Below are 144,179 nucleotides of genomic sequence, written 5' to 3' on the forward strand. Positions count from 1 at the left end.
GTGGGCGGTCCTTGGGCTTCCCACAGGGCAGGGAACCCTGATTGCTCTTGGAGCAGATGAGGGAGGGTGACTTGATTGGGGGAGGGGGAGGGAAATGGGAGGCGGTGGCGGGGAGGAGGCAGAAATCCTTAATAAATAAATAAATTAAAAAAAAAAAAGAACGAGCGGTGAGTGAGCCAGCCAGCATCCTTGCTGTGGTCTCTGCCTCAAGCCCCTGCCCTGACTTCCATCAGTGACGGCCTGTGACCTGGAAGTACAAGCTGAAGTGAAACCTTCTCTCCTCCATGCTGTTTGGTCAGAACAGTGGGAAGGAAAGCAGCCCCCTCCACCCCATAGCCCTGCTAACTGGAGCTCCCTTCACCCCACAGCCCTGCCCACTGGAGCTCCCTCCATCCCACAGCCCTGCCCACTGGAGCTCCCTCCACCCCATAGCCCTGCTAACTGGAGCTCCCTTCACCCCACAGCCCTGCCCACTGGAGCTCCCTCCATCCCACAGCCCTGCCCACTGGAGCTCCCTCACTTCTCAGCCCTGCTAACTGGAGCTCCCTTCACCCCACAGCCCTGCCCACTGGAGCTCCCTCCATCCCACAGCCCTGCTAACTGGAGCTCCCTTCACCCCACAGCCCTGCTAACTGGAGCTCCCTTCACCCCACAGCCCTGCTAACTGGAGCTCCCTCCATCCCACAGCCCTGCTAACTGGAGCTCCCTTCACCCCACAGCCCTGCTAACTGGAGCTCCCTTCACCCCACAGCCCTGCCCACTGAAGCTTCATCACTCCTCAGCCCTGCCCACTGGAGCTCCCTCCACCCCACAGCCCTGCCCACTGAAGCTCCCTCACTCCTCAGCCCTGCCCACTGGAGCTCCCTCCACCCCACAGCCCTGCCCACTGGAGCTCCCTCCACCCCACAGCCCTGCCCACTGGAGCTCCCTCACTCCTCAGCCCTGCTAACTGGAGCTCCTTCACTCCTCAGCCCTGCAAACGAGAGCTCCCTCCACCCCACAGCCCTATTAACTGGAGCTCCCTCCACCCCACAGCCCTGCCCACTGGAGCTCCCTCACTCCTCAGCCCTGCTAACTGGAGCTCCCTCCACCCCACAGCCCTGCTAACTGGAGCTCCCTCACTCCTCAGCCCTGCAAACAAGAGCTCCCTCCACCCCACAGCCCTGTTAACTGGAGCTCCCACATCAGACCATCCTGTCCCTGGTGCTTGTTCATCAGGTCTTGAATCTTCCAAAGATGGAAGATGTTTGTTTTCTCATTTTGACAGGGCCACTTTTTAATCGCAGAGTTTCGTATTTCCATCTAGGAAAGGAGCCATGGTGGTGTTGAAGCAAGACTGCCTGCCTGTAGCATCTCTCCTTCCACTTAGCAACTGCATGCCTCAGCTTCCCCAGATAACTTCAGCCCTCTTAGGTGACTTGATGGTGGAAAGTTTTCAGAACAGACCCAGACCACAATGGTGGGCATGGGGTTTGCCCTTGTTGCTGTCTTTGCCCTGGCTCTCTTGTGGTCAAGCTGTCCCCACTCTGAGTTACTCCATATTGTATAAGATGACAGTTTTTCAGGTGGCACCGTGCCCTGGGAGACTCCATTTGGAGGGAGGAGGAAGACCCCAGTCTCCGGGTGAGCCCAGAGACTGCACCATCTCTCCCTCTGCCCTTCTAGCACACACTGGTCAATGACTTGTTCCTGGAAATATCCTTGGATGTACATGGGTGCATTGAAGTCACATCCGGGACACCAGAACTTATCAGGCACACTGGACTTTGTGGGTGCCATTCATTTCAGAAGAACAGACAGAGATAGGAGAACTGGTTTCTATGGTGACCCTTGGAGGATGGAGAGGGTCTTCACAGGCATGAGGCAATGGTAAGGGGTTTGGGGTGGAGGAATATCTAACGGGCACAAGACCTTGCAGGTAAGAACAGCAAGGAATAGCAATCTGCAGATTCCAAACTACTCTTCTGCGGTGGGGGAAGGCCTGGGAGAGAGGGCGAGGTGGGAAGAACATGGAGAAGGAGCTTGGGAAATGGAAGATTGAAGAAAAGATGGGTTGAGGAGGAGATGCATACACATTTCAGAAAGAAGGGGTGACTGTGGGGGCCCCGAGGTTCCCCTCCTTCGCTGGGGTCAGAAGGAGAAACTGCTCCCCACAGTGACAGCACAAAAGTCCATGAATGGCTGTCCCACTGAGATGTGTTCCACACACCCGCTGGGTCACCCAAGGGTGGCAGAGTAGACTTGATGGATTTTCAGGGACTTGCCTCTGATTCAGGCTCCAGGCCTCCTCCTCAGGGATCTGACCTGGAGCCTCCCACCTCTCTCTGCAGGCGTCCCCTCAGCTCTGGGCTCACTGGGGACTGTTATCAACCTCCTGAGCATGTGGGCTGGTAATCATGACCCCATAGTACTCCTGTGGCCAGCTGTTTCCTGCCTCCCTCAGTGTCTGGGGGAGACTGGCCAGGGTCTGGGCAATGGAGCACAGCAGAGGATCCTGTGGGGCTAGGCATGGAAATGCAGCTCAGTGTGCCAGGCAAACCACGCCGATCACACTCATTCCCCCAAAGGCCGCATGCTTGAAGTTCCGTCCTGGATGGTGTTTTGTGTCTGTTGACTTCCAGTGTGTGAGTTCTGGGCCAGTAGAAGCCCAGCCTCAGTGTTCTGTGAACTCTCAGTGACTCCCTCCCTGATCATGTCCCTACTCCCCATTCCTTTCTCCTTCCTCTTTCTCCTTCTCACATCGTCAGCATGCTTGGGCTCGTGGAGGTTGGACCTGTTAATTTACAATTTCAAACCTCTTAGGTACCTGCAAGACATCAGTCCAAACCCTTGGTTCTCAGTCTCCAGAGACAAGAGAGAAGCTAGCCAGTGCTGCTCATCCCTCCATGCAGGGTGGTGGGGTCATGGTTCAGAGGTCATTGGCTGCCATGCATCTGGCGGTGCATGGGTGACGTGAACAGTTCTCCAGGTTCAGTCATGCTGAGAGGCTGAAAAGTCAGAGGGTCTTGCCTTGACCAAGAGCTTTCTGCCGTCATCCTGGAGGAAGCTATGCGCAGTGTCAGTGGGTCAGTTAGTACGAAAGTGGGGTGGTCGGTACGACAGTGAGTAGATCATCTTGGAGTGTGTTCATCAGTACAAGTGTGCTTGTTAGTGGGGAAGTGGGCTGGTAATTGTTGAGGTGGGTTAGTTATGGGGCTGTGTTAGGTAGTAAAGAAGCAGGTCAAGTACTGAGAATGGGCTAGTTAGTAGGAGAGTGAGCTGCTTGGAATGGGGTATGTGAGTTATCTGTGGAGTTGTCTTCAGAGCAGGCTGGTCATTGTGAAGGCTGGCTAGTTACCCCAGGAGTGAGTTAATTATCTTGGTAGCAGTCTGGTTATGCCATGAGTGGGTTAGTTATCTAGGTAGCGAGTCTAGTTACCTCAGGAGTGGCTTAGTTATCTTGGTTGAAGTCTAGTTACCTCAGGAGTGGGTTCATTATCTTGAGAATAGATTCCTGGTAGGAGTGCAGTATGCTTAGGTCTCCAGGCCAGGGGTAGAAGTCGTAACCAACACTTACTGTCCATGGGCTAGAATAGGGAGTGAAAATGGCCTGAGCAGAGGTGAACAGTAACTAGACAGCTTCACTGCAAGACACCTTCCCAGCCCAAGATCGAAGCTCCTTGTGTTCCACATCCCTCCATGGAGCTCTGGGGATTCCAGGGAACAGTGTTGCGAACTCCGAGTCTCTCTATTCTTAGGGGTTGCAATGATAGCTTTGTCAATTTGGCATTACCTAGAATTATCTGAGAAGAGAGACCGGGCATGCCTTGTGAGAGAATCCCACTGTCATAAGACCAAGCCTACCGTGGGTGGCACCATTCCCTAGGCAGGGGTGCCCAAACCAGGTAGGAGGATGAAATGGAAGGAGCACAAGCAAGCGAGTATGCATGCATCGGTGCTTCACTGTCTTGACTCAGGGTGGGATGTAACCAGCTGCCTAAGCTCTCACTGCCGTGACTTCCCCAGTGTGGTGGACTGCAATGTGGAATTGGCAGCTCAGATGAGCCCTTTCTCCACCGAGTTGGCTTTTGTCAGAAACAGAAATTAAATTAGAACAGTGGCCACACATCATTAGCATGTTAGGTTCTAAGATGTTCTTATCACCTATGCCCAGATAAGCCAAGAGCCATCATTGGGTACTGGGGTCCCTCCAGGTCAACTCATCATTCTAGTATGGGAAGCCCACCCTCCCTCTTATTCTTGCCTGACCTCTGCCTCTTTGCTGGTTGCCTGTGCTTCTGCTCTGAGGACCCTTGGTGGGGCTGGACCATCATTAGCTTCTCCTCAGTAGGTAGAAGAAGGCTAAAGGACAGGGAGGACAGAGAGAAGCATTTTGAGTATCTTATGCCTTGAAGCACAGACCTGCCTGGGGCCCAGCCATTAGAGGGGCTCATCCTCTTTTTTTTTTAAGTTTTTATAGTACAAACTCAGTTTACACAGAGCTTCTAAATGACTGTCCACAAGGCTGTCATTTGTCCGCTCACACTGCTGTAAAAGCCACTATTTCCCCGGAACAGTTCACATGAAGACATGCAATTACAACAATCTTTGAAATGACACACCGGGAGTGAACTTCATTAAAACCTTAACCTGCACTCAATTGTGACTCTGGTCTGGGTCTCTGGAAAGATGTTTCCCCGAGCTCTATTAGCCCTTCTCTCCTTACCCATCAGGCCTCAGTGCTCCACCAATTAAAATTCCTTTTTTTTACATACTGTTGCATATCTTTTATGCATTAAGAACATATTCTTAAGTGAATCATGGAAAGAATACTTTTAAAGTCTATCAACAATTAAAGAGGAGAGAATTGGAAATACCCCAGCCGCCTAGGAGAGAATGGTGCTGCAGTTTGTACCGCACTCCACTTTCCTTGCTCTGCTTTTTGGTAGATGAAAGACTCCCTCCTTTCCTCCCTAAAAAAATACATGAGAAAGAAAGGGTACATTCTCTCATGGTGGGGGAAGACAAGGCATCAGAACACGAGGCAGCTGTGCCCACTGCAGCCAGTGGCAGAGACAGGCTGGTATAAAACTTGCCTTCTCCTTTCTACTCAGTCCAGGACCCCAGGCTGTGGAGAGGAGTCTCCCACACCCATCTCAACCAAGTCATCTAGGAACTTTACAGACATGCCTGAGATTTGTCTTCTAGTTCATCCCAGGTCTAATCAAGTTGACAGTGAGATCGACCACTATGCTTTTTCCATAGCTAGGGTAAGAGAAGGAAAGGCCTTGATCCCAACAGGAAGAGATGAGGAGAGAGGACACAGGTGGTGGACAGGCTATGAGACACCCACCCACCCACCATCTCTGTAGTGGGTTGTTTCTTACTCTGGGTCTCTTTTCTTAGAGATAACTGTTATGGTTCATGGCGGGGAGTGGGGAGGATCACACCACCCCTGACCCCATATCACAAGCCCTCATCAGCTTCTCCTGCCAGAAGACCCTGGCTTCCCCGTGGACTCCTGCCTGTGGGTCACACATCCTGGGCCTCATTGGGAAGCACAGGATCTCTAGCTGTGTGACCTCACTGGATGCCGTTTAGACCAGGGCTGAGGACAGCATCCATTTACCGTAACCCAGCCGCCACTCTTGGCAAAGCCAAGTAATCCTGGGCTTTATATCCAGATGCCCACATCTCTGTGAAGCCATCAGTTCCATGATACACCTGTCCTTCCCTTATCGTAGACTAACACAAAAGAGCAGAGGGGGCAGTAAAAATTCCCGCCACAGGGGCATCGTGAATAGGGAGGCCTGCGCTATGATTGTTTGTTTTGTCTTCCTAAGTGACCTCCAACAGTGTGTTCAGAGATAGAACTGGGCTGGCTTGCACCTCCCAACACCCAAGCTGAACCAGGTGCAGCTGCACACACCTGCAATTTCAACGCTGGGGAAGTGGAGGCAAGAGGATTGTGGGAGCTTGCTGGTCAGACTCTTGTAGAATCAGAGGGTTCCGGCTTTAGAGAGAGACCTTGTCTCAGAGTATAAAGTGGAGAGACTGAGGCAGGCACTAGATGTGGCTTCTACATGCACACACACACACACACACACACACACACACACACAAACACACACTACTGTTTGTGTTCCCTGGTGAATTCTGATTACTACCAGGGGTGGGGCGACTGGCTTTCTCTAGAGGGTTGGGGCCCTGTGCCATGCCCTGCATGGCTGAGGCTCTTCCCTGTGCCCTGAATGGCCAGGGACTTTGTATCAAGACCATGGTCACACTTTCCCAGCCTCTTTTGAACATGCATAACAGAGTGTTACAGTTAGTCTGTCTAATGCCTTTAAAATGTGGCTTGCAGATGTCTCCTAGCACCTCATTAGCCAGAGCGTAGCACATGCCCAAGTCCCGGTCAGGGAGCCACGCCGCCCCTCCGGGAGGGCACTACCTCGTGGTTCAGTGGGTGCAGTTGTCCAAACACAACATCCCAAAGAGAACCCGCAAGTCCATTCTGGGGTCTGACTTGACTTCCCCTAGCTCTGTGTGTGGCCTGTGGCCGAGGGCAGACTTAGCTGAGGATGAACTGGAAGTTTGCAGACACATTGCTGGCCAGACAGACATGGCTTGGCATCTTCCACAGCCAAAGCAAGCGTGGGTCTTCTACTTTGGAATTGCTCCTCTCTTCCCAGGGGGCCGAGGAGGATGCAGCAGGGGGATGTGACATCACCAGGTATCTTATCTGAGTCCTGCGAGCGGATGGCTGGTGGGAGGGGACGCGCAGACATAAGCCTCTTAGATGCATTGTCAGAGCCACCATAATCTCTGGCGACATATTTACCCAGCTCACACTCCTCTCGGGGTCGCTCGGCACGCCACGCGTTATCAATACTCGCCAGCCATGGCTCTGGCCTGCTGAGGCACAGGTGACTTTGAAACAGAGAAAGCATCCTTTGTACCTGGGAGAATGGCAGGGTGCAGACCACTGAACTTTAGAAGAAAACAAACTGTCGCTTCAGACAGATCTGATCTTGGCTTCTTCTTCTTTTTTTTTCTTAAAGTGAGACAGCTAAGGATTATTGTAGCTCTGGTCTAGAAGGGCTCCTGGGCTCTTGTGCTATACCCATACCATCTGCCTTCCCAGGAGCCTACATGACAATGTCCTCCTGGCAGAGCAATGTCCCCCATCCCTCAGCTAGCCACAGAAGAGCCAATGCGTTCCTCCCCAGAGGCCCGTTAGTCACTTGCCTGCACCTCTGCCAGGCATCAGTATTGAACCAAGAGGTGGCCTTGGAAAGATCTGCCTTCCAGAGCCCGTGGAGAGAGAATGTGGTGTGATGGGGTCAGCTGACAGTCAGGAAGACTGAGCTCTCCCCGGCCAGAGCCTGCTGGCCGCCGGTAGTGCGTTCCTTGGTTTGGAAAGCACTAGCTCTCATGGGTGACTTGAAGCCACCCTAGCATTAACTCCAAGCCAAGGATGTCTGTTTCCCAGGTACTGGCTTTTCCTGTGATCACATTCCTGTTTCTGGCTGAGAAAAACACTTCAGAAAATGTGTGGGAAGAGGTGAGCAAAGAGAAGGAAGGGAACAAAAGGGGAAAAGGCAGATTCAAGGTTTCCCTAAACATCCAAGCCACCCCTAAGAGGCAGACACACCCAAAGAGCCCAAGGTCTTCTTTATGCAAAACTGGTTTTTGAATATTTATTTATTATCTATACAGTGTTCCACCTGCATGTATGTCTACAGGCCAGAAGATCCCATTACAGATGGTTGTGAGCTACCATGTGGTTGCTGGGACTTGAACTCAAGACCTCTGGCAGAACAGCCGGTGTTATGCTGAGTCATCGCCCCAGCTCCCACACAAAACTTCTCCAAAGAAGACATTTAAATGGTCGATAAGCACACAGAAGACAGTGTTGACACCCTGAGCCGATGCTGAAGGCGGATCAGAACACAAGCAGAGTCCACTCAGCCCAGGCACAAAGGACCATCTGAGAAAACACAGTAAAACAGTGGAGAGGATGATGGGAAAGGGGGCCCTTACACACAGCTGGTAGGAATGTAAACCAGTGTCCCTACACCAACCAACGGCAGATTCTTTAGAGAGCTGGGTTTCCACACGACCCAGCTACGCCAATGGTGGGAGAGGTAGGGCAGAAGAGAGATGTGGCAGAGATACCCTCTCGCCCTTCTCACCCCAGTGTTCTTCCTGACAACCAAGTCCTGAAACCAGCCTGGGTGTCCACTGGTGGGTGAAGGAATAGGTAAACTCTGGGGTATTCACCATAAAGCAAGATGAAATTCTGCCATAGAGCACGGTGTTTAAACCAGGCTTAGGAAGATGTGTAATTCAAGTTGGGGTGAACAGGGGGTGGGGTAAGAATGTAGCTGAGAGGCAACAGAAGAAAGAGAGGAGAGGCCAGTACAAGCACATGTGTTTATGTACATATGAAAATGGCATGATGAAGTCATTACTTGTGTGGGGGGGTACATGTGTGCAGGATTGTACATACGTATGGAAGCCAGGAGTTGACATTGCATGTCTTCCTGGATTTCCCTCTTCCTTTTGAAAGCATATAATTGTGTGTGGTGAGTATGTGTGAGAGAATGTGAGTGTGTGTGTGGATGTGAGCATGTATGTGTGCACTATGAGCCTGCATGTCTCTTGGGATACATGTGGAGGTCTGGGGACAACTTCTTGGAGCTGGTTCTCTTCTGCTTCTTTGTGGGTTCTGGGGATCCACCTAGGTGGTCAGGCTTGAGCAGCAACCCCATCACCTGCTGAGATGTCTAACCATCCCCCACCTTGGTTTTTGAGACAGGGCCTCTTGTTGAACCCAGAGCTCACCTAATTCAACTGTGCTGGCTGGACAGTGGAGCCCAGGGATCCTCTGTCTCTTCCTTCCCACTGCTGGGGCTACAAGAACACAGCACCATGCCTGGCTTTTCAATACAGATTCATGTACTTTTGCTTGCTTTTCAATACAGATTCATGTACTTTTGCTTCTGGTGCACAGAGACAACTGAGCTACTGTTGGCCCTGTCTGTGTTGTTTTTACTCTGTGGGTGTCTTACTGTGGGTGCCTGTGTGTGTCCACTTGCTCACGAATGCCCTTGAAGGCCCTTGAGTTGCAATAACAAGTGGACATAAAAGGCAATGATGCTTAGAAAGGACTGGAAGAGTTTGGAAGCCCGTAGAACCGTAGACGCCAGGAAGAATCACATGGGGCTTCAGTTCACCTTGGACTTTCATCGGGAGCCAGGCCAGCAGATCACAAAGATGATCTCCAGAGGGAACAATTCGAGGCGCTCTAGACGCTCACCCTCCCGGCTCACAACCTCTCTCAGACACTTGCAGGAACTGCCCCTTTATATCTCACTGCTCTGGTTAGTTTAATGTTGACTTGACACAGCTCGAGTTGTCTGGGCAGAGGGAACCTCAGCTGAGAAAATGCCCCCACTGGACTGACCTGTGAGCAAACCTGCGGTACGTTGTCTTGAATCATAATTTGTGTGGGAGGACCCAGGTCAACCTGGTGGTCTGGGGGTGGTCTAAGAAAGTAAGCCTAGGTGAGAAGCAAGTAAGATTCCTGTTTCAGTTCCTGCCTCCATGTTCCTGCCTGACTCCCCTGGATGATGGAGCACAAGCTGCAGACAAAGCAAACCACTTCCTCACCTAGCTGTTCAGTCAGAGGTTTCACACAGGGACAGAAATCCAACCTAAGACAACCACCTTCTGGCTTTTCTGCATCGCTAGGGACATTTGAAGGTCTCTGTACTTGTGGGCAGTCCACACTGGGAAGGGTGATGGTCATGGGATGTTACACAGCTGAGCTGGGAGCACAGGTGGGACAGTCCACATCACCAACCAGCCAGTGGTTGAGTGGCTGAGACAGCTGGATGCAGGCACCTGGGCCGTGGCTGTGGTTGAGTGCCTACATTGACATGAGGCCAAGACTCTTGTCTAGAACTATTGTCATTAATATTGGAGAAGGATCTGGTCGCGTGGCCAGTGGTCTTTCCCAGGAGTCTGGCCACACACCAGGAACTTTCCTACTAGACCTACTCAGTGGTTTTATCTTGCTCTATTATTTTATGTTATGTTCTCTTCTGTTCTATCCCATTCCGTTCCATTTTGTCCCGTTCTACCTGTGTGTGTACGTAGAGGCCAGGGGTCAAGACTGAATGCCTCCCCCTATCACTTCTCCACTTCATTTTCTGAGTCAGAATCTCTCACTGAACCCAAAGCTATCCCGTCTACCAGCCAGTCTCAGGCATCCACCTGCCTCTGTCCACATCCCCTCTGGTACTGAGGCTACAGGTTCCCGCTGCCTCCCAAGCTTTTATGTGGTTCTTGGCATGCAAACAGATCCCTGTGCTTGCTGAGCACACAATCCACTCGCTGACCTGTTTTCAAGCCCCAGGTCATAGATGAGGTCTGGATGAGGATGTGGGTATGTGTAAGCTGTCACACAGAGACCCAGCTTGTCCTCTTTAAAGTCAATTAGTCGAGGCATGGCCCGGATGGTATCCTTCTGCTGATCACCGTGACCCTGTCCTCACAGACGGGGATAGTTTACACAAGGCTACAATGAGGTGGCAGTAATGATGGTTGGCCAAAGCTATGCGGCAATTAAAAGGAGTCAATTATAGATTTCTTGAAATTCTAATTAGGAACCCTCAAATGGATGTCTTATTTTGATCATTCTGAGGGCACTGATACAAATGAAAAATGTTTTGTGAAAACTCAGCCATGCGTCAGCAATTATATTTAATTCTCAGTTGAGTGAATTTTAATCAGCAATGTTATTACAGGCACACATGGTGGAGATTGCCACCCTTGCTCTGAGAAACAGACCCTTTATTTATGGGGTGCTGGACCTCATTACCTCGAAGTTCAGATAGGCAAAGAAATACAGTAGAGTCATCCCTGGATCAGAAACCTGAGTTTTGGGACTACGGAGATGGCTCAGAGGATATGAGCGCTTGCTGCTCTTTCAGAGGACCCAAGTTCAGGTCCCAGCGTTCATGTTGGGCAAGTTACAATTGCTCGTAACTCTAGTCCTCTTCTGGTTTCGCCAGCCACCCGCATTCAAGTGCCCAGCCTCCTCCCAAACATATATAAATCATTACAAATAAGACAATTTTAAAAAATTAGGTAATTAGTTAATTTTAAAAAGAAGGCTGGGAGATGGTCCAGAGGTTAATAGCACTTGCTGCTCTTGCAGAGGGCTCAGGTTCAGATCCCAGTGCCAGCAAGGTGGCTCACCGTTCATTACTTTAGTTCCAAGGTATCTGATGGCTTTTTCTGACCTTCAAGGTCACTAAGCATGCCACTTGGTACACAGAGCTACATAAAACACCCATGCACATAAAATAAGACAATCTTTTTTTTTTTTAAAAGGCAAGCTGGATATGGTTGGGCACACCTTTAATCCCAGAATTTGAGAGGCAGAGGTGGGTGGATTCTGTGGATTCAAAACAAGCCTTGTTTACACAAGAGAGTTCCAGTTTAGTCAGAGTCTGTAGTGAGACCCTGAGCTAAAAAAAAAAAAAATCACTGTAGAAAACAGTCCTGGGACAAGAGATCTGATGAAAATAAAAGCTGAGGTTGTCACTGAAAGCCATTCTGAGGTGATGCGCCAGGCACCTGCTGGAGAATATACAGTTAGTGCATGTACTATCCATCTTGACGGGATTGTACCAACCACGCACACCTGCACAGCAGCACTTGGTCCAGGCTGCAGCCCCATGCCACAGCCTGCATGCTTCTGGGATCCCTTGCCACAAGCAGCACGTCAACTCCCCATCTTCCTCCACTTTCCCAAGGGATCACATTGCTCTGCTTGCTCTCGGTCATAAGCAGACCCCATGGGATCACAGGCCTCTTCCGTACTGAGTTGTAGATCAGATGCCCCGCTGCGAAGCCCCTGCCCTGTGCAGTCCTTGCCCTGCACAGTCCCTACCCTGAGCAGTGTGGAAAGAGGTTGCCATTTTCAACGTGGTGTGAGTGTTCCGCAGCGTCTCTGCTCACCCCACTGCAGCTGAACCACAGCCTCCTTCCACCTTGGGGTTGCTGGGAGCCACACAGCTGCCATGAACATTCTTGTCCTCCGGCCAGCACATCCTTGCACTAACACTGGATATTTACCCAGCGCTTGGGAAACTGGCAGTTTCTTAAGTGACCTCCTCCTTCCTGTGGCTCCGTGAACCAATGCTCTGATGATAGCCTGTGATATCATAAAACTACAAACCAAGGGGCTGAGGAGATGCTGCCACCGGTAAAGTGCTCGTCTTATAAGCATGAGGGCCTTGGTGTTGGAGCCCCAGCACACATATGTTAAAGGCTGGCCATGCCTCATATACCTGTAATCTCCAGTTCTGGAAAGGCAGAGACAGGAGGTTCCCTGGGGCTTGCTGGCTAGCCAGTCTAGCCAAATCAGTGAGCTCCAGGTTCACCCTGTCCCCCCAAACAAGAAAGGATTGATTCAAGGAGACACCAGATGACCCCCCCACACACACAACACACTAAATCTGAGCCACTCTGCCCTGTGCACAAACATGTCAGTGTGAAAAGAGGAGTCCATGGAGAAGGAAGATATTGTACTCTGTAGTATCTGGAAGCTCAGATGGGAATACTAAATCTGGGGTCACTCTGGACCATCCAGTTGCATTTTAACTCACATGGCTGGGGTCTCCCCAGGGTGATCCAAAGACCCAGACGAATGGTCAGAGCTTTCCCATGGCTTCATCAGGACCCTAGATGGCTTCATAGTAACCAGACTTCTTACATGACTGCCCGAGGATCCCTGGCCCAGGAGACGAGAAAAGGAAGACTCATATTCGGAACCCAGCAGAGGCAGTACCTTCTTTGCCATCAGCACTGTGTAAGAGAGTCCTGAGCTTGCCCAAGTTTGGGAGATGGGGATGAGAGGGCACGATTGCAAGAAGGGTGTTTCACAGAGTTCTGGGGCAGCTGGTATCTGTGACCCCGTCATAAAGCAGCCTGTAGCCTGCCTTCTTTGAAGCAGAGGCAGAGCCCTGCCACCCAGCCCTGTTTTCACCATCCCTATGTGTTATAACCCACCGGGATCATAAGCAATGCCTGCTGGGTCTCTTTGTGGCAGGACACTGGCCATGCTGATGTTGACTGTGTTCCCAGTACCAGCAGACACCTGGATAACTACACATCAAGCAAAGACAGCTGTCATCATGGACCCCCGTAGTCCTCACACAGGTCTGAAGTCACCCTTGCATGGTGAAATCATGACCCGGCTAAGCCTCCAAGGCCATGGATAGTCTTTTAAGATCCAGGCCATACCACCTACTTAATGCTGGCTTTTAACCGGAACATTTGAATGCAAGGTACAAGTGTCCATGTGACAGGGTACTAACTCAGATGACAATGGTATTTGCTGTCAATGCAGGGACTAACCTTTTCACATACATCTGAGACAGTCACGGTGCCCCAGCAGCTTCAGGCCAGCAGCTCTGCGCAGCCAAGGTCTGTGTTCATACAGGTTGTCTGCTATGCCTGGATGTTCATGAGATCCCCTTGGTCTCTGTCAAGAATGCAGTATGTGGGAGGCACGCAGTTTAGCAACAGAAAACAGACAGCTAGGAACTCTGCCTAGCTGTGTGATGTTCACTCACCAGATATCTGCCCCACCCAACTGCAAGTTGAGCATGCCTGACCAGGGCTCCCAGGGGGACAGAGGTGAGGGTACAGCCCAGAGTCAGAGTTGCTCCTAGCCCAGTATCTGTGGCCGTCTTTGTCTTCTCTCTTCTTTGTCCCCCATGTCTGTTGCCTCCCTACCTGTTCAGCCTTTGGTTTCTGCTTCATCATCGAATCCCTGTTTCTCCCCTAACCAGCCAGTCTGGATGTGTCTTAGTCCAGAATCTTGAAAGAAGATACCGCTTGGCTCCACTTACCTCCCCTCACCAGGCCATTGGCCACTCTGGCTCATGCTTCATGGCAGCTGGATAGTGAATGGCAGTTCTGTGGGTCTGCAGAGAGATGGAAAGGGACTTGGTCAGCCTCTGACAGATTAATGGAGTTCTCTGAAGCTCTCCTCAGGTAACAGAGATTCAGATCTCTATATATTCCTATTTCTCCCAACACCCAGCCAGCTTCCTCTGTGAGGTCAAACAACTCTCTGATCAGGGACTAGAGAAGGAAAACAGAAGTCTTTAGAATAAACGAGGGACCGTGTATGGTGGGATCAATTAGGAAGGGGCCTGGAGCCAGCTGGGAAGCTCGTGGTAGCTCCGTGTGTGCAGGGTCTGTAGGAGATGGTCATTACCTGTGCAGAATCTCGGGCTGGGATGTGGACATGGAAGGTTCCGGGAGCCAGGGCTGAAGTGTTTGTGTCTCCTGGACTGAGTATCTCATCTTGCTGGGCCCTGGCCACCAGAGCACAGTACTGTTTACAGCCCCACGCTCAATCAATCACTTATTCACACAGCTTGAAGATTATAGCTGCTCATTCGCCTCTTCCAGTCTGAGTTGTCATGGCGCGTCTCAGGGGAGGCATAGACACAGCTGTATTCAAGTCATCAGGCTTCTCTCACCATGGCAACGGATGGGGTGGATAGGAGCCCCACTGCCTCACTCCCATCAGCACCCACCCACCCACCCACAGGAGCAGCAGGCTCAGGGTGCATCACCAGCACCTTTGTGCCTACCAGCCAAGGCTCATGGTCATTGTTGATGGATGGCAAACCATCTGTCGTTGGGTAGGGCAGATGTGCCCAGCTGTCGCCCTCGACAAGACCCTCTCGCTCTTCCTGGATGATAAGATTCAATCTATTGTCTGTTTGTTGGGAGCCTGTTAGTGTTGAGCTTGGGTCTACTCTCAAGTTTTATTAATGAGACTGGTGCTTCCAGCCCACTCCAGCGGCGGGAGATGGGCAATATGGAGAGGCCAGCTGTCCAGCAGGGAGGAGGCATTGCTCCACCACGTCCTGGCAGTGCCGTGGGACTGCAGAGAAGTGGAAAGGGACTTGGTCAGCCTCTGACAGATTAATGGGGCTCTCTGAAGCCCTACAGATAAAACAGATGCCCACCCTGGCTGAGACACCCATACTTTGCCGCCTTCAGCTCCAGATAGTGTACTTTGGGTTAGGGGGGGGTCTCCAGGATATGTCTCCAAAAGCAGCATTTCGGACACACCAAAGAGAGCAAGACACACCCATGGGTGGCCCGGTGGCATCCCTCTCTATTTGAACACCCTCCTCATAGACCTCTCGTGGGATCACCTTGGGGTGAGGGCTCTGGAGGCCCCACAGTGCCTGGCCCTTATGGTCCTTGCGGAGGAGCTGGTGTTTAATCTAGACCATGCATCCTGAAGCTGTGTGCAGCAGCTCTGGGTATTCATCCCCTTTTATTTGGAGAACCTCATTCCTCCAGCTAAAGGTTGCAGGCGCCGCCGGAGCTGATGTTCTATTCCGACTCCAGCCGGCGCAGAGATTGCCCGGGAGGCTGACGGCTCCTCAACGTCCTCTAAGTCCGATCCATTATTAATCACTGTAAATCTGAAATAATCTCTACAAACATATTTTGTTCCCTACAAATATATTTGTGCCAACTTTCTCTAATAAATCTTGTGTCGGGCAGGCTATTGTCTCCCTTTGCACGGCATCTCCCGGCTGAAATATTTAAACAATATATGAGCAATAATAAAAATCGCCGGCTGTAGTCACTTTGACTTTAGGAAAACAGGCTCCGATAGGTAGCAGATTTATTACCTGCAGAGGGACCCACTGGAGGTTGGATGCTTTGTTCTCCTAGTGGATATGTTCCCCAGTCTTAAAAAAAATTCACAGAATAAAAAAAACACCCTCCTCTTTGTTCCTGACTTATGCAAAAAGGGCAAGACCTTATTCTTTCTAATGAGAAAGGTATAAATCCATCTCGGGAAGAAATAAGCTTTCCTAACTTGACCCATTGTTGTCCCTGGTCCTGTGCAGGATGGGAGGCATGCCTCCACCATCCCTGAGTCCTCCGTAGCATGGGATGTTTGTCCAAATGTCTCTGGATTTTCTGTGGGGTGGGAAACATTTCCCAATGTCCCTGGATTTTCTGTAGGATGAGAGGCATGCCTCCCTTTCTGTGTCCTTTGAAGGATAGGAGGCATCTCTCGTTATCCATGTGTCTTCTGCAGGATGGGAGGCATGTACCAATATCTCTGGATTTTCTGCAGGATGAGAAACATGTCCCAGTGTCTCTGGATATTCTGCAGAATGGGAAACATGTCCCTCTGTCTCTGAATCTTCTGCAGGATGAGAAACTTATCCCAATGTCCCTGGATTTTCTGCAGGATGGGAAACATATCCCGATGTCTGGATTTTTCTGAAGGATGGGAGGCATGTCCTACTGTCCTACAGGAGGTGGAGGCTGGAGGAAGGGCCATCATAATGGAAGGGGTAGAAGGCATGGAGCTTTGATGTCATGATCTCGGGAAGGAAAGAAGTGGTGAGAGGCTTTGCCCAGCTCTCTCCATTGGGTTTTAGCAGCTAAAAACCAAGTCTATTCTGTTTCTTTGTTTCCTAGGTTGTTTTCTCTGAGTCACCCAGAGAAACATTTATTGTCAAAGACTATGTCCCACTTATGTTAAACAGGGGGCTATAGAGATGTTGCAGACAATGGGTTGAGGGGCCACGGAAGCTCAATGAAAAGCTTGATGACGAGGAAATGCAGAGGAGATAGGAAAGAAGCAAGCCCTCACATCACATGTGGGATGGGAGGTGGGAGGTAGGCGTGGGAAAGGGAGGCTGAGGCCCACAGGGACGTCCACAGCATATGCTGCTGCTGTTCCTACCCATGGATACCGCTCAATAATGAGTATTAGCGCATTAATTGGCAAGAGGAGTCTCCGAGGGTGGGAGGAAGGTGTAGTTGTTGTGTTGTGTGGGGTGGGGGCCTAGCAGCTGGAGTACGCTGGGGGAAGTCCTGCTATTTTTTCCCCATATGCTCTCCTATAGGTGACAGTGTCTGAGCCACCCAAAGGCGCACTTAGGGAGAACCATGGAAATCCAGCCATTTGGATGGGTTTTAGAATCTGGGATGACCCTGTGCAGAAATTGGTAGCCATCAGTCCTGTGATTAACAATCACTCTTGATGGTGACACTTGAACCTCAGTAGTCAAGAACGATGGGGAATGGGTGTGTGGGGGCCCGTACTAGTAAAGTGTTTGCCATGAGTACAAGGACCTGAGCTTGGATCCCCTGCACCCATATAAAAGCCAAACACAGGTGCAAGCACTTATAATCCTCCAGGGCTGATGAAATGGAGACAGGAGGATCCCTAGGCAAAGGCTAACAGGATCGCTAAGCTCCAGGTTCAGTGGGAGACCCTGCCTCAAAACTAAAGTGGAGAAAGAACGAGGAAGATACCTGACTTCTGACCTTCACACACACACACACACACACACACACACACACACACACACACGAAGGGGGACAGAGTGGGAGAGGGAGGTGAATTTTCTGGGGAGACCCACTATCTCTCCTTGGTTTCTGTAGTTTCTGAAGCTCTCATGGTCAAGAGTAGAAGTCAGCAGGGAGGGGAGGGAAGAGCTAGGGCCTCCAGGGACCCTAGACTCTGGGAGAGCCATAGACAGGAAAATATGTGTTGGGGCCACTGATCATCTTCCGGAGGGTGACTCTGGGGGCGGTGAGCATGTTACCTGTAGGTAACTCAGAAACAGCACAAAGTCGGCTGAGTTCATCTGCTCCTGACTTGGTCACATGTGGAAGTCTAAGCAGTATCAGCGCTGAGATGTTCTGATACAGGTCCTATTGCTCTGTGACCCACCCTGGCCCAGGGATATCAAATTCAGGGCCACTGGATCTCTGCTTTCCCAACATCACCAACGGCAGAAGCTAACTTATCATGGACTTCAATATACCCTTCAACACAAAGCTTGGTGGCCACATTCAAGTCACCTTCAGACCTTCGGAAGAAATCCTAGAGTCTGTGCAGTCCATGGCTTCTGTCTGTCCTGCATTCTACAACCTGCTGTGGTACTGTCCAGCTCCATCCCTCAGCTCTGAGCACTTCACAGCTCTAGGCTCACAGAACATGCTGCCCAGCATGTCTCTGCAGCTCTCAGCCACCCATCAGCCTGTGCGCGTTGGGTTCCGACACAGATTAATGGGCCACAGTTGCCGGCATGATTACTTCTAATAGGCTGATGGAGAAGTAAGCTATTAATCGGCGTCACCTCCTGGGTTAACATCATCTCTTCAGCGGGAAGCGTGGCGTCGGCTGCTGCGTGCACTCTGTACATGCCCACTAAGAGGCTCCAAACTGGCAGCTTTGGGGCATGCCTCCATCAAAGGCATGTGTGTGCCCAGGCAGAAGACCTCAGGCTCATCTGCTTCCAGCGTTTCCTTCTCCTTCCTGGTGGTTTCTTTCCATATCTTCTGGACACACAGTTCAGGAGCTCTAAAGGCAGCAAGTCTGGACCCCAGGAGACTTAGATTCTAATTCTGGCATGACCTCTGTATGTATATTGACCTTTTTTTGCATGTCCGTATGTCCTGGGTGCCTCAGTTGCCACTCTGTGCTGTGGTTGAGGATGTGTGTCAGACACATGCTAGACATTTGACAACAGTGTTGGCATGGCTGTTCTCGCTGCTGCGATGTCAACCTCCAATGTGAGCAATTTAAGAAAGAAATGGTTCATTCTGATTCCCAGTTTGAGGGTACAGTCTATTAATCACGGTGTTAAAGCCACAGTGACAGGATCCTGAGGTGGCTGGTCATTGCTTCCAAGCTCAGGAAGCAGAGGGAGATGAAACTTGGTTCTCTGGTTCTTTTCTCTTTGTTTTCATCCCAGAATCCAAGCCCATGGGATGTTGCTGCTCACATTCAGGGTGGGTCTTCCACCCTCAGTTAAACTTCTATGAAAACATCCTCACAGATACACCAAAAGTTTATTCTAGGTAATTCTAAATTCATCAAGTTGAAAACTAAGGTGAACCGTCATCATTTTTTCCATCCATCCATCCATCCACCTACCCACCAATCCACCCACCCATCCATCCTCCTACCCACCCATCCATCATCCCTTCCGCCATTTGTCTACCCAATCTTTTGCCCATCTACCCACCATCCTTCCACGTAACCTTCCATCCATCCATTGATTCATCCACCCATTTATTTACCTACCTATCCATACTCAAACATTCTATCCTTCCATCCACCCATCCATCCTTTCATCTTTTCATCTCTCCCCACTAGATGTGTGATGGATGGAAGATACCACAGAATAGCTGTCATTTTAACTCACAGGTTAGAGCTAAGAACACGAGTCACAAAATGACTTTTCTGACGTTACACACCTGGCAAAGGCCACAACTGAAACCCAGAGGTCAGGTTCAGAATTCCATGATGTCTGCTACGTTGCTCCCAGCCTGTATGTCCCAATGCTGCAGCACGCGGGCCTCAACTCCAGCTGAAGTTTACAGGGAAGATAAGGCTGTGTTTGTCCTACACGATGGGGACCCTCCTTCCTTCCTATCTCCCCAATGCACGCTCCCTCTAAGTGGAAAACACGAGTTTGATGGATCTGATTTTGAGCAGCAGGCTTTGTGAGTGTCCGAGACACCGGCTGATACGAAGAGAAACCAAGCATGGAGCATGAAGCCGGCGGTAGCGTCCATCCTGGCCAAGAGTCAGTCAGCCCCAGGCTGGCGGGGACATGGACAGAGCAGCTGTTCTGCGGGAGCCAGGCCGCTGCCCAGGCTTCATGCAGCGTGCCGCACAGCGGCAGGGAGCTGTTATTGATTCTAACCAGCCATTTGTTATCAGAAAATGAAGGTGCTGGCATTTGGCAAGATGCACGCTGTGTGTTTATTCCATTCAGAACCGACACAAACACGTTCTTGGCTTGGGGAGGCTGCTCGGCTGGATTTCTCCTTGCTGTCCTCTCCTTGGTGACAAAGGTGTTATTGCTTGGGAAGCTTTCTGTCCCCAGATGCCCTGGGAAAACCGGGTTACATCATGCTGGAAGTGGCCTGGGAGGTGCTGAGAGCTGAAGAGAGGGGGGTAGCCTGACGGTGATCAACCAGAACGGTCCCCAGACACAGAAGACACTTTCTGGTTGAAAGAGAGGAAGAACATGGGTGGCTCTTGCCTGTGGTGTGCTGTCACCCTGCTGTGAGATTTGAAAGGAGCTATAGCTGTAGGAATCCATCTTAGCCCCTCCCCCACCTGTGGCTGCCTAGCTCTTCCTCTGATGTTCATCAGCCAGCCCCCTAAATTCTGTGCTAGGAGTCACATTCTGTTCAGTTGCTGTATACACAGCAGACCTAGGTGCCAGCCCCTGATAGAGGAAGGTCATTGGTTAATTAATAAAGAAACTGCTTGGCCTAATAGGTTAGAATATAGGTGGGTGGAGTAAACAGAACAGAATGCTGGGAGGAAAAGGAAGTGAGCTCAGACTCCATAGCTCTCCTCTCTGGGGCAGACGCGATGAAGCTCCAACGTAGGATGGACGTAGGCTAGAATCTTCCCAGTAAGCGCACCTTGGGGTGCTACACACATAAATAGAAATGGGAAATCAAGATGTGAGAATTAGCCAGTAAGAAGCTAGAACTAATGGGCCAGGCGGTGTTTAAAAAAATACAATTTGTGTGTTGTTATTTCGGGGCATAAGCTAGCCAGGCGGCCGGGAGCCAGGCTGTGGGAAGAGGCCCGCAACTCCCACTACAAGCCCCACCTTGGCCTCCCCTGTGAGTGCAGCTTTGCCTCTGATTGCAGGGGAACCAGGGAAGTATCTGCAGCTGCCCAGTCTCCCAGTACAAACTGTCCATCAGCAGGGCCAAGCAGGTGGGAAGATACCTAAGAAGGCCCCAGACTTCCTACTCGTGTATCCATGCCCCGCAGGTCCTCAGGGATGTGAATATGAGAGGCTGTGTTCTTGTGTTCCAGCCCCAGAACACCCGGGACCTTAAGGGAGAAATCATGGAGGAATACTGTCAGATGGTCCATGATCAGATTGTCTTGGCATGGGAAACTCAATGCATAAAGGACATGAGTCTATAACCTGGGGAGGCAACATGGAGGAAACATGTGGATCGGATACCTAGCACCTACATAAATGCTGGCTGAGCTTGGTGGCTGTCTACAGTTCCTGAAATCAGGAGACAGAGACAGGAGATCCCTGAGGCAAAATGACTAGGCAGACTAGCTGGCACTGGCAAGATCTGGGTTCATCAAAAGACCTTGCTTCAGAGGATAAAGAGGAGAATATTGAGAAAGACAGTTGATATCAACCTCTGGTCTCTAAACACGCACAACACAAACACATACACACACGGCAAAAAATAAAATAAATTAAAACAAAATAAAACAAATAAAAATCCCTGCAATGCCTGTGCTTCAGGGTCACCCTGCCACAGCTCAGTGTGTGGCAGTGTGGCCGTTCTGCCCACTTCCTCAGCTGCTGCAGCCCCTGGCTGAGCAGGGGTGTGCGCGTGGTGGTCCAGATGGGTGGCAGAGCTAGGATGTGATGGAACTGGGCTCTGAGGATAGCCCTGGCGTTCTCAGCAAACCACCTCCTGCCTGTGTGAGGGTCAGTGTTAACTGCCAGCCCGACAAAATCTAGAATCGCCCAGAAGCTGGGTCTCTGGCTCTGGGCGTGCCTTTCGGGAATTACAGGTTTTGCATGAGCTGAGTTGGGAAGAGCTGTCCCCTGTGGGTGACCCCACTCCCTGATTGGGATCCTGGACTGTGTAAGCAAAGGGGTGAGCGGAACAGTAGCGTACCTTCGTTGTTCTCTCTGTTTCCCGGGGCCTTGAGTTCCACCCTAAAATGGACTATACCCTTGAAGCGTGAGCAGCAAACAAACAAACAAAACCTTTCTCCTGTCCTAGTTCCCTTCCCAACCCGTGTGGGAAATGCCACAGCAAAGAACCTTCGGGAAGAACGGGCTTATTGACTTACAGCATAGAGGGCTTTGCAGAAGTCAAGGCAGGAATTCAGTCAACCAGTGACGTAACACCGACAGGTAGAGCAGAGAGAGAACAGATGTGTGCCTGCCTGTCTTCAGTCACTCTCTGCAAGACCCACGCCCTGGAAGGGCGTCGCCCACAGTGGGCAGGTCTTCCTTCCATAACTAACCACCAAGACAGTCCTCCACAGACACGCCCACAGGCCGGCCTGCTCTAGGTGGTCCCTCACTGGCTCCCTTCCGGTGATGATGACTGAGCAGAACACTACCTTGAGATGCTTTTGTCAGCATTTACCTCAGCAGCAGGAAGACTGCCTTTGAGATGGGAAACCAACAATCAAAGGAATTAATCATTAGTTTAATGATTTCTGTAGACCCCAGACTCCGAGAAACACTAATGAATAAAGCTGTTGCTGCCTTTGAATTCTATTAGAAAAGAAAATTACGTTTTGTCTGGTAACACATGCTTTGGGGAAAGGCAATGGGGCAGAAATAGGAAGAGATGCTTGGAGGGAGGGGAGACTTTAAGCAGCGTGTTCAAAGTAGCCATGTTGAGGAGGACCTGTGGGAGTGGAGGATGACCTGGGAGCACCAGGGGAAGAGGGAACAGCATGAGCAAAGGTCCTCTTGTCGGAACCTGGCAGCTCAGAGAAGCAGCAAAGAGGCGGCAGGGTGTGGAGAGAGATGTGACATGGAAGGAGGGGAAGGAGGACAGTCCAAGTCATTGGGACTTCAGCCTTTGCTGGATGAGTGAGCCGAGAAGCTTCTGGAAGGGTTTGGCAGCAAGGCAGCATGCTTGTCCTCACGTTTGCCCTCCTCTGACCGAGAGAGCACTCCACCTGGCTCTCTCTCCCGGCACTTAGCACTTACTCTTTGTCAACTATGTATGCATGTCTAGTGCTTCCCCTCAGAGCACACGGGATCCTGGAGAACAGATTTATGTCTAACCCACTTTGTGCTCCCAGCCACACCTCTGGTTCTACTGCGGCGTGACCACAGTTTGGCAGAGCCATGAGAAGCACAAAAACAGCCACACAGTGAAGGAGGCTGCTATCCTCTCTCTTCTGGCTTTGAGATACAGCCAAGGGGGCAGCTTGTCTTACTGATGAACACAGGTTAAAAGTTTAATATGGGGGATTTGCTAAAGTCCTTAAGGTGGTACTGGCTCTTTTCTCCAGAAGAGAAATTTTATCCCCTTACTCTACCTAAGACGACTCGGGGTAGTAGTGGCTTAGTAGCCTCTGGCAGAGGATGGAGGGCTTGCTGATCCTTCCAGCAGAACTTTCTTGGGGTTATCTTTGAAGCCTCTTGGATTCAAAGTAGCAGAAATGCTTGGAGATCCAGAGAGTGGAACATTACTGAGTGAGGGATCATCAAAACCACTGTGTTCCTTAGAAAAATCAGAGCCTGCTCAGAAGTGCATAAACACAGACCCCCTCCCCAAGATTGTATATTGCCCACTGAGAGAAGCCTGCAATCAGGCACCTTGGTCCCTGTATCAATGCCAGAGGACTCAGACTCATCACAGGTTGCAGTGTGTCTCGACACAGCAGAGAGAGGCATGAGGCTGCTGGTGGCATGATGTCGGGGCATTCGGCAGTGGACTTACTTTGCTTTACAAGTAGAAAGAGTTCCGAAGTGACGGCAGAAAAGACAGCACAGGAGACTCAGACGCACATCACACTGTGTTATCCAGTATGATATGCCGATCATGACTGTGTGGCTGTGCTTCTGCTCAACGTTCGGGGCAGCGCTGTGGGTCCGTTCACAGGGATGTCACTATGAACCTGAGATGCGCCCTGGGATGTTAGCGCAGCTGTGGTGTCCTCGGGGAATGTGATATGATTTGGTCTTCATTATAATGACATGGGGCCACTTTACGACTTCTGCTTAGTCATTGGCTGTGTCACCACGGTGGGGCACCTGACTGCATTTCCTGACCACAATTCCATGGGGAAATTGTGCAAACAAAAGGAGAAAGTGAGATGGGAGGAAGATGGACCTCTAGGAAAAGGGCTACTTAAGAATTTCCCAGGACACCAGGTAGAATATCAACAAAGGGGTTATAAACTCTGGGCCATATGGGTGCATCCCCGGTCTTTTCCCGTAAATCTGACCTCACTTTAAGTGTCCAAAAACACCTCTGTGGTTTTCTGAACCCTCGCCCAAAGGTTGAAGGAGGAACTTTATGTCTCCTGTCCCATCCGGGATGAGTTCTTGACTGTGTTCTTCCTGTGATCCTCTTTCCTATGAGACTCTAGGTTTTTATGCAAGCCCAGCGCATCTTTGTGGGGCAGGTGCTGGCCTAGGGGCCACAGAGGGACATGCATGGCTGCCATCTGAGGGGGGTGGAAGCTGGCAGGGAGGTGACCAGGCCAAGCAGAATTGTTGGATCTAAGAAAAAGCAGACACATCCTTGGAGCCATTTGCTTTCACAGGTAGGCTCTGTTGTTGGGGAAACTGGAGCATTCCGATGAGCTGCAAGGGAACCAGGAGACACTAGAGTTGGGTACTGTGGGACACAGCAGAAGGAGGAGGCAGTGTCTGAGTCCATGGCTTTTCCCTGCTGGCTTCCAGCTGATGGAGGGAAAGCAGAGAGATCAGAAGGTTCTTCCCATGATAGGTTCAGGAGAGCAGGGAAGGCCCCGGGGTGGGGCCTGGGCACGGGCACTCGGTGTCTCTGGGTCCTGCTGGTGTGAAGCAACATGCTTGCCTCTGATGGGCTTGGCTTTGCCCAGTGTGAACCTGGGAGCCAAAGGTGCAGGCCAAACCTTGTTCTCACTTGCTTCTCTTTTGATGACTGGAATCTACTGTAGACCAACAGTTAGTCATAAGTCTGAGGTCTGGGCTGATACCTTGAGCACTCTCAGCTCTATTCCCCTGACGGTGCCCCTGCACCCCAAGTTCAGATCCCTCACCATGCTGTCTGTTTGACCTGGCTGCCCTCTTCCCAGGCCACTGTTTGCATTCAGAGCCTGACATCTGCATTGTTGCTGTCAGAGACAGTCTCCTGATCAGCACTCATTCTTGACCCCAGTGGACCCTCAAGGCTGTCATTTACCTCAGCCATGGGGACAGATGTCCTTGTGATGTGACAGCTAGTATTTCCTTGGCCTGTGTGGGGCTTCTTGAGGCTCCTCAACCTTCCTCTCCCACAGGGGCAGCTCTCTAGGGCTAACACTGAGCCCTAGCTTAAGGCTGCTGCTTTGATGCTCTCAGAGCCTTCTGTCAGGCTAACAGCCATCTAAGGATGGCTACCAGCGGCCAGACCTGGAGCTTAACAATATCAGGGATTCAGAAATGCTCAGAACTGTTTGAATGAACGAAACATTAGCGCGTGGATTCTAAAGTCAAGCCTCCCTAGTTTTTATAGGGTGGCCCTATGAGATGCCGCTACGAGACGTGCCTGCAAAGCCTTCTTGACTACACCCCCCACTGCGACAGCAATGATGGCCTTGTAAAGGGCTTCACTTCCATGACAACCTGAAGAAGAACCAGCGAGCTGATGGTGTGGAACAGAGCACAAACATTTTGTCAGGAGGAGATTAAGGGAGGAACATTGTTTGGGGACGAAGGCGCTTGTTTGCATTGACTGTTTTACAAACAAGTTACCGAGTGACAAGACAGGGTCTCCCTCAGGAATCTGGCATTCAATTTCCTTCTCTTTGCTTGGCTCCTCTCAGCTCTGGGATGTCCCCTGCCGTGTTGGCACTGGGTTTTTGGTACCTTTCCTGATGCCCACTTGGTCGTTCCTTTATTAAATTACAAGTTCTCCGATGGCCCCCAATGCAATTATCTAGCACGTCATGGCTCCCTGGCCTTGGATCTGTTTGCACAGAACGATATCATCAAAGTTATGCTTTAATTAATTTCTCCTGGCTGGGCTTCCTCTCCCATTTCACCGTTGGAAGCACAAACTACTGGGCTCCCTGCCCTGGTCACCGGCCCCTCTCCCACATGGAGGCTTTGTTTCTGTCCTTCGGCCATCTTCTCGCCTCTGTCCTTGAGCAGTGGCTTTGCCTTGGTCTGGAGACTGAGGTCATTCTGAAGACGCTCGTCAGTCCCTCGCTGCTGTTCGGTCCCTGAGCCTCCAGGTCACCTGCTCCGCTGTCCAGCAGCCTCCAGCTCTTGCTCCTCAGCATGGGCTGCGGCTGCTCTTTTAACTCTCCATCTGCTCAGCTCTGCGAGAGCTGGCAGAAGGGACGGAATCAGCAGTACCTGTCGGACACACCACAACAGAGGGATACTCTGACTGGAGACGCCACTGCAGATGAATGGTCTAACCTGGTGTGCTTTAGTGGGGACCACAAGGCTGGCAATATGGTCTGAACTTGTAATCTCCAGGCTTTGGAAGCTGATCGACTCCGCAGCCTCTCAACAGATGGCAGCGTGGTGATGCTGGTTAGAAAAGTGAGGGCACCCCTCGCGGTGCTGGCTTGGGACCCCAGCTTTAAATACAGAGCCCCAGGTAGCACAATGCCCTACTGTGTGCCATGCAGGTCCTCTGTGGGGTTGCGTGCTTTGTGTCCCTCCTGCATAGGGTCCTTATGTGACCATGGCCTCCCAGCATCGATCAGGTAGAGGGGGGGGAACACACGAATTTAATTTGAGCCTTATCCGGAGCTGCATCTGGGACACTCAGGAAGCTGACAAGCAGTTTGGAGCTCACATCCTCAGTCTGAACATGCAGGCAGGAGGGGAACCCCAGACAGCTTTCCAGAGAGCATGGGAGCTCAGCTGGGGCTGCGAGACTGACTGTGCTTTCTTAGAAATGGCTTCGCTGTGAGTTGGGGTCCCACCTGCAGCTCTGGGGGAAGGTGGCACAGACCTGGTGAGACACTGAGGAAGATGACCTCTCGCCAGCTCCCAGGTCAGTGGACACACTTCCCTTCTGACCTTCTTGGAGCTGGGCCCTCTACCTGGAGCTTCAGAGCTGCTGGGGGTGCTCCCTCTCTCTCTTTCTTCCTCCCCTTCATCCTTTCGGGTCTCTGGAAGCCTTACCCAGGCTAGGCTTTTAGCAGGATGGAGTGAGGTCATCCAGAGGCCTATTGTGACTTACAGCACACCAAAAACTAGATCCTGACTCTGGAAAATATGATGTCTGGGGGAGGGTGGGGAGAGAATGGACAGCTAAGACTGTACAGGTGTGTGAGTCTTGGGTACACATCCACCCATAAACATGTAGATATACATGTGCATATGCATACACAGCACACACATATATACAATAAAAACATAAACATATATACTTTATGAAGCATCTATATTTATACATACAACTTATCTATATTCTTATACACACATATGCATACACACATGTCAAACATATATACATACCACCTATATACATGTACATGCATACAAACACATCACACATACACTGACCACACATATGCATACATGTACACACAGACATGCACAAACATATACACATACTACCCATATATCACATACACACAAACAGCCTACACATGTATACACACATACACACATATATACACATATATACATATGCGCTTTTGATTGGCAAGGGTTGGCTGCCCATGATGAGGGAGACCCCTCCCCTCGACTCTAAGCACTGTGAGGAGGGGGCCTCATGAATGTAAAGATGTGAATGGGCTCAGGGCTCTGACAACCCCAACAGCAGGCCAGAGCCACTGTCTTAGTTTTTCTAAAAGTGCTGGAGTGAGGGATAGAGGTGAGGATTGGGAGTGCAGGGGGGAGGTAGGAAGGCAGGAATCCTCTCACCTGCCCTGGCTCCCTCCAGCTTTGGCTCCACCCCAGTCAGGACATCCCCAGCCCTGGATCCACCCTGGTCAGGATCTCTCCCCTCAGCCTTGGCTCCACCCTGGTCAGGACCTTCAGCCCCCCTCACCTCTCCACCCTGCCAGACTTGGCTCCACCCCTGCCAGGACCACCCTCTGCAGCCTTGGCTCCACCCTGGCCAGGACCCCCAGCCCTGGCTTCACACTGTCAGGACCCCCAGCCCTGCTCCACCGCTGTCAGGACCCCCCCAACCCTGGCTCCACCCCTGTCAGGACCCCCCTAGCCCTGGCTTCACACTGTCAGGAACCCCCCCAGCCCTGGCTCCACCCCTGTCAGGACCCCCCAGCCCTGGCTTCACACTGTCAGGACCCCCCCCAGCCCTGGCTCCACCCCTGTCAGGACTCTCCCAGCCCTGGCTCCACCCCTGTCAGGACCCCCCCCCCCAGCCCTGGCTCCACCCCGGTCAGGACCTGTGAGCAGTCGACTGTGTAGCATTCTTCACCTGCATCAATAAACAATGATAAAAATTGGGAGAGAACCAAGATGGCTCCATCTATTTTCATTCTCTTGACACAGTCATGGGAGCAGCTAAGACGGAGTCGACCGACAGAGTGGCTTCCTCAGTGAGAAGTGGCATGATGCTAGATATAAATTATCCTCAAATGTCACATGGTAATGAGACTGCCTCCCTAGCCATTTATCTTCCCTTTTTTAGCCCTACCCCCAAACTCCCAGCTGACAATCAAGCAGGGCAGCCATCATGGTATAGCCTTTATGGCAGGGAATATGGCCCCCAAATCTGGGAGACCTCTGACACCTTCACGGGAACTCTGTGAATTCACAAATGTGGAGCTGGGAAGAGAGCACCGGGATCTGCTCAGAGTGAGTGTGCCAAGGACAGTGCTGAGCGTGCCAAGGACAGTGTAGGGCGCTTATACTTCTGTCATTGGATTGGCTCTCTGTTGCTGCTGAACAATTCCAAGATGGCTTTCCTGAAGGGATGTGGCGAGGCTGAGACCATGGACCCCAGCTGGAAAGCAGAGGAGACCGAACAGAGGAGCCACCACCACCACTAGCCTGGAAGTGCTCCTCTGTCTGCTGGCATCTGCCCTGTTATCCTTTGAAGTCTGGGTATCGGCTGCAAGGGTCCTGGGAAGGCAGTCAGCTAAGCAGCAACATAAGGGCATGTCAACCCAGGCTTCCCACAGGTGATTTTCCAGGCTATGTACTTGCCCCCTTCTGCAGTGACAAGGTGGGCCTAGCAGGTAGTCATAAAGCAGAGCTCTGACCTTGTTGGAACCCTCCCAGGCCTCTCTTGGGTTTCCTGTCTCCTGCCACTTGCCCTTCTCCGGGTTTGACTTCTGGGCAGGCACTGAAGACCTCATCTCTACCAGTGTTCCTTTCTGGTCCCTGTAGACTCCTGTTTCCCAGGAACAGAATTAGACTCCAGATTCTAATGGACTTGACTCTCCCAAAGAGCCCGTCCTGTGCCCCTAGAATGAGCGTGGACCCTGAGAGACTCTTTGCTCCTCTGGAGACAACGGAACTTTTACCCCGTTCTTGGTAGCCTGTCTACAGAGTCAGCCAAGGGACATTAGCTCTCCTGGATGGACTGCCTAGACTGGAAAGTCTCCTGAGCCTGACATTAATGCAAACACAAATTGAAATCACCGCTCAAGTCTCTTGGTGGGAATTCAACACGCAGAAGGCTGCCTGGAAGTGAATTAGCTGTCCACTGAGAAATCAAAAACCTTGGGCCTCACAAAGTGAGAGGAAACGCTTGACCTTTCGAGGATGATTTCCTCCTCTCTCCTCAAGAGCCTGTTCCCTCCCCAGTAGTGTGGGCTTCCCCAGCCGGCTCTCCCAGCGCTCCCTTTCCATCCTGAGTCTGAGATATCTTCATCTCTAGGAAGCCCCTTAGGTTCTCCTCTTGTTCCTGGCCTTCTGCCTTGTTAACCTCCTTCCAGGAGCTCCCAAGGGTCCAAGGCAGGGCTCCGTATACTCCTGGTCAGGCTTGGATCAGGGTGGCCACTGGAAAAGGTGACAGACTGGTCATTTACAGCTCCTGGTGGTTTGTGCCTGCTGCTCCAGGGAGAGCGAGAGGATGTGTCTCTGTGCTTCTGTCTTCTAAAGGGAAAAAATGCTGGTGAGAAACTCAGACAGTTTAAACAGAGTTTATCTAGCAAAGCAGCACCTCTAAGCCGAGTGAAGAAGTGGGGGCTAGCAGCCTGGGGGTGGTGGTGGCCGTGTGGACTTTTAAGGAGATTTTTGTAAATGTTTATCAGATGCGTGGATTCGTGAGGAAGGTGACTCATTTTCCAAACCATAGTGGATCAGATCTTCCTTTGATGGTTTATCTCCCTCCCCACGATCTTCTAGAAAAGCCCACAGGGGTGTCAAAACCATGGTGGAAGATGCTTTAATGAGACCGGGTCTTTGGAGGATGCAGATGTTTCATTAGCACAGGAGGAAGAGTGCCGCAGGACCTGCGTTTCTGATCTTGGGAACACTCTGACTGTGGCTTCAAGGTTGGTTCAGCACAGATGGGCATTCTGATCAATAGGGACACAACTACCAGGATGCCCCGCCGTGCCCTTGTCTCCCTCACATCTCACCCCTCACGCATCTGGTGTCAGTGGTACATCGACACTTTCAATGAAACCCATTCCCCTTCTCGGTGGGCCTGCGTCTAGGAAGAGTTCAGGCTAGCCCATGCTCTATCCCTCTGAGTCTGTACTCTCAAACATCTCCCAACTACTGAAACAAGCTGCCTCCATGCTGCATCCCTTCAAATGGAAGAGATGCATGGTTACCTTGCAGTTCTGGGCTCAGCAGTCTGAAATAGTCTTGCTGGGCATTGTCAAGAGTGGGAAGGGCTTCCATCCTTCCAGCGTCTCTGGGAAGATGTAATGGTCTGGATGCATCTTCCCAAAATTCATGTGCTGAGACCTACACCCAAGGTGGGGGTGTTGGGAAGTGAGGTCACAACTGTGGGGGTTTTTCTAATGGGATTTAAGCTCTTATCCAGGGGCGACCCTTCACTCATGTGTGAGGATGCAGCAAGAAGATGCTAGCTCCAGGGAAGAGGCTTCTTGCCAGATGGCAGATCCATGGATGCCTAGAGCAGGGGGCTTCTGAGTCCCCAGAACTGTCTGCAGTCTGCAGCTGTGGTACCCGTCTTAGCATCCATACTAAAGTGTGAAGGGTTTGCCATCTGTACCTCCCAGAAGCCACCTCATTTTGGCTCTCATGGTGGCATCTTTCCATCTCTCCAGGACTGGTCTCCATATGTCTTGGGGATTCAAGTATTGTATTGGGCTCACTTGGGGAAGTCAAGAGACTCTCCTGTGTGAAGGTCCGTAATGAGGTCTTCAGAGTCTCTTTTGCCATTTTACATGGTCTATTGACAGGAGTTAGAAGTGGGAATAAGGACATCTTTTAGGGAAAGTCTCATCTCCATTCAGCTACTTTCCCAGGACCCCCTTCTGTCCTGGGCCCTCTGGGATTCCCACCAGCTTCTCCACAGCCACTGGTGACCACATCCATAGGGTAGGGGCTGTGAAGGTAGGTGGAGGCTCACTCGGTAGCTATGGAACTTGAAGCCAATCATGAAACCTCTGTAAGTCTCAGTTTACCCGTCTGCTTACCCTGGGAGTGACAGCACCCTCTTCTTGCCAGGACTCTTACCACGAAGATGAATCTCACAGCCTGATCTGTGTGCAGAGCACAGGCTGGCACAACACAGATGCTAAGATACCCGCTTTTGTCGCCGAGCTGCTCTATTCTTGCTGGATGGCAGGCAGCAGAATGAGTGACCTTGCTGGAGCAGGTCTTCCAAAGCCAACCAGGAGCTGAGCCAGTCCCGAGGGCTGCACTCCTGTTCCAACATAAACACCGAGAAGTCCTCTGTGGATATATATTAATTTTTCTGTCCAAAAGTGCATTAGAGAATATGTTGAACTCAAAACCTCATTCTGCCCTCCCAGTGCCCCCATGGCTTCTTAGTTCTGAGTGTGTTCCGTGCTGTGGGACTTGCCATCTTCTCCTCCAGCTCTGGAAGGCAGGGAGTGGCCTCTGGGCTCCTGACCCTGTGCTGATGACAGTCAATCACTGTGTAAACAGTGATCACTTTGCTGGCCTGCGTCCTCTACTCACGCGGGGAAGAGGGTGAAGCCAAGCATTGGGGAGGCGCCATCCTGAGCCAGTGACCTTGTTTACCAGTGCAATGGCTTTCCAAGGTTACCTCCAAAGCCAAGTGCACCAGTCTGTTTTCTGATGACACCATGTCACACGAAGCAGATAACTTAGATTCTTTACAAAACACTGTGCTCAGTTCAGTTTGGGAGTCAGAATGTTTCGGAACCACAGTACCTTTGGCTCAGCCTCTGGCAAAGTTCCATCGACTGCACCACAATTGCTGGGGAACAGGGAAAGGGTGTCCTCATAGAAACGGGAGTGCGTGTTGAAACACCAAGCCAGGCATTGCAGAGGGACCAGCCGGTTGTTCTAATGGCAATTCTCTCTGGGAGGCGCCAACACGGCTCAGAAATGACATCAGTTCATTCCAAAGTCGACACCTGCATTAGCTACCACTTCCCACCACCTCTCAGATCTCCACCCTGTGACCACCATGTGATCTCACCACATGACCCTATGGGGACAGACTCAACCATGTACGCCATAGCATCAAGGAGTCTGTCCTTCTGCAGAAGGTTATCTCCCTGTAGGATGCCCTGCAGGACTGTCTGTGCTCAGTCTCCCGAGTCTGTGACTTCAGAAAATGTTCCCCTCTCTATGCTTCACCCAAGTGCTCCCATCCAGTGTCCCTGCTCAGTGCTTCACTGCCTGGGTCCTCTCCTCCGGCCTTCACACTTGGTTCTCATTCCTTGCTCACTTCTCCATCTCTCCTGCTGGCTGTGACCCAGAGAAGGAAAGATCTCTCTCATCTTTGCATCTGAGGAGCCAGCCTGGGGTGCTTTGGCACCGAGAGCACAGAGCTGCATGTGGTAGCAGGCACTCTTGTGTGCTGAGTCAGAGCCAGCCCATCTCCAGTGGCAGGAGAGGATCCCAGGGCTGCTTACCTATGCACGAGTCTGCTAGAACTTGAAGCCCTTTTGTGTCTGACGATGAGAGCAGTGAAGCTGGAGGTCTGGAGACCATTGAGAGTGGCAGAGGTGACCCTCCACACGTCCCTGTTCTAGCCCCCCACTGCTGTCATCCTTAAGGACTCAGGTCACGGTGAGGACCTGGCTGTCTATGTCCTGCCTGTCATTGGCACAAGGAGTTTGCTTCAGACTCCCTGGCTGCAGCATCTGCCCTGGAGTGAAGTGAGGTTGCGAGGGAGTTGGGCTAAATATGCAAATGAGGTTGTCAGGGAGCTGAGGCTGCCAGGGAGGTGACAGAGAGACAAGTGCTGATGGGACTTGTCATGCATGTCCCCTGTGGCACCCTCCCTGGAACTGCACGTGGCTCCGGCAAATAAATCTGTTGTCCCCCCACTCCCGGCTAAGCCATTCTGGGAGGAGCACCATTTTGCCTCGCGCCTGGAGTCTGACTCCCGGGATGGGTTTTGTGGGTGAACTAGTTGATAGGCAGCTGTCAGGAAGTCAATGCAGAGAGGTCTTGGCTCAGCACACGGAAGCAGATGATAGTGCTAGAAATTCGGCTATAGAACGACCTGCCTAGGCCCTACCACACCTGGAACGGTGGCCCTGAAGTGTATGTAGCTTAGTCTAAGCATACTCATCTTCATGAGCAAAACCAGCATGGTCACTTGGGCAGCTACTGTGCTGGGCCGGTGTAAGACCCAGGACACATCTGCCTTGACCAAGAAACCCACAGGCAGTTACCAAAGCCGGAGGGAAACCCAAGGCAGGTCCACTGCTGTATGTGCTATATGCCTGTCTTCCAATCTGGTGACCTTCTGAGCTCAGGCAACTAGCTGTACTCATGTTGCGAAGCCCAACTCGGTGCCGCCTTCTATTCAAGCGTTTTGTAGAACACTCGATGACCAAATGTCAGTGTGATGGCTCATTTTGACAGTCAACCTGATGAGATTTAGTGGCACCTAGGAGGTACACCTCTTGGTGTGTGTGCCAGGGTGTTTCTAGAGAAGTTTAGCTGAGGAGGAATTATCTGCCCCGAATGTGGTTGGCACAGTTTCACGGGCTGGGGTCCTGGGCTGAAAGAAAAGCGAGCTGAGCACCAGCATTAATCGCTGCTGGCTCTGGACAACAGATGCAGGGTAACCGGATGCCTCAGGATGCAGCCGTCACACCTTCCTAGCCATGGTGGACGGACTGCTGTGCCGTGGGCTTCCGTCGCAGACCCCTCCTTCCTTCCTTGCTTGAGCTGCTTTGGTCAGGCATTTGGCCAGAGCAATGGGAAAGAATCCAAGCACTGCAACTATGGGCTCCCTGGATGGGCTGTGGCCTGCTAGGTTCAGTAAAAGTGGAGCTGTACCCTGGGGGATTCTTACTTGAGCCAAAATCCATGCATGCTCCAAGTGCCGAGGCTCCCTGCTGGCCTGTGCCTTCCTGGCCACCGGCCTCTGCTTCCTCCTGCCAGGCCTCACTTCAGTCTGGATAGTGACATCTACCTGAGCTATGCATCAGTCTCCCAAGGAGACTGGGAATTTAAATCTATTCTAGTCAGCCCCTGCCTCTCACTGCTGGGCTGTCAGGCCCCATTCTCAGGGAGGCATCATAGAACAATTTCTTCCTAACAATCTTCTGTCCCTTGGGATGGTTCTCCAGACGAGACAATGCTAATGACCCTAATGACAGGAGTTATAATCATAACACAGGCATTTAGAGGGACGTTGAGAGGCATTGTCAGGGTGCTCAGACGCCGTAATCATTCGAGATCATCTCGACAGAGGCTCTCTTTCCCAAATAGCTCTCATCCGGGGCATCACTGCTGTTTAGAGACAGCTGTAAATTGTCGGATCATCAAAGGCATTTCATTTTGCCCCTCAACGTTGGTTTTATTGTCCATTTATTAAAAGAGCCAAAATCATTATCCAAATGGTGTGTGAGAAAGTCCAAATAGAATCCAAAGGTCAGCCTGCTCTTGAGAAATTGCGAGCGTTCCAGTCCTGGTTTAGTTGGGCAGCAGCTGGCCTCACTGGTGCAACTCTTACACACACACACACACACACACACACACACACACACACACACACACTTTCACATGCACATGTGCCTTGAGCAACTTCTGGCTTTACAGATACATGTCTACATGTGCTCATGCACACATGTACACACATGCTTCAATACTCACATGTGTTCACGCATATATGTTCATGTACATAAATACAGGCCCCACCCACAAATGCCCATGCACTCATACCTCCAACATACCAACTTGTGTGCATGCAAATGCATGTCTACATACACACAAACATGCCCCTGGTGTACACACACAAATGTTTACGTTTACACATGCTTCTGTCCTGACTAGTTTGATGACTAGTTTGACTAGTTTGGGAAGAGGGAACCTCAATTGAGAAATTGAATCCACAAGATTATGCTATGGGCAAGGCTGTGGTGGATTTGTTTTGATTGGTAATTGATGTGGAAGGGCCCAGCTCACTGTGGGTGGTACCACCTCTGCGCTAGTTGTCCTGGGTGCTATAGAAGGTGGACTGAGAAACCCATGTAAGCAGCTCTTCTCCATGGCCCCTTCTTCAGTTTCTGCTTCTATGTCCATGTCTTGAGTTCCTTCCCTGACTTCCCTGGATGATAGTCTTAGAAGCTGCAAGGTGAGGTAAACCCATTTCCTCCTCAAGTTGCTTTTGGTCATGGTGTTCTATCAAACTGATTGAAACCCTAACTAATACACCCCCATGCACACATATGCTCATGCACACACATGTTCTTGTATACCCCCACACACATATGTTCATGCACACAAATGTTTATGCACACACGTGTCCATAAGACACTCACACTTGTATACACGTGCATACACATGTGTCCCCCCAACATGTCCAAGTGTAATGTGATTTTTAATTGGTCTTAATAATAAAAACCCAGAGTCAGGTATTAGGGGGTGAAAGCTGAAAGATCAGAGAAGCAGAGCAGTCAGCCCCTAGTTCTTACCTCTACAAAATCCTCAGACCAAATGGGGTGTCCTGTTTCGACAGGTCCTCAGAATGAACCCTGAGCTCCTGTCTCCTGCTGCCTTATAATCTTCTCTACACCAGCCATAATCACTTCCCATCTCCACCTCCTTAGTGCCAGGCTTAAAGGAGTGAGCCACCACTGCTTGGTTCTGTTTATCTTTTAAACTGATTCAATCTCGTGTAGCCCAGGGTGGCCTTGAACTCACAGAGATCCATTTGCCTCTGTCTCGGTGTTGGACTTAAAGGTGTGTGCTACCACTGCCTGGCCTCTATGGCTAACTAGTGGCTCTCTCCACACTCTGATCCTCCGGCAAGCTTTATCTGTTACAGCCCAAACAAAATATCACCACATCCAAGCACATAATCATGCAGGCATTCACACACACACACACACACACACACACACACACATACACGCACGCACGCACGCACGCACACACACACTCACTCACTCACAAGGGAAAGGGTTTTTTTGGACTTATTCAGTGAGCAGGTGTTATGGTACACCTGAGAAATCCTACTGGTGGAATTGAAGCCACAAGTAAGAGCTCACCCTGGGTGAGTGGAGTCTCCTGACCTTTGGCCTCAGATCTGCATGGCTGAGCTTCTGATGATCCCAGAAGGAAAAGTGCACATGGAAATGGCGTGAGGCAGTCCCTTGAAGATAAGAGTTGAATTTTAATCCACATTCAGACAGGACACACTCAAAAGACAAATCTGAGAGCAAGAACACTCAGACAGCCCAGGCAGACACTAGCTGCCCCTGACAGGACAGCGGGACAGCCTCTTCTCCCCGGGCTCATCACAGCCATGTAAGCAGGACCATCACGCTCAGGTGAGAGGCGCCAGAACTAATGGCACACGATGACAATGTCAGCGAGAACCAGACTTCACCGGAGAGGATCTACTTAGTGGATATTTATGGAGGGCTATGCTTGAGAAGTCAATTAAACCCTTCCAGTGGTCGGCGGATAATGATTTAAAAGCCACGGGAGTCGCTGAAAACACAACTTTTAACAAGTCTAAACGGCTGGGAATTTTCTGACGGTGCAGTTGTCATTCTGAGAATATGAATGCACCCCAAACAGAGATCAATTGCAAAGCTGAAACAAAGCTCTTTGTGGGCGACAGGGAGGGGGTGAGGGGCTCCCGGAGCGGTTGCCCACAGGTAGATTGATGTCACTTTGGGGAAGCTGAGAGGGCTTATGCGGTCACAAGCAGAATGGCAACTCAGGGAAAACAGCCGAACAGGCCGTCCCAAGCTCATGGGAGCTCCTTCTCTCGCCTTGCAGACCCGAGTGCACAAGCGCCAAGCACTAAGCTGCAGACCGTGTGGTACTGGTCCCAAGTGCAAGGCCTGCGTTGAAGCCCTGTCCCTGAAGCTGCGTAGGAAGATGCTTAATGCTTTGATTGGATTGAGAACATCACAGGGAGATGCAAAAGCATATAGGATACTTCTGGGTGTGTCTATGGAGGTGTGCCCACAGATAGTTAGATCCAGGAGCCTCTGACTAATGAATGGGGATAATCCTTTGACTGATTCCCCATGAGACGTCTTTACTGGGAGGGGTGAACGGGGTGAGGTGAGGTGTGGCTTGAGAAGGCAGGCCCCTGGTGGTGTTTCCCCAAGGGTGTCTCTCTATCTGTGTTCACCTCTCTGCTTCCAAGTCACTGTGACGAAGGCTGTTCTGTCTGATGATGGCTGACATCACTGAAGCCATGAGCTAAAACATGGGTCATATCAGGTGTTTGGGTCACAAGAGGTCGACGTGATCCCAGTCTGGCTTAGTCTCTTCACCTGTGTGGCGGAGCTGGTGAGGGAACACAAAATGACATCTGAAGGAGTTGAAGCCTTGTCAGTCAAAGCAGGACCAACCACTGCATTGCTTATCTGAAGAGGAAGTCACTCGGGGAGAGGAAGCTGTAGACAGGCTGTTCTGTCTTTTCCAATCGGCAGGGAAAGCTGTGAGGACCCAGTGGGGGAGGGGACCCTCCTACTCCTGATCTGGAAGCAGCTTCATCACCAGAGACTGGTACCTGGGGCTGCAGCAGGCCTGGATGAACAAGCCTTATGTTGACCGCATCTCCACTAGCTTTTATACCCTCTCCCACATGCTCTTTCTTTGGTCAGCTCTTTGATGTCACTGTCCTGTGGAGGTTCCCATGTTTCTACCAACCTAATGAAGCACCTATACCTTCCTTTTGTTTGACTTGGGTTCTGGGCCCTAGCAAAGAGCCTCGTGAGCCCTGTGCAGAGGAGGAGGGACTCTCCTGCCCTCCCCACCATAAACCCAATGATTCTACTGATCTCTGCTTCTCAGAGGTAGGAAAGCTTGGCGTTCACACACTTGTCCTCGCCTCCTGATGTCTGTTTTCTGTGGCTGCCTTCTAACATACACAGGCTGGCAGCTGGTGCCCAGACCTGGGCTGCTGAAGGGTAGCAGAGGAACAGGCCAGAGTATGAGAGCTCTAAAGGAGGTGCTAGGGCATGCAGTTGGCTTTGCCTTGTTCATACACACACAGACACGGACACACAGTCAGACACACAAGACACACAGATACACACAGGCAGACACATACACAAACACAAGGCAGACACACAGATACACACAGGCAGACACATAGATACACAGGCAGACACATACACACACAAGGCAGACACACAGACATACAGATACACACAGGCAGACACATACACACACAAGGCAGACACACAGATACACACACAGGCAGAAACATAGACACATACAGACACACAGACAAACATACACAGACACACACAGAGACAGGCACACATAGGCAGACACACAGACATACACACAGAGACATACACAGACAGATACACACAAACACACAGAGACATACAGACACAGACACACACATAACACATACACAGACATATAGACACACACACACACATAGACACACACAGACTCAGAGACACACTAATATACACAGACACACACATAACACAGACACATAGACACACACACACATAGACACACAGACAGACACACACACAGAGACACACTAACATACACAGACACACGGGTGTGTTTAGCCCCCTCTAGGATCAGCGCCTGTGAGAATCAGAAAGACAGTGTCAAGGGTGTTCATGTGTCCTGGCTTGCTTTCTGCTGCTGTGATAAAATGCCCTTGCCTGAGCACACCTGGGTACGGACAGACTTAGTGGGCTTACACTTCCTGATCATGGTCTGTCGGTGGGGATCTCGGGGCAGGAACTCAATTTACTCAGGCAGTAACTGAAACAGAAACCATGGAGGAACACTGCTGACTCAGTGGGCCCAGGGCAACCCACACACACATCCCCAAAGGCCAGTAGGATCCAGGCAATCCCTCAGTTGAGACTTTACCCACCAGAGGACTCTAGATGGTGTCGAGTTGACAATCAAGGCTGACTAAGGTACCATGACAAGCTTACAGCTGGCGTTGTATTGAAGGGCGAAAGCTTACAGGCCACCATTTGCAGTAATGACAAGGCCAGGCTGCATGCCCTACCTGCCACCTGTCCTTTGCATGGTCTTGTCCTTGCAATAGAACAACAACAAAAAAAATGGCATAACAGAATTCAAGTTCCAAAAAGGTTAACATGAGCGTGTTCACAGGCAGGCTGCACAGAAATCCAGCAGAATCCACAAGAAACTATTAGATGAATAATAAGTGATTTCAGTAAAGTAAAAGAGGTAGATGGCTGTGCAAACCTTTCCATCCCCCTGCCTCCACTCCCTTTAAACCATTCCCCTAGTGTCCCCGGTTCCTTTCCCAGTGTGTGTTTCCTGACCACACTTGCAGCGGCCCTCCTCCACACATGCCTTACACTGCTCTTTTCTTCCTCTCTGAGCTCTGCTCACATTCATTCCGTCTTAAACACACCTGTCTAAAATTTTCAGTCTAGGACCCTCATATGAGAGAGAAAACATACAGTGTTTGTCTTTCTGAGCCTGGCTCACTTTACTCAATGTAATATAATATTACCCATTCTCCTGTGGGGCGAGGGAGAGGGCTGGTCGAAGCTGTAAAGAAGCCTCCTACTCCATCAGCCAGATAAAACATATGCTATTAATAAAAAGGAGATTAAACAGACATTCTCTTCATGGGTGGTTAACGTTGCTCCAAGAAGCCATCGATTTTCAAACCAAAATCCCAGAGCCAGGTGTGTAATACCTCCCAACAAGGAGCTCTCAAAATAATGCAGGCGTTGTCATCGCTTGCATGCTCGCTAAGCTGAAACGCCACACACAGTGAACGCAGGACACAGAGACGCTGCATTGGAACAGAGCACGAAGCACCCTCCTCATTGGCTTCTCCGTGGCACTGGAAGATGCTATGCAGGCTGTCTTGGGAGGGACATCCTCAGTGAGCATAACACTGTAGACTCTGGGTGCTACAGTGCCGGGCTTCCTGGCAGGAGAGCCCCACGGGTGTGATGGTGGCATCATGGGAAGGGAAACACGCATGACACTGTAGAATCCAACAAAAGTCTATGGCTAGGGAGGTCAGAGACCCTAAGGGGAAACTGCTGCTGATATTCCGCCAAATGAACAGACAGTTAAACTGCTTTTTAAATATTTATATTTATACCCATATATTAGTGTTGCTCTTAGCCTTGGTCAGAAAGTCTCTTTTTTTTCCCCCAGTGGACAACGGTCAAAGCAGGGACATATTACTTGTCAAGTCAGACGTTCAGGTCAGCTCCTCCAAGGCCCAGAGAGCATTACAGAAGAAGGGACATAAGGAAACTAGGAGCTAAGGGATGATGGGACATTGTCTTCAGATGTGGTGTGACGTTTACAATCAACAGCTGTGACCACCTGCATGGGTTCTGTGAGAGGGAGGAGAGAGGGAGGGGAGGGGTGGGGAAGAGATAAAGAGAGGGAAGGAAGGAAAGAAAAAAGGAATATGATGGTAGGGAGGTGACCAGTTGGGAAGAAGGTATGGTAGCTTGAATGTAATTGTGTAGTTGGCACCCATAAGCGCACAGAGCATGGCACTATTAGGAGGTGTGGCTTTTTAGATGGGCGTGGCCTGGTTGGAGGAAGCGTGTCACTATGGGGATGACTTTTGAAGTTTTTTTGTATGTGGAATACCACCCCCTCCAGTATCAGTGTGTCAGTTGACTTCCTGTTGCTTGCAGGATGTAGCGCTCTCAGCTCCAGCACACGTCTGCCTGCATGGCGCCACACTCCCCGTCATGATGACAGTGGACGGAACCTCTGAAACTCTAAGAGAGCCACCCCAGCTAAATGTTTCCTTTAGGAAAGTTGCCAAGGTCATGGTGTCTCCTCACAGCAATAGAAACCCTAACTAAAACAAAAGGAGTTAGTTGGTGGTAGTGGGAGGGGATGAGGGGGCAGTGTGGGAAGCTGAACTATATTCAAGTGTACTATTGTCAAAATGAAAAGTAATTGAAACTTTTGCTGTATTTCATTTTGTGATCAATAAACAATGGAAGCTGAACATAGATTAAACCGTCAGCCGTAAAGGCACAGAATGTATCTGTACTTCAGAGGAAAGTTGCCCAAGTTTTTAAAGGCATGTGGCTGAAAAGTACAGAAAGAGGCAGGCAGAAATTTGAGAAGACATAAATGAGTGGAAATTCATTGCTCGCCGTTGACAATAATTAATATTTTCAGACTTCTGTCTACTGTTTCCAATTCCAATGTGTTAGTTGTTTTATCAGTATAGTATAGTACAGTATAGTATTATCCCTTGGAAACTTGTTTGTGCTCTAATTAGAGATAGAAAGGGGGTGACCCCAGATGGGAGGGAAGGTGGGAAGGAACTGGGAGGAACAGAGGGATGGGAAATCATAACCAGGATATATTGTGTGAAGGCAAAATCCATTTTCTTCTTTCCTAAGACAATTTTTAAAGTGTATTCTTCTCTCACACAGTGCATCCAACTGCATATTCCCCTCCCTTCAGAGAGGAGTAGGTCCCCAGGGATAGCAACCAAGCTCAGCGTAGCAAGTGCACATAAGACTGGACACAAACCCTCACATCAAGGCTGCACAAGGCAACCCAGTAGGAAGGAAAAGGTCTCAAGCGGAGACAAAAGGGTGAGAGACACCCCTACTTCCACTGTTAGGAGCCTCACAAAACACGCAGCTGCACCACCATAGCATCTATACAGAAGGCCTAGAACAGGCCCATGCAGCCTCTGTGACTGTCACTGCAGGATGAAGAAGTATTTCAAGATGGGTTTTCTCAGAGTAGAGACGCCAGGCTAACCCCGGAGAGTCGTTTCTTCTTTTGGTAACTTGCCAGATTGGTTCTAAAATACACATGAAAGGTGCAGAGGACACAAAGCAGTCGAAACCACTTGGACTGAGAAGAAAGGAGTTGGAAGACATGTTTCCTGGTTTCAGGAGCTCAGAAAGCTTGTATGCGGAGCTGAACTCAGGTCGTCAGGGTGGGAAGCAAGCACCTTGGCCCACCAAGCTTTCTTGCTGCCCTGGAAGGCTAGCTCTTGATAAAGGTGCATTGGTAATTCATGCAAAATGGATTCATTTTCAAATGTGTGGCTAGAGCCAATAGGATATCCATGAGAAATAAAATCGATTTGGACTAATGCCTGGGACCAAACAGAAGAATTAACTAAAAATTGATCATGGACTTAAACCTAAAACCTCAGACTGTAAAACGTCTGCTGAGAACACAGAGGAGTTTGGATTAGACAAAGACTTCTTAGATACGACACTCCTAGCACTTCAGTAATGGAGTGAGTTGATAAGTTGGCCTCCATTAAAATTAAAAATTTCTTCCCTTTGCAAGCTATTGCTGAGAGAATTAAAGATAAGTCACAGGCTGGAAGAAAACATTTGAAAATTATATATTTGATAAAGGGCTTCTTTCTAGAATTTATGATGAGCTTCCAAAGACCAATACAAGAATGACCCAGTGGAAAGAAAAAGGCGAAGGCTTGTGTGGGTACCAGGGAGGAGTACATCTATGGTCCCTGTGTGGGAGCTTTGTTCAGGACCACGTGATGGATGGGTGCGGGAACCTTTGCAAATGAGCTGTTACAGTCAGGGAGAGAAGTTCGTGGGCCGGAGGGAATTTAGAGCTAAAGAGAAGGGAGCTGGGCAGGGGGGTGTGGGAATCTGTGAATACAACAGCTAAGAAGCACCAAGGATGAAGTGGGGTAAGGAAACCTAACAGGACTGTTCCTTAGGGTAGGGCAGGTTAGCTACACTGTTGTCTAGTGACCTGCACAGGTGACAACAGATAGCTACACTGTTGTCTATAGACCAGCACAGGTGACGGCAGATAGCTACACTGTTGTCTAGTGACCTGCACAGGTGACAACAGATAGCTACACTGTTGTCTATAGACCTGCACAGGTGACGGCAGATAGCTACACTGTTGTCTAGTGACCTGCACAGGTGACGGCAGATAGCTACACTGTTGTCTGGTGACCTGCACGGGTGACAACAGATAGCTACACTGTTGTCTGGTGACCTGCACGGGTGACAACAGATAGCTACACTGTTGTCTAGTGACCTGCACAGGTGACAGCAGATAGCTACACTGTTGTCTGGTGACCTGCACAGGTGACATCAGATAGCTACACTGTTGTCTAGTGACCTGCACAGGTGACGGCAGATAGCTACACTGTTGTCTAGTGACCTGCACAGGTGACGGCAGATAGCTACACTGTTGTCTATAGACCTGCACAGGTGACAGCAGATAGCTACACTGTTGTCTGGTGACCTGCACAGGTGACGGCAGATAGCTACACTGTTGTCTGGTGACCTGCACAGGTGACATCAGATAGCTACACTGTTGTCTATAGACCTGCACAGGTGACAGCAGATAGCTACACTGTTGTCTGGTGACCTGCACAGGTGACAGCAGATAGCTACACTGTTGTCTGGTGACCTGCACAGGTGACGGCAGATAGCCACACTGTTGTCTGGTGACCTGCACAGGTGACAACAGATAGCTACACTGTTGTCTGGTGACCTGCACGGGTGACAACAGATAGCTACACTGTTGTCTAGTGACCTGCACAGGTGACAGCAGATAGCCACACTGTTGTCTGGTGACCTGCACAGGTGACAACAGATAGCTACACTGTTGTCTATAGACCTGCACAGGTGACATCAGATAGCTACACTGTTGTCTGGTGACCTGCACAGGTGACATCAGATAGCTACACTGTTGTCTGGTGACCTGCACAGGTGACAAGAGATAGCTACACTGTTGTCTAGTGACCTGCACAGGTGACAGCAGATAGCCACACTGTTGTCTGGTGACCTGCACAGGTGACAACAGATAGCTACACTGTTGTCTGGTGACCTGCACAGGTGACGGCAGATAGCTACACTGTTGTCTGGTGACCTGCACAGGTGACATCAGATAGCTACACTGTTGTCTAGTGACCTGCACAGGTGACAGCAGATAGCCACACTGTTGTCTGGTGACCTGCACAGGTGACAACAGATAGCTACACTGTTGTCTGGTGACCTGCACAGGTGACATCAGATAGCTACACTGTTGTCTGGTGACCTGCACAGGTGACAACAGATAGCTACACTGTTGTCTATAGACCTGCACAGGTGACAGCAGATAGCTACACTGTTGTCTATAGACCTGCACAGGTGACAGCAGATAGCTACACTGTTGTCTATAGACCTGCACAGGTGACAGCAGATAGCTACACTGTTGTCTGGTGACCTGCACAGGTGACAGCAGATAGCTACACTGTTGTCTGGTGACCTGCACAGGTGACAGCAGATAGCTACACTGTTGTCTGGTGACCTGCACAGGTGACAGCAGATAGCTACACTGTTGTCTATAGACCTGCACAGGTGACAGCAGATAGCTACACTGTTGTCTAGTGACCTGCACAGGTGACATCAGATAGCTACACTGTTGTCTATAGACCTGCACAGGTGACAGCAGATAGCTACACTGTTGTCTGGTGACCTGCACAGGTGACAGCAGATAGCTACACTGTTGTCTGGTGACCTGCACAGGTGACAGCAGATAGCTACACTGTTGTCTGGTGACCTGCACAGGTGACAGCAGATAGCCACACTGTTGTCTGGTGACCTGCACAGGTGACAGCAGATAGCTACACTGTTGTCTGGTGACCTGCACAGGTGACATCAGATAGCTACACTGTTGTCTGGTGACCTGCACAGGTGACAGCAGATAGCTACACTGTTGTCTATAGACCTGCACAGGTGACAGCAGATAGCTACACTGTTGTCTGGTGACCTGCACAGGTGACATCAGATAGCTACACTGTTGTCTGGTGACCTGCACGGGTGACATCAGATAGCTACACTGTTGTCTGGTGACCTGCACAGGTGACATCAGATAGCTACACTGTTGTCTGGTGACCTGCACGGGTGACATCAGATAGCTACACTGTTGTCTGGTGACCTGCACAGGTGACAACAGATAGCTACACTGTTGTCTAGTGACCTGCACAGGTGACATCAGATAGCTACACTGTTGTCTGGTGACCTGCACAGGTGACAGCAGATAGCTACACTGTTGTCTGGTGACCTGCACAGGTGACAGCAGATAGCTACACTGTTGTCTGGTGACCTGCACAGGTGACAGCAGATAGCTACACTGTTGTCTAGAGACCTGCACAGGTGACAGCAGATAGCTACACTGTTGTCTAGTGACCTGCACAGGTGACAACAGATAGCTACACTGTTGTCTAGAGACCTGCACGGGTGACAGCAGATAGCTACACTGTTGTCTATAGACCTGCACAGGTGACATCAGATAGCTACACTGTTGTCTGGTGACCTGCACAGGTGACATCAGATAGCTACACTGTTGTCTAGTGACCTGCACAGGTGACATCAGATAGCTACACTGTTGTCTGGTGACCTGCACAGGTGACAGCAGATAGCTACACTGTTGTCTAGTGACCTGCACAGGTGACATCAGATAGCTACACTGTTGTCTGGTGACCTGCACAGGTGACAGCAGATAGCTACACTGTTGTCTAGTGACCTGCACAGGTGACATCAGATAGCTACACTGTTGTCTGGTGACCTGCACAGGTGACAGCAGATAGCTACACTGTTGTCTGGTGACCTGCACAGGTGACGGCAGATAGCTACACTGTTGTCTAGTGACCTGCACAGGTGACATCAGATAGCTACACTGTTGTCTGGTGACCTGCACAGGTGACAGCAGATAGCTACACTGTTGTCTAGTGACCTGCACAGGTGACATCAGATAGCTACACTGTTGTCTATAGACCTGCACAGGTGACAGCAGATAGCTACACTGTTGTCTAGTGACCTGCACAGGTGACAGCAGATAGCTACACTGTTGTCTGGTGACCTGCACAGGTGACAGCAGATAGCTACACTGTTGTCTGGTGACCTGCACAGGTGACAGCAGATAGCTACACTGTTGTCTATAGACCTGCACAGGTGACATCAGATAGCTACACTGTTGTCTGGTGACATGCACGGGTGACAGCAGATAGCTACACTGTTGTCTGGTGACCTGCACAGGTGACAGCAGATAGCTACACTGTTGTCTGGTGACCTGCACGGGTGACAGCAGATAGCTACACTGTTGTCTAGTGACCTGCACAGGTGACATCAGATAGCTACACTGTTGTCTGGTGACCTGCACAGGTGACAGCAGATAGCTACACTGTTGTCTAGTGACCTGCACAGGTGACATCAGATAGCTACACTGTTTTCTGGTGACCTGCACAGGTGACATCAGATAGCTACACTGTTTTCTGGTGACCTGCACAGGTGACAGCAGATAGCTACACTGTTTTCTGGTGACCTGCACAGGTGACATCAGATAGCTACACTGTTTTCTGGTGACCTGCACAGGTGACAACAGTAGCACACAATGAGATGTTTATTGCTGTCTCTCATGGGAATTAGAGAAGATGGCAGGTCCCCTGTTGGACTCCAAATGTGTAAGGCCCATGGTACAGGGCTGGCTGTACCATGGTGGAATGGATGTGAGAACTGGAACCCTTACAGTGATGTAGGGTGTGAAATGTTGAGCTCACTTTGTGAGCCATTTTGGCAGTTCCCTAGACTCCCATAAGGCCGTGTCCCGGGATCCAGCTGTTGTACTCCTAGTCATGAGAACAAGAAACATCTGGCTGCTCAAAGACACAGCTTTCTCTGTAAGAGCTTGACTCTAGGAATGCCCCAGATACCCATCCATAAATGAATGGATAAGCAGACTCCAATGCCCATAAGGAGGAATGGGAAGTGGGATAGGGAGGTCAGAGTGGAGACCTGTTGCCATGGCAACAGCACGGGGGGTGGGCATGGATAGAGAGCTGTGAACTCTGAGGACTGGAGGGCTGGATCTTGCTCATGACCTAGCAAATACTCCTGCCTTTCATGGGCTCAATGACAGAAAGACTGCTCCTACTCTGTGAGGACCCAGCATGGCCACTCTACTTGTGTTGACTTGTAACCCAGCCCAACCACTCTGTCCCATGCCAGGTAGAGCATAGGAAGAAGGGTGTGCAGAGAGAGGTAGAACTAGGTGGACGTCAGGCAAGACTCCAAGGGAGAGCAGGGAAGGGGAGTCTAGAAAACATATTTAAGCTCCACATGGCAATTGTTGGTTGTTGGGTAAGGCAGTGTGTGGAGGTCTGAGGGTCCAAGGCTGTGCTAGCCAGAGAGTGGAGCTTTGGGAAGACAGGCCTACCTGGTAAATAAGCATAGCACAGACAGACCAATGGAGAGGATCAGGAGCCAAGCCCAGAGCTCACCAACAATCCAAAGCCAGGGGATGGGGACGATCAGGAATACCAGCAAGGATTACCTAATGGGGTTGACTGGAGTTCAGTCACCAAGATGGATCAGCCTCCAGGAAGAGACCACCAACCAGCCCTCCAGAAGGATAGCCTTGCCATTGATCCAATGATGGTAGACAGTCTGGAGAGGAGAAGCTATTCCCAGCATATTCCTTATACACCAGCTGCCATGCCTTTTCTATGTAGTACTGCATCCTCAAACCATGAACCAGGATAAAGCTCTCTTTCTGAAAGTTCTTTGTCACAGCAATGGGACAAATACCTGATGGAGCATCCATCCCTGCCTTGCTAGGCCCTTCTTCTCGCTCCGATGTTCTGCTGCCTCACAGGCCTAAAGGCAACAGAGCCAGCAGGCCATGGACCAAAACCACTGAGACTGTGACCCAAAATGAACCCTCCCTTCTCTGCTGTCCCCACCCCTGGGAATTTTGTCACAACAAGGAAAAACTAGCACAGAGAAGATCAAGTTAGGACCACATTCACAAGACCTGAAACAGGGTTTCTCTTCATTTTTCCACTTCAGGACACTTTTTACCTAAGAAATTTTTACATAAGCCTGTGTATAAATAAATTAGATGTATAAATAAAACATTTATGGATAATATATCATAAGGATATTTATTTTAAAAACAATTTTTGTTGTACACATAATTTCTGTCTTATTAAAGGAGGAAAGTGAATTTGCATGTGGAGACAAATGTGTTTGTTTATTTTTAGATAAAGAACTAAACCTTGGCTGAATATTTGAGGCTGCAGGATGCAGCAACTGTGACATTTTTCAGAGTCGATATTTTGATTTCAAAACCCCAAATGCCGCTTTAAATACATAGCAAAAAGTGCAAAAGTTTAGCTAGTGTCAATTTGGAAATTGTTGGAAATTCTATCATAATTACAGACCAAAATTCACTGAATGTCTGTTTAAAAATTAACTCAAGTCATGGGGCTGAACGGAATGGCTCAGCAGTTAAAAGCCAGCAGCGTTCCTCTTGCAGAGGACCCACGGTGGGTTCCCAGGATCCAAGCTGCGTTCCCAGCACTCAGGGTGGGTTCCCAGGACCCATGGTGGGTTCCCAGCACCCGCATCAGACCACTCTCAACCAGCTGTAACTCCAACTCCAGGGATTTGATGCCATCAAAGGGTACTGCATCCGTGTGTGCGTGCGTGCGTGTGTGTATGTGTACACGCACGTGCATGATATTTGTCTCTGTGTATACATGTGTATGTATGTATATGTATATCACTAAAATGAAAACACATATCACTAAAAAAATAAAATATTGCCAAAGTTTTTGAGTCTCACACAACATCCCCATTTTGGGTCACAACCCACAGTTTAAGAAGCTTCTTCAAGGCTATCCATAGAATGAAAGTGAGGGGTCTGGAGCCAGGGCGTTGACTACTGACCATGGGGTGCAGGGGCCAAACTGCTGGGCCTAGATGTAGACTTGCTTTCTGGAATACGGAAAACAAACCCATGATGCTCGCAGACCACCATCCTGGTGTTTCGGTGAGATAGGGTGTTGGGGAGTGAGGTTAGAGCATCTTCCTCTCACCGTCCTCCGGACTCTGCAGGGGAAGGAGTTCATGAAGGCAGAGGGCATCCGAGCACTGAGTCCATGCTGGCTGTTCTGTTCTTTCTACCCCTTGGTACAATGCTGAATTTATCTCTGGCCCTGTGTGGGCAATTGCCACCTGCAAGCCTGGCTGTGAAGTAAGAAAGGGTGTGGAGGAGGGAGGCCAAGGAAACGGACTGTACAGCTTGGCAGTGAAGAACGCTGGTTGTTCTTCCAGAGGACTGTAGTTCTGTTCCCAGCGCCCACATGGCAGCTCACAACTGACTGCAGTTCCTGTCTGAAGGGGTCCGACACTCTTCAGGACTCTGTAGGCATTAAACACACATGTACTGCATAGACATACAAGCAAGCAAAACAATCATGTCCATAAAATTAAATAAATAAAAAGAAAGGACGTGGGGGGTTGTCCGAGGAGCGGCCTTTGGCAGGCTCACGCGGTCCCGCAGTAAATGATATGGGAGCATTAAGACAGCTCTCCCAGCAAGTCAAGGTGGTTACAGAGCAGGAGGGAGGCACAAACATGGTATCACACTTCTGGAGACAAGTCATCATGCTTTTAAATGTTTGCACAAGCTGTTGTGGGTGGGATCACACCCTTCTCCTTGGAGCTCTGTGGAAAGCTGCCTCCTGCTTCTGATGGAGAAGTAGCAGGAGCCAGCCGATAGCTGCCATCCTGGGGTGTGTAACCTGATGCCTTGACTGGGGTTTCCCCAGACACTGAGTCAGCCCATTTCCTGAACATGCATGCCTTGTGCACCTGAAAGAGAAGGCCTCCTAGAGGCGCCAACTTCTCACACCTCACAGCAAAGCCACAAGCCATGGGATGCTCCCTCACTGGATAGCCACAGATGTGACCAGCACATCCAGCTCCTGTGGGTCTCACTGACACATTGACTTCCCTTCTTCAGGACCCTCCTGTGAGGATTATCTGCCTCAGGCCTGTTTATAGCCAAGCTCTCCCCTCCTGTCTAGTATGCCTTGCTGAGAACTTCTGCTTGCTTTTGCACTTGGGGTCCCTGAGTGTGTTCAGCATCTGGGCCCAACCATGGCCTATCTGGTGGCAGCCACCATATGAGGCCTCAGGAGATCTTGGCCAGAAGCACACATCTGGATTCTCAGTGTCTAGGAGACAGCAAGCTAATGGTGGCATTCATACGGCATCAGCAAGCAGAGGACCTGGCGGGAGAAGCATGGAGGATAAGTCAGAGTTCTCTAGAGGAACAGAACTTGTAGAAGGAATCTCTGTATACAGAGAACTTATTAGGGTGGCTTACAGGCGGTGGTCCCCCTAATCCAACAATGGCTGTCTTCTAACAGAAGGTCCAAGAATCCAGTAGTTGTTCAATCTGTGTGGCTGGATTTCTCAGCCTGTCTTCAGATCCCAAAGAAGTAGGCTCTAATGTCAGTAAAGGAATGGACTTGCTAGCAAGAGCAAGCAGCAAAGAGAGTGCTGGCCTCCTTCTTCCAAGACTGCCAGCACAGCAGAGGTGTGGCCCAGATGAAAAGTAGATCTTCCTACCCTAGAATCTGGATTAAAGATGTGTCTTTCCACCTCAAAGATCCAGATTAGAAGTGGGTCTTCCCACTTCAAATGATCTAATTAAGGAAAAAGGAATCCCTCGCAGGTGTTCCCAGCATTCGGGTTTTAATTAATTACCAATATAGTTGTGGTGACAACCTAGAATAGCCATCATACATGGTAAGTTCAGAAATGACCAGGGAAACCACGAGCTTCGTTACCCTCCTCCGCTCAGAGCCTGTGATAACCCTGGGTGCTGCCTTCCTTAGAAATCCAACAGACTGAGGAGGGTGGAGCCCTGGGATTCGGTACTGTGGGAGGGAGCCACATGGCCAGCTCCGGTGTGTCCTGCTCAGCCCTAATGTGCTCTGTGCAGGGGGCCCGGAAGGGGTAGTCCTGTTTAGAACTGTCCCATGTTCAAAATTTTTGAGAAGAGGTCGGGACATCATTGGTTTGATGATTCATGAGCCCTGGGATGGGACACTGCTTAACTAGGCAATGGTCTGAGTTTGGTTTCCAATACAAGGAAAAGCCAGGTGAGGCAGCACACATTTGTAATTGCAGCATTGGGGAGGCAGAGACCAGCAGGTCTCCTGGGCTCACTGGTTGACTGGCATGGATTCGTAGACAAATTTCAGGCCAGTGAGAGACCCTGTTCTGGACAGAAGTAGACAGCTTAAAGCATGACACCTGATGTTGTCCTCTGCCCTCCACACATACACATGAATTTGGGATCACCTGCCCCTATGCATGCTTTTGCCTGTGCATGTGAGGGGGTGCATGCATGCATGCACACACACAGAGACACAAATGCATGCACACCACATGCATGCACACACACGTGTGCGCGCACACAGACACACATGCATGCACACACACATGCACGCATGCACACACACACACACACACGTGCGCACACACACACGCATGCACACCAAACATCTACACACTTGAGTCTTTTCCTTTATTTTTTCCCTTGTGTTCATAAGTGATATTAAGAAATCACATTGACTGGCTCCACAGAACATAGCAGGTCATCTGTGAGAGCGAGGGTGGCTTTGTCAGAAGTGGAAGACTGTCTCTCTGATCTGTTTTTCTGTAACATTGACCCCGGGCAGAGCTTTTATATTAAATTAAATTACCCCTGAAGTGAAGTTTTTATCCAACACTCAGCTTTTGTGGTAAAATTACAATTATTATACAGACCCAGAAATGAGAGCCCCGGGTACACCATGTAATCTGGAAGAATTCTGCAGTAAGAGCAGCCTGCTCCCTCCCCACCACGTGCGACTCCACCAGGCAACTCTCCCTCCACTCTCTGAGTTTGTGTATAGCACCCAGAATGCAATACAATAAAACCCCTGATCTGCGATATTAAATAGGTCATAAAAGTGTCAGCTGAAATAACTTATTTCTTCAACTGTCATTAAAAATGATATATAATTAAGACACACCATAAAAGATGATTAAAATAGCCATCTCTATAAATTCCAGAGGGATCGTGTTTTTGCTATTGTGTGCAAAATGTTAATGGCTGGTGGTACATGCGGAGGAAGGGGAATGACAAGCCAGGAGTACTCTACAGGGCTTGCCATAGACTTGTTTGTCATTTAAAGCGTGACAGAGAGCAGAGAGACTCGCTGGGTGCCTGTGTATCTCAAAATGGGGTAAAATTGATAGACCAGGATTCATACACGATAGGGTCAGACACATTCCCCCGCTTGGAAGATGTTTTAAATATTAGAAGTGGCGGAGTGTCCTAGCCCATCATGTCTGATTGTTATAAAATACCTAACATTAGGTCTCTCCTCCTTTTCCTCCGCCTCCACCTCACCTTCCTTCCCTCCTCACCTCGTCCTCTTCCTCTGCCTCACCTTCCTCCTCCTCAGCTTCCCTTCCCTTCCCTTTTCCCGCTTCCTGGTTTTCTGCTGTAGTTCTGGGGATGCACCCAGGAGGCTCATCAAATGTCCTTCTGCACCCCAGAGGGTCCAGTGTGCTGGAACCCCCTTCCTGGGCCTCTATGTCCTTGGAAGGGTGGCCATAGCTTTGGAGTAGTGGCACTGTGCCCACCCAGCTCCCCCAGCTGGCCCTCCTGTGACCCCACTTCCCATCCGCACCATCTTATATGATCAGGCCCAGGGAGATGGCTCAGTGGGTTAAAGTGCTCAAAGTACAAGCCAGGAACGTATACAAACTGGGTAGGGTGGACGCAGCGGGAAAACCAGGTACACCGTGATGTGGGAGGCAGAGACAGAGAATAGCCTAGAAGCTTGTACAGTAGCCACCCTGAAGCATGTAGTCCAGCAGACACTCAGCTGTCATGTGACCGCCACACACATGCTGGAGCAAGCACAGGCTATCACACCATACATACATGTGCGTAAGCCATTTTATGAAAAAAACATGGCTACTCATGGTCTATCTGTGCATCTCTCCAGTGGCCATTCTTTCTTGCTCTTGGGGGATTCCCCTAGCTTCCCAGATACTTTTGATTAGTTGCTTTATGCTTCTGCAGGGGAATGAACTTCTGTTGAGAAATTCAGAGCCTCCAAAGGAAAATGCTGACTTTGATAAGAACCCTTTCTTCGCCTGGCACCTTCCCCAGCCAGGGAGGTCACACCAAGCAGCATCCTCCCTGACAACACTGGGCAGAGGAAGGCAGTGCAGGGCACTTCCTGGGAGTGACTGGATGCTGGCAAGTTTTGAATCCCTCATTGGCCCATCCCATGTCCCCCTTCCCTCTCGTGAGTAGGATAGAAAAGAAGACAGGAATTGGGGTATCCCTGGGGTTAGGGAGTTCTCCAGAACTGCCTGTGAGTTTCAACTCCTCACCCTCCTCCTGCTCACTCACAGAGGGTAAGGCTGGAAGATCTCATGCTCACCCTCCTGCCAGCATTGAGTCATCTGCTGGGCCGTGATGATCTGCAGAAGCAGCTGTGTCCTATAGGCAACCAAGTAGCTGTGGGTACAGAGAAGAGCTCAGGTCCCACCCTACCCACCCCCTGACGTTCCCTTAACAACTGTCAGGCGAGGTCTATGAACTCCTCACTCCAGTTGCAAAGGCTCATGGGAACCTCCAATCTCTCACCTGGACCACTGCCACTAAGTCTACGTGCCGTTAGACCATTATCTAATTCTGATAATCTTGCACAGCTTCTGGACTCCTCGGCCAATGAAGTTAGAGTCTGGCTCCTGCCTCTGCAAAGATCATGTTCTCAAATCGACTGAAAGCCAAACCATTGCTCCCAGTGGAAGAGATATTCCCTGCCAAGTCCTGCATTCCAATCCCACCCGGGCACCTCCTCCAAAGACATGGTTGGTAGAAGGCTGGAGGCCCCAAGGGGAAGGAGCTTGGGTGCAAGAGAAACAAAAACAGATGTGCAAAGGTCACAGGTGGGGACCTCAGGTGGACCACGTGGGTGTGTGCTGGAGGCACAAGTGTCCTTAAGGCCCTGGGAAGGAGGAGGGTGGAGTTTCCAAGGAACTACAGGCTTCTGGCTGCCTCAAGGCTCCTGTCCCCATTTATCAGGTGGTGGGGGAAGAGCAGCCAGGACCCCTTGTCTTCTGACCTCCATGCCTTTTTCTGAGGGTAAGAAGAGGCAGAGACTGAACATATGTTGCCGCGCCAGCGCGGGCTGGAACCAAGAGTCTCGGCGGAGGGTGTCCAGGTTGAATGAATACACAGAGCACGAGCTTGAGGTGGAACAGCTTCTTTCTTTATTGTCTGCTGGGCTGGTTTTATACCATGGCACCAAGTGAGGAGGGGGCTGCGAAGGGACTGTAACCTGACCCTAGCAGGGATCAAAGACTGGTCATCATGCACTTAAAATTCCTTCCTTCCCTGCTCCAGAAGCAGAGGGATTTATTATGTTTTCCTTGCAGATAAGCACCTCAAATGGGGGCAGGGATATCAACTCGGGGCTGCAGTTCCCACAATTCCCCCTATTTTATTTTATAATGAGGGGTCCTGTCTTAGGTCCTGCGAGAGAAGTACCTTCCCTTACCCGTCATAGGGCTCCCAATGCCCTGTCTTAGGTGGGGGGTCTCCCCACAATATGTATCAATCTTTGAGGACTTTTTGGAGGTGAAGACCTTTGTGGCACCTCTGGAGGGCCTCCAGGACTGGCAGGTAAAAGGGAAGTTTCCGGAATTCAGGACCAGGTATCTAGAATGTCTTGTTCCAGTTGGAGGTGGAGGCTGTGATGTAGCTCACGGCAATTGTATTGGCTGCTTCTCTCACTTCTCTCACTGACAAAATGCCTAGCAGAAGTGGCAGGAGCTAGTCTGTGGAGGAAGAATCTACTTTGGCTCACAGCTATGTCATACAGGATGTCATGGTGGGAGGCGAGGTGTCCATAGAAGCACGAGGCAGCTGGTCACAGTGCATCTGCTCTCAGGAAGTGGAGACAGATGAGCGCTGGAGCTCAGCTCATTTTCTCCAATTTATCTGGGACCCCAGCCCTTGGAATGGTGCCACCTACAATTTCACTGTTTCTTTGTACCCCGTTTAATGTGACAGAGAAACTCACCACATACATGTTCAGAAGTGTGTCTCCTAGGTGGTTCTGGATGCATCAAGTTGACAAGCCGACAGTAGTGGAGGCAGCTTTGACTGGGTTTGGATGGGAGAGCCCAGGAAGGGATGGCAGAAGCAGGGGGATGGTCTTACAGCCTCGGGTCTCAGATGGTCCTGATGAAGCAGGACCACCATCTATCCGAAGAGCTCCTTGAAGGCAAGGTCTCAGCTCCTAAGTCCTGCCAGGGAAGCCAGTATCTCAGCAACACAGCACCTTAAGGAGCCAGTTTAGGAGCTCAAGAATTCTCTGGAGTCAGGGAAGTGATCCACAGGCAGGTGTCTTGGGGTTCCATGCTGAGCTTCTGGAGTCATGGAAGCGATCCAGGTCTCAGAGGCTCACAACTGTACATTGTGGCTGCGGTGAACACACTGGTACATACAAGAGTTCCCTTGAGTGGAAGACTTTGTGAACTGGGCTCGTGGCAGTGCTGTTATTAGATGCCCACCAATGTCAGGGGTTGGGCTAACCGATGGTGGCATTCTGAAGCTGGACTTCACATTGAGTGACGTGGAAGGATGAGGAGACGTTTAAGGATGAAAGAGAAAGAGGAGGAAGAGGTGGTCTGAATGGGTGTGAATGCCGTCATTCTTCCACACCATCACTCAGAAGTGTCCAGGACTCAAGCTAGCTCTTATTCTACTGTGCCCCGACATTGGCCTCCTTCCTGGAGTTCAGGGCAGTACCCCATGGGAAGGGCTGCATACGTGTGTGTGTGTGTGTGTGTGTGTGTGTGTGTGTGTGTGTGTGTGTGTGTGTGTGTGAAGGAAAGAGCTCACAGGAGCAGAGCCTCCTTGAGGAAGTCTTCCCTCTAAGGGCCGAGGAAGCAGCCCTGGCCCCAGCCACTCATCCTGGCAGCAATTCCAATGTCAAAAGCCGTCCTTTGCTGCATCTCCATACTTTGGCCTCCATAGAAAGAGGGGCTCTTGGGTTTTGCCTATGTCTGGATGAGAGTCAGCCTGGGACTCTCCTCCACCCAGGCACTTCTCAGACTGGGCAAACCTAATGAAGACTGACAGCCCAGGCCTGGGAGGCCCTGAAGGAGGCAAGGCTGAGGCCGTCTCTGGAACCTGGCTGATAACTTCAGGCCGAAAGGCAAATAATGCAGGGAGAATGACACGGGCAATCCGCAAGCAAAAAGTTCTTAAATCCAGAGTGATGAATTGTCATCGGAAGGCAGGAGCCTGAGAAGGAGATCCAGGAGGGGGAAGAAACGAAGTCACTGTAGTCAGGGAGTGCCAGAGAAAGAAGGCTGAACCACAGCACGGCTGCCAAAAGCAATGCAGAGAGGGAGGGCCGTGGTCCAGGGCTGCTGGACCGGGCCTGGAATCCATGGCGGCTGGTGAGGACCTGGTGGTGAATCACGTCATACATGGAGAGGGTTGGAGAGGAAAAGCAGACTACAGAAGGGAGGGGTTGCCCTTACTCTTAAGAACCGTTCTCTTTTGAGGGCCCACAGATGCTCATCTAAATGATTCCCGTGAACTAATACCTTGACCCCACCTCTGTCACCTTTTCATTCTGCTTCCTGGGTGCTCAAACTTCTAGGACGTGAACGTTTGGGGACGTCTCCCACACAAGCCATAGCAGGCACCTTTAGGTACTTTCAGGGTTCAGCAACCAAGTTTTCAGCTCAGAGAAGGGACTGGGGGCTGACTGTCACAGTGGTGATTCAGGATTCTTAATGTGTTCTGGGGTAAGAACACTGTTGTCTTAAGTAATTTAGTTTTCTCCAGAACCCTGCTAGGGAGCTGCTTTTTCTAGACCCACTGAGCAGGACACCCACAGCCTTAGGGAGTCAGAGCCACTGCCCCTCTCTGTGGAGCGTCACCCAGAGATGGGGTCCACACTATGTCCCAGCACCTCCTGGGTTCTCTCGTAGAGTTACTGGTCCTGGGTCCCCAGGTCCCATGTGTCCTGTGGTTCATATAGACTTGTTAACTGAGTTTTGTGTTCCGCTGGTTATGGGCCATTTCTAAAGCATTGTCACTTCCGGGAGTCAGTCCCTGTCACCCGAGAAGCCCTGGGTGTCTGAGACCCATACAAAGCACTCTGAGGATGAGGGTGAACTTTGTTGAGGTACCAGTTGGACTTGCTCCTGGCTCCTTCGGTCGGGGTTGCCGTGGGCTCATGAATGAAGCCGGGAAGTTCAAGAGCTACTAGGGTTCATACTGCATGGCAGGTGAGTAGGGAGCCTGAGAACCAATGGCCTCTTCAGGTCTGAGAGAAGCAGCGGTGTGGTCTCCACTCCTTGGAGAGAGCTGAGGCAGGTGGGAGGGTGAAGAAAGAGGTCAGCTGACGGCCGTGAAAATGGTGACTTTCAGGGATGAGCAGGACTCACAGCCCCAACGTCAGCCCTCTTGGAAGCCGGGAGCATGCCACGAAGTCACTTGCACCAACCAAGACAAGGAGATGGCTGTGCCCTGGCTGTCAGTCAGCACCATCTGCTGGATGTGCAGAAATCAGTGCAGGCACAGTCCTGCCAAAGATGGCTGGCACCAGACACATAGTGAGTCTCCCTCTCCGATACCGTGGAGGACAGAGGCTCCAACTGGACCATGGGAGGTGACAGGAAGTGGCTGTTTTATGCCTGAGTGTTCCGTGCTGGCTTGTTCCTCTCAGCAGTAGCTGGTGGAGTCCCTGCGGAGGAAGGGGTGTGACGAGGAGTTCGGGTTCCTCTGAGCTGTGTCCGGAGCTCAGAGCTGACTCCACACAGGGAGTCCACCCAGAGAGGAGAGCGTGAAGCTTCCTCCCCGCTGCTCTGCATGGGAGTTACATAAGCCCTTTTGTATGGGATAGAAATAACCTTCCTGTGAAGTGGCCAATTGAGTTATTTATGGCATTTTAACTGCTAGTTTGCATAGATAGCTCTGCAGTTGATCCAGCTGATGGAGACGTAATCAGAGCTTACCCAGGCACAGGAAGGAATCTAACACCAGGACTGTGCGCCAGGACAGTATCACAGGTGGACCCCGTCAAGGTGGGCCTGGAGTGGAGCCCAGGGAGGCTGACAGCACCTGTGGACCTCCGTGGGGGCGCAAAGGCTGTTCTCTCCACATTCCTATGCACAGAAACACAGGGGAATACAGTGTCCCCGCTCAGATCCTTCCCATGCTATTCAGAAGACAAAGAAGTGGCTGTGCTATTGATTCCCTTTCTGCTGGTTTGGACCTCAGGTGCACACAGCAGGCATGCATATGCTGCAGCTCACTGGCATTGTGGTGTGCTGGGAGGGACCACTCTCTTTTCTTCTTGCTTATTTAGCTGGGGGAAGGGTGTAACATGATACAGTTGGCCGATGTGGCAGTCAGAAGGACAACCTGTAGGGGCTGCTTCTCTCCTTTCATTTTGTGGTACGTGGGGATTGAACTCAGGTCATCAGGCTTGGCAGCAAGCAGTGGTACCCTCTGAGTCATCTTGACAACGCTACTGCTCTTGTTTTAATGGGATCTGCTTTAGACTTTGATCATGTCAGTCACCACTAGCATCCCTGCCCTCCAAAAGCTCAGTGGAGGGCAATGCAAGACCTATGCTGGCCTTAACTGCCTACAGAGGGGTGGATGAGGAATGTCTCCCACAGGCTCAACTGTTTGAACACTTGGTCCCCAGTTGGTGGCGCTGTTCATCAAGGTTGTGGAATGCTCTTAAGAGGTAGAGTCTTGCTGGAGGAAGAATGTCACTGGGGGCAGGCTTTGAGTTTTATAGCGTTACTCTACTTCCCTTCTTTGTCTCTCTGCTTCTTGTGTGTAGAGGAAAATGTGATCCGCCATCTTCCTGCTCCTGCCACGATGCCTCTGCAGTGTTATGGACTCTCCCTCAGGAACCAGAAGCCTAATAAACCTGCTCCTCCCCAAGCTGCTTTGGTCAAGGTTTTCATTACCATAATAACCTTAACCAAGACAGGGTACAAGGGAGTGAGTTTCCTTGGCCTTGCCTGACAATCTGCAGGTTATTGTTGGAATCGATACATGTCACACAGGCCACTTGTATCATGGCAGAGCAAGTAGCCCTGTGGACAATGGTGCAGAGGCTGCAGGGTCCGAGTTCCAACCCTGCCACTGATAGTAAGGTGTAGAGCCTTTCATGGGTTAGATTCACAGTGTCCCTAAACTCATGTCTTGGATGGGGAAGGCTGGAGAGTTGGCTCTGGTGAAACATACATACTGCTTTTGCAAAAGACCTGAATTTGGTTTTCAGTATCCATGATGGAAGTTCACAACACTCATAGCTTCATCTTCAAGGGATCTGCTGCCCCCTTCTGGCCTCAGAGGGCATCTGCACTCACATGCACATGTACACTCACATATAGACAGATATTCATTAGTAAAAATAAAATAAACCTTTTTTAAAAAATAAAAGACTCACTTGTAAAGGCCTTTCTAAATAGTCAATAGAGGAAACCGCTAATTGTTCCCACTATCATGGAAGTTTCTGGTGGGGAGGGCGGGGAACCACTGTTGGGGCCTGTCTTCAAGGGAATAGAAACACCTGGAGCTGAGGGTCCGTGGAAATGGATCCTAACAGCAAGGATGGTAGACTCTCTGGCAAGCCTTGGTTCCAGTGCTCTGCCCACCCCCCAGGAGGTAGAGGGTCATTATCAGGCAGGAAGTGTGTGTGAGGAGACTCTTGTTAATGTAAGTGCTCAAGAATAGCCTGTGCAAGGCTTTGGGGAACGGGAGAGTTGTGGGCTGGAGTCGACTGTATGCTCCTCCAGCCTTTCTGAAGACCCTGAAGGGTACCACTGTCTACGGGATGTAGTAGTTACTCCTGGGGTTTGATAAAACACTGGAGAAAGTCAGGACAGAGACTCAAACAGGGCAGGAAGCTGGAGGCAGGAGCTGATACAGAGGCCGTGGAGGGATGCTGCATGTTTGCTCAGTCTGCTTTCTAATAGAACTCAGAACTGGCAGCCTAGGGATGGCACCACCCACAGTGGACTGCCCCCCCCCCATCAATCCCCACAGGCTTGCCTGCTGCCTGACCTGACGGAGGTGTGTTCTCAGTTGAGGTCTCCTCCATGTGGATGACTTTAGGTTGTGTCAGGTTGACATAAAACTGCCAGCACGGCCTCCTCGCCGGGAGGTAGATTTTTTCACCACCCTCTTCTCTGAGGTTGCAGTCCCGGTGTGTCAGACGCATCCAGGAGGGATTGAGGGATCCAGGTCTCGCCTTTGCCTAGAGTGCATGCCCTGTGTTGACGCTCACCCGAGGTCACCCTCACCCTCCAAGTTACCTTTGTTTTCTTTGTGAATTGTGCTTCCCTTCAGCATGTTTGCTGTAATGGTCCCAGCAGTCCCCGGTGTCCTGAGAGCCTGTTAGACCCTGATAAACAAGAATTTTCTTCTGCCATTTTATTTTTTAATGTGGGTTTTTATACACGGCAACCTGTATCGTTGGCATGACCCAGTGAGTGTGTTCTGGTGTCTGAGTGTGCCTGGGTGTTCTCTTACACTGTCTGCATCCTTGTGGGTGTACCCCATTCTGGGAGTGAGACCCCTTCCCTCTCAACTCATGTCTTAGCAGATGGGTCGAGGCCCTTGGGTCATTCTCTTTCCTACTTATGCTGAATTTTTCTTTGTATGTCAACTGCCCTCACTCCAATAGTTTATAATTTGAATAAAGCTTTTATTTATTGTGCACATTTTTATATGTGTATGGGTGCACACAAAACATGTGTGCCAAGGCAAACATGTGGAGGTATGAAAACTCACTGGAGTGGATCTCTCCTTCCACCATGTGTGACTCTGGATCAAACTCTGGTCAACAGACTTGTAAATGGGTACCTGTACCCACTGAGACATCCTGCTGGCTCCATTTCCCCCGCTTTTTTTGGTTATTGTTCAAACAAGATCTCATGCAGCCCAAGCTAGACTTGATGTAGCTGAACTTAGCCTTGCACTTCTGACTCTCCTGCCTCCATCTCCTGAGTGCTGGGATGACAGCTGCCCATAACCACGCCTGGTCCATGCATTGCTGCGACTGAGCCCAAGGCCTTCTGCAAGTCAGGCCAGCCCTACACCAACCGAGCTTCACTCCCAACCCCTGCTTTTCTTCCGAACATTTTTAAGCTGTTCTCATTCCTTTGATCAACTTAAATTGCCCTCTGATGTGTCTAAGTTGGATATGCGTTTTAATTTATATTTTTAACTTATTCTGCAAGTCCCCCATGAGCTTTTCCAGCAGAGAATGTCTTTTATTCTCAGACTGTGACATTCTGGGGTTTTTCTTGCTTCTCAAACACCCACCTTTCCCTTTCTGGGTGGGTATCCTCTGGCGTGTGTGTCCGTTCTACCACATGGCTGCTGACATGTTCCTCAGCCTCCACGGATCTCACGGGGGTCAGTTTCTGCCTCTCTCTGTGCCTGTGCCCGTCCTTCTGTGTTCAGTCTCTCTCTCGCCCTTTGGGTGAGCTTCCCATGTGGCCTGCCAGCTTCTCCGTGTCTCCATTTCCCGGGATCACCGCTTTTGATCCACCTCCCTGAATCCTTTCCTTACTTGCTTGAGCCTGCTGTGTGGCTTTAATATCTACAGTTATCAACCTGAAGATATATTTTTCTTTTAATAATTTTCACTTGAAATTCTTGCTGTCTGATCCGTGAATTTCGTTTTGTCTGGCACAGGCTGGCTGTTATGAAATAGCATGTGTGCATCTCAGACGCCCCGCCCCCCACCATCGGGAGTCTGCTGTGTGGGCTGATAAGCACATCTGCCAGATGGGGCGAAAGCTCCAGCCCCACCTAACCCAGTCTCCATCTGAGGTTCTCCTGGGGAACCGAGGGTTCTTTCTTCAGCAGGGGCTTCTAGGGTGGGAGTTCTTTTTTGTTTTTAAATGTAATTATTTTTATGTGCATTGGTATTTTGCCTGTGTTTATGTCTGTGTGAGAATACCAGATCTCCTGGAACTGGAGTCACAGGCAGCTCTGAACTGCCATGTGGGTGTTGAGAGCCAAACCCAAGTCTTCTGAAAGAGCAGCCCAATGCTCTCAACAACTGAGCCGTCTTTCCAGCCCGAGGGATGTGAGTTCTAAGTGGAGATTCCCTGGGGCTGTGATCCGGCCTCACCACTGTCTTCTCCCAGAAGCTTACCAGCAAATGTCCTGGTGTAGGGCTACCGCAGAAGTGGCTCTGGATTAGCGAGAGGTCAGCTAAAAGGGTGGTAAGAGGTGGGGACAGAAAAGGGAACTCTGAGAAGACCAGGGGTGGCGGCTGGCATTGCTCGGGTAACACCTGTCTGTGTTGGGTAGACTGGGGTGAAGGAAGTCCTGCTGCCTCTCCAAGGTGTATTACAGTGGGGACTGAGGGCCAGGGCCTCCCCAAGAGGGTGCTGAAGCTGTGAGTGGCTAGGACCGCCAAAGGTGACCTGACAGTAGTGTTTGACCCTATCGTAGTGGTAGCCTCTTCTCTGACTCTGTGGGTCAGCACCGGATCAGATCGGCGTTGCAAGAACAGGGTGGGTGGCACCGAAGTTGAGAGAGAAGCTGCCACGTTTGTACCGGAGGGTGTCAGGCAGATCTCAGCTTGTGAGCTGGGAGGAACTGAAGCCACGGTCTGGAACCTTGCTCCAACCTACCACACTTCCCCTGTAGTCCATTTCCCAGCAGGCCTTGGTGGGGTCCCACCCTGATTGCCGTGGGTGAGCAGGGATTCTATAATCTGTGTGTAGGTGGATGAGAGGCAGGAAGGGTGCCGTGTAGGCGCACCAGGTACACGCGGACTGCAGGGTGGGGAGCAGTAGTGGCTGGTGTTGTTCAGCCCTGGCTCGCTCAGTGGACACTTCTCCACACTCTAGCCTGGAAATCGGTTTTTGAACCTGTAACTGTTCTCTCTGATGCCAGACTTTCTCCCACATCACGACGCAATCAATCTTTATTCATTTATTGATAACACATTCATTAATAAGTAATGCATTCATTAATAACTTAGTAACATCCTCCATCTTCATTCATTCGGTCTGAGGCACATTTATGAAGTGCCTGCTCCCTGGTTGCAGTTCATGCAGAGGAACAAAAGGTATCCTTGCTCTGACAACACAGGGATCCTGATGTCATGCACGGATGCATGCGCATTGATGGCATGTCTGTACAAAAACACACGGGGAGCAAGTGGGTTAAAAGCAAGCGCTGTGTTAGGAGGCTCTGAGAGTGACTAGGGAAGACTTCTCAGTGAAGCGCTTATTGAAGCAGAGGCTCCGACATGGGTGGGAGAGCAGGGAGCACCCGGCCAGAGCGCTGAATGTGCTCTGGGCACTGCAGACACACATGTGCTTGGAGCCAAGTGACAGACAGGCGGTGGAGCATCAGTGGAGGTGTGGAGGGGTGGGGGGTGGAGAGTCAGTCTGTGTTCTCTTGATACAACTAAAGACCCCAGGTAATTCTCTTGAAAGAACATTTCTTCCTCCATCTTCCAGAGTGTCCCTCCTCCATCCTCCTGAGTGTCCCTCCTCCATCCTCCTGAATGTCCCTCTTCCATCCTCCTGAATGTCCCTCCTCCATCCTCCTGGATGTCCCTCCTTCATCCTCCTGAGTGTCCCTCCTCCATCCTCTCAAGTTTCCCTCCTCCATCCTCCTGGATGTCCCTCCTTCATCCTCCTGAGTGTCCCTCCTCCATCCTCTCAAGTTTCCCTCCTCCATCCTCCTGAGTGTCCCTTCTCCATCCTCCTGAATGTCCCTCCTCCATCCTCCTGGATGTCCCTCCTCCATCCTCCTGAGTGTTCCTCCTCCATCCTCCTGAATGTCCCTCTTCCATCCTCCTGAATGTCCCTCCTCCATCCTCCTGGATGTCCCTCCTTCATCCTCCTGAGTGTCCCTCCTCCATTCTCAAGTTTCCCTCCTCCATCCTCCTGAGTGTCCCTTCTCCATCCTCCTGAGTGTCCCTCCTCCATCCTCCTGGATGTCCCTCCTTCATCCTCCTGAGTGTCCCTCCTCCATTCTCAAGTTTCCCTCCTCCATCCTCCTGAGTGTCCCTCCTCCATCCTCCTGAGTGTTCCTCCTCCATCCTTCCGAGTGTTCCTCCTCCATCCTTCTGAGTGTTCCTCCTCCATCCTCCTGAGTGTCCCTCCTCCATCCTCCTGAGTGTTCCTCCTCCATCCTCCTGAGTGTCCCTCCTCCATCCTCCTGAGTGTCCCTCCTCCATCCTCCTGAGTGTTCCTCCTCCATCCTCCTGAGTGTCCCTCCTCCATCCTCCTGAGTGTCCCCCCCTCCTTCATTCTCCTGAGTGTCTCTCCCTCCTCCTGAGTGTCCCTCCTCCCTGCTTTAGCATTCTGGCATCTAGGACTCACTTTGGGGGAGAAAGGTGGAGAGGAGATGAGACTACGGGAGAGGTCAGAAACACTTGGTTTTGAAGGCCCTCTGATTTTCAATTTAAAGGACTCCGTGCATCAAGGTTTCCTTTTGGAGAAGACTTTGTATTCTGAACTCCAGCAGGGTTTTAAAAAGAGGCCGGAGCACTGTGATGTCCAAGGACTATCCAAACAGGGTAGAGGAGAAGGGACAGTCATAGAGAGACATCTCTGGGTAGCTTGACATTCCTTCTGTGAGCCCCGTGGCTTAGGGTGTATGTTGATCATGTCACCTTGTGCTGGGTGCTGACAGCCCCTGGCTCTGCCCACAGGTGGAGTTCATTAACCACCTGTCCATCAATGTAACAAAATGTCTAAGATTGTCCCTTTATTGTGAGAAATGTTGGGCTTTGGCTCACTAGAGGTGAGCCATTTGGAGGTGCCATTCCCCGATGGTTTACTGTTGCCTCTGGTGAGAAAGTGTGTCACGAAAATAGCATGAAGCAGAGGAAAACTGCCTTCCTTACCACCAGGAAGTAAAGAGAGAGAATAAGACCCTGAAGGGTACCACTACCCCCTCATCAGCACCACCCTGGAAGGCCAGTGTTAATGTGGTACCATTACCCCAATCAGCACCACGCTGGAGGGCCAATTTTAACGTGGTACCATTACCCCCCATCAGTACCACGCTGGAAGGCCAATCTTAATGTGGTACCATTACCCCCCATCAGTACCACACTGGAAGGCCAATCTTAACGTGGTACCATTACCCCCCATCAGCACCACGCTGGAAGGCCAATCTTAATGTGGTACCATTACCCCCCATCAGCACCCCACTGGAGGGCCAATATTAATGTGGTGTCCTATTTAGCTTTAACTGTCAGCTTGGCACAGCCTAGCATCACCTGAGAGAAAAGCCTAGAGCAGACTGGGTCATGGGCATGCCTGTGGGGGGACTATCTTGATTGTTAATTCAGGAAGGCCCAGACCACTGGGGGTGGCACCATCCCTAGGCAGGTGGTCCTGGGAAAAGCAGGCTAAGCAAGAGACATCAAGCAGAGTTCCCCCAGGGTCTCCGCTTCAGGTTCCTGCCCTGACTTCCCTTACTGATGGACTGTGACCTAGAAGTGCAGGCCAAGAGCTCTTTCCTTCCCCAGTTTGTTCTTTGGTTTTTATCAGGGAAGCAGAATGAAACTAGAACACATGAGGACCTTTGGGAACATTCACTACCCAGACTAACACGATACAATCTAACCAGTTGGAGCTACTTAATAACCATGTATTATAACAGCCTCCCACTCAACCAACTGAGCCAGCTGGGAACCCAGGCACAGCTGAGCCCAATGCCTTGAAGGACTGTAAGGATGGCTCAGCAGGAAAGAAAGCTCGTGCTCCTTCGGAGGAATTGAGTTCAGTTCCCAGGACCCACTGTAGGCAGCTCCCAACTACTCATAACTAAAACTACGTGTAACTCTAGCTACAGAAGATATGGTGCCTCCTTCTGGCCTCTGTTGGCACTGCACACACACACATCATACACAACACATACACACATATATGCACACACACAGCTTTAAATGCAAAACTTTGCGATCCTAGATTGTACATGAATATTCAGCTCTTGTCATTCTGTAGATTTCGGATTCTGCGTACAAAGATTCTCAAATGATTCCCGAATCATTTACAAGGGATTCAAGGCATTCTAAACTTCTTGGTTACACACACATGGATATGCACAGATCTGGAATTGTTGGCCGTATCTCACAACAAAGACTTCGGATCTGAACCTGAACTTCAGGCTGTCCAGGGTTTGGGGAGAGAATCTGAGATGCTGCCTGTTCTTTGTTCCCAGTTGGTTCTTGGCCATCTCTCTGTAATTGGCATCTGAGACTCTTTTTTCCAAGTTACAAATCTGCGAAAGCCCCCGAGTCCTCCACTCCTCAAGGCCAAACTTTGGCATGATGATTTGTAAGTGACTTGGCAGGGCAGGCTGGAGTGGCTGAAGCCCGAACGCTGGCATTCTGCTCATTAATACGTTGTTAAATAATTAATAGGTTTGTGTTTAATTGCTTCTGTGTATATAATCTTGCTTTTTTTCCCCCTGAAAACCATCATTAATTTTCAGTTAGTTCCACTTGAAGTAACAAGGCCTAATGCTTCCAGTTGGAAAAAATGAATATTTATGAATACTTGTGCTGTCTGAAGCTGGAAGAAAAATAAGATTATTCAATTCCTTAATGTTTAAACAGGAGGAGGGGGGTTGTCCATTTTAGACTGTGACAATATGTTTATTTGGTAAGATTTGCTATCTGACCCCAGATGATTTCTCTAGAGAGCTTGTTAAATTTATTTCATGTGGAAATCTGTCCTCCAGAATTTCAGGGTTCTAGAGATCACACTCCGGACAGTGGTAGTTTGATACAAGTGGAATCTGAGCAGGTCCCATTCTGCAGGACACCAACCGGATGATATCTGTCACCTGGGCACAAGAGGGTGTCCTGAGGCCAGCTGAGCAGGCATGGGGCCAGACACAGAGCCCTGTCTCTACAAGGCCAGGGGCTCCAAAGCTCGGCCACAGTGTTCTCTACTTTTGTGTGGCTGTAGGAAAAGCTGGAGAGGGGAAGCGAGGGCCGTCAAGATAGGAAACGGTCCCCACAAGTGAATTCTGTGCAGAGTCAGGGGCAGCGTGTGGAATCTGAGAGGGCTGGCTATGTGGAAGTTAAGCATGGAGAGACGAGGAAAGGGATTCAGAGAGTGAAGGAGTCACCACACACACATAAGGACTGAACTTGGATCCTGAGCAGTCATGCAGAATGTCGCAAGTGGTGATATATGCTTGACATCCCAGCGTTGTGGAGGTGGAGACAGGAAGAATCCCTGAGGCTCTCCAACTAGCCAGGCTAGCTGCATGTTCAGAGAAAGGCCCTGTCTCAAAAACAATGTAGAAGGGCTGGAGAGATGACTCGGGGGCTGTTTGGCAATGGCACCTGGTTCACAGACTGTTTCATGCCTATCAGGAAAGTGAGCTCATTCCACACATGGTGAAACCAGGGAAGATCTCAACTTCATCCCAGCTTCCTGCACATGCCGCTGGGACTTGCCTCCTAAGATTCTCGTGTTGTGAGTACACGCAACTCCTTCATCTTTCTGACAAATCTCGAGGCATCTCAGATTGGTGTATGTTGCTGCGTGGCTGTAGTTCATTTGTGTTTAAGGGTATGTGATATTCTATTGTGTGACTATATTACACAGTTTTCGTCCACTAGCTTTGAGGACACTTCAAAACAAAACAAAGCAAAACAAAACATAACCTGAGCTCCACTCACTCCTGGTGAGCCTGGGATGAGCGTCTAGGTATTGACATGTGTGTACTTTGAAAAATTCCTGCTGTGACCGTATTCTGCTTTGAAGGACAATGGCTTTTGAAATGGCTCGGCATGGAGCTGGAGAGATGGTTCAGGGGCTAAGAACACTTGTTGCCATTTCAAAGCATGCAAATTCAGTTCCCAGCTTCCACAAGGTGATTCCCAGCTATCTATAGCTTCAGCTGCATGTAATCGGACGCTTTCTTTTGACTTCTGTGGGTATCTGTGCTCGTACGCATACACACAGTCATCTACGCCAAAATATATCCTAAAAAGATTAAAATATGCACCCTAGCTGTGCAGATTTCCAGGCCCGCGGTCTCATTAGCTCATTGAGCAGCCAGTGCTGATGCCGTGGGATGAGATGGACCGCCCTCTGTCCTGATTGGCATTTCTCTGGATTCTGAAATGGCCGATTAGCATCCTTATTTATTGCACAGATGTCTCTGTCCACTTTGGGGAGAGGATGGTCCATGTCCACTCCCCTTTTGTGACGCATTCAGTTCTGATTTTATCTATTGCATAGATGTAAAGGACTTCGCAGATTCTAAGCATGCAAACCTCACGGTTTCACCTACTTAAGCCGAAAATAATTCTTTTCCATTTTTAGCTTCCTTTATTCAGCTTCCTTTATCATGTATTTTCAAAAGCAGAAGTTTTGATTGCAAAGCCACTAAAATGATCAATTTTTTAAAAAAATATTGAATGGAAGAAATCTATTTTAGGATCTCCTCCCTTATCTCTGAATATATATATATATATATATATATATATATATATATATATATATATATATATCTTCAGTGTTTAGTTTTAAGTAATTTTAAGATTTGCTTTTTTTCATATTTGCAACGCATTTGGAATCAGTCTGAGTTTTGACGGGCGGGTAGGCAACTCATTTTACCTTTTCAAATGTGGGTAACTGGGTTACCCAGAAGTCACGCTGACCAAAATAACCAAGGAAACAACTTAAAGGCAGAAGGATTTCTTTTGCCCGTGGTCTGAGGATGCAGTCCGTGTTGGTTGGCTCCAGGAGCTTGGGCAGAACACCATGGTAATGATGTCTGGAGAAGAGGCTCATGGCTTCATGGTGAACAGGGAGCAAAGTCTGGGCGGAGGAGAGACTGAGAGAGACAAGCTGCAAAGGCATACGTGACCTCAGCGACCTACATACTCCATCCGGGTCCCATCTCTCAGACTTTCTGGTACCTCTCATCAGAGCTCTGCCAGCTAGGGTCCAGGGGTCTATGTTTTATATTATACAAACCAACCACTTGTGTGAGTCCCATCACTGAGAGTCCCTCCTTGCTGTTCTTGCTCTGTTTCTGCTGTTGTGATAAAACAAACAAAAACCGAAACTAAACAAACAAAACCTGCCCCAAACCAACTTGGTGAAGAAAGGGTTATTTTGGCTGAGAGGTACATGGGGGAACCCAAGGTGAGAAATCAAGGCAGGAACCTGGATGCAGGAGCGGAAGCAGAAACCATGAAGGAACACTGTTGGCTGGCTTGCTCCCAGGCTTATGGTCAACTACCTTTCTTATAAGACCCTAACCCACCCACATCAATTAGCATTCATTCAATCAATCAATCATCAACCAAACAACAAAAACCCACTCCCCTGGTGAGCCCAAAGGCTAATCTGATGGAGGCAGTCCTTCAGATGAGGTACCTTCTTCCCAAGTAAGTCAAGTTGACAACCAAGACAAGCTGTCACATGACCCATCCTTTGGCCTGTCCCCTTTCTCCTCGGGAGTGGTTGTCATGGGGATGTCTGCACATCTTCACATCTGGCAAATCCATCCCAGTGTGTGGCAAGGCTGGGCTGCCTTCCTCACAGCTCTCTCATGGACAACTCGGGAGCGTGTATCTTTCTTTCCGCCCTTCATATTCTCTGTTATTCTTGTTCTTTCACACTTCCACAGAAATTTTAGAACCAATTTGTCAGGATCCACAGAATTCTTATTAGAATTTGGATTAGAAGTCGTTGCATCTGTAGACCAGTTTTGAGAAGACTGACAGCTTTTAGAAGCTGGGTTTTCCTGCTATGAGCATGGACATGTGGCATCCAAAAATAAGAATCTATTACAAAATAAGAGTTAAAAAAATAACAGCGCTTCTGAGGAGGACTTTTAATAGGGCTGTTCTGCAGACAGGCAGGGTAGCAAAACGGAAGTGACTTAGCTGGAGCTCCTGATCTGGCAGGGAAATGAGGAAATCTCCTTGAATTAGATACTTGTCTCACTGTGTGTCAAATATCTGACGAGAAGGTATCAGGGATGGAAGGGTTTGTTTAGGTTCTTGGCTTGAGAGGACAGTCCGCCAAGCCGAGGAAAGCAGGGCAGAGTGACGTAGATGGCCCCGCCTTCCACAGTCAGGAAGCCAGAAATTGGTGAATTCTGGTCGCTGGCCCCGCCTTCTGCCATCAGAAGCCAGAGATTGGTGAGTGTGGGGCCTCAACTGACTTTCTTTAGTTTTTATTTTAATGCAGCCAGGGACTCGAGCCTGTGGGCTGGTGCCTCCCACACTGATGGTGATCACTTCTCCTCAGTTAAACCTCTCTAGAAAGGCCTTCATGGGAATGCTCAGAGACGAGTTTCTTAGTTGGTTTGAATTTGGCCAACTTGACTCTGAACATGGTTTCAGTTTGAATTCTGTAGCTGTGATAGACACCACAACAAATTTAGCGAGGAAAGGGGTTATTTTGTCTGCTATTTTCGAGTTATAGTTGAACGCTGAGCAGCGTTGGGGCAGGAACTCGAGGAACAAGCAATAGAGGAATATTCTTGCTAGCTTGCTCACTCATCCACACACCTGCGCTTAGCTATCTTCCTTATGTAGATCAGGATCACCTGCCTAGGGAATGGCGGGTGCTACCCACAGTGGGCTCGATCTTCCTAGGCAATTAACGGTGAAGGCAATCTCCCACAGGCTTGCCCACAGCCCAGTCTAGGCAATTCTTAATTGCCATTTCTCCCAGGGTACTCATGCCCAAGTCAAGTTGGCAGCTAAAGTTAAGCAAGGAGAATACAAACCCTCACACTCCTCTCACACATGACAGCTGACAAGAAAAAAGCTAGAGATGGACGGCTGGCTCCGCAGTAAGACAGCTCCCTCGGGAAGAGTCACCCGGGGGAGGGGACACTGACTGGAACAGGATGGGAGGAAGCAGCCAACCGTGGGAAAGACCAGGCTCTAGGAGACCATCGAGTGCTAAAGAAGGCCACTTCCTACACATGGTGACTTTCAACATGTATCTTCGACTTACTTTGTAGTTTTGAAAGATTTTATTTTACTATTTAGTGTGTGTGTGTGTGGTATGTGTATGTGGTGTGTGTGCATGTGTGTGGTATGTGTGTGTGTGGTGTGTATGGTGTGTGGTATGTAGTGGTGCGTGTGGTGTGTGTGTGCATGTGTGTGGTATGTGTGTGGTGTGTGTATGTGGTTTGTGTGCGTGTGTATGTATGGTGTGTGTGTGTGGTATGTGTGTGTGTGTATGTGTGTGTTCGCATGCACCAAACACATGCAAATGTTAGAAGGCATCAGATCCCCTAGAACTGGGGTTACAGTTGTGAGCTGCCATATGGGTTCTGGGAATCGAATCCGGGTCCTCTGGAAGGGCAGCCAGCATTCTTAACAGCTGAGCCTTCTCTTTAGCTCCCCACTACATTTTAACACAAGCTTTAAACACACAGCGCCCATACCCATGAATTTCACATCCTTGGATGCAAATGTCCTTAGGAAAATATTTGAAATACTGTCTGTGCCAAGCACAAACATTCTTTTTTAAAATAGCCATTTATTCCTTACCAGGTGTGCCCAATCTGCAGCCCACAGTCACGTGAGGCCATGAACAGCTATGAGCACAGTTTGAGGGTTACAAGCAGGTAACACAGTCCAAATCATTAACTTACATTTTATTTTTGGCCTACTCGGTAGCAGTGTCCCCAAATGAGCTCTGTAGACAGCAGCAGCGAGTTGCCGTGTGTGAAGTCTGGACACTCCCGAAGCAGGGCAGCATGATGCAGATACATTCTGCACTACGGCATTCTGCATGGTGCCTTGCAGGAAATCCAGCGATGGAGGGGGGAGCATGGGGAACTGGGTAGGTCACATGCAGATGTCATGATGTCTGATGACAAATGCTGCTGCGTCTGTGGGCTGTCTGCAGGGGCCCTAGAGACCTGTGGCTGTCTATGCATTTTAAACTTCGGCCCCAAATAGAGCCCAGATACAGAAGTTCAAATTTGAAAATAAAAGTCAACCCCGAAACTATATTGAGGCAAACCGGCAGATACTAAAAGTAGCAAAAATTAAACCAAAGCAAATTTGTAATTTTTAACATAAAGTCTTAATTTGATACCAAAGGATCAGACCTGGGAACATGTGCATGTAACACTAATACAAACTGAGCAGGTTATGTTTGAGAATATATGTGTGTATACATAAACATATGTGTGTAATAACAATTAGTAAAAAAGAGACTGTGAATTTGAAAGACAGTAATGAGGGGTTTATAGAAGGGTTTGGAGGGAGGAAAAGGAAGGGGGAAATGTACCAATTATAATCTCAAAAAGAGGAGGGAAAAAGGTCACAGGAAAGACATCTTCAAAGTAGTAGAGGGTGAGGGTTTGAAATTAAGATATTATATTTAAAAAATGTATAGACCTGAAAATATTCCTGAAAGATACCCCCTATTCTGTAGCACGTGTACCCCAAGACTGAGATCTCAGTGATGCTGAAGCATGAAGTGAAGTCATGGGACTTTTAGTGAAAACTCGCCCACCATTGTGGATGTTACTGTCTTTCACGTGAATGATATCACATGATTATGAAGAGCTGCAGCGTGGAAACAATCTAGGGAGTACAAAGGAGATAAAATTCAAAAATCCTCCAGCCTGGTCCCCAGGGTTGGAAAGAGAGATGGGGTGTTGCTGAGGTCATGCTTGGAGTCAGGTGGCCGAAGAAGCTGGCTGGTGGTTGGAAGTTAGGACACCACCACCTGTTTGCCCCCAATTCAAAGCCAGTTACTAGTTTATTACAATTAGGATATGAATATGCCAACTTCTGGAAGAATAAATTAGGAAGTAATGGTGTCCACAGAACTTCTATGATGGAGGAGGGTCATCTTTCTATCTGTTGTTTCATTGGTTAAGTAATAAAGAAACTGCTTGGCCTCTGATAGGACAAAAAATTAGGTAGGCGGAGTAGACAGAACAGAATGCTGGGAGAAAGAAGCTGAGTCAGTGAGTCACCATGATTCTCCCACTCCAGACAGACTGTGCCCATGTTCCCAAATATTGCTTATAAATGTTCTTTTACATTTAAAGGGGGATATAATATAGATATGAATAATTTGCATTGGTATGGATTTTAAGGTCAGTTTTGTTATATGTATATGAATATTTCTAATCTTGATTAAGGTATTGTGATTGTATAGTTCATTTAAAAATGTAATGTATAATTAGGAAATATAGGTTGCTAATGGATAATCATCAATAATAGTCAAGTTTGTAGTCATGTTAGTTAGATTTTCTAGATATATAGAGATATATTTCAGTTGGATAGGCATTCTTCATATCTTTCAAAGACTACAGAATATGGTATTTAATGTTTTAATAACTTAGGGTTTTTCATGACAATGAGACATGTCTGCTCCTGGCAGCACTAATCTACTTCAAGAGGAAGATGGGCATCGAAGAGGCTCCTTATGGAGTTTGATAGCCATTTGGGCAAGAAACTGCTCTTGCCTGGACTGATGCATAAACTGGACACAAAGAACCCGCAGAGAGAGGACTGCTGAACTTGCCTAAAGGTGAGATGGTCTTTCAGGCTTCCTGATTCATAAAAGAGTCTACAAGACATTCTGCAGGACACAGCAGAAAGTGACTGAACTGTCTTTGAAATTTTCCTGCTTCATGGAAATGTCTGCTGGAAACTATGGGCCTGTAGGCCAAAGATGGATGCCCCAACGGTACAGAGAAACTTTGGTTGACTGTCCAGGCAGTGAGATGTCTCTGTCATTTCTAGAGTTTTGGATTTCTTGTTTGCTTAGGTAATATTATATCCTTCTGGAGTCTTTGATGGAGTTAAAGAATGGATACATAGTTGTAGTTTTTCTTAGTTATGATAAAAGATAAAATAGATATAAATATTGTAACTGTAATTCTTGCTTGATAACTGTTTTTTTATATGTAATCTTACTATGTTAAAGTTAAAGCCTTCCTCTTTTTGTTTAAACAGAAAAAGGGGAAATGATGGAGGAGGGTCATCTTTCTATCTGTTGTTTCATTGGTTAAGTAATAAAGAAACTGCTTGGCCTCTGATAGGACAAAAAATTAGGTAGGTGGAGTAGACAGAACAGAATGCTGAGAAAAAGAAGCTGAGTCAGGTGGTCGCCATGATTCTCCCACCAGACACAGACGCAGGTTAAGATCTTCCCTGGTAAGCCACCTCGTGGGCTACACAGATTATTAGAAATGGGTTAGATCAATATGTAAGAGCTAGCGAACAAGAGGCTGAAACTAATGGGCCAAGCAGTGTTTAAAAAGAATACAGTTTTTGTGTAATTATTTTGGATAAAGCGAGCAGTGCGGGCGGCTGGGTGCCAGGAACATAGCCCTGCCACTTTTAACACAACACTTCTAAGGATAGGAAAGGGGAGCCAGGAGCAGTCTAGGAATGAGAGAAACTGCACCCATAGGTCAGGGCTTTTTACAACTGTGGTCAGAGGAGAAAGGTCCATAGCGCTGGAGTCTTTGTCTGCCATGGCACCGGGACTCCCTACGCAGGGGCGTCCAAAGACTGTCCAGAATCTCTCCAATGAGGCGGCAGTGGTGATGTTTTTACAGACCGAATATGGGAAATACTGTATTAATTACTCTAAAATAAATAAATAAATAAATAATAAATGGCCAATTTCATCTTAAGCGTATTTTACAACCTTTTCCCTCATCGTTTGTTCATTCCTTGAGGATTTTGCCCATGTTGGTCGCAGTCTCCACCCCCCCCAACTCCTCCTAGATCCGCCATCTTTCCTACCCACCCCCAACTTTGTGTTGTCTGGGTTTTTATAGACCCCTAAACATCACAGGCTGCTGCTAATGCTCTTGGCTTCTCTCGGGAACCTGACAGTAAGGTCCTATCGCTGAAAGTATATGGACTTGAGTCACAGAACATGGAAAAATCAGGCTTGTACTAATCTGGAACCTTCATCCCTACCAGCTAAGTGTATACACACACATACATGCGTGTGCACACGCGCCTTAAGAGTCCTATCGCTTGATGACGTGGCTGTCTTGACAATGTCACAGGCAGTCCATTCCTTCCCTGCTTGTGGTGATATTCCTGGGAACCTACTGCCCTGCCCCACATCAACACAGGTCCACATGTGTAGTAATTTGAGTGGCAGGGCTGCATCCCCAGCACCACGGCCGCCTGCTAGCTTATGCCCAAAATAACAACACACAAACTGTATTCATTTAAACACTGCTTGGCCCATTTCTATCTAGCCTCTTCTAGGCTAATTCTCACATATTAATTTAGCCCATTTCTAATCATCTGTGTTGCACCCCAAGGTGCGCTTACCGGGAAGATTCTAGCCTACGTCCATCCTGGGTCGGAGCTGAATCGCGTCTGCCCGGGAGAGCGGAGCATGGCGTCTCTGTCTGAGGCATCTTACCTCACTTCCTCTTCCTCCCAGCATTCTGTTCTGTTTACTCCACCCACCTATGTTCTAAGCTATGAGTTTATTACTTAACCAATGAAATCAACAGATTGATATATGACACTCCCACATCACACACGCCCGCCGTGAGACCCACTGGACAAGGAGGAAGGCCAGCTCTGCTGCTGTTGCGTGTCTTTGCTGCACCGCACATCTGAGCTCAGTAGTATTTATCAAAACGTCCACCATGAAGCAGACCGCCTCCTGCTAAACTGATGGGGCCCTCACTCTGCCCTCCCTCGGCGTGTTTCGTTCACACCTTTTCCTCCTTCACTTGGCTTTCTCTCATATGGCGTTGTGTGGGTCACAGCCCGGCAGCCCCAGGCTAGACCACAAGCTCGTTTGTTGGCTCTACACCCAGGCGTGTGTGAGAGCCCTCTGTGGTGTTTGTGCGGTGGTGAACCCTGCTGGCGCACTTCTACACTCAGGCGTGTGTGAGAGCCCTCTGTGGTGTTTGTGCGGTGGTGAACCCGGCTGGCGCACTTCTCAGAGCCACCCATCTTTAGCCACCATGACTAGAGAAGCCCGTATTTGGTGCCTGCCCCTTCTGCGTGTTCATCACTAGTGGGATGTAGAGAGCGGCATGGGGCTGAGACAGAGCCGGGCTCCAGCCTCAGCAGATGACACAGGTGTGCGCCAGCCTGTCGCTACCATCGATCCACTCCTACAATCCCCCTTGAGCTGTCCGTCTATCTAATCTCCACTGCCTTTGTATAGAGGGGCCAGTTGTGGACAGGCGATCCCCCATTCATAGCCCTCCTTTGTCACCTGTCAAGGCTGTGCTCTGGCTCCTGTCCCACTTCCTTCGCAGCTAGGGACATCCTCTGCTCTGTCCCTCCCCTCCCCCTGCCCCCCCTGCTGCCTGTTGATCCTCCAGCCACCACAGCGGGAGCCCTGCCCGCCCTCCTTGCCTCTCCTTGCTTCTGCCCTTCAGTCCCTAATCTCATCTCTTTTGTTTATTCTGCTTCTGAGATTGTGTTTTCCTAACAAGTCCCACAGGAAGTGGGAAGAGACCCCAAGAAAGCTCAGCTCCCAGTCTTTTTACTGGTTTTCCTTTGCCCCAGACTGATGGAGGCTTGCCAGTACAGAGGCTTCCAGGACGGTAATGGATGACCTCGGTGGCAATGGCCATGACTGTGTTAGTGTCTGGAGAGCAAGGGAAGGGGCTATAGTGTGAATTGCCTGAAAAGCAGCCCAGGGAAGACTCAGGAGGCTCAGCAACTTACTTTTCACCCAGTAGCTAGAGGGAGCACACAGTGGGGGGCCACTTTTGTGGTAGAGGGGGTGCCATCAATATAGGAAGGGTTTCTGGAGATATCTGGAGAAATTTGTCAATTCAGGAAGAGCAGAAGGCAGTAAGAGTCACTAGGGGTCCAGGGATGTGAAGACACAAATAGAATGACCACAGACGCCACAGAGGTTGGGTCTAAGAACACTCTAGAAAGGAAGGCAGATCAACTTTCAAAGATAAAGGGGGACCTGCTGGGGAAACTTGATGAGCCTATGGCATCCCACACCCGTGAGAACTTTCTCTCCTTCCTGTCACCCAAGAAATCAAAATAAACAAGCCGTGTGCAGGAGCCTGGGCCTCAAGGAAACTGTGAAGTTTGTGGACACGCTGTGGGTCCCAGTGGCAATTACAGCTCCATGCTGAGCTGAGTTTCCACTCTCTAGGTGTGATCTGGGTGTTGAAGTGACAGACATTCATCAGAAGGAAACTGATTTGTCAAAACAGGATATTGAAAGAGTTTCTTGCATGCTGAGGATAAGAGGCCATTTGGGGGGTGCCTCTGCAAAGAGCATTCTTAGTACCCATCTGAGGGTCAGAGAGTTCTCTTGGTGCTCATTGGGGTTCCCATGGTGCTGTGTCAGGGCTTTGGGCTGAGAGGCAAGAACGAGATGGATGATAACCTTAGGGTCTGGACAGTCAGATGTTTGGGGCTCTGTGCAAATTCTCTTGGAAGATTGAAATAGGAAAGGAAGGGAGGAAGAAAGGAAGGGAGGAAGAAAGGAAGGAAGGAAGGAAGGAAGGAAGGAAGGAAGGAAGGAAGGAGGGAGGAAGGAGGAGACAATGGAGCCTGAGACCCTGAAGGACACGTTCCAGGTGTACAGCTGTGTTTATGAACTGTCTCCTCATTCATGGCTCCTCTACATACGTCAGCGAGAGCTTTAGTGTTCCAACCAAGATGCATCCAGTGTTTTGTTTAATCTCCTATTGTGCCCTACTAAAGATGTGTGTGCGCACACACATGTGTGTCAATGTGTTTGTGTATGTGTGAGTATACACACATGTGAGTGTGTGTTTGTGTGTGCGTGCACATGTGTGAGTGTGTATTTGTGTATTGTGAATGTGTGTAGATGTGTATGAGTGTATGTGTGTGTATTGTGTGTGCCTTGTGTGTGCACATATGTGTGTGTTTGTGTATATGTGAGTGTATACACATGTGTGAGTGTGTGCATATATGTGAGTGTGTTTGTGTGTGCACACATAGATTAATGTGTGCTTGTATATTGTGAGTGCGTGTGCTTGTGTATGTGTGTGTGCACTTGTGTGTGCATGCACATGTATGAGGGTGAAGGACCAAGGTCAAACTCAAGTGTGTTCCTCAGTGCCATCCTTTTTTTTTCTCTACATGGGTTCTCCCATTGTTGGTGCTTGCTGGTTCAGCTGGTTGGTGAACCCAGGGATTTGCCTATTTCTGTCTCCACAAATGGGGATTACAAGCACTCGCTACCATGCCCAGAACTTTCATGTAGTGGCTGGGTATCAAACTCAGCTCTTCATATGTTACCCAAGAACCCTTTCTACCCTAGAGCTTAGATGTCAGTCATCCAGCCTCTGTAGGCAGATTGCCTACAGCATGCCTTCCAAGTTCAGCAGCCCTAACCTGGGCAAGGCTGCCGATAAAGAACTTGAGACCCAGAGAAGGTCCGCCATTGTCTACAGCTCCACAGTTGGGTGGTGCCCACCAAGCTGCGCTATAGGCCATCATCTCAGCTACAGGCGGGATCAGATCTCCGAGTCAGGCCTCGGGATGAACCCCAGAGCCAGACATACTGCATGTACGAGGTGCGATCCCCTCTCACTCCCCGCTCCCGCCCTGGAGTGTTTAACTCGCTCCAAGAAAAAGGCTGCAAAGAGCTCAGAGCAATTTGTTTCTCACAGTGACTTTACCCCGGCACCCAGGGGTCCAGAAATAACATGACATGATTCCAACCGGATCACAGCTTTGCAGGACTAGCTCTACACTCAACGATGCCTTTGGAGTCTGCAATATTTCCCACTGTCGGAGCTGAAAGAGCAATAAATAATAAGGCTCTCACATTTGCATAGCAATTGAACACCGCACGGCAGAATGACTGTGTGTCTCTCCTTCCCAGGATGCGGCGACGCTGGCTGAATCTTTGGGACGTTTGCTTACCATCCCCAGGATGCTATAGAAAGCAAATATTTAGACGACACGAACATTATTCAGTTTTAGAACATTTTTCCCCCAGAAAAAATAAATGTTATGTAAAGCAGATGGTGCTCCGGCCTCTGCTCGGCTTGTGAGCCTCCGTAATTTATTTTTACACTCTTTGTGTGAGGCTGTCTTTACAGAAACCCCTTATGGCAAGCACAGATGTGTAAGGCTCTGGCCATCTTTTCTTCCCAGCCCCACCCCCGCCAATGAAAGACTGTACAGAAGAAAGCTAATTCCAAACAAATCCCACTATGGGTTAGCTTTCACTTCAAACAAACAAACAAACAAACAAACAAACAAACAGGAACAACCCTAAAGCCATCACAACAAAACTCAAAGGGCCGCTTCTGTGCTGGGTCACCCCAGGTTCCATGAGCTGCTGCGTGCTGGTGAGAAAGCCCGTGTTTGTTCCGGTCTGGCAGAAACTCCGCGCTGTTTGGAAATTTTTGATATGACTTGGGCTGTGATTTATGAGGCCTCTGCCATTTCGTACTTTGTCAGCATTAAGTTAAAGTAAGGATTCCGTTGAGACGCACAGGATTTGTGGCACGAACTGTAAATTTCAGAACCTACGAGCTTTATCCAATTTGGTCCAGATTTGTGTACTGGGAGGAGGAACGCGGGGGTGGAGACGACAGAAGCTGAAGCCTGGGCGCCGAAGGCTGCTGAGAACGCGCTTGTCTGAGCCCGGGTGCTTCCAAGAGAGCAGGGCAGCAGGGCGCGGCGCTTGGTTGTGGGGAGGTGCATTTAATTTAATTTCACCTCCATGATTATTGAAAAATGGTTTCAGGAAGATTAAGCTGTAAAGGTAATGGTGTTCACGAATGGCAAAGGGACGTAGCGATCCATCAATCGTGCCAATGGCTGGGCACCTCGACTCTACTTCTTTCTACTTCATTATTAATAAGAGTGACTAATAACAGCCAGGCTTCCCACGCAGCCCTGAGTTCCACATCTCAAGGTCCTGTCACAATATTAACCTCTTCGCGAGTGAACCTTGGTAATTCCCAAGTTCAAGTTAAGTGAGTCATGAGCCCGCCAGGTACCAGAATGCACTAGGGTGGATTCTGTAGCTCTCCAGCTTGCTGCCCTAACCAATGCTGGGTGCCGGTCTGAGGGGGACTCTGTACAGGTTGCCCACGGTGGGGACAGAGCCAGAGGCTCCACAGTTGAGTGGGGGTGAGGGATGGTGGGAGATTAAGACCCCTGGGAGTCACTTAAGATAAGGGGCATAAGTGACAGTTTGTAGAAGGCCTGCTGGAAACTATGGGCCTGTGGGCCGAAGATGGATGCCCCAACGGTACAGAGGAACTTTGGGTGACTGTCCAGGCAGCGAGATGTCTCTGTGATTTCTAGGGTTTTGTAAGTTGCTTACTTCTCATTTACTTAGGTCTTTGATGGAGTTAAAAAATAGATAGTTATAGTTTTCCTTAGTTTTGATAAAGATAAAATAGATATAAATATTGTAATTCTTACTTGATAACTGTTTTGTTATATGTAATTTTGCTATGTTAAAGTTAAAGCCTTCCAGCCGGGCGGTGGTGGCACACGCCTTTAATCCCAGCACTCGGGAGGCAGAGGAAGGCAGATCTCTGTGAGTTTGAGACCAGCCTGGTCTACAAGAGCTAGTTCCAGGACAGGCTCCAAAACCACAGAGAAACCCTGTCTCAAAAAACCAAAAAAAAAAAAAAAGTTAAAGCCTTCCTTTTTTTGTTTAAACAGAAAAAGGGGAAATGATGGAGGAAGGTCATTGGCTAATAAAGAAACTGCCTTGGCCCATTTTATTGGTTAGAACATAGGTGGGTGGAGTAAACAGAACAGAATGCTGGGAGGAAGAGAAAGTGAGCTCAGACTGGATAGCTCTCCTCTCTGGGGCAGACGCCTCAGACAGAGGTCATGCTCCCCTCTCCTGGGCAGACGCACACGATGAAGCAAGCCGCTAGGTCAGACATGCTGAATCTTTCCCGGTAAGACCGATGCTACACAGTTTATTAGAGATGGGTTGATCTGGATATCAGAATTAGCCAGTAAGGGCTAGAGCTAATGGGCCAAGCAGTGTTTAAAAGAATACAGTTTGTGTGTTGTTATTTCGGGTAAAGCTAGCCGGTGGCGGGAGCTGGGTGGCGGAATGCAGCCCCGCAGCTCCTACTACAAAGGCCACACCATATATCCTCACTTCCCACTTGCAGGAGGAGCAGCAACCTCATCTGCCTGGCTTTCACAGGTATGTCAAAGATCAGATAGGGACCCACAGAGATTTATACTGCGTGGGCCGGCTGGTTGAGAGGCGTTTGATTTCATGCTGAAGGCAAACAGCAGGGGCTAGGACTCTACATTCCCTTATCTAAACTGATTGTAGGCCAAAAAAAGAAAGAAAGAAAGAAAGAAAGAAAGAAAGAAAGAAAGAAAGAAAGAAAAAGTTATGGTAAGAATCCATACTGGGCCGTAGTGAATATAAAAAGAATCTGTGGACCCAAAGACGGTGAGAAGGGAAGCCTTGCTGGGTTTATTCATCTGTCTTTCTATCCACCCATTGGTCCATCTGTAAATCTACCCACCCATGTCATGCACAAAATTGAGCTGAACATGGGGTGGGGGTGCCCAGCCATATTCTGGGATCAGCAGGAACAAAATTGTTACCTGTGCTGCTCAATTCTTGGCTGGGAGGTAGTAACAGAAGCAGAGAAATGGAGTGGACAGAGGACTCCCTGGTCTTGTGGCCCCTGAGAACCTTCCTCCTGCCCCAGGGAGCGTGGAGGAGCAGGATCTGTTGAGGGACTGCGATCTTCACCCACATCTGCTTCTAGGCAGTGTTGGAGCTCCATAGGAGGCCCTGGGCCTGCTTCCTGAGGGGAGAACGGAAGGATCTAGGCTCAGGGGCGCCTCAAGAACTGTGCTGACGTAAGCCAAGGCTTCCAAGCAGCCTTGACCATCATGTAGGACCTCCCTGCTCCCCTTCACTGGGCTGGACTTGCCTCAAGTCTGACCCTCGCCTGACTTGTGGTTCCCTCCCAGTTTCTCTTACTGGCATTCCCTTCCTAAAACGCTCTGCTTAATCCTGCCGCGAGTCTACTTGTTGAACCCAGATAAATGAAGATGGAAAAATAAAACAGGGGAAAGAAAGAGGGGTCATGACTCATTGTTCCCAGTAGCTGACCATGGAGTCTCTGATGCCAGAAGGCTCTTAGCATGTGTGGGGACTTGGCAGAGGGAAGAGCCCAGTGTCATTGGAGCAGAGCCTGTGAGGGGAAGGCCAGTGACCAGGAACAAAAGGCAGCGGGGGCCAGCTCTGTAAAGGCTTTTAGTCAATGGCAAGGAGCCCAGAACTGTCCAAATGTGGCGGGAGCCATTGAGAGGCCGGGGGCAAGAGGGCACCTGTCACTCATCCTCACTGCCACCTGATATAAGCGTGCAAGGGGACAGGGACACAAGCAGCAACATGGGGTCTCTCACCTGAGAGTTATAAGGGAGATGGGGCATCTTGGGGCAAGTTGGTAATCCCAGACGTGGGGAGTGGAGGGCGTGGAGCCCTGAAAGATGTCTGACGCGCGTGGAGTTAGCCACATCCCCTGCTGATAGCTTGTAGAGCATTCAAGCATGTCAGCCGTCTGCAGAGCCCTGCTCACCATTCCGGGGACACTTAGAGAACTGAGGGCCTTGGAGGCCACTACGACTCTTCAGAAACTCTTTCCCAGGGTCCCCTCACACATCGTGTTTGTTGCTTTTTCCGTGGTGGCAAAAGACCCGACCAGAGCAACTTACCGAGGAAGGGCTTGTTTGGGGTAGCAGTTTGAGGGCACAGTCCGTCCTGGCAGCAGGAGCTTGAGATGCCTGGTCACATTGCATCCGCAGTCGGGAAGCAAATGGAGAGGGATGCTGGTGCTCAGCTGCTTTCTCTTTTTTTATTCTGTCCAGGTCTTCTGCCTACGGAAGGGGTGAGTCTTCCTGATTGCCTTAACTCAATCTAGATAATCCCTCACAGACATGCCCAGAGCTTTGTCACTTCTGTGAGTCTAGATCCTTTTGTGTTGACAATCAAGACGAACCATGCCGTTGGAAATGAGACCATACAAGACTAGATTCTATCTGTAAAACCACTTTGAGTCCCACCCCTTCCTCCTCTTCCCACGACAGGCCCTGAAGTCAGTGTGGGAAATCCTGCCGAACAACTCTGTCGATCGAGGGAAGCATACTACCACGCACTTTCCGGGTGCCACCTTCCTCCCCAGCTGGGCTTCAGTGTCCACCTCGTAGGAAGAGCACATCAACTCTTCCAGTCTCTGTCCTTGCCTTGTCCGCTCCATTCTGATCGTGTGGTGATGCCGTCTTCCTTGATGACCTTGGACGGAAGCCATCATTCTCCACTCTGACCTTCTGTCATTACTGTCCGACTAATTCAGTCAGCAATTAATCATGTCTGGCCTTAGGTTATCTCTTTCTTCACTGCCTACCAATGGTGTCTGAATCACTTAGTATATAGTGCTTCATGGCCTTGTCCTGCTGCCCCCCCTCCCCGGGCACGCTCAGCTTCCTCTTGGCAGGGCTGTTTCCCACCCAGTACAGTGTGGTGCAGGACAGGGAACAGTTGTGCTGTGGTATTCCTCATGGCCAGTTGTTTGCTGCGAGACTGCCAGCTCAGTCTGGAACCATCAGCACCTACGGATGAATCAAATCAAACACAAATGTACTGGCTTTTGATTGTCTCGTGTATTTCAATACACACATGTACACTGTGTGTTTGTGCATACGTGTGTGAGTGTGTTTTGGGTGATATTCCTTAGATACCTTCCAGTTTTGGTTCAAGACTGAGTTTTTACTGACCCCAAACCTCTCCGTGTAGGTTACGCCAGCAGGCCAGGCATCTCTCTAGATCCAGGTGCACACCTTTTTACGAAACCTAGACCGTGTTTTGTCCCAGATGACCTGCTCCTCTGCACCAATGCACAGGCTTTCCCCTGCCCTGCTCCCGAGGCTTGCATGCAGGAGCTAAGGAACTATTTTAATCTCGAGGCATTGAAGAACACTGCGGCTGTCTGAACGACTACTGGTCCCTTCTTGCCCTCTCTCCTTTGAATTATTGAGCTGGGAGCTCAAGTAGATCATCAACTTCCTCCTTCCAGAGGCTGCATTAGAGATGCCTGGTTTAAGGGAGAAGACATTGAGAGATGAAGAGAGGAGACAAGTGGAGTTCATCTCCTCAAAGCTCTGGGCTGAGGTGAGGCATCTCGGGGGAGCCGCAGTGTCAGCAGCTGATGGGAAAGTCTGGCTCGATCGCTTATCTTTATTTTAAGTTGATCTTCCTCCAGAGCTGGCCCAAGACCACTAGTGGTAACTGGAAGTTAATCCCTCAGCTTCCCCAAACTCCTAAAAGCTTTGTTTGACTACCTAAGAAACAGTTCTTTAAAATATACACATGATATACACTCAGAGCAATGGTTACAAAAGATAAGAACTGCCCCCAGCTAGCCTTGTGCGGCTCCTCCAGCTCCAAACCCCACACTGTGAGTGGAGATGCATGGGCCCTTCTGGTTGCAAGGAAGGGCGTTATCTCATTGTTTTCCTGCAGGACCTGGATTTCAGTCCAACTGAGAGAGAACGAGGGGGACAAGGTCCGGAAAGTCAAGGGAGAGATGAGTGAGGGGACAGAGAGAGATGGGAGGCTGGAGTATTTTTTGCTGCAACTTCATTGGTACCCGACAATGGTACAGAAGTCATAGCTGGTGTTAAGGGTAGGTGGCCCCTACACACTTCAGGATGTGATTGCAAACCAACACTTTCTGTGGGCTCTGGTTCTGACCACCTGTCCCTGATGGGTCTTTATTTTCTCACCCTGTTTGCGTTCCACATTCAGTCAATTGGAGCCCAGCTAGCGCCCTATAAACCTGTGTTTAAGAGCACTAATCTTGCATGTTTATGGCAGGAGCCAGGGGAGGAAGAAGACTTCTGGGCCCTGCCCCAGATTCTCCTCATCTCTTCAGGCCTAAGACTCCAGGGTCTGACTCCCAGCTGGCCCAGTCTCCAGAGAACACTGCCCTCAGGACTCACTGGAGACTGCCTGTGTTTGAGGCATCTGCATCAGATCAAGGACCTCACTGAGCCCACTCTGTAGTTCACCCAAAGCTTTAGGCCCTGGCAGGGATCCTGCTCAAGCCAGTCCCCAGGACTCACCGAAGACAGCAATCTGTGTACTGAGGGGATTCACTCCTACCTCAGCCTTCAAGAGTTCACACTTCCGGTGCAGATGGGAGTCAATGCTGCAGCTTCTTGAGACCTCCAAGCCTCCTGGGAGTGACCTGCAGACTTGCTCAGCAGGGGTCACTCTTGGCTGATATTCTCTGAGAATTTACAAGCTCAACCTCTTTCCTGAATGTCAACGCAGTCTGCTAGCTCCTGCTACTACCAAGAGTTTAAGTTCTTTTCATTTGAATCTTAGGAGGTAAGGTTTTTATTTATTTATTTATTTTTTAGTTCTGTGTAAGGTTGTTAGTCCCACAGTGATAATAAAGTCCTGCCTATCTAGAGTCTCCATTGCCTGCTCTGTCCATTGTTCTTAGAGGAGGTGGGACAAGAACCTCCCTGGAGACAAGAGACAGTTCCCACTAATTGCCTCAGCAGGGTCAGTGCTGGGCCAGCCCTTAGCAGGGTCAGAGATCGGGACCAACATTTTATAGAAACGTCTGGCTTTTCCTATGGTTTCAAGATTTCATTCTGTTTTCTGCCTCAACAACCACGCATACTCACAGACAAATCATGAACAGGGAGACAGGGACAAGAGAGAGGGACAAAGACCTCCCGTGACTTCCTTGGACACAGATGACAGAGAGGAACTGCGATCCCCTGACAGGGTTGGAGTGAGCATACGGCAGCCCTGGGTCTGCAGAGAGGATCTCCTAGCTTTTCACAAAGCTACAGCTGCCTGCTGTGAAGAGACACCCAGAGACACCATGACTACGGCAACTCTTATAAAGGGAAACATTTCATTGTGGTGGCTTACAGTTCCGAGGTTCAGTCCACTGTCATCATGGCAGGAAGAGTTACAGCGCCCAGGCGGACACAGTGCTGGAGAAGGAGCTGAGGGTTCTTACATCTTGACCTGTAGGCAACAGGAAGTGATCCATCTCACTGGGTATGACTTGAGCATATCTGAGCTCTCAAAGCCCACCTCCACAGTGACACACTTCCTCCAACAAAGTGACACCTCCTAACGGTGCCTCTCCCTAGGAGTTCATGAGGCCAATTACATTCAAACCACCACATTCCACTCTCTGCCCCATAAACTTGTAACGATATCATAATGCAAAATGCATTTAGTCCAACTTCAAAAGTCCTCACAGTCCATCACAATCTCAACAATGTTTAAAAGTCCTAAAAAGTCTCTTTTGAGATTCATGTAGTCTCTTAGCTGCAGTCCTCTGTAAAATCAAAATCATAAAGCGGATCACATACTTCTAACATATAATGGCATAGGATATACATACATTACCATTCCAAAACATAGATTAGGGAGCATAGTGAGGAAATACTAGACCAAAGCAAGACAGAAAACCAGCTGGACAAACTCCAAATTCTGCATCTCCATGTCTGTTGTCACTGTGCTCTTCAGATCTCCAACCCCTCTCAGCTTTGTTGTCTGCAATACACTTCTCTCTCTTGGGCTGATTCTACTCCCCAGCTTGCCCCAGCAGGTATCCTGTGATTCTGGCATCTCCAGCATCCTGGGGTCTCCAAGGTAATCCAGGCTTAACCTTCACAGCTTCGCACAATGGCCTCTCTTGGTTTTCATCTTGGTTAGTTAGTTGTAAGATTTATTTTACAAAGCAGTTTCCATATGTAGTCCAGGTTAGACTTGTATTCAATATCCTTCTGTGATGTGAGACTCCCCCTCTGTATGCTAATAAAGAACTGCTTTGAGCCTATAGCAGAGCAGGGAAGAACAGAGCTAGGCAGGGAGCACTAAACTGAATGCTGGGAGAAAGGAGGCAGAGTAAGAGAGAAGCCATGTAGCCCTGCCAGAGACCGACACCAGAACTTTACCTGTTAAGCCACTGCCATGTAGCAATACACAAATTAATGGAGCTGGGTTAAATTAATATGTAAGAGCTAGCCAATAAGAAGCCAGGGCCAAGCAGTACTTTAAATAATATGGTTTCTGTGTGATTACTTCAGAGCTGAGCAGCTGGGAACCAACAGTCAGCCTTTCTCCACTTCTGCCTCATTCTCTTGAGTTCTAGGACTGTAGGCATGAACTACCATGCCTAGTCAGTTTATACGTGTGTGTGTGTGTGTGTGTATGTGTGTGTGTGTGTGTGTGTGTGTGCGCGCGCGCGCGCAGGTGCATGCTGAGGGTTGGGGACAACCTTGGCTGTCTTTCATCAGGTGACGTGCTTTTTGTTGAGCCAGGGTCTCTCTTTGGTATGGAACTCACCAAGAGGGATGTCCAGTGAGCCTCAGCTATCTGCCTGTCATTGCTTTCCTGGCAATGGGATTACAGGCACACACTACTGTTGAGCTTTTTTGAAAAGGTGCGTTCTGAGGAAGTGAAAACAAACACTTCAACTGAACTAACGCTCCATCTCATAGTTGAAAGGTCTTGCGCACATTCCTTAAGCTCTCTTGCCCCAGTTTTGGGGCCTTCTGTGGAGACAGTGACCTTCTGCGGGGTGCCCTGAGGAACCGCAGGCATACTGTAGAAAGCACAGTCCTCAGATACCCTCCGTCCTAGCCTCTGCTCTCTCCACCCTGTTTACCTCCTCCCGAGAGTGTGGGTTGGCATGCTGGATCTTAAATCCAAGGGATGCCATATGATGAGGGTGAACAGATTCAATTAAAGTCCCTAGGCAGTTGGCATTTTGGCTAAAAAGGTTTAATGAAGGTCTTGGCTTTCTGGAATCCAGAGGCTCTAAGCAGGAGACAACTGTGCCTTTATATTGTGAGCTTTGGTAAATAAGGTGTCCATGGGTTCAAGGAAATTGATCCTGCGGCCTAACTGAGGGGACTTGAACGTAGACCGTGTTTGCCACCTTTGTGCAACACCAACAGAAACAGCTTAGTGGAGGAAAGGCTTAGATTTCTTTGGCATCAGTGTGTCACAGTGGGGAAGTGTGGAGGAGATGGAGGGGGCTGTTGGGCAAGGACTGCTCCAATCACAGCAGATCCAGAAGCAGAAACGATAGGCAGTGGCTGGGACTACTATATCCCCGACGTCTCACCCCTGGCGGCTTCCTCCAGGGAGGCCAAACTGCTTTAAATTTTGACTACTTCTCAAAGTAATGCCATTGTCTGGGGACCATCATTCAAATCATGAGCCTAGGGGGAGATTGCATACCCAAACCACAGCAAGGATCCTTCTCCAGCTGAGCTTCGGGTAAGAATGAACATGGCAGCCAGCTGGCTCAGTCATCTTGGCCTTGCATACTGAGAAGAGGGCCAAGCACTCTGAAACTGTTGACCCACAGGAACCAGGAGGTAGCATGCAGGCCTGGTCTCTAAAAATTTAGAGAGGGATAGTTAGCCAGACAACAGAAAACTCGCTTAGGTGGGGTGGGCACTGAACACTGCATGGCCTGTACCCATTTGAAGCTCAATGTATCCTTATGCGCTTGAGGTCCTGCCTATCAGGACCCATGTGGGACAGACTCAAGTCATGTGATGTCACTCATATAAAGTACAGATTGACCTGTGCCCTTGTGTCAGGATCCCAATCCCTAGAACTGTACGTTAATGGTGTTTGCAGATGGGGATCTCCGGGGTCACTGGGTTGGAAAGACTCACCTGTCTGTTGTGTGGTGATTTCCTCCAAGAATTCTTAAGACTCAAGAAGTAAAAAAACCCAAAAGGCTCAGGAAGTCCCTGAAACTGACAAGCTACTCAAGGCTCCCCTCTTCTCAAGTTTATATAAACTGTAAGAGAACACGAGGAGATTAGACCAGCCATGTTGCAAGGAAGAAATTCTCCAATCTGTTGAGCTGCCCACAAAATGCGTGGTGAGCTTCAGTGGGGCTTCAGCTTTTGTAAGCTGTCACCCACCCTGGGCTGGACTTTCAGGGATGTAGCCATGTTTGAGTTATCCACACTTCTGCAAATAACAATCTCTCGGCCACATGCCTGTAGTTAACTCCAGCAAAGCCATTGGTTCAGCCACATGCCTGTAATTAGCTCCAGCAAAGACATTGGTTCAGCCACATGACTGTAGTTAACTCCAGCAAAGCCATTGGTTCAGCCACATGCCTGTAATTAACTCCAGCAAATTCATTGGTTCAGCCACATGCCTGTAGTTAACTCCAGCAAAGCCATTGGTTCAGCCACATGCCTGTAGTTAACTCCAGCAAAGCCATTGGTTCAGCCACATGCCTGTAGTTAACTCCAGCAAAGACATTGGTTCAGCCACATGCCTGTAGTTAACTCCAGCAAAGCCATTGGTTCAGCCACATGCCTGTAATTAGCTCCAGCAAAGACATTGGTTCAGCCACATGCCTGTAGTTAACTCCAGCAAAGCCATTGGTTCAGCCACATGCCTGTAATTAACTCCAGCAAAGACATTGGTTCAGCTACATGCCTGTAATTAGCTCCAGCAAATTCATTGGCTCACCAAGTTGAACTATGGTAAGTATCCTTATTTGCGTCTGTTGTCAGTTCTCTGTCTAGTGCGAATAAATATTGCGTCATGTCTCTCCAGGAATAGTATCCCACAATGCCCTCACAGATGGGTCTTATAAACAGGCTAGTCTTGTAGCAATATTTTGTTCGTGACCTAACAAATAAAATTTGCCAGAAGATCAGAGTGCGAGCTAAGCCACGAGTTAGTCACAGAGGCCAGGCAGTGGTGGCACGCACCTCTAATCCCAGCGCTAGGGAGGTGGAGACAGGAGGGATATGGCTGGGCTGAGAGAGGAATATAAGGTGGAAGGAGACAGGAGCTCAGATTCTGTCCGAGGTTTTGTAGAGACAGCATTCAGTCTGAGGATTCATAGAGACAGGATTGCTCCTTTGGTCTGAGGATTCAGCAGAGGTCAAAGGTCTCTCTAGTGGCTGCTGCTCTGCTGCTCTGCTGCTCTGCTGCTCTGCTGGCTCAGCTTTCAGCCCCTAACATCCTACTCCAGCTCTTTATTATTAAGACCAATTAGAACTGCACTGTGTTTCCTCTTTCTCATCACGTGACACCCTCACCTTGTTAGTGAAGCAGACCGGAGGCCCTCAAGGAAGATGACAGGATTCTACAGCCACGTGCCTATAAGCCCAGGCCTCCAGCCTGCAAGCCCACAAACCTCTGCTCTTGCTCTCCATAATGCCCAGGCTCGGGCATTTTGTCATAGCATTAGGAAGCAGACCACATAGATCTCTGCATGAACTTTCCTCTCTTCCCCTCCGGCCACCTGCAGGCGGTCCACTCCCTCCAAGGCAAGCTGGAGAAAGCAGAACACAGACTTACCTTTCTCTTTCCTGCCTTGCCCAGCAGTGTGGCTGCTTGGGGCTGACTTCCTCCTTCCTTCTGTCTGCTCCATGAGGACTAAGTGCCTCCTAGAGCCACGCACAGAGTTCTTCAGTCATCCTGAGCTGAATTGCAGAGGGCTGACGAGCTGGAAACCCTGGTGGAAACAGAAGTTGCCTCGTGCTGGGTTTTCCACCAGCTCATGTTCTGCTGAGCTCCAGTTGCGGCGTGTAATTGGGGTTAGATGGGGTCCCGCGCAGCACGGGCGCTTGCCTTCTCAGCTCCCCATCTGGGAGAGAGGGGGCAGTTCTCATGTCTGGTGATCTTATGGGCTCAAGCTGGCTGGTAGAATCTTCTAATGGGCTCTCATCTCACCCCACACCTCACTGCCACAGCTGGGAGCCTCTGGGACTAGACTGCACTAGACTGGGGGGCATTGGGGATCTGCAGGCCTGGAGCGCTGGGTGGTAGTTTTGTTGTTGGTGTTTGCCTGCTTTTTCCATGCTCACAGTCGGGCAGATATGGATTGGCCTCAGGGCACATGTGCTGACTTGATTCTGTCTTGAAACAAAGGGGCACTCCTACAGGCCACCCATGAGCGAGGCCAGTCAGTACCTGGTTTGGAGGTAGATACGGAGGAAGTGCTCTTTGGAGAGAAAGGCAAAATGAAATCAAACCAGGGAAGCAGGCAGCAGATGGGGTGGGCCCATGGAGAGCAGGAAATAAGCCTGGCGCAGAAGCGCCGTTTTCCCAGCACCGTGTGCACACAGTAGACCTCAGAGCCACATGGCCCACAGGTCCCCTGCCTGGTGCCGACTGGGAAAATGGCTCATCCCTTTCTCAGAGTTTCAACTTGGCCCTGTGTCCTGATGTTTCCTTATTGCCAGTTCGATAAAGCCTGGAGTCATCTGGGTAGAGAAAGCCTCAGCTGAAGAATCTCTTATTGGACAGGCCAGTGGGTGTGCCCGTTATGATAGCTAATTGGTGTAGGAGGACCCTGCTCACCCAGGGAGGCACCAACCCTAGGCAGAGGGGCGTGGCTATATGAGAAAGCTAGCTGCACATGAGCCAGTGGGAGCCAGCAAGCCGCTTTCTCCTCCCCAGTTTCTGATTCAAGTTCCTGCTTGAGTCCCTGTCCTGACTCCCTCAGCGATGAAGTGTGGCCTGGATGTGTAAGCCAGATAAACACTTCCCTCCCGAAGTTGCTTTTATCTCAGCAACAGAAAGTAAGAGATCTGGAAACCAGCAACGCTTCCTCTCTGGGTCCAGACAGGCAGACACAAAGGGCAGTCATCAGAGGCTCACTCGGCGTGGGAGGCGTGGGAGCTCAGGGTGTGTGACTCCCTGGATTGCATCGCACAGCATGGACTCTGGGGATGTCTAGGGAGACCTCCCCTCTGCAAGCACGCTGAAGTTAGTCTGTGAGATAGCAACTTCATCATCAAAATCTGTCTAAGATGACCCACCTTGGGGCCCCCTGGTCAAGAAGGGGCAGTTTTTATTAGGAGATGTTCTTGTTCTAAGTTTCCTCAAGATTACCCATCTCCCAGAGATACTATTTTGAATTCAGATTCATTTTTTCTTAACATTTTTCTAATTCTGTCAATTGTTCATTTTAAAAGTTAAAAAAAAATGAGTCTTCTTGCTTGTTTACACCGTGGAAACAAGAGGTACCCGTGGCACTGGTCTCGCCATGGCTTATGGAAGTAGGTGGCATCTGAAGATAATGTGTTAGACTTAGAGACACAGCAGCCAGCCCGCATCCTGGTGGGTCTAGTCTGAGGCAACCTTATCACACAACTTTTATTTAACCGCTCAGTTAACAGATCAGTGGCTCCAGGGAGCAGGGTTTGCAATCCTCGAGAAAGCAACTTTGCACTCAATGTATAGAGACCAGAGTTCATGGAGAATTTAACCCAGTCCCCAGCCCCATGTGGGCTCCTGTGGGGACCAGAGTTTCTCTGGGAGGAACTTCAGGCCATCACAGAATTCTGGAGACACAAATCCCATCCGCACCTATGGCGAGGTGGGGATCAAGAGAGACACCAATAGCCAAGTCTCACAGAATGACAGGATGTTTCCTGGGTTTAGTAGCAAACCTGATAGAATTCCCATCGCCTATGCTGCAAGATTGATTAACCCATTAACAGCAACAGGGCAGAGGCACAGGTCTGAAGGAGTTGTAGAATAAAATGCTCTACAGCTGAGCTTCCCTGCAGTTCCGAGGTTTCTTGCTGACCTCCACTCTACTCCCCTGCCCCACTCTGCCTCTGAATAGGATCTGATTTGCTTTGACTGACAAGGCCTGAGTCAGAGGTCTGCCTACTTCTGGTTTCGGGGGAGAGGTTTTCCATAAAAACGGACTTGGAAAGTACACAGCCTCTTTCCCACCGCCAGGAAACAGAAGAATGCACTTCTCCATGGACAATTAAGAGGAAGAGAACGCTGGGCAAGCAAAAATAAAAGATATCTGTTGTGACCCTGAACCTGGTTTATGGAGCTGTCTCAAGTCCTGGGAATATTTCCTCACCATCTCTTTCATTAACTGTGCTATTAACCCTCCTTTCCTGTTACTTAACGATGTCCCAGCAGCCTTAATTGCTTTCTGGTCACTGCCGGTTATTAAAATTCTTCCAATTTTGTTTAAGACTTTTCTAATTATGCAAATCTTTTGAAACTCTAGACTACGTGTGGGCCAGACCCTCACTGGAGGAACTTGGAGGTGCAAGTGTGTGTCTGTGAGTTGGGGGTACATGGGGGCACCTCTGTCCTTCCACTCCTTTCCGGGTGGAGTAAAACACCACTGGCTAAAACATCCTTAGTTTATGGGCCCAAGAGAAAGGAGACAGGAATGGTGTCATGATGTGGGGGATGGCTGTCCCCAGGTAGCACAGTTGTGCAGCCCGGTGGTGAGCTTTCTGTGGCGGTGGAATGGTTGTATCTACCATTGATGGCCTCTGTTGGCAGGTCGTCCCTGGACGGTCTAAGTGTCTAAGAAAACAGTGGTTTTCTTGGGGTGTGGCTTCCACATGTGTTTTTCAGCCTCATTTCTGAGCATGGATTGGAGGGAAAGATGGATCTCCATGTCTCTCTAGACAATTCGATTCTTTGCATGAATCCCAGGGTGCTTTGGGGTCTCCCAAGCACCATCCGGGCTGTCAGGGCTGGGGCAAACTGGAGACTGCTCAAACTCCTCCCCAGACTTGGTGCACACTGTTCCTGCCTTGCCCTGTGTCTTAGCGTCATCTCTGTTCTGTTGTAAAAACATCCTGACCAAAAACAACTTAGGGGAGAGAAAGGTGAACTGGGCTTCTGGGTCACAGTCTGTCACTGAGAAGAAGGCAAGGCAGGAGCTCAAGCAGGTAGTCAGTCACTACATCCACAGCCTAAAGCTAGGAGAACATGCACGACCTTGTTAGATAGCTAATTTGCTTGCATTTAGCTTTCTACATTTTTGTATAGTTCAAGACCCTTTGCCTAGGGATTGGGAACTCTCACAGTGGGCTTGAATGATGTCACTCAGTGTTGTCTGGAACTGACAGCTATGGGTCCTGAGAGAAGCAAAAGGACTTCGGCACTTTAGGTTGAGAAAGGGGCGGTAATCACAGGTGACCTGGTAGTCCCGTGTGTTCACTGGGCCCTCGTGGGAGGAAGTGGAGGGAGATGTGGCTGCAGAATGTATCCAGAAGTGCTAGGGTAGAAGACAGCAGAGGAGCCGAGAGGAGGAGGAGCCCCAGAGCCAAGGAATGCTCCTGGCTCCTAGCAGCTGGAAAAGGTACAAAAGCGGAGCCGCTGGAAGGGACCTTAAGTTGTCAAGCTGTCGCTGTGAACGTCTTACCTGGGGCCTCTGTCTTCCAAGAGCTCGGGGATGGAGTCTTCTGCAGTTACAAGTCACAGAGTCTGCTGTAGTTTGTTCCAGAAGTCTCAGAATTGAGCCCCTCCCCCTTGTGTCTGTGTGGCGTAGGCACCAGTTCATGTGTGTGCATATGTGTGCAGGCCACAGGTTGACCTTGAGGGTCGTTCTTGGTTGCTCTCCACCGTTGTTTTGAGACAGGGTCTCCAACTGACGATTGGCTAGACTGGCTGGTCAGAGAACCCTAGGTATCCTCTTGTCTTCTCCTGCCAAATCTGGGGTGACAGGCGTATGTCATGATGCATTTTTTTCTGTGCATTCTGGGGTCTGCAACTTATCTCTTCATGCTTGTACAGTAAGCAGGGTATGTGGAGAAAGACGTGAGTATATGTGTGTGTGTATGTAGGCATCTTATAACAGGCATGCAGAGGTCACGGGACAACTTTCTGTGTAAGAAATGTATGAGAAAGGTCTATTGTTTCCCTGCTGTGTAAGCCAGACTGGCTGGTCTGCAAGCGTTGGGCATTCTTGTCTACACCTCCCATCTCCCTGAGCAGCTCTGGGGCTACAGATGTGAGCTGCCATGTCTGATTTTATATGATTACTAGAGATTTGAACTCAGGTCCTCACACTTGCTCAGCAAGTTCTTTACTCATTGAGCCATCTTCTCGGCCCACGAAACACCCTCTTTTGTTGTAACTGGAGATTTCTCACGTAGTATCCTATAAGAAGCTTATTGAAGGTGTTGCCTTTTTTCAGGACTGAGGACCCAGCTCTGATTGTTACCCACAAAATGGAAACGAGACGAACAGCCCTCATCTGTTTTCAATTATCTTTTATGTCTTGAGAATTTATACTTGCATATAATTCATTTCGATCAAGCCCATTCCCCTCCAGTTCCTTCCTTATCTCTCTTATTACTTTCTTCCCTCAACCTCACATGTCCCCCTTCTCACTGAGTCCACCTTGTGCTGCAGGGTGTAGGAGCATTCACTGGAGCAAGGGCAGTCCCATGGGGGCTGCATCCTCTGAGAAAACCGACACCCCTGACCGCAGCAGCCGTCGGTTGGAAATAACAGTGCCTCCGCGAGACGTCGGACTCCATGAGCCCTCCCAGCTCCACATTAGCATTTAAGGCAGAGTCTTGCTATGTAGCCCAGGGTAGCCCAGTACCTGTGGTCATCCTTGTGTCTTTACTTCCTAGTGTTCCTACAGGCATCAAAAAGCCAGGATGTTGTTTGTTTTGGAGTATACCTACATGCCAAGGATGGGTGTCACCGGAAGGCACCCAGCCCCTGATATTTTGAGGGGATGCTAACCCCAAAACTTGGCCTTTATTAAAGCAGTAAATAAATGGCACCTAGAAAACCGTTTGCCTTGACTGGGCCAGAAGCGGAAGGTACATTGGCCTTCGTTGGCCCAGACTCGCTGTCCAGAGCGGAGACTTAGACTGTCCCTGCTGATCTGCTTTCCTCAGCCATTCAATAGCTGTCAGCTGTATTCTGCGCTAGGCTCTGCTGAGAGACGCCGGAGACCGGAAGGTAGGGAGCCGGTGATATGCAGCGAGTGGCTTGTGGGCTGCTGAGAAAGGATTCCTGGAAATCCCCTCATGGAAGCCTTAGAAACCTAATTGATTTAATTACAGGATGGAAGAAAGGGAATTACCACACGCATGCCGATGGGGCACCCGATGTCACTTTGAATCATTGTGCCTCCCGGTAAACTGTTTTTGAGCTGAAACCAAAGCAACTCAGCTGGAAGCAGATGTGTCTCTGACACTATGGCAACGCTGGCTCACAGTTGCTCCCGTCCCCGAAGAGACCGTGTTCAAGGTCAAGCTAACAACGTGCAGTACACCGTGCATTGCACAGATTGACAACGGATGACAGGGAGCTGAGGACCAACAGGACACAGTCCCAGAAGCAGCTCTTCATGAACAGTCGAGGACATTACAGCTTTACACACTTTTGGATTCCATTGTTCCAGGAAATAGTGCTTGCAAGGGCTGGGGCTAGATGCTGGAGCAGACTGCGTGGGTTTAGATTCCTGCACATGTATGGCACATACATGTGTCCCCAGGCTTTGCAGAAATGACATTGAGAATGAAGAATTAGAAAACACATTATTTTAACAAATGCAAGCGGAGGCTATTACTCATTATCAGGTATGAAGTCTCCATCCTTCTCGCCTTGACCTGTCCCCAGACATCATTTCCCCATTTCCTTCTGTGTGTGCCCTTCAGAACCGGGCTGTGGCAGCATGTGCTGTCCCATAAGGCTGACATGGGGTGATGAGACCCATGCCACAGATATGGGGGGATCTGGTCTTCCACTCAGCTCCACGCATCATTACCCACGGGACAAACTTGCTCAGCCAATGTAAGCATGTGCATTCTAGCATCGAATGTGCTGCATCCTCTAGAAGACAGGAGCAGCACAGGAGGTGTGGTGCTTACAGGCACCATGTAAGCATGAAGGTTTGAATTGGATCCACAGCGCCTACGCAATGAGCCTGGTAGTGTGTGTCTGTAATCTCAGTGATGGGAGGAAAAGGGAGGCAGACCCTGGGACCCGTGGACCAGGCACTCTAGCCGAATTAATGAACTTCAGGCTCAGCGAGAGACCCTGTCTCAGAGGGTGATGGGGGGGGAGAAAAAGAGGGGAAGAGAGAGAGAGAGAAAGAGAGAGAGAGAGAGAGAGAGAGAGAGAGAGAGAGAGAGAGCATAGCCTGTGGATGCAGGTGTGTCTCTTGTCTTTGGGGAATCACTAGCTTGCACACTTTGGCCTCTTTGGTGTTTTCTGTCCTTCAGGGATATGGCCCATATTCTGCTCATTTTTCATTTCCAGCATCCAGCTCAGGGTTGGGCTTCTGCCGAAGGAATATTCTAGTCTGGTATTCAGTAATGAACTCCTGGGCCGAAGCTCATTCTGTACCCACTCAGTGCACTCTGAGGACCTCTGTAGATGTGGGACAGTGGAAAAGATGCAAGATAATCCCCGGACCTGCCAAAGCCTGATATTAATTTAAGTTGAGGGAGATAAGACAGGGCCTGCATCTGAGAGACCACAGAGGTTATCTTGTTCAAAGTATTCTGTTCTGTTGTGTTCTACTAGGAGAGAAGGAGATAGAGAATAATCTCTCTCCACAGACCTTAGAGTAATTAATAGGGCCAGAGACAGGGCAAGGGGTTCTGGGGTGCTGGAGAGGTGCATGATCTCGTCACAGGATGTGACAGAGCTCAGGGTGAGCAGAATGACCCAAGAGAGGCTCTGAGAGAACTCAGTCAGTGATGCTTGGAGGCTTAGCGGCTTGCTGAGATCAACAATATGATCTGGGGGTGGAGAGATGGCTCAACAGCTAAGAGCCCTTACTGTGCCCATAGAAGACTTGATTTGGGTTCCCAGGAGCTTCACCGTGGCTCACAACCACCCAACACTCTAATTCCAAAGGATCCGATGCCGCTTTCTAACCTGCATGGGTACTGCACGCATGTGGCACACACACATCACACATACGTGCAGGTAAATGCTCACAGCCTGGAGGAGGTGTCTCTGGACCGAGCCTTCGGTGTGGTGGTATATGGGCATCTGGGTGAGCTGAGGGAGTTCCTGGTAGAGCTGAGATCCAAGGCAATGAAGCAGGCAGTCAAAGCGATGCCAAGGGACACTGAGAGGAGAGGGGGCAGCACGTTTAGTTAACTCATCTGTTATTCCTGGGCCAGACACAGCGTTGGCACCACCACAGGGGGTAAATACAAACAACAAGGGATAGGATCCTTTCCCCATGAGTAGATGTCATGCCGTCAGTAAGCAGACATAGTCTCTTTCCACACAATGAGTGGATGTGGTCTCTCACCAACCAGCAAGCTATTGGATATGGTCTCACAGTGTGTAGACATGATTCCCCCAATGATGGAAATAATCTTCACCCAAGGAATGGATGTGGTTTCTCCCATATGCTATCTAATCCAATTAGAGAATATGGTCTTTCCCACTTCATAGACATTATTTCCTCCCACCAGTGAGTATATATGTTCTCTCCATGAGTGGATGTGATCTTCCCCCACTAAGATCTAAGGAATCCTGTGAGCTCGCCCACTGGGGAAGCTCTGGGGTGAGCCTCTACTCTAGCTCTAGCTCCAGATAGACGTTACTCACAAGCCCTCATGGAGTGTGCTGCTGTGTGACCTGGAGGTGAAGAAACACTCTAAGTTCGTCTCCAGTAACATCCATCCCGAGAAGTTGCCTGCCCCAGTTTAATGAGGATGCAGATGTCCTCAAGCTGCTTCTCCCTCAGCCTGGGAAACCGGCAGTGCAGGCAGTGCAAGAGCTGTCCTTGGCTGGGCTCTGACCAGTTCCCTCCAGCTAACAGCCCAACCGTGCAAATCACACATCACCTTCTTGGGGCCATGGTCTCACCAGCTGTCTGGGAGTGTGCTCCGACCGCCACACAATTAGTGGATGAATGATGCTTCTCTCTTTTTCCAACCTTTCCCTTAGGGGGCTATCAATGTTTCATTGAGGGACAAAAAAGAAAGTCTAGAAGATAGGGCTGTAATAGGAAAGTCTTGTGAAGACCAATCTACAATGGTAAAGTCCCAATCTATAAAGGAATTATAGGCCCAGAGGAAAGAACAGCGGAAGATACCAGAAAAAGATAACACTGGATCATGAAGACACAGGACACTATCAGCACCCCTGTACCTGCCACAGGCAGCTTCATCAGGAGCCAATGCATTGGCCATTTATCCCCATTCCCTATCAGGGTGGCCTAGACCATGCTGTCTTAGTGAGACTGCCTTGTCTTGCCAGCAAAGGATGATTACACCGTGGCCACGCTGTCTAGTTAGAGGGGAATTCTGTCCTCGGAATCGGGCTGTGTTTGGACAAGAGCCAAAGGATTTCTTCTGCACGGAAGAGAGGGGGACTGGACTACTAGCGAAGGGTCTCAGAGCTGCTTAGGACAAATCCTCTCGGAGTGGGAGAGGAGGTCACTGATGCAGGGTGCTGCGGCCATCTCTTCAAACACTGGGTGCTGAACATGACAAAATCTTCATCTGCAGGGAGAAGCAAGCTTAGAAGTGAGCTGATTTTCTCTAAATGGATCAAGTTCTCAGGGACCAGCAAGCATGCCTCAGAAAATACCCGTATTCCTGTGTCAGGATGGGTTCAACTCATATTTAGGAAGAGTGCCCACACTTTGTTGTTCCTGAAAGTGTCCACACTCCTCTCTGCCAGGATGTGCTCACGCCATTATCTACCAGAAAGTGCCCGCTCTCTCCTCCATCAGTGCCCGCTCTCTCCTCCATCAGTGCCCGCTCTCTCCTCCATTCACTCTCTCCTCCATCCACTCTCTCCTCCATTCACTCTCTCCTCCATTCACTCTCTCCTCCATCCACTCTCTCCTCCATTCACTCTCTCCCCCATCAGTGCCCGCTCTCTCCGCCATCAGTGCCCGCTCTCTCCTCCATCCACTCTCTCCTCCATCAGTGCCCGCTCTCTCCTCCATCCACTCTCTCCTCCATCAGTGCCCGCTCTCTCCTCCATCCACTCTCTCCTCCATCAGTGCCCGCTCTCTCCTCCATCAGTGCCCACTCTCTCCTCCATCAGTGCCCGCTCTCTCCTCCATCAGTGCCCGCTCTCTCCTCCATCCACTCTCCCCTCCATCAGTGCCCGCTCTCTCCTCCATCAGTGCCCGCTCTCTCCTCCATCAGTGCCCGCTCTCTCCTCCATCAGTGCCCGCTCTCTCCTCCATCAGTGCCCGCTCTCTCCTCCATCCACTCTCTCCCCCATCAGTGCCCGCTCTCTCCTCCATCCACTCTCTCCTCCATCAGTGCCCGCTCTCTCCTCCATCAGTGCCCGCTCTCTCCTCCATCAGTGCCCGCTCTCTCCTCCATCAGTGCCCGCTCTCTCCTCCATCAGTGCCCGCTCTCTCCTCCATCCACTCTCTCCTCCATCAGTGCCCGCTCTCTCCTCCATCAGTGCCCGCTCTCTCCTCCATCAGTGCCCGCTCTCTCCTCCATCAGTGCCCGCTCTCTCCTCCATCAGTGCCCGCTCTCTCCCCCATCAGTGCCCACTCTCTCCTCCATCCACTCTCTCCCCCATCAGTGCCCGCTCTCTCCTCCATCAGTGCCCGCTCTCTCCTCCATCAGTGCCCGCTCTCTCCTCCATCAGTGCCCGCTCTCTCCTCCATCCACTCTCTCCTCCATCAGTGCCCGCTCTCTCCCCCATCCACTCTCTCCCCCATCAGTGCCCGCTCTCTCCCCCATCCACTCTCTCCCCCATCAGTGCCCACTCTCTCCTCCATCCACTCTCTCCTCCATCAGTGCCCGCTCTCTCCTCCATCCACTCTCTCCCCCATCAGTGCCCGCTCTCTCCCCCATCAGTGCCCGCTCTCTCCTCCATCCACTCTCTCCCCCATCAGTGCCCGCTCTCTCCCCCATCCACTCTTTCCCCCATCAGTGCCCACTCTCTCCTCCATCCACTCTCTCCCCCATCAGTGCCCGCTCTCTCCTCCATCAGTGCCCGCTCTCTCCTCCATCCACTCTCTCCTCCATCAGTGCCCGCTCTCTCCTCCATCAGTGCCCGCTCTCTCCTCCATCAGTGCCCGCTCTCTCCTCCATCAGTGCCCGCTCTCTCCTCCATCAGTGCCCGCTCTCTCCTCCATCAGTGCCCGCTCTCTCCTCCATCCACTCTCTCCTCCATCCACTCTCTCCTCCATCAGTGCCCGCTCTCTCCTCCATCCACTCTCTCCTCCATCCACTCTCTCCTCCATCAGTGCCCGCTCTCTCCTCCATCAGGAAGTGCCCACACTTCCATGGCATTTCCCCCTGTTCTTCTGTGAGAAATCCTTACCTCAACCCATACTTAGGTTTACACATTCAGGCCCACACTCAGACTCTGAGGTACCCTCCTTCCTTCATTTCCCTCACCTGAAGGCTTCACTTTCCTGTGCCTCCTGATTCTTGAAAACACATCTACTGCTAGTGAAAACCTTCATGGTGACTCTTCTGGTTCGGGATACGTTCACTCGCTAACTTGCTTGCTCATTTCATTCATTCATTCATTCATTCATTCATGTAGACAGTGTGCATCTCCCATATGTCAAATCTTTGCTTATGGAAGCTGTCAGGAATCCCCAGAGTCCCCCACACAATTCTTAACGAGCTGATGTGCTTGGTGAGCCTTTGCTGAGTGGTTAAGCCTATTTAGTTATAATTCATCAACACATTCTGATTGTTTATACACCTTTATTGCTTTTGAGACAGGGTCACTTTCTGTTGATCAAGTCTAGAATGCATAATTCTTCCAGACCCAGCCTCTGGAGTGGAAGGATTGCAGGGATTGGCCACAAATGCCTAGCTAGAAACTTGTTCAAGGGAAGTACATATGTTGCTCTGATATGTTGCTCTGTCCGCTATGTACCAGACAGCTGATACACTGTAGCAAACTGGGCAAAAGATCTCTGAAGTCAATTAAGCTTGTAAAAATCCATCAGCTGAATTAGCCATCATTATTTCCTACAATTAAATTAATCAGAGGGGTGGCGTGAGCGATCAGCGGTTAGTACACAGCTCTCTGCTGCTTCTCAAGTCGCCGTTGCCATGAAGGTCAACTATTCGGATTTCCCACTTCTCTCCATTCATTATCTGACGTGATTAGGAGCAAAGAGTCTCATGCAGATGAATAGTTAGCATTCCGGTCTGACCTCCTCTCTGTGAGATTATAAATGCGAAGCATTTGAATATTGCACAGGAGGCTGAACTGGACGTCAGCTGTGGTATTTCCACCCTAGAACGGATGTCTTTGGAGGACGCCTGTTATCAACGCTGTGTCAAGGCACCCATGTCAGTGAGAAGCCCTGGCTATGTTTACTCTGTCTTCTGTGCTGTGGGAATAAACTCCCAGCAGTGGAAAAGGAATCCCAGACACCACTGAGCACACTGGATGATTGGAATGAAGGTCAAGAGCAGGTGGCAGTCACCTATGTGAGCTGTGAATGCAGCCTTGGGCACTAGTGTCTGTCATGAAGCAGAGGTTGGCAGGGACCTGTGAGACTGGTATGTGTTGCCACATCTTCCTCACACTCTCCCCTTCCCAGTGAAAGGACACCCCTGCCTCCTGCCGTCTGAGAGACTGGGAGTTTATTGGGTGAAGAGACCACTGTTGCTACAACTCTGTCTTGCACAATACGCAGCACACTCTATAGGCACTTGGTACACTCGCTTGAGTAAAGAAATCAATAGCACATCCTTTAGAAAGGCCACTGACAAACGATTCCCATAACAAGGCTCAGAGAAGGGAGTGCTATTCTGTTGAGATGAGAAGGGTCCCTGCCTTTCCATTAACCAGAGGCAGCTGCTTTGAGCATCTTGAGAGAACAGGACGATCTGTAGATTAAAGGTGTTTTGCCACAAAGGTGCCTGACTCTGTGAGGAGGTGTCAGGAAGATTGGCTGTATTGTGTGTCCTGAGGTGTCACGTGAGTTAGGGTCATTCATCCTGTCTCTCTATGTTGGGTCTTAACTCTGATTAAGATATTGCAGCATTAAGTGCCTGGGGGTTGGGGAATCTCAGATTGATGACCTGTAGCATTTGTAGAGGTCACCCAGCACACCCAGTGTGCTCAGTGGTGTCTGGTGTATGGTTTTCCCTAAACATTCCCTCATCATTCAGAGAGCTGGCTTCTTACACTATGGCTGCGTTGTGTGGTGGTTCACATCAACTGTCAACTTGACAATAGCTAAGACACCAAAGACGCACGCCTCTGGGTATGTCTAAGAGATTTCCTACATTAAGTTCATTGAAATGAGAAGACCCACCCTAAATGTGAACGCAACGTTCCATGGCCTGGTGTCCCAGGCTGCACGAGAGATAAAAAGCAAGCTGAAACTAGCTTTCTCCTCTTTCTGCTTCCTGACTGTGTATAGAATGTGGCCAGCTGTCTCAGGCTCCCGGCAGCATGCCTTACCCGTCATGATAAGCTGTACCCTCAAACAGTGAGCCCGATTTACCCTTCCTTGCTTTAGTTGCTTAACCCAGCAGCAACAAGGAAAATAACACAGGACAGATGGGGACACCTGGCAAGCTACCCCCCACTTTTATTTGGCTCAAGTGGTAAAGTTTTAGAAAGCATTATAATCTGAAGAGTCCATAAGAATCTGCAGACGAAACAATTGGGGAATTTGGAAACTTTAATATAGGATTTCTGCTTTGGTTTTATTTCTATTGCTGTGTTAAAATACTCTGTCAAAAAGCAACTTAGGGGAGAAAGGGTTTATACTAATTCACAATTCCATGTTAGAGTATACTAGAGCAGAGAAATCAAGGGGAGAACTTGAAGCAGCTACTTGTATCATGTCTACATACATGAATTTATGCATGGTTATCACTCAGCTCATATTCTTCACTCTTATAAAACCCTTCACACAAGCCCAGGGAATGGTGCTGCCCACAGTGGGCTGTGACTCCCTACGTCAATTAGTGCAATCAAGACAGTCTTTCACTTGCATGCCCACAGACCATTCTGACTCAAGTTAACAATGAATATTAACAATTAAACATTCAAAATGATATATCCAGAGAAAAGAGAAACATAAAAAAGGATAAATTGCAAGTTTTAAGTTGCCTTATAGACATATAAAGGGGGACCAAGAAGAAGAGAAAGAGGACAATCAATAAGAAGTAATGAACAAAATGTGCTCTCATTTGGTCAGAATTATAAACCCACTGATGGATAAGTTTCAGACAAATAAGTGACACACAAGAAATTGATAGTAACCGAAGAAATTAAATAATGGAACGTTGTATGAAAGATGTTCGGAGACTTCACCTCTCCAAATAAAATCTACCGAGATCAGAAAGAAAAGATGAAAACACTTAGATGCAGAGAGAACAAGTTGAGGGGGAAGTGGATTTATACTCAGACACAATCAAGCAGGGCAGGGGAAAACAAAATCTTATCACAAAATTGTGTTAGAAGAATTGCTTTGGGCAGAAGGAACAAAACAGAGAAGGTGGAAAGTACTTCCAGGTAACTTCACCAACATTTTTTATTAACTGCATCTCTTCACAATAAAGCCATCACAAATAGAATACAGGTGGAAAGTCTATGGGCTCAGACTTAAGCATATCAGCAATCACATTAGATATAAATGGCCTAAGTATGCAAATTAAAAGGCAGGAATTTCACCGTTAAGAACTGACAGCTTGTATTTCCTTAAAATTCATATGTCGAGGGGATGGAGAGTTGATAGCTCAGCAGAGGACCCAAGTTCAGTTCCCAGCACACATGTTGGATGGCTCACTACTTTCTGTAACACCTTCTTTAGGATATGAGATGTCCTCTTTGGCCTCTAATGGTACCTGAACTCATGTACACATACCATATAGACAAACATACACATACATAAAAATAAAATGAATCTTTTGAAAATTGTACCAAAATCCTACTTCTTTCCAAATATTTACAGCACTAACAGTTGGGGTTTTAGGAAGCAATTTAGGTACTGCGGGGGGAGCCTTCATGGACAGGAATGGAGAATCCCTGGAGAGCTCTCTACCTCCTTCTCTACTGCATGAAGATTCCAGAAGATATTTGTGGCCTGCAACATGTGCAAGAGAGCTCTCACAAGAAGCCCGACCCTCTGCCCCCTCCCCAGTCTCAGCAAGAGCTACGACCCTATGCAAGAAGCAAACTTTCCTTGTTCTTAAGTCTCACAGTTTATGGTATCCTATTATGGCAACCTCATCAGACAAAGACAGATTGGATAACAAAGATACACAACAGGTGGCCTCGAGGACCCACTTTAAATATAGCAGCACAGGCAAACCACATGTGAAAGGGTGACAAAGAATATACCATGCTAACACCGATTAGCCAAGAGCCATGCAATGAAACCAGACCCAAGCTGAAAAGGAATGGAGCATTAGTGTGTGTCCAGTACCAGTAAATCCCAATAGAAGGGGAAGCCAGGCCAGCAGCGAGTGTATCATGTAGGATTCCATTAGACACAAGCAGCTACAACAACACAATTCACTATCTGAGGATAAGGAGAATAAAGTAGTTGCCACAGATGGGCATGTTGGGGCATTAGGGGGCAGCTAGTGTGCTCTTGCTCTTGGCTATCAATGTTCTTGAGGTTCATCTGTCAGTCAAAGTACCTCAGATGCACACCTCAAAATGCTAAAGTTAAAAGTTAAGCAAGAAATCATTCAAGCATTATTTTATAATTCTGTGGTTTTAAATCTTATTTGGCTAAAGGGATAATAGGCATTGAGCCGGGTCCTCCAAAAATTCATATATTTAAACCTATACCCCTATGTGACTGTGTTTTGAGACAGGGCACTTTAGAAGGTCAATACGGTTGGTTAAGTAGTAAAGTGGAGTTTTATTGTAGAATATTACTTTAACTATGTAAAGATGTGTTACATTGTTTATGTTGTAGACTATTACTTTACATAAAGGTGTGTTGCATTTGTTTATGCTGCCTTTGTTTAATTGTGGAAAGTTGTGTTTCTGTTTTACCTTGCCTACTTAAGGCACCTGGATGGTATAATAAAAAGCTGAATGGCCAGTTACTCGACAGGAGAGGGCTAGGTGGAGCTGATAGGCAGAAGGAATGGGTAGGGAGAATCTAAGCTCCAGAAAGGAGAGAGAAAGAGAGAATGAGGGAGAGAGAGAGGAAGACGCCAGGGGCCAGCCGCCAGCCGGCCAGACAGAGAGTAGGACATGCGGAGTGAAAGGGAAGTCAAAATCCCTGGGCCAAAGGCAGATGATAACAAACAGGTTAATTTAAGTTATAAGTGCTAATGGGACAAGCATAAGATAAGGCTGAACACTCATAATTAATAATAAGTCTCTGTGTTGTGATTTGGGAGCTGGTTGGTGCCCCAAAGAAAGCCTGCACATTTGACACCCAACGTGGAGCCTGAGTTTTCACGTAGGTCCTGAGAAAGCTGGAAAAAAAACCAAAAACAAACAAGTAAACAAAACAACAACAAAATGGATATGGCTTCTGGCTCCTTTAAGAGGCTCTGTCATACAGTGAGCACTTGAGAAGCCAGCACTTTAAGTAGAGACAGCAAGCTAAGTAAAAATGCCTGTCATTGTGTGGGCACCAACTTCCTAGAGCTAGGAGCACAGCTCCAGTTAGACTCCTAGCTGCCAGGATCACAGGGCACAGAGCTCGGCTTCATAGACCCGAGTGAGGTGCAGCCAACTGCCAGTACAACGCTGCTTAGCAGTTCAAGGTTTAGGAGTGGGTGGGCGCCCAAAAGTAAGTCTGCTGCAGGGTCCTGGTGCCATAAGACTTTGCTCCTGTAAGGAGAGGAAGAACAGCCAAGGGTGTGCTCATGAAGAGGAAAGGCCAGGCAAGGGGCCATAAGAAGGTGCATCCAGCAAGCTGAAGAGTCTAGCCTCCCCAGAATCAACCAATTCAGAGCCTGATTCAGAGATTCTCCCCCTAGAGCTCTGAGAAAACTTGTGCATGTCCCTGAAGCTTGTGACATTCCTGATGGCCGCTGAGCAGACTCCTTCAAGGGGCTCTGGTCAGTGGTGTTTGACTGGTACTCTCTGGGGAGTCTCAAAGGCAGCCAGCACTGTGGTGTGGGGCATCAGGCTGTTGCCCAGATGGTGCTTGTCAAGTGATCATTTCAACCCTCAGGTGGAGGCTTGATCAACTCTCCGCAGATTTTTCTTTGTGCTGTATCCAAGAAACTCTCTGTACCAAAACATTTAAGCAAGTTATTTTCCGAAAAAGGACTTCTACAAAAAACAAGCCCCCTCATTCAGCTCAATAAATATTGAACTCTTACTGTACCAGATGAGAAGACGTGTGGAGTGGACACATGTACGCCCTAAGACTTGGCCAGATAGGAGGCAGCCCCTCCTGATGTGTGAAGTCCAGACCCTGTCAGAATATAGACACCTGACTTCATTAAGGGGGCTCTATTATAGCAAACTCCTGAATGTTCTACTTATTTATAGTCTTGTTTATAAAAATATCAGCAAATAACTGGTGCAAACACCTCGGAACTATTTTCAGAACAGGCAGGTTTCCAAAATGATTGCAAAGAGCTCGGGTGCACAATGGAAAACAGGTTCATTCTGAGCCTGTGAGCCAAGAATGACAAAGTCGGATATCGCAGAACTAGTTTTTATTTAAATATGCTGCGTGGTAATTTCCCAAGTTGAAACCTTTTCTCCTGCAAGGAAGGAGGCTAGATAAGATTCGGGACTCAACAACTAACAAGTCCCAGGAAGCCCCTGAAACGGACCAGATTCCCAAGAGACCCTTTGGGTTATCTAAGCAGTATTGTTGGACAGAGGAGACGCTCAAACCTGTTGAGGTGCCTGCAAGTCTTAGAGAGAGAGCCAGGCTTCTAGCTTTCGTGAGACATCACCAATGCTAGGGTGGGCTTTTCATCATGCAGCTGCATTTGAGGCATGGGTGCACCTTTAAGCCTCTGCTCTCCCGTGCTCCTGCAAGGAACGCTTGCAAGCTCAAATGTTTCCACATTGAGGACTCGGGTAGAATCATTACTTTGGTCTGTGGTAAATTCCTTATCTGGGATGAAGAGACATGTGCTCGCTTCTGAGAAGAGTGTCACACAACAAAGTCTTCGAATAATAAAGAATTTCACGAAGCATAATGCATGTACGGAGCTTTCAAAATGGCACAATAGCAAACAGAGAAACATCCAACCATCTGGGGAAGCTTAAAACATACTTCATTTTAAACCAAATCTAAACAGAAAGGCTAGTGTTTATCGAGACACATCCTGCTTAATTGAATTTATTCTTTATTATGTTTGTGCATGTGTGTGAGAGAGTATGTACATGTGTGTGCATGGGTATGAGCAAGCGAATGCAGATGCCGATGGAGACCAGGGGGGACAGATACTCTGGAGCTGTTATGGCTGCCTGACATGGGTGCTGGGAATTGAACTGGATCCTCTGGAAGATCAGACAGTGCTCTTAGCTGCTGAGCCACATCCCAAGCCCCTACAGAGTTCACTTTAAAGGCTCACAGTCATCCTGGAGGCTTCTCCAGTGGCTGCACTGTGTCGTGCGGGTCATCAGTTCCATTTTGCCTGTGGCATGTTGTTGGACACGAAGCGGGTGCCTGGTAAGATTTTACATGGCTGAGCTGTGAGATGCCATTTTTTTTAAACCCATCCAAGTACTTCTTCAGAGGATCAGATGGAGAAAAGTTCGAGGCTGCACTTTAATATTTTATGTCCAGAAAGCACCATTTGTCATGGAGGTTCGCGGCTCTGTTATCCTGTTTCCGATGAAGACGGTCCTAAATGAATGTTTAATGACAGAACATCGTGTCTCCGCAGATTTGGAAACTGCAAATGAGTCTGGCCATCTCCATCCAAAACATCTGTCTGCTTCCATATGTGTCTCCTCCTAGATGGAGAGAGGTGATCTTCCCCGGGTCCCTGCAGATGTGTGTTCCATTTGGTAGCTCCTAAAAGCCCTGCTCGGAATCCTAATGGCACCTGGGCAGTTAAGCTCGGCAAAATGCGCCAGCTTGATTTCCGTATGGCTCCAGCTTGACGTGCTGGGTAGCTGACATTTTGTTGATGAACAGTGGAGAAACGGAGGGCTCCTGCCTCTGATAGCCAGCACGATTGTCCACTCATAGGGTGACACTGGGCACCCTTGTCCCCTTGTCCCTGGCGACCTGGAAAATGCTGTGAATGAGCCCCTCCCTCTCTGATGCCTCAGCCCCCGACTCAGCTCACATTTCCTTAAGGCAAAAATCTCAAAACATAAAAGTCGGAACACAAGACGGCCTGTCATACGCACCGAGCAGAAACAAGTGAGCTTTCTTTCAAATTCAAACTTCACTTTCAAATGCACTTCCTATTTGGCAAATCACTTCTGGCCCATTCTTACCGCATACAATGTAACACAAAAAACATTTATTTTATGTGACAATGCCCGTGATGTACTGTCTCGTCCCATGAATAAACAGTAGCTCGCGGCAGAGATAAGGCGCCGCTTACACACTAATAGGGACTGGAATTATGGCGCAATCCTAAATGGACGGTACTTATGGTAATTAGCATGAAACCACTGACAGAAACAAAAGTCCTCTTCGAGAATATCACCACCCAGCCTTCAGCCTTCATTATGATGGGAGCGACTCATTCTGCAGAAAACGGGCTTTATAATTTCTTACTTATCTCCACACAAGGGGAGGGGACTGCAGCTGGCACAGCATCTGCATCCAGACTGCTCCCTGGGGGCTCCCTGCCCCGCACCCGCACCCTACCTGCTGCTGGCGGCATCCTCCTAGGATCAAGGCAATGGTCCCTACCTCGGTGTCTCTCCCTGGCTCAGGGAAAGGCAGACCCCTGAGCTTCTCTTTGGCCTTCCTTTCCATCCATTCTTCCTGCAACCGCTACCGTGGGCTTTCTGTCAATCTCACCACAGTTTGAATAAAAAGCAAACACTTTTTTGTCATCAAAGAACCCCGACCCCAGCTTTGGGCTTACCTTTTCCACGTGTCCCCTGTCATTGCCTCCCTACCTGTTGCTTCCTGAGCATCAGTCTTCGCCCAGTCTGCCACTCAGCCAGAGGGCTTCTCCTCCTGCCTCTTCTCCATGGCATGCTTTGTTTCTTGATCAGCTTGTTGCTGGGTTTTCTGGGCGTCTGGCTTTCTGCTGCATCTCCGTGTGGCCCGGGCCCAGTAACTACTGCAACATGTGGAATCTGCTGTGACAGTCTTTAGTTATCAGCATTGAATAAATGACACAGGGTGCAAACTGAAGTCTCGTGAGCCCCGGAAGTTCCCTGTGTACAGACGTCTGAAATTTCAACACCTCAAACAACTCCCAGTCAGTGCAGCCAGCCGATGGTCAAGTGCAGTGTTTGCTCAGAACCTTGGCACCTTCTCTGGTGTACTGTATCTGCAGGATACCTGCAAGGCCTCTTGCAATCCAATTCCCACATGTCAGTTAGTGTGCTCACCTTGACACAAGCTACGGTCTACTGAGGAATTGCTTCCGTCTGTTTGGTCTGTGGGCATAATGGTAGGGGCATTTCCTTGATTGATGATATGAGAGGGCCCAGACCACTGTTAATGATGACAGATCCAGGCAGTTGGTCTGGGTTTATATAAGAAATCAAGTCGAGAAAGCCATGAGAAACAAACCAGCGAGCTGTATTCTTCCATGGCCTCTGCTTCAGTTCCTGCCTCCTGGTTCCTGTCTTGAGTGCCTGCCCTGAGCTCTTCCCTCAGTGATGGAGTGTGATCTAAGTGTTGTAAGAAGAAACAAACCCTGTCCTCAGCAGGTTGCTTATGGTCAGTGTTTTTCACAGCAGCAGTAGACAGACGAGGACAGCATGGAGATTGCTTTCAGACTGTTTTGTTTATGAAATAATGACAGGAAAAATGTCTTCCTGTCAGTATGGGTGCATTGGGTGGGGGATATTTTTTATCTGTAGTCAGTTGAACTCACAGACATGGGATCTGAAGATGTAGAGAGCCAGGAGCCAGTATCACTCACCAGTGTAGTCCTAGACAAAAGTCCTCGGGTGTGGCATAGAACCTGTACTCTATGTGTGTATGTGTGTGTGCGCGTATGTGTGTGTGGTATATGTATGTGTGTGTGTGTGTATGTGTGTGTGCACGTATGTGTGTGTGTGGTATATGTATGTGTGCGTGTGGTATATGTATGTGTGCAGGTGCACATGCATACAGCAGCCTGAGGTCAACATTGGGTGTCTTGTTTCAATTGCCCTCCATCATAATATATTTTAATTGTATTTATTTTTAATTTGTGTGTGTGTGTGTGTGTGTGTGTGTGTGTGTGCTTCTAAGGTGTAGGTGCCAGAGGAAGCCAGAAGAGGGCACTGGGTTCTCTGCATCTGTAGTTACAGGTGGTTGTGCGCTGTCCCAGGTGGGTGCTTGGATCTGAAACTCTGGTCCTCGGCAAGAGATGGAGATAGCCACATTTATTGTTTGAGACAAGGTCCCTCACTGAACCTGAATCTCATGGGTTCAGTTAGGATGGCTGACCAGTGGCTCCAAGGATCCCCCTGTGTCTGCCCAACCCCACTCCAGTGTGGGGGTTACAGAAGTACATCGCCACCCCCTGGCTTTCTATATGGGTGCGGGGGACCTGAACCCGTGCCCTTGTGTTTATAGTGCAGATGCTGGTCTGGCTGAGCCTCCCCTCGGCTTTTCATTTCCGTTTTCATTAATGGCTTAGTGAAGTGGGAAGAGAACAAGAAAGGAAATGAGATGATGGTCTCTCCAGCTGGAACAGAGCCACAGCCGTCCCGGGAAGCTGTGCTCGAGAGCAGGGACTACAGGCTGTGAGCTGTTCAATCGTCCAGAGGTCAGTGTTCCATGACAAAGATGCAATATTCATAAAAGAATCGAGTCTTCAAAGGACATGCTACCCGAAGACCTGAGCTATGGGGCAGCCTGCAGTTACCATCTTGAAACAGCCAGGAAAGCTCTTTATATGCTGCGAACGTGCCTTCCTCCCCAGAACAATGTCCTCAGTGCAGGGACTTGATTCCAGTCACAGGTCCCAGAGATGGACGCACAATGCCTCTGATGAATGTCTGCCCTCTGTCCGCAGAGGCTTGTCCACAGCCATTCTCTCTTTGAGGAGTTAGTATCTCTGTGAGTCGTGTGCCAAAATGGAAGCCCCAAAGTCCTGCTTCCCTGGCAACCCTTCCAGGTCAGTGTTGAAGGAGAAGAGTGGGTTCTACCCACCAGGCTGGGATTCATAGAGCTGGCAGTGTGGCATTATGGGAAACATATATTAACCAGTTAAAAACGTGACTGAGCATGATGAGTTCATCTCTTGCCAGCAAGCTGTTGTCTTAAATACATGATTTTTTTAAATCAATACAAATCATGCAGCAATCTCTATAGGTAGATGGGAAGAAAATAGAATAGCTCGTGAGAGCTGAGCCAAGTGGCTAAGCACACGTAGAGGGTTCATCCCGGTTTGTCTGAGCAGCTGCTGGAAAACGCCTTTAATGTCTGTGGAGGAGCTCGGTAGACAAAGCGCTGCTGTCACGCAGGTCCCCTGCACCTACGTAAATTAATGGTGGGTATAGCAGCCCCCCTGTAACCTCATTCATTGCACGGGAGGCAGAGACAGAGGGTTCCTGGAGCAAGCTGGTTAGCTATTCAAGGCAAACTGGTGAGCGTAGGTGAGAAAACCTTCCTCAGTAGACAAGGTGAAGAGTGGCTGAGAAAGATAGCACCGTCAACTTCTGACCTGTGCACGGGCGTACATGCACAGGCCCACATATGTGTGAACAGACATACACATTACACATAGATGTAACATGTGTGAGCACCCACACACATGCACCAGAATGAAAGAAGGAAGGAAGGAAGGAAGGAAGGAAGGAAGGAAGGAAGGAAGGAAAGATTGGTTGGTCTTAGATTGGGTAGATTATAACATAGGCAGGAATTTACTTTCTACAGTCTGGAGGCTGAAAATCAAGACCAAGATCCTGCAAATCTGATATCTGGTGAGGGTCTATATCTTGGCTCCCAGAGGACCCTTTCTCACTGTGTCCTCAGGGCATGAGCTGGGTCTCTGGGTCTCCTTTATGTAGTCAGGTTTCCTGTTCCTGCTGCCCCACCCTCTGGACCACCTCCATCTCAGGAGAGGAAGCACTGGTCCTGTTTTGGGTCCCAACCAGAGTCAGGACCTGACAGTTTGCAAAAGCTAAAGATCAGAACCAAGTCCAGACCATAGAGAGCCAAGCCAAGGAGAGTCTAGCTGTGAGAGAGGAGAGCAAAGCTGAGAATCAGAGCCAGGCTGTGACCCATGTGACCTCATCATGTCCCGTAGTCCCCGCCTCCCAATATCATCATGTATGATTTTGAGGCTTAACCTCTCTGTGGTCAGGAGTCTATGCTTTTGGACAGTACTAATCAATCACAGATGCTCCTCCTACAGAAGGGATCAACCACACTTAATATCCTTTCTAGAACCTTCTGAAAGAGAGTCAAAACAGATGTATGATTCAGGGCACAGATAAAGAAGCCATGATTAATAGGATCCATCTGCTCTGCAGTCATGTGGAGACTGTCTGCACAGAGTCCCTGCAACTCCCTTCTTCCAGAGAGACGTTAGAGAAGCGTTTGATCCTGTCCACCCTGCAATTACATTGCAGCAAGATTGCTGTGGCAGAGATGGGAGCACCTCTATTATATTCTGGATATAAATGGATTATTTATATCCATTGTCAGCTTAGTGGGGTATGGGAGCAACTGGGGGACAAACTTCTAGACACGTCTGTGAGGGAGTTTCCAGACTGCACTTAATGATTTAAGTGGGAAGTCTGTGGTGGTTTGGTAAGAAATGTCCCCTACAGGCCCAGGTATTTGTGCTCTCGGTCCCTAGTTGGTGGAGCAGAGTAGGAAGGTTTCAGATCCTTGAGGAGGTGGAAGCTTGCAGGAGGAAGTATGCCACTGGGGGTGGGCCTTAGGAGCTTATCAACAGGTTCTGCTTCCTGTTCCATCTCTCTGCTTCCTGTGTGCAGACAAAATGTGGTCAGCCAGCTGGCTGCTCCTGCTTCTGTTAAGGAATCGTGCTCTGAAATAGTCAGCTGCAATAAACTGTTCCTTCTCTGTGTTGCTTTTGGTCACAACATTTTATAACAGCAACAGAACATGCACCCTTACTACGGACAGTACCATTCCAAGAGCTCAGAGCCTGGACTGCATAGAAAGGTGAAAGTGAGCTTAGCGCCAGCATCCATCTCCCTGGCCGTGGATGCCATGTGAGTAGCTGCTTCATGTCCCTGCTGCCATGCCCCGCCCCTGCCACGGTGGACTGTGTCCTCAGCTCTTTCTTCTCCCTTTGCGTTTGTCATGTGTTCCATCTCAGCGGTGAGAGAGTCACTCTTTTACCATCATTGCGCCTGACAGGGAAGGCGTGGATACAGCGGCTGTGACACAGTCTCAAGGTGGATTATGTCACACGTGGTTGACACAGATGGTCCAGAGACAAAAGTACCAGTGTGGATGAGTGTGAGGACAATACTCAGACAAGAGGGAAGAGCTCACACTCATGGATAAGAAAAGTGCAAGGATCATGCCCGCAAAAGCACCTGGGGAGCCATGACTTCCGGCGTCCCAGGACTAGTGACATCAGCCTTCCAGAATGCTAGCTGTTTTACTGTGTATTGGCATGTTATGTGTTTATCTTTACGAAAAGAGGTTTACACTAAATTCCCTGTCCACTGCTACCTCCCTCTCAGTCAGGAATTCACGTCACACGGCTTGTGCTATTAATATTCCATGCCAGTGCCTCTCAAGCACGCCTTGATGGGCTCGGCTTTCGGGAGTTTTCATGTCTCAATTGAACTGTGTCTGCACTGAGACTGATTTTCCACCGTGGGGCAGTGGTCACCGTGAGTTCACAGATAAGGCTCCTTTGAATTAATTCCCTAAGTGGCCCCGTTGCTTCAAGAAAAGATTAGAGGTGAATTAAAGGAGAAAAAGGAGAACAGCTGAGTGATGGAATCTGAGTGACTGAGAGAAAGGAGGGAAGTTAATTGTGTCTAAAAAGTTCTAAGTCTGGGACCTGTTCCGACAGAACATAACACTGAGTTCTAACAACCCACAGTGGGAGGGACAGAAAATAGTCCACGGTGGGAGGGGCTGGAAAAAGCCCTGCTGGGAGGGGCAGATAGCCTACAGCAACTGGTCAGAGCCTCTATCTAAAAGGCCTGGCAAAGGAGTCCCTGGGTAAGTGACGTCACACCTCTGTAGCCCACATCTCCAGCTCTGGTTTTGCAAACCGTACAGATGGTGTCTGATTCTGACACTGAGACTCGATTAATGACAGACTCTAGTGTGTTGAAGTTTAGGGACCTGAAGCAGAAGGGAGCGGCTCCCTCAGGTGTGTCCATGGGCAGCCTGGAACACCAGCCTTGGCAGAAACTTCCGGCTCTGCTGGCTGAGTGCCAAGGAGGCAGCCAGAAGGCACCCAGTCCCACAATGCAATCTCTAGAGAAGGCTAGACATACTTGATTTTCTTTGGTCATGCTTTTAGCCTCAAGATCTCCTTGTCAGGGAGACCCCGCTTGGCCCTAGTCTGTCTCCCTTTGGGGATTAGGAGTTCTTGGGTATAAGTCCATATGTAGAGCAACATCTGCACAGACCTCTGGATCCCGCCATCACCCTGTGTTTTGGATATTCACACACCTATTGCCTCTTAGAAAGCAAACTGAATGCCTACCATTCTTGATCCCACTTAGGAATTAGTAAACACCTGAAGAACAGAGGAAGGCAACATGCACAACACATTGAGGACACAGTTGATACTCAGAACCTGGAAGATTGACCTCATGTCTTGTCCTGATGGACAGCTAGTTACCACTGGCAGACTTTTCCTAAGGAAAAGATGGACCAGATGGATGGATTTTGAAAGCAGTATTTACCCAGTGTCTATTGTCATTGTGATGTCTTGGCAGCCTTACCACACCTCATCGGATAGCATTTGACCCTACACAGACTGTGGCAGATGCAGCCCCAAGCAACAGGACAGCCTCACTTGTGCAACGGAGCTCTTCTGACATTGATAGGTGCTGAGAGACACGCTGTTCCTCCCGACACATCCTGACGGCTTCCTCAGTGAAACTGAAGGGTGCTCATCCCCGGTGTTCTGTGCTCTCAAAGCTCAATGCACGGTTTTCCTCACAGGAGGAAGGGCCTGGGCTATGGAGGAGGCTCAGCTGCTACTGTGCCTGCCTTGCAAAGGTCGGGATCTGAATTTGATCTCCTTGACCCACGCAAATGTCAGGCATGATGGGCCGTGTCTCTGATCTCATTGATGGTGAGAAGCGAGGCAGAGGCTGCCAGGTCCCTAGGGCTCTGTGTTTGCTCTTTTGGCCACTGCGATAAAACACATGGCAAGCCACCAGGCAAGCATGGTGAGCGGAGCAGCAAGCTCAGAGCTCGCCTCTTCAACCTCAAGCAAGAAACAAGAACACACTGGGCACAGCAAACAGCTTTGAAACCTCAATGCCCGGCTCCAGGTGGGCATACTTCTTCCATCAAGACCATGCTTCCTAAACTCTCCCAACAGTGCCACTAATTAGTGACCAAGTATTCAGATGCATGGGACTATGGGGGAACACCTCACTCAAACCACACAGCTCATTGGCCAAGGAGTCTTGTCTACTCAATGAGAAGCTTGGTCTTAAACAAAAGATGGCAAGCATCCAAGGAGCATCTATAGGTCTCCCATCACCTCCAGATGTGTGCATCAACACACACATATATACATACACGTGTGTTGTATTAAGAGCGGTGGGGCTGAGTCCCCAGCACCCCGGCCGCCTGGCTAGCTTATACCCTGAAATAATTACACGGACACTGTATTCTTTTAATCATTGCTTGGCTCATTTCTATCTAGCCTCTTCTAGGCTAACTCTCTCACCTGGACTAGCCCATTTCTAATAATCTGTGTAGCCCACAAGGTGGCTTACCAGGGAGATTCTAGCCTATGTCCATCCTGGGTCGGAGCTTCATCGCGTGTGTCTGCCTGGGAGCGGGTAGCATGGCGTCTCTGCTCCAGAGAGCAGAGCTGTCGAGTCTGAGCTCACTTCCTCTTCCTCCCAGCATTCTGTTCTGTTTACTCCTCCCACCTATGTTTTAACCTATGAGGGCCAAGCAGTTTCTCTATTGCTTAAACAATGAAATCAACAGATTGATATATGAGACTCCCACATCACACATGCACATGTGCAAAGATAAATTTAAATGGTAAAGTGACTTCAAACACCTCTTCCCTGGGGCTGAACACCTGCTCACCACTGCTCTCCCTCCCTCCCTCCCTCCCTCCCTCTTATCTCCACCCCTCACCCCTGCGTATAAGCTGTGACACTGTGGTGTATATTGGGCCTGGAATCCCTAGAGAACTTTTACGACTTGACTCCTAACTGGTTTCTGTCTATAAAATTAAGGACTGACAATAGATTAATGAGCGCTGTAAAGTCGTCTTCAATCCCTAACCGCTGCCTCAATTAGGCTGAAACATAACAGTGTGTAACGGATCTGCTGTTTCTGGGAAGAGTGATAAACACTGTGGTTTATGGAGGAGAAAGTGGGACAGAACTTAGGGAGAGCTGGAGGGCCAGGGGGCAGTCCCTTCTGCTGTAAACAGCAAGGCACCTTCTGTTCTCTCATAGACGCCCCCAGCTCCCCCAGGGTCCAGCAGGGCCTGAAAGTGAGGCTTTTGCTTCTGTGGGAGTCATGTTTTCTCTCAGATCCACAGGATTTCCCCTTTTCTCCTTTCCCTCAAACCTGATGGGACACGAAGACCTCTCTGCCCTGTCTCTCAGTCCTGCTGGATCCAGGTGGCCTGCTGACAGACCTTGAATGCGAAATGTCCCCATAGACTCATGTTTGAGCACTTCGTCTCCTGTCGGGGATGCTGTTTGAGAGAGTTGAGGAACCTTTAGGAAGCTGAACCTCAATAGCAGAAGTGAGTCACTGGGGTTGGGCCTCGGGTCTCAATAACAAAGTCTCACTTCTTCTGGCTCCGTGTCTGCTTCCTGAGTGGGGATTGTATCGGCGTAATTGAATGCAGACAGATTGTAATAATACATACAGCTTTAATGGGGAAATAGACTTACAGAACCACTGGCTCCCGTGGAGAACAGGAAAACAGAAGGGGCGGTGGGCTCACACTCGCCAGATTTATATGTAAACATTAGCCCGAGGCGAACACGCCCCCTAATGGGCTGGGCTTATCCCTACAGAGGATGCAATGTGACCAGCCAGCCTCCCATTCCTGCCACCATGCCTCCCCATTGGGCCTTTGTCACCATGATGGACTGAGCCCCTTTAAACTGTGAGCTGAAATAAACTCTTTCCCCTCTAATCTGCTCTTGGGACATTTATCACAACAAAGAGATGGCCACTGAGGCCCTCATCTATCTGGGCCTTTAGGATTTGGCTTCCATGGTTGTCAAACGCACACAACTGCTCCCTCCTGTTACCAATCAGACTCCACTGCCTACTAGAGCCCTATCTCCTCTATCCCCCTTATTTCTCACATCTCATTTTTCTCTGCTCAATACACTAACTCATTTGCTGCATCTCGATGACATCTAGTGGTCCCTACCTCAGAAGTTTTGTACCTGATGTCTCCTCTGTCTGCCAGGTTCTCCCCAGTTCCTATCCACTTCTCCATGTTCTTAAGTTACTCTACGAAAATGCTCGGTCATCCTTGTGTGCTGGTTTGCTTCTGTTTTGTCAACTTGGTCATTGTGTTTTATCAGAGCAATGGAATCCAAAAGAAAACACCCAGGCCTGTCAGATTTCTGCTTTCCTCCCTAGAACTTGCTTTGAAACCCCTGCACATCTTCTTGGTCTTCTCTTGGATGGAAGCACTCCCATGTCGCTTGAGAGACTTGCCCGACACTCTATATGCATGTGAAGTTGAGACAGTTTTTGTCAAAGCCCTGCTGTTGGTCATCTTCCCAGCCGCTGAAAGTGTAGTACTCTCTCCTGGTCCAATAGAACTGGTGAGCAATGAATCCAATCAGCAAAAGGCCTTCGCCCCTTTCCTCTTCTGTGGGATCCTGCGACCTGACTCTGAACCCCAGTGTTGCTCTGAGAGAAGAGACAAGTGCTGGAACCTGGAAAGTGGCTCCTCTGGTGGTGGACGAGCGTGCTCCTTTGTAGTCTTCATTAGGGTTGTATGCTGTGGTCACAACTGTGCCCATAAACACTGGGGAGGAAGGATTTATTTCCCCCTATGGCTTACGTAGGAAAGTCATCCAGGAAGGTCAGAACAGGAACTCAAGGCAGGAACCTGGAGGCAGGAGCTGAAGCAGAGGCCAGGGAGGAGTGCTGCTTACTGGTTTAAGCCCCATAGCTAGTTCAGCCTGTTGTCTTATTGCATTCAGGTGAGCAAGACCAGGAATAGCAGCTCCCACCAAAGGCTGGGCCCTCCCCATCCATCACCAATCTGGACGACAACCCTGAGCCAGTCTAGTGGTTACACTATCTTAGTTGAGCTTTGCTCTTCCTGAATGACTCTAGTTTGGGTCAAGTTAGCATAAACCTGTCCATCGCACACTCTCGGTGTTTGGAAACCGTTCCAGGTTTACATCTAGTCTCTCTGACCCCAGGATCCTGTGTATTTTACACAAAATCACCCCGTTGTTGTCGTTGGGCCTGAGACCACAGATACCCGGATGCTCACAACCTTCAAAGTTAGGATTCTGTCACGTGGAAGTTCCTTTCTCCATCCCGGACCCTCTTCCATGTCCACCTCTTCTTCGCTTCCGGGCTTTCCTGTTCTTAGAACTAAGGGGCACTGCAAGCCTCTGTCTCACCAGCCCTTCCCAGCCCCTATCAGAGGACCCTGTGTCTGAGAAGCTCTGAGCAGAGTGTCTGTTTGTGGTGCCTCGGACAGAAGGACAGTGTGTGGATACTCATTGCTCTGAACAACACGGGGCGCTGTCAGCCTGTGGAAGTTAACTATGGACTGCAGTGATGGAGAACCTCATCTCTTGCCTTAAGATTTCTCTTGAGGGAAGGCCATTTGTCATGTACGGGCCCAGCTGAGTTCTATTGTTTCCTATTAAGATAAGTCTAAATGAATCTTTAATGATGGGACGCTCTGTCTCCCCAGATTTAGCAGCAGAGCATTAAACTGGCTGTTCCCATCTGGAGCACTGGTATCTTTCCAGAACCATCCATCACCCACAGAGCGAGAGGGCAGACGAGGGTCCCAGCAGATGTGTCTGCACAGCTGGAGCCAGGACACTCTGCATGTCAATCACTCTGCTCTGTGCATCTGTGGGAGGCTTCTGAGGCTCTCTAGGAAAAGATGGTTGTGTTGGAGTTCCAGACGCTTCCCTCGAAGTGTTGATACCCTGGCCTGGATGCTGCCCTGGATCTTCTAGCTGATGTCTGTGCCCTGCTCCTGACTTTGCCTCCCCGCCCTGCTTTGGGATCCTTTTCTGAGATGCTGTGTGTCCTTGTCAGAGTTGCTGCTCTTCTGTCTTTGGAGGGCTCAAGAACCACTCCTTCCCAGTCTGCTCAGTAGCTATAAACTCTGGCTTCCCAGCTTTGAATACTCCCTTCTGATCTCACAAACCCTCCCACAGTTGCCCCTCCCATGGCCGCCCCCTCCCATGGCTGCCCACAGTCTTGACTGCCTCCTCCCATCCTTCTCTACTCCAGAGACATGGATTCCCTGGTGCCTCCCTGGATACCCAGTGCAGGGGAAGTCTAGGGCCCTCTTAGTGGACTCCCACTCTTCCAAGCCGCACCCACCCCCACTTGAAGCAAGCCAGTGAGCAGCCGTGGAGAGATCACATGGACTGTTCCCAGAACTGCCTGTGTAGCCTTTGGGCTGGCCCAGCAGTCACACGCGCCTCCACTAGGCCATGGAAGAACCCCTGCGGTCGATGCCAGTACCAGCAAAGCTCTGTCATGTCTGGCTTGACAAAAGATAACGGGGTGTTTTTCCGCCCTCATCACCCTTCTCGCTGAGATTCGTCTATGTAAATGTGAAGAAACAAATTAAAGACGGCAAAAGGGAGATAAAGGAAGTATTACTCTGCTGAAGGAGCTACAGATGTGGGTGCTGGCAGGGCTGCTGAGCAGCTGTGTGTCCTCGGGCAAGTGGTACACCCTCCGGTCCTCCCAAGTCAGCCTGCCATGGCAGTGCTCGCTCTGAAGGCTCACGGGAGCATCCTTCTGAGCCCCCGAAAGCTATAACCGAGCTCTGCAGGTGCAGGCGGGATCTCTGAGTTCGTTAATTCCGGAGCCCTGCTCTCTGTTTGTGGCTTGTGGTACCAGACCCAAACATCAAGTCTGCATTTTGTTTTCTTCTTTTAGGAAGTCAGAGAGTGGGTGGCCATGTAACTTTAACATGGCTGGCGTGAACATGGCTGGCGTGAACATGGCTGGTGTGAGCAAGATGGAGCTGAAGAGGGTTCCAGAGGACAGAGAGTATAATGTGTGTGTGATAGTCCCTGCGTGTCATGGGGCTCAGGGGAGGGGTAAACTTCACAGCATCAAATCCCTTCCTGTGTAGCATGACATACCCGTATGCTGGGCCCCTGAATGTGTGTGTGACCTGGGTCTGCCCTGGGTGCTCTACCCTTAGGAGACCCGAGAAATCAGTTCCTCAGTGCCTTCAAACTCTGCTTCGCTCGGCCACCTCTAGGATAACATCCCACAGGCACAAATGCAGAATATACAAGTGGGTCTCTTGTATATTCTGAATCCACATAGGAGTGGGATGACAGGGGAACTCTGGAATGTTTTGAGAATGGTGGACCTTTTTGGGGGTCCTAGGGTCTCAGATTAGACAGCCAAACTGTCTAATGACCTCAAAGTCACCCTAAGGCAATGGCTTTCATGTTCTTGTCTAAAGAATTTGAAATATGGAATTCATCAGACTGAGGAGGGTGAGCTTTTAAGAGAAAAGTGTGTTATAGATTCAATCTAGCACTCAAGAAGGACAGAAGGAAGAAGAGGGAACTCTTGTAGAGATAGCAAGAGGGGTCCCAGGAAATAGGGTGCCGTCAAGCTAGTCTCGGGCTTTTCAAAGGACCAATTCTGGGGATGGACGAGCTGGTTAGGTGCTGCCTGCCCAACCAGGAGGCGAGGTGTCCAGGTGCCTCCTCTCAGTGTCTTAGCCTCTAGCAGAGGGACTCCTTTGAGAGACAGCGAAGAGACTTCGGCACCTCTGGCCTGCAGCAAAGGCAATTCTCAGAAGCGTCACCGGGGTCTCCGCCCTAAGGGACCAATGTTCTCTCATTTGCAGCATGCTCTGCAGGACCACACAGGAAGTACTGGAGTCAGTCAACCCTGTGCTGAGAGCCAAGGCCAGAGGCTTTCTAAACCAGGCAGAGCTTCTGGAGGTGAGTGGTGGGTGGGGCCGATTTCCGTCTCCAGGGATGTCTGACATGCTGCTCTTTGGATGTCTGATGCTGCATGGTACCCTCTGTCATTAACAAAACAGGCGTGTTCCTAAACTCACAACTGTCTAGGATCACAGACAAATGAGCTTTGAGAATGCCAGAAGAAGCACATTGAAGAAGGAGGTGGCTTAAGCACAGGTTGGAAACCGTGTACCCAGAAGAGTCTTCCCTGCAGGGATGCCCCATGCCAGCCCTGGAAGGCCAGTCACTGCTGCAAGCAAGATTTTAAGAAACCAAACATCTCAAGATACAGAGAACAGAATCGTGGTGGAGCCAGCCCCATGTTGACCTTCAAAGATGAAGACAGGAGGAGCTTCCCTCACGGAGGGTGATGGAGGCGGGTGGAGGAGATTCCTGCTGCACCTGTTCTCAGTGCCCAGCAGGCAGGCAGCATTCTCAGCTGAAGACGTGCCATGTCTTCAGGGCCACCATGTTTCCTCTAAAGTAGATGGTGGTGATTGTGTGCTGCGCCCCACAGCCCAACCTAAACCATTTCAGCTCCGCCAGCCTCTGAGCTTAGAGCTACTGATGACTTGAGCCTTCACTGCTGGAGCCTCTCTTCTCTTTGTTTTGTTTTTGTTTTTGTTTTCTCCTAGTGTTGTGATAAAATGCCCTGACAAAAACAAATAGCTCACACTTCGAGGGTGCGATTCTCTACAGCAGACACATCCGTCGGGGCGGCAGGAGCCCGAGGCGGCTGACTGCATCGCGTTCATCTTCAGGAAGCAGAGAATGCTGGCTGCATGCTGGGGCTCAGCTCCCTTTCTCCACCCATGGAGTCCAGGACCTCACCTAGGGAATGCTGCCGCCCACCGTGACCAGGTCTCCCCTAGACAATGCCATCAAGATCAAACCCCAGAGGCCCATCTCTGAGGTGATCTACCTTCCAAGTTGCCAAGTAGCAGCAACTGTTGTGGGTTCCTCCCAAGGGTAGGTAGGGTGGTATGGTTGGAAGCCCTCTGCCTCTGCTGTGAGAACGGCAAGAGGCCTTCATGGGTGTGGCACACACCCCAGACACAACCTGGCTTCAGGACACATCTTCATGCTATTCCCAAGAGAAAAGGTCACTGTGGCGACGGTAGGCAGAACACACGTTCAGAGTGAGTGTGTACCTATGGGTGTACTAAGCTTGCTTATTGGGACAGGGACCATGCCTCCAGTGTCACTCTGGTCTCTGTCTGCCCAGAAAGCTGCGACTCCCTCGTCATCGTGGTTTGCTGCGTGTACACAGAGGACCTTGGGGACGACTCTGAGGTCTTCGCAGAGCCACAAGATAAAAGGAGAGGTTTGCTCCCTGGTGCCCATCTACAGGCAACGTGCCCTTGGAGGCCAGAGGATAGCATCAGATCCCCGGGATCTGGAGTTACAGGGGGTTGTGAGCATCGTGTGTGTGCTGGGAACTGAACCCCAAAACCAGCAAGGGCTCTTAGTCCCTGAGCTATTTCTCCAGTGCCACCTGTGATAGCTTTCTTTGCCAATGAGTGAAGCAGGTCACTTCCTTTCAGCAGCCAATCAGAATGGCAAGCAAATGAACCCTGGAGAAGAAGCTTCTAGCAAACCCCACTCAGTGCCTTGAGATTCCTTTGAAACCAGTACACACACACACACATACATACACACACACCAGCAAAGGAAAGTAGCAGTCATATTTAATTTGTTCTTTAAATAGCCATTGCCCTTTTAAAAAAAATCAAATTATTCCAAGGAGAAAAGTGAGCCTGAGAAATATCAGAGGGGAGGAAAGCTATCCAGCCTCTTGCTGTCAAAGGGGCTTCAAGTCACAGCACAGACCAGATAACCTGATGACGGCGACTTCCTGTCAGATCTCTCCTTGTATATTTGGATTGTGTGCTAGAAGACTCTCATTTTTAAGTTAAATTTCAAATCCCATTTAAAAGGCATTAGCCAGCGCCACGCACATATGCAGAGCTGCAGTTCTGCGGTTTAGGACCTCCTAGCTCCTGCCCGCCTTCGCGGCCTCCAGATTCCATCCAGCTGGCACCTTACATATCATTTTACCTCTTAATGTAACACGAGAGCACGGGGGTGATTTCCACATCAAAAATCACAGGGCATAAAAATGCCCAATTTCCTGCGAGGGCGCACTAAAGACGCAGCCGTGGATGGGAGCATCACCGACTGCAGGAAGCTCATCTCGGGAGTAAGGCCGTTTGCGAACTCCATCTGCTGCCCCTGCCTGCTCTGGCGCCGCGTTGGCAGTTAAAGGAATTATATTGACAACTGCTGTTTTCCTTGCATAGCGCATCTGTGATTGGTGTGAGCCCGGACACAGGAGCCCGGGGGAGTTCTCCGCTTTTTTTATGCTGGAAAGTGAGTCCTGGACTCCATGCTTCTTCTAGGTGACTACGTTTGTGCACCTTACAGAACCCACCTGAGCTGACGATACGAAATTTCTTGATAGCTTCCCAAAGTGCTTGTCATGTATAGACCTGTGTAGACCTAAGACTGTGTTGTATTAAGAATGTCCTGTGGGGGGATGGAGAGGAGGCTCAGTGGTTAAGAGCATTGGCTTTTCTTCCAGGGGACCCGGTTCAATTCCTAGCACCCACAAAGAATGCCCTGCGGTGTGTGTGTGTGTGTGTGTCTGTGTGTGTGCGCGCGTGTGTCTGTGTGTGCGTGTACACGTAGGAATGTACATCTGTGGTGGGTGGAATGTCTAACCCCATCCCCTGAAGGGGTGCGCGTGCGCGTGTGTGTCTGTGTGTGTATGTGTCTCTGTGTGTGTCTGTGTGTGTGTGCGTGTGTGTCTGTGTGTGTGTGTGTGTGCGCGTGTGTGTCTGTGTGTGTGTGTGTGTGCATGTGCGCATATGAATGTACATCTGTGGTGGGTGGAATGTCTAACCCCATCCCCTGAAGGGGTGCGCGTGCGCGTGTGTGTCTGTGTGTGTATGTGTCTCTGTGTGTGTCTGTGTGTGTGTGTGTGCGCGTGTGTGTCTGTGTGTGTGTGTGTGCATGCATGTGCGCGTATGAATGCACATCTGTGGTGAGTGGAATGTCTAACCCCATCCCCTGAAGGTGTGTGTCTGTGTGTGTGTCTGTGTGTGTGTGTGTCTGTGTGTGTCTCTGTGTGTGTGTGTGTGCATGTGCGCGTATGAATGCACATCTGTGGTGGGTGGAATGTCTAACCCCATCCCCTGAAGGTGTGTGTCTGTGTGTGTGTGTCTGTGTGTGTGTGTCTGTGTGTGTGTGTCTGTGTGTGTGTGTGTGTCTGTGTGTGTGTGTGTCTGTGTGTGTATGTGTGTGCATGTGCGCATATGAATGCACATCTGTGGTGGGTGGAATGTCTAACCCCATCCCCTGAAGGTGTGTGTCTCTGTGTGTGTGTCTGTGTGTGTGTGTGTGTCTGTGTGTGTCTGTGTCTGTGTGTGTGTGTCTGTGTGTGTGTGTGTGCATGTGCGCGTATGAATGCACATCTGTGGTGGGTGGAATGTCTAACCCCATCCCCTGAAGGTGTGTGTCTCTGTGTGTGTGTCTGTGTGTGTGTGTGTCTGTGTGTGTGTGTGTCTGTGTGTGTGTGTGCATGTGTGCGTATGAATGCACATCTGTGGTGGGTGGAATATCTAACCCCATCCCCTGAAGGTGTTTAGTGTTGGGGACTCTGGGTAGTCAACAGGTGGGGTCATGAGAGGCCATCATGACCAAGAGATGCAGAGAAGGTTCCTCCCTCTCCCCTCTCCCTCTTTCTCGGGCATAAACACATAACAAGCAAGCATCTGTGTGTAAACCCAGATGAGAGCCCTCATTACCATGTAACCGAATCCGGGTTGCAGGTGGCTCAGTTGGTAAAGCACTTGCCTTGGAAACATGAACAACTGAATTTGATACCCAGGACCGACATTTTTAAAAGTTGGGCACACACTTGTAATCAGCCCAAGGGTAGAGGTGGAGACAGTGGATCACTGGAGCTCAATGACCAGCCAGTTCCTGGCCAGTGGGAGATCCTGACTTAAAACAACGTGTGGGGGCTCCAGTGGAATGATCCAAGGTTGATCTCTGGCCCCTATGTTTGTGTGCACACCCACACAAGTGCAGACACACCCACACAAGTGCAGACAAACTCACAGACAAAATCTTCTAGAACCTTGACCTTGAGCCTTCCAGCTTACAGAAGTATGAGGGTCAGATTTCTGCTGTTTAAGTCGCTCTGTCCTCAGTGATTGGTCACATGCCATGTGTGAATGTGTGTGTGTGTGTGTGTGTGTGATGCTTATATGTGTTTATGTGTCTGTGTTTATATGTGTGTGTGCTATGTTTGTATGTGTGTATGTGCGTATGCTATGTTTGTATGTGTGTGTGTGTATGTGTGTGTTGTGTGTTGGTCTTTCTGAGAAGCCCCTTCTTGCCAGCTGTTGGCGTTTTAGGCCTGTCGCTGACCACACACTTTGGTAAGTGACTTCAATCTAAAATCAGAATCTCTTCTTACCACCACGGTTTTCAGAGCCTGACCAGTTCAGGGCATGGCGACAGCATCCCCAAGCACCTGCTGTTTGGGTGGAGGCCGGAGCCTGTGCAGCCCCAGGGATCTAAGAGTCTCCACGCCCACATCATGTGCTCTGCCTGCCTTCTCAGTAGCTGTGGCCATGTCTCCTTTTCCCCTCATCCTCCCTGGGTCCCCACCATGGAGGACGAACTTGGGCTGTGTGTTATCAATGGGGTGACAATAGCCGTGCTTGTTCTGAGATCTCAGCTGCTGAGCCAGAAGGAACTCCGTGGCTGCCATCTGCACTTGTCCTCCAACAGAAGCACAGCTCCCCTTGGGGGCTCCATGGCTGCACAGAGAGAGGGTCAGCCAATCAGCCCAGCCTCACACTCCAGCTCACACGCCTAGCAGGCTTCTTCTGCCTCTGCCCATCCAAAGTATTTATTCTGCTCAAAGATCTGCTGTCCCCTCTGGGCCCCCAAGCTGCCTGTTTTTCACTTCATCTGCGTGAACACCTCTACCGCTGCCTCCAGCCCTCCTAGGCTTCCTCAGTCCCCCCCCTCCTCTCTGTTTCTTTCCTACACAGCTAACATCACATAAAACAGAAACGAATATGCAAAAGGCACTTTGCGTTTTAATCAGGTTTGGGGGAAAATATGTCTAACAAGCCACTTTCTCTGTGGATGAAATGTTTGACATTTAGCAGGGCTGCGGCGGATCCTGGCTGACATCTCCGCTTTAAATGCCACTCCATGCTCTCCAACTCTGAGCCTTAAAAAGCACTTTTCTGCTAAGTGTTATCATTGCTAAAAATATTAAGCAGAATCTTCATTCATTTGGAGTCACTGTGTAATTGGCCCAGCATACACAAAGCAGGCAGGCCGACTCTACCCTGGCCAGAGGTGAGGGTGTGTGTGGGCTCTCTGAGACAAGGTGCGGACCTACCTTCCCTCATCAGCCAGAGTCACTGTCTTCCCTGCACAGGGTGTTGCATGGAAGCTTACAGCAGCTGATTCTTGCAGGCAGGAAGAATCAGCCCCCTTTCCTGGCCTTGTCTGAGCCACCCACTGGGCAGCCTCACCAAGGGTTCCTGGCATATCTAGCAGTGATGGCTAGTTTTGGCAAGTTTCTACCTGCTATCACTTGTTCGCTGTCGGCATCCCCAGAGGTTGATAGTGACCTAAGGGTGGGTCAGCCAAAGATACTGCAGACTCAAGGTGAAAATTTGGGCAAAATGTGTCCATGTCATATGTGCTTATTGGCTTTGTTCCTGGTGGTGGTACTGTGGATGAGGGTGGAGGCGGTAGTGCAGAGTCGGGGGCTTTGGAAGGTGATATAAATGGGGTTAGCATCTTATAAAAGGCTCCATGTGGCTAGGCAAGCTCTCCTCCTCATCTTCCTCGTCCTCTGTCCCTTCACCGTGGGAGGATAGCACTGCTGCTCAGAGGACCAGGTGCCGTCTTGGAAGCGGAGAGCATCCCTCACCAGACATGAAGTCCTTCCAAGACCTCCACCTTCCCAACTCCAGAATGGTCTGAGTCAATTTCTGTTATTTATAAACGAAGTCAGTCTCAGACATTTTGTTAACATAGCACCAAGGGACTAAGACACTTTGATTTGCTGCTACCACAACCCCAGAGCCCAGGACTCAAGCCAATACTTCTTTCTCACCAACAGTCTCTACATTATTGCTAGGGCCCTGCATCCTAGGAATCAGGAGCTTAGCCAGGTGGTACTGAAGGAAGCCTCAGCTCTAGGCGTCTGGATCAGAGTCGCTGTTCCCTCCTGTGTCTTTTGTTTAAGGAATTCCCAGCACTGCAGCTTGCTGAGAGGATGGAGTCCTCAATGAAGGGACCAGGAGACCCCTGCATGTCAGGGACAGGGGCAGAAGAGAGGTCAAGGAGAAGGTGGGGACAGGGACTAGTGACTAGGAGACCCCTAAATGTCAGCGGCGGGGGCAGAAGAGAGGTCAAGGAGAAGGTGGCGACTGGGACTAGCAAGGCTTGAGATTTAGTTCTGCAGAACACTGAGAGCACAGAGCCTCCTGTCACTGCATGGGGATGGCAGATGCAGGACACCCTGTGCACCAGGAGCTCTTGGTTGTACTGTCCCAGAACATGGCCTTGAAGGTTTTCTTCTTGCCAACAAGGGCATCGTGTGACCACAAACCGCAAAGGACCTTCATGCATGTGTGTGCATGATCTGAAGATCGTGCACCAGACTTAGATCCTGCAGCCCAGATTCTATCCAGATGGACTTGGCCTGTGGAAACACTGATTGCATCCTGATGTTTTGTTCTGTGAGAAGAACACGTGGGAGACCAAGAGGCCTACATAGAACTGTGCCGCAAGACGTGTCTCTGTTGGAAGACAGATGGGCTTGAAGGAAGGAAGACTCCATTGCCACAGCTGCTAGGCCCAGCATGTACCTCAGAGGAAAGCTGCTTCTGAGCATGCACACTTCACTCTCCTCTCTCAGACGAAGGAAGCGTGGTGCAGACTCTTCTCCCTAGTAAGATTCTGCATTTCCAACACTGCATGAGGATGCTGGCTCAGCGAGACACACATCTCTAAGAGCTGTCATTAGAGACACTTCCCAGGCTCTGCTTGTAGCCCCTCCTGCATCCCGGACTAGAGGAGAACAAACTCACAGGAGTTTGAGAGCTTCGTGGTGGTAACAAAGAGAACGTCTGCCTCAAGAGCCAGAGAGTTGGGGCTGTCGAGAGTGCTCAGTGGGTCAAGGTGACTGCCACCAAGACTGAGGGCCTGCAGTTAGCCCTGGATCTCACATGGCGGAAGGAAAGAACTGGCTACCCAAAATTGTCCTCTGGTCTCCACGCATGGACACACACACACACGAAGTAAGTAAATACATATAAACTAAAAGGAGCCCTAGCCTGCTTTATTAAGTTGCAGAGCATTTATTGAGTGACTTCTGTATGCAAGCAAACAAATGCATAAAGGGGCAAAGTCTGGAGCCAGCAAGCTAGCTTGGCAGGCAATGGGTCCTGCCACCAAGCCTAGTGATGTGAGCTACACTGTGGAAAGAGAGAACCTACCCCTGAAGGCTGTTCTCTGACCTCCTCATGACAGCCGTGGCATTTGCACACAAACACTTGCACAGCAAACTAATCTGATTTCAGGGACTCACAGGGGACAGGGCTCTGGAGGCTCAGGTCCACTGTCTGGTTTGTCTTAGTTGTATCACCGCTGAGGGAGGGACAGAGTGAAGTGATCTTGTGCATATTCTGAGCCGTGCTAGAAAAAGCCAATGGTCGTTGTTTGAGTCTCTTGCAGGGACACAGAAGATACAGGACCCTGTGCATACAGTAGGTGTGTTCTGGAGTTCTCCTCGGTCCCAAGGAGTGTGTCCTCACACTGTTAGCACGAGGACAGACATAGTGCAGACATTTAGTGTCTGCCCTTATGTTGCTCTGGAGTATTCCTAAGCAACTTCAAAGCACATCGCTGATCTTTCCTTGGAGTGGTGGTTTAGTGTGCTTAGCTCAGAACTCCTCAAACCCTCTTGAAGAAGAAATTTATACAGCTCTCACACCACGGCTGCTGTCCATGTCTACAGCATGAACACAGCTCTCACACCAAGGCTTCTGTCCATACCCACAGCATGAACACTGTTCTCCTGGAGGCTTGAGGGGTACTTGGGAGAGAAGAGAGGGTGGGCGAGGGCGGTGGCAGCTGGAAAAGGCACAGGTGCTCACAACTGGGAACCTTCTGTGGTTGTGGCAGCAGGAGGCTTTCTCCTAGCCTCACCTCAGCAGATCCTCTGGGTTCCTTTGACACCCCAGCCCTTCCTCTGCTGGCTTATTCGGTGCATCCACTCCAGGCTTCTGGCTGATTCTAGGGTTGACTTTCCTCTCCCAGGGCCACTGCCTGCCTCTGGCTGTGCAGCAAACCTTTGGATTTGCAGGATCCCCTGCTTGGTGGCCTCAGCCAGATCTTTGGGATGGCATGATCCTTGAACTTGGGGGGACGCATGGAGCATACGGTGTCCCTCCATCCCTATGCATAAGCTCTATGCATAAACACATTATTTTCCACCACATGGACGGTATCAGAAGGAGCCGGGTAACAGGCCGCCCTGCCAAAGCACAGTGGGCCAGGGCTGACAGGCCCTCATCTGCGGCCTCCTCTGCCCTGCAGCCCCTGGCCAAGCCCCATCCTGGCTCTTCCTGTGTGAGCCGTTAGAGGCCTTGGAAGTGACTTTCAGTGTGCAACTGCAGAGCTCAGAGAGATCAGAGTGTTTGATTTCACAAAGAATAGAGGAGCCAGAGAAAAACCTCGTGTCTCAGGGGACGGGAGAGTTCGTGGTCACTCTGGAGCCATGCACGGCTCTTTGGAGCGTGATTCTGTTTTAAACTACCTAGCGGCACAGAGATTGTGTGAAATGTGCCCTTTGAAAATAACAGCCTTAAGCTGGGAAGATGGCTCAGTCAATAAAATGCTTGCCTTGCAAGAGTGATGAGTTTGATCTCCTGGAAATCCATGTTTTCAAAGAAAAAGCCAGTTTGGGGGCTGGGTTTATAATCCTAGTCCTGGGGAAGGGGAGGTAGCGAATTCCCGGGGCTCCATGGCCAACCAGCCTACCTCTAGGGCAGGGTTCAAGATTATAAATGACCGTGTATCGGTAAAACAAGGTAGACGACATTTGAGGAATGGCTGTTGAGGTTGGCCTCTGGCCTCTATCCACATGTGTGCCTTTGCACACACAAGCATGGGCGCACACACACACACACACACACACACACACACACACACACTCAGATCCCCCTTGGAACATGGGTGTTCTGGACCACCCTGAGCATCCACATCAGTCTTACCCTTTTGCATTTAGATTCCAGGGCTCACAGATACAGAGTACCATTTGAGATCATTTGACCTGCAGGAGCCAATTAAAAGACACCTGAGCGACTGTCACGTGCCAGTCACTACGTCACAAGCTGGCCAGGCACCAGCAGCAGGCACCAGGCTGACAGGGACTTCAGAGGAGGCAATTTCCTGCCCCGCTGCTTAGGGATATCTTGCCAAAATCTCCTTAAGTGGCCTCTGGTCCCTACACACTCCCTACACACTGTGCTGGTCTATGTGATGTGCTCTTGGCTGGCAGGCCTTCCGACGGTCAGCGTCTCTGTAATACGCATTCTGTTTGCTTAAATGTTTGCTTTAAAAATATTTTTGGTCTTTCAAAGCAGCTGTCAGGACCACAGAGAGCATCTTGAGGCCTCTCACCAGGCCACTGACTCCTCCTCCTATTTTATCAAACCACAGCACAATCACCTGAACCAGGAAGTTAAAATAAAACAAAACCAGTTTGGTTGGTTAAACGCTCACTGGACAAGCACAAGAACCTGAGCTCAAGCCCCAGCACCCACATTAAAATCCAAGGGTGCTTGAGTAGGCTTGTATTGATCTCGGCACTGGTCCCTGGCTCTCTTTCCAACCCACCTGACCTACTGGATGAGCTCCAAACCAACAAAAGACCCCGTCTCCCCAACGAGGTGGACAGTATCTGAGATTGATGTCTGGGTACTCACACGTGTGTACGAACATACGTGTAGCTTCCTGTCCCCTCGGAGAAGCACGGGCTCACGAAGACACAAGCCCCATGCCATGGTACCCACGTGGTTCCCACTATTGACAGAGACTGAGAACTCCATAAGCGAGTCATGGACACTTGCCTGGGCATCTCTCGTTAGGCCTTCTGCTCTCAGAATTTCAAATGGAAGGGTTAGCTTAACACTTGAGGCAAAGTAAAAAAGTTGTAGAGATGCTAGGGCTCCCCGAAATGTCCTGGGTTGTTTTTGACACATCTATTATTTTTGAAAGCAAATAATCTGGAGCCTCCCATCCTGATTTCTGGGTGGAGTGGGTCCTTTAGAACCTCCGTGTTATTGTGGTTCCATCTCGTAAGTACAGCCTGCACTGTGCAGTGAGGGATATTGAAGTTCCTTAAGCTGGAGAGAGACCTGAGAAGCAACAGCAGCCAGGTTACAGCCATGTTTCTTAACTTATTTTAAAGAATAAAAAAGAAAATATAGAGAGATATGCATTTCTTTTCTTAAAGAAAATGAATTATTCTTTGAAAGTTAGCCTATCTCTTAGGGGCACAGTGTGGAAAATTAGATTTTAATGGTTTTGAAATTGAGGTTCCATGGGTCAATAGGAGTGGATACTTGACGTCAGATGACAAATCTATTAGGAGAAAATCAAATGTTTTGTTGCCCATCAGAAGGCCGTCGGGGGACAGCGAGAGCAGTCGGAGAGCTCTCTCTCCATCTGGAAGCTAACGGAAAGACAGCGTTTCTATCCCTAGGCTTTGAAATTCCTGGGATAGGTTCATTCTTGTGCTTCTTAGATTTGACCTGGGGTGTTCCCAGGTTCCTGGCCCACAGTGCAGAACAAGGTTGAAGGAAAATTGGCAAGACAGGGGTCTCCTGTGCGCGTGACCCTGACGCTGCCTCTGAAAGCCTCCGCTGTTTCTCATTGGGTTCTTTACGCTCTGTTCAGGATCGGTCTGAGTACGGTTGGCTGAGCTGTGGAAACCTGGTGCTTTGTGTTCCTGGGGACTGTGAGGCTGGGGAGCTGCCACAGGCAGGGTTGGCTCTCCTTTTGGCTTCTGGTTTGTGATTCAGTATCTGGTCTAAAAAAATATGCCTTGCAAATTATCAGAGCAGCAAATAATTTTTATTAGATTATGTATTTTAAATCCCCCATTTATTTTCTTTAAACCAAAGCAGGATCTTATATCTAACCCAGGATGGTCTTGAACTCTTGATGCCCCTCTGTTAGCTTCCTTAGTTCTGGGATTACAGCCATGTGCTAGCACCCCGCTCCCCTGGTTAACTATATATCTGCTGGTCTTCTCAGCAGCATTTATTCTGTATAGAGCAAGTGCCTAATGGAGATCTAAGTGCTGGTAGGATGTGTGGGCAGACCCTGCACCCTAGGAACAGTGATCTGGTAAGAGAGACAGGCAGAAATAAAAATGCCTCCATGGCCCACTTAACTCCAAGTTGGGAGGCACACTCCAGGAAGAAGGCTTGAGAAACAGCATCCCAGCAGTGAGTGATGGCTGGGGGTCAGCAGGGTGGAGGTGCTTTTCCTAAACTGGCCATGTAAGCTGGGGAGTGGATAGGTAGATTGGTAGGTCCCAGGTCACACAGCTTGTTGGGGGCAGGCCAGGCAGTCCCCAGAGCCCCAAGCTCAGCACCCTTCTCCCAGAAATACATGAATTTAGAGAGAAGTCTTCGTCACCCTTAGTATGCTAGGGACGAAGAAGGAGAGGGCAAAGTTATGCCCCAGGACACTGCAAAGCAGAAGATGCCTGGATAGCTTGAGAAAGGGGCTTTTAGCAAGAGAAAGTCCCAGAAGTGGGGTGTAAAGAGATTTACCCAGAAAAGGTACTCTCCTGTCTTGCTTTGGGGTGTGGTCAATGTTGCTGATGACAGAAAAGGAGATGGAAATTTTTGGTTTCATTCCTGAAGAACAGGACAAGGTAGGGGAGCAGGGGGTTGACCATTTCAGTGGTAGAGCCCAGTCCCTGGGACTCTGTCCTGCACGGCTCCCTCACCACCACACAAGGAAGAACCCAGTCCTGTTTTCATTCTGTTGATGTCATGGGGAAGAGGGTGTGTGAGCTGCAGTCTGTAAGATCAATACGTGGAGTGGACAACACAGACTTTAACAATGCCTCAGCCACTCCTTCTAGAACTTGTGAATTCAGTCCAATTAGCCTTGCTTAGAATATCCGTCAGCATGGAGCTATGATCTGTCTCATTTCTTCCAACATTCATGGGTTAGGAACTGGGTCCCTGAAGTCAAGTGTTAATGATGTTTGGAAATGGGAGCTTTGGGGGCACTAGGCTGTGAGGATTCTGCCCTTACAACTGGGTTAATCTAAAAGTGGGCTAATGAGTCATGAGGGAGGCTTGTTATACAAGAGGGCTATCTGTGGACACTGGCTCCCCTGACAAGACGTGATGCTGCAAAAACAGACCTTGCTTGTAGACTTTCCAGCCAACAGCACCAGAAGTTCAACAAACCTCTCTCCTTTTAAAACTACCCGGCCTCTGCCATTTCGATATAGCAACAGAGCAAGTACAGACTAAGAACCAAGAGGCTACGTTATTCTAGATCTCACTCCTGCCCAGAGGCTGAGTTGGAATCTGAGCTACTCTCTTCCTTCTTGAAAGTCAACTGTGTCTCCTCATCTGTCACTGAGCCCAGGTTAAACTCTGAGAATGACCTTTCCTGGGACTGCTGGATGGTGCTAAGCAGTGGTGACTTGGTGCTCATCTAATTAGCAAATGTTCTTTTCCTGGAATGAGTGCGCATGCAGACCTGCCGGGCAGATTCATGGAGTGACACTCACTCGGGAGGAGTTGTCCACATGAATACTCAATGAAGAGCTGGGCAGGGGTTGTCCATGCGGATACTCAGTGAAGAGCTGGCGAGAAGTTGTCAATGCAAATACTCAGTGAAGAGCTAGGGAGAAGTTGTCCATGTGGATATTCAATGAAGAGCTGGGGAGGGGTTGTCCACACGGATACTCAGTGAAGAGCTGGGGAGGGGTTGTCCACACGGATACTCAGTGAAGAGCTGGGGAGGGGTTGTCCACACGGATACTCAGTGAAGAGCTGGGGAGGGGTTGTCCACACGGATACTCAATGAAGAGCTGGGGAGGGGTTGTCCACACGGATACTCAGTGAAGAACTGTGGAGGGGTTGTCCACACGGATACTCAATGAAGAGCTGGGAAGGGGTTGTCCACACGGATACTCAATGAAGAGCTGGAAAGGGGTTGTCCACGCAGATACTCAGTGAAGAGCTGGGGAGAAATTGTCCACGCGGGTACTCAATGAAGAGCTGGGGAGGGGTTGTCCACACGGATACTCAATGAAGAGTTCCTGCACTGCTTTCCCCCTTTCCCCCCCACCACGGGTGCACACTCTGAGGAAGGTGGCAGGCAGAGTTCCTCCCACCTGCCTCTTCCTCTTTCTCGGACTAATTAAAACACAGTGGATACCAATTAAGGTGCTAGCAGCCGCTATTATTGTTTTTCTGTTTACCCACAAACCCAGCATAATGTGGGGAAATGAACTGGAAACTCCCTGCGTGCTCACTCCGTGCTGCGTTTGCTAGAGCCTGAGTTCATGTTTCACTGAGAGATGTGGTGCCCACAAAGGCTGCCCAGTGCCAGAGCACAGCCAACCCCAGTAGTCAGTGGGCAGCGGTCACCAGCTGTGGCTCTGGCTCACAGGTGAAGGGTGTCCCTCTGGTAGCAACTGCCATGTGGCTATCAGAACTCTGTTTCTGAGGGTGGCTGCTACCAAGAAGGAGATACCAATGTGGAACTGCACCCAGGCTGTAGGAGGAGAGCCTCAGAAGGATCTCCTACACCACCGGGCATTGGCCTCCGCCATGGCATCAGGTAAGCTGCGTAAGAAGGAGCCAGGAAAGGTTTGGAGATTGCATGACTGACTGTTCCAGCATCCCCTCTTGTGTCAAGTTTGTGCGTCTCCTCAGAAGCTGGTAGGAAGGTCAGAAGACTTCTCCCAGGTAAACATCATCCTCTTTAGCCAAAGGGCAAGTAGCAAATCTATCTTTCTTCCATACGATTATAGGAGGAGCATGGTTGGGATTGAGATGTCAACCCAGAGGTTAAGCTAGCCCCGGGCTCCCATCACTGGGCTCCCCAGCCTCTATCCTGGGGACTGTCTTATCTTTTACTAATATCAAATCCATGCATAATGATTACAAGACAGGAGGAGGAGCCCGGGTCACATGGCCAGCTATTCTGCTGGTCCTGCCGAACAAGCTCTCAGCCACTGCGTCATAACCTTGCACCCAAAGGGCCAAGGGGAACTCCAAGTCACAGCTCTGCCAGCTACCAGGGAGTGCAGCACATGCCACCCTAGTCTTCAGTTCTTCTCTGGTTACATACCCAGAGACCATGTCCATCCACAAGGCCAAGCTGCCCCAATACAATTTGCTGTCGGCTCAAATTTCCACATCACCTCATCTCGAAAACAGGCAAATGACCCTTCCCTTCATCACTGCTGCAAGGATCAGTGTTGCTGAGTATCAAAGCCCTTCATATTCCTCTACAGCCTCAGGAGTACTGGAGATTACATGGCAAGGTGTACAGAGGTGCAGGATTTGGATCGGACACCCTAAATGAACATTTGGGACCACCTGGGGGTAGTTCCGGGACTCCTGGCTTCCAGGCCATGTACAGATGCTACCCATCCCACAATGTCGGCATTTCTAATGTACTGTGAACATCCAGAAGAACTGCTGATGTTGCTGATGTCCCTCACCCTTCCCTCCATCCACCCTAGGAAGATGTGACATCTAGGGATATCGATGAGTCAGTGTCCCATGTAGACATTTAGGTATCCTGGTACCCTGAGCCTGTCTGTAAGGGCATTCCAGGAAGGCGTAACTGAGGGGGAAGATCTACCTCAAATATAGGCGAATGCCTGTATTTAATCCTGGGCTAGATAAAGAGGGCAGAGCAAACTGAGTCCTGACACCTGTCCCTCTGCTTCCAGACTGAAAATGCCATGTCATCAGCTGAGTCAAGCTCTTGCCACTGTGATGGGCCATATTGTCACGATGAGCCCAAATAAGTCCTTTCTCCTTTAAGTTACTTTGGCCTGGTATGTTGTCATAGCAACAGGAGAAGCAACTTGTGCAGCTAAGATGCAGGCTTACCTTGATCTCACCAGAAACCCTGGGACCTAGGTCACTCACTGCCTGGACAGGCACTGGGAATGATGAAGGCTCAACCCTTCATCCTTGGGATACAATGAGAGGGTCTGAAGGTGATGTCTGCCGTGAGCCAGGGTCCAAGAGACCCTGGTCCACAGGACAGTTGGCTGCATTCAGCCTGGGATCTGAACTGGTTTGTGGGCATATTTCACAGACACGTGTGCATGCACAAAGGTTAGAGGTCAGAGGCTAGAGGTCAACTTTGGGAGGTGTTCCTTAGAATGCTGTTCACCTTGGTTTTTGAGGCAGGATCTCTCCCTGACCGCTGACCGGGAACTTGCCAGTTTGGCTAAACTGATTAGTCAAAGTTCTAGAGACACACTTGTCTCTTCTCCCAGCTCTGGGATTACAAGTTTGGGCCGCAAGGTCACAGTTTTATTTTATTTAAACATGGGCTTTGGGAATCAGACTAAGGTTTATAGGAACAGCTAACAGCTTAGAAACTGAACTTAGGTTTTGCAGTGAGAAGCCATGCCTGTCCTTCTGCTTAGCTAAAACCACCCTCTGACAATCCAGGAATAGGTCACTGTGATTTCAAACAAACCAAACCTAAAAGCCCACCATATCCCCCAAGGAAACTCCATGAACTGCCTAAGCCCGAAGAGGAGTGGTCACTGTGGTCACTGGAATGGCCCTCCTTCCCAAGACCCTGGAAGCTTGGGTGCCAAGGCAGGGGAGGAAACCCTAGAGAAATGGTATCCCACAGATGTACTCCCAGGTGTCTGGAAGTCCGCTGCAGAGGGGACGTGGGCTGTTCCTGAAGTCACAGTGCGAGGATGATTTATCCGGCTGAAGACAGAGCTGAATTAAAACTCCTCCGCGCCTTCAAGTCGTTGGCTCCCTCATGTCTCCTCTCTCGGCACGGGAAGGAAGACTTCCTTGAAAAAGGATTAGCTCCCCCTTTAAGGATCCTGGTGAGCCAGCACCCTCTGATCCATGCTGATTTCATACGGTGGTGATTACTGAGTGCCGGCGGATTAAATATTTATAGAAACATGAAGAAGCTGCTAATGGTTGATTCAGCTTCAGAGGCAGGTGATGACAACATGCGCGTGTCTGCTAAGCACACAATGGGAGAGGAAGCAGAGGCGGGGACTTGGTGGCTGGAGATGCTAATGGGACCCCGAGGAGCTGGCATGCTTGGCTTCATTATTTCAGAGCATCCCTTAGTCAGCTTAGTCAGGGAGCTGCCCCTGGCCCGGTGGTGGTCCAGCTCTTGAAGCTGATGCCCACTGAGAGAGGACAGTTCCTGCCATCAGACTGTGAGAGTTCCTGCCATCATCCCTGTCACTGGCCTCAGGAGGCAGAGTGGCCCCGTTTAGACTCTGAAGCCATTCCTTCCTCCCCTGGTAGTGCAGGCTGAGCAGATTTACTGTTTCCTGCTATAGTTCAGGCATGGAAATAAAATGTGGGCTAAGGACTCAGCTCAGTTGGTAGAGTACATGGCTAGGATACGGGAAGCCTCGGGCTTGGGCCCCAGCAACTCACAAGATAGGCATGGTTGCACACCCCTCTGATTCCCAGGCTTGGGAGGTAGAGGCAGGAAGATAAGGAGTTCCAGGTTGTCCTCAGCTACAGAGTGAGTTCCAGAGAGCCCTGGATTTATAAGACTTTGTCAGAGAGAGAGAGAGAGAGAGAGAGAGAGAGAGAGAGAGAGAGAACAAAAAAGAATAGAAAACAAAGAAGAGAACCAAACGTGACTGCCCAAGTCCAAGGACGTGCAGCCAGGGCCGTCAGAAGTCTAGAGCTTAACTCCAACCTTGCTTTCTGTTGTTCTCTGGACTCCCTGGAGAGAGGGCGCAGAGTGAACCAGCTTTCTGGGGACATTTGCGCCAGTTCTTCACATATCCAGGTTGAAGCCTCTGGTGGACATTTAGAGCCTAAGAGCTACAACCTCTTTGTGCCCAGCTCAGCATCTCAGCAGCTCTGTCTGGATGAGTTGAAGCAGGTACTTAGCATCAATATGGACATTATATAAAGTAGAGCCAAGACTGATGGGAATCGGGGCTCCTGGTGGGCACCCTCTTCTGTGCTCACCCAGTCCTCCTCTGACCACCAAATGAAGCCAAGGTGGGAGCCAAAGGCTTTGGCCCTGGATGGTCTGCTCCAAGCTCTTGATCTCTTCCAAACACTCAAGATATCAGGTTGCTTATGTTTTATTTAAATGAAGTCATTTATTTCTATCTTATGTAAAAGGAGCCACAGAATAACCATGAAATTAATAGAAAATGTAGTCATAACTTGATGATTTAGTCTTATCACTTTTTGGAGGCTCAGGGTGTGTTGACTGCTGCCTCTGCTCGGACCCAGGGTCAGCCAGGCATTGCAGGGGTCAACAACCTCGGCTGTGGGACGATGGTTTGTAGCCTGCCAATTGTATTTTAATAAAACGCTGATTGGCCAGTAGCCAGGCAGGAAGTATAAATGGAACAACCAGACAGGAAGTAGAGGCAGGTCAATGAGAACAGGAGAATTCTGGAAAGAGGAAATCTTGGTGTGCAGTCCTAATCCAGCCACAGAGCAAGCAAGATGTGACTGCCTCGATGAGAAAGGTACCAAGCCACATGGCTAGCACAGACAAGAATAATGGGCTAATATAAGTTATAAGCATTAATAAGAAGCCTGAGCTAATGGGTCAATCAGTTTATAACTAATGTAGACCTCTGTGTGATTTCTTTGGGACTTAATGATTGCGGGAACCGGGCAGGACAGAAACCCGGACAACAAACCTTGTCCCCAGTCCTTGGGGATGGTGGGGAGTAAGCATCCAGCTTTCTCTGACACAAGCTGTGTGTCACATTCCCCATGTGCTCCCCTAGAGCATCTCTCTGGCCCCTTCACTGTCTCCTAGAAAGTACCATGGTGGTGTCCAGGGTATAAGACACAGCCTCGGGAGAGCTTTGGGTGCTGGGGGATGTTAAGGGAGTGGGGAGATGGCTTGAGTTTGGGACAAGTCCCATCTCTGTGGTCTGAGACTGCAGACCATGCTGTTCACTCTACGCTGCTGAGACCCACGTAGGAACCCCCGTTTAATCATCTGCTCAGGTCTTTTCAGGACAGATGCTACTCTTCTTTGCCACAGGTTAGATAGCAGGGTGGAAACCACCCATTTAACCACCACATGATGTTTAATTCCTCTCCTGGCACTTCTTGGGCACTACAAGACACAACCTCAATAGGCACAGGATTGTCACAGTTACCCAAGCCTCATAGAACTGGGCCGAGCAGAGAAAACACCCCTTGAGGGCTCGAGGATTGGAGCAATTTTTGACAGGCTTAGCCATTGGCATTGACAGTGGACCTGATGCGCCCTGCTATTGCCATCATAAGCCAGCATCTGCACCTGCCTCGCCCTGAGGAAAACAAATGGAGAGGCTTTGCTGCCTGTCAGCATCATTGACTGCATGGTCACTCATCTCATTAAGAGGGGTTTTCTGTACTGGATGGTGCTGGCTGTCTTACCCCAATGAAACCAAGGAGCATAATGTGGAGATCGCTGGCCTATGCATGTTCGGGGACATGGCTGTAATCTGTTTTATTCTTGCCCTCTTAGAATATAGCCATTGGCTTTTGGTCATCACCCACGCCGTTTCTCTGAGAGCTGCTGAGTTTTCCTGTGGTGGAGTCCATTTGCGTGAGATGAGACAGTCATGCAGCTAGCTCCCCATGGACAGCGAGCGCGCTGCCTGCAAGCTCGGAGGCAGAGATGAAAGAAAGGCAAAGTGTTTGGAATCAATGCAACCATTCGACATTAGCTCCTTCATAAACCCTTCAGCAAACATCCTATTGACACACTCAGGGGTGTATTTTTATGGTCCTCTGAATCTAGTCGAGGTGGCTGTGAAGATGACCATCATCCTCACCCCTAACAAGTGGTCACCATCGTTGGTGCGCACCTCAGTGCGGAAATGGGTTGAATGTCACCGTAGACTTACAATTAGTGCTGGGGACAGTCATTGCCTCCACTGGCCTCCAGGCAAACTGGGAGCTTCTGCAGTGAGACTGGTTTCCTCGTGCATTCTTCATTCATTCACTCATTCATCCACTCACTGTGTTCCAGCTGCTTCTTTATTACTGTCAAAACGCCACCCAAAAGTAACTTGACAAGGAAAGGGTTCATCCGGCTTATAGGTCTCAATCCATCCTGGAGAGCTGCCAAGGCATGAACTCAGAGACAGACCTTGGAAGCAGGAGCAGAAGCAGAGGTCACTGAGAAATGCTGCTTACCGGCTTGCTCCCCATGGCTTACACAGTTTGTTTTCTTGTACCACCCAGACCACCTTCAAGGGGTGGGACATCACCCATAGTAGGCTGGCCCCTCCCACAGCAATCGTGAATCAAGAAAATACCCAACAGTCAGAGCCACAGTCCAATCTGATGGGGGGGGGTGCAATTCCTCCTCAGTCGAGGTTTTCTCTTCCCAGAGTACTGGCTAGTTTCATGTCAACTTGAAACAAGCTATAGTCACATTTGAAGGGAAGGAACCTCAGTTGAAAAAAAATTGCCTCTATAAGATCAGGCTGCAGGGTACCTTCTTAATTAGTAATTGATGGGAGAGGACCCAGGCAATTGTGGGCGGTGCCAATTGATGGTGGTCCCGGGTTCTGTACAAAAGCAGATTGAGTAAGCTATGAGAAGCAAGACAGTAAGCAGCATCTCTCCATGGCCTCTGCATCAGCTCCTGTCTCCAGGCTCCTGCCCTGTTTGTGTTCCTATCCTGACTTCCTTCAGTGATGAACAGGGATGTGGAAGTGTAAGCCAAATCAACCCTTTCCTCCCCACGTTGCTTTTGGACGCTGTGTTTCATCCCAGCAATCAAACATGTTTGCTGATTGTGACAGGAACTAACTAGCTCAGTGGGTATTTCTTCCATCCAATCACTATGTATGTATGTAATGTATGTGTATCTACTCAGATACATGCGTGCCGTGTGTGTGTGTGTGTGTATGTTTGTATGTATGTGTATGTGTGCGTGTGCGTGTGTGTGTGTGTGTGTGTGTATGTGTGTGTGTGCGTGTGCGTGTGTGTGTGTGTGTGCGTGTGTGTAGACTTGGGGACCACCTCAGTGTCAGTTCTCATCCTCCAACAACTTAGATACAGGTTCTCTTTGTTGTTTGCTGTTCTGTGTGCCGGGCTACCTGGTCTGAGAGTTTCTCTGCCTTCCATCTGGATGCATGAGCATCGGTCTGACTGACATGTACCGTGTCCAACTCCATATTGGTTTTCAGGACACGACTGCAGTTCTTTACCCTCACTCAGCAATGGCTCCACCCCCAGCCATCTCCCAGCTCCCAGGTTGCTGTTTTCTGAGTGTCTTCTTGCTTTTCTCGACTGTGCCTTTCTTCCATGCTCTTCTTTGAGTGACGAACAAGGAACGATGGAGGAGAGTTTGTGGTCCTCTGCTGCTCAGAGCAGAGAGAGGATTCCGAGGCGGGGTCATAATTCACTTCCAGGGAGAGGGGGCTTTCATTCCAGCTTGGAGAAAACAGGCCACACTGGTCTTTTCTGCTAATGTGTGTAGATGAAGGAGCTGGTGAGGGGGTGAGCAAGTATGTGAAATTGTGAAGGGGTGAGCATGCGTGTGAGCACGTGAAGGGATGAACATGTGTGTGAGCATGTGTGTGAGCATGTGTGTGAGCATGTGTGTGAGCACGTGAAGGGGCGAACATGTCAGCATGTGCAGGTATTTGGGGCTCCTGCTTAGGTGAGCCTATCATCAATTCCTTGACATGGGTCTGATGACATTGGTCCTGAATTCCCGCTTCTGTCCCCAGCCTGAAGCCTCCCTCTGGGCGTCAGGGAGGAGAGATCAATGTCTTCACACATTGAATTATGCCAACAGCACACATTTCATTAATTTATGGAAATGTCAGGTTGCTTTAACTATTATCCTGAACTTCTGTCCTCCAATAAATGGCTTCATTTCCTTCCAAGGATAAAGCACTCCAGTATTTTCGGCTGACCAATTCAGCTCAGGGCGCCCTAATGCTTTCTTTCCCCAGAGGACGCATACTTCACAGGCTGACTCTGGGGTAATGACACCCAGGGCCCATTCCTAATGACTGTCACGGTCCTGGCCAAATGCATTCCATACATTAAGGGCAATGCTGCTTGCCAAGCTGGGTGCGTCCTCTGGGGGATAAATGACCTTATCTCTAGAGCTTTCCCTGCTCGTGACCAGGGAAGAGATTTCTTTTGGCTTGTGCAGAGGCAGGCTTGAGAACGGCCCCTAACAGTGGCAGAATGATCTCAACCATTCCTGCTTTTAACGCGACAAACATCAAAGAGAATGAGACTGAGATGGACTTAGCCATGGTTGGAACCCAGACAAACCCGTCGGGGGAGCAGCAGGTCCCCATGGCCATGGGCACAAACCTAAGGACGTCACATGCCCAGGCCAGTTTCTAACCATAATAGGGTCTTTTTTCAGAAGGGCACCTCCCCTTAAACTGAACAGCACTAGACCCTATAACAGCCAGGATCAGGTTCTGGACAGAGAGACGGTCAAGAGGGTTTAGTGCACAGCACTGGGAGTTTGAGGGAGAAGTACAGAGCAGACAGTGTCTAGTCTGTGGTGCCTCAGAGAG

This window comes from Microtus pennsylvanicus, chromosome 13 (genome assembly GCF_037038515.1).
Source record: "Microtus pennsylvanicus isolate mMicPen1 chromosome 13, mMicPen1.hap1, whole genome shotgun sequence".
In the NCBI taxonomy this organism is placed as follows: Eukaryota; Metazoa; Chordata; class Mammalia; order Rodentia; family Cricetidae; genus Microtus; species Microtus pennsylvanicus.